General features: G+C 36.5%; 4 protein-coding genes across 5 annotated transcripts; 2 read left to right on the plus strand and 2 right to left on the minus strand.

Moving 5' to 3' along the window:
* Nucleotides 1-18,863: 18,863 nt before the first annotated feature.
* Nucleotides 18,864-61,924, plus strand: LOC127802414 (uncharacterized). The gene is made up of 11 exons (XM_052338206.1): nt 18,864-19,793; nt 19,912-20,010; nt 20,200-20,411; nt 40,904-41,097; nt 41,286-41,394; nt 41,475-41,773; nt 42,653-43,084; nt 59,413-59,494; nt 59,602-60,723; nt 60,783-61,202; nt 61,614-61,924. Exons 1-11 carry the CDS (start codon nt 19,726-19,728, stop codon nt 61,769-61,771), a joined length of 3,195 nt encoding a protein of 1,064 aa, XP_052194166.1. The 5' UTR covers nt 18,864-19,725; the 3' UTR covers nt 61,772-61,924.
* A 463-nt stretch (nt 61,925-62,387) lies between these two features.
* Nucleotides 62,388-71,545, minus strand: LOC127802413 (protein REVEILLE 6). The gene is made up of 9 exons (XM_052338205.1): nt 71,140-71,545; nt 70,031-70,088; nt 69,065-69,188; nt 68,792-68,971; nt 68,561-68,689; nt 67,101-67,210; nt 65,299-65,358; nt 62,734-62,853; nt 62,388-62,647 (listed from the first exon to the last, which is right to left on the minus strand). Exons 1-8 carry the CDS (start codon nt 71,328-71,330, stop codon nt 62,743-62,745), a joined length of 963 nt encoding a protein of 320 aa, XP_052194165.1. The 5' UTR covers nt 71,331-71,545; the 3' UTR covers nt 62,388-62,647; nt 62,734-62,742.
* A 1,871-nt stretch (nt 71,546-73,416) lies between these two features.
* LOC127801379 (C-terminal binding protein AN) lies at nt 73,417-112,430 on the minus strand. The gene is made up of 9 exons (XM_052336414.1): nt 111,204-112,430; nt 101,947-102,170; nt 100,058-100,646; nt 97,588-97,756; nt 97,303-97,433; nt 84,890-85,684; nt 84,710-84,757; nt 73,995-74,108; nt 73,417-73,563 (listed from the first exon to the last, which is right to left on the minus strand). The coding sequence occupies exons 1-9, from the start codon at nt 111,915-111,917 to the stop codon at nt 73,489-73,491; spliced, it is 2,859 nt and encodes a 952-aa protein (XP_052192374.1). The 5' UTR covers nt 111,918-112,430; the 3' UTR covers nt 73,417-73,488.
* A 26,676-nt stretch (nt 112,431-139,106) lies between these two features.
* LOC127801041 (heavy metal-associated isoprenylated plant protein 39-like) lies at nt 139,107-141,007 on the plus strand. Of its 2 annotated transcripts, none has more exons than XM_052335840.1 (3): nt 139,107-139,396; nt 139,821-139,896; nt 140,343-141,007. In XM_052335840.1, exons 1-3 carry the CDS (start codon nt 139,391-139,393, stop codon nt 140,735-140,737), a joined length of 477 nt encoding a protein of 158 aa, XP_052191800.1. In that variant the 5' UTR covers nt 139,107-139,390; the 3' UTR covers nt 140,738-141,007. The 2 variants fall into 2 exon arrangements, with proteins under 2 accessions (XP_052191800.1, XP_052191801.1); XM_052335841.1 differs by lacking the exon at nt 139,107-139,396 and adding an exon at nt 139,459-139,478.
* Nucleotides 141,008-144,179: the final 3,172 nt, after the last annotated feature.

Raw genomic sequence — 144,179 nt, forward strand, 5'->3', positions numbered from 1 at the left:
ATCTAGAAACCCATTGAGGGACTCCTAAGTGACCCTCAAATGGGAACTTGTAGGTTTCCCCAAGTTAAGTTATTCCAAAAAGCTCATCTGGCTCACCCTGATGAAATCCCTCGAAAATTCCAAGTAATCGTTCTCGGAACCCTTTCCTGGTATCTTTGGGAGATGGAGTTTCTCTTAGGTCACCTATTCTCGAAAATCTATCTCTTGGCAGTAAGAGACCATTTTGAGAGACTTTTAGGCCCCTCAAAGGGTTAGTGCGGGAAACACCTAACACTTTTAACTACTTTTTCTTTCACAGGTCTCTTAGAGACTCAAGATGAATACTCACCCATAGTTATAAATTTATTATTGTACCTAAGTAACAACAATTGGCGTCTTATGTGAGAATAGATTGAAAAGTCAAAAAATAGTCAAGCAATGGCATGAACAAGGAACATCACTAGCTAATAAGTCATGGGGGATAGAAAGCCTAGTTTCTTGTGAATCAACCAAGACCCTAGGAGACTAATACCCTCGCAATTGGTCTCCCGGTCACATTTTCTCCTGGACCCTCTCAAAGATCACCCATCACCACTGGTTTCTCGAGGACATTTAGTTCAACTCCTCCAAATGTGCCTCTTGCTGATTATGAGGCCTTATGCATATAACACAAATAAATCTTGTAAGCACTTCAAGAAATGGCAGGATAATTGTAAAGTGTTGTTCCTCATGCCTTTTTTTTGTTGACCTTGAGGAACATAGTACTAGCTTCAATCACTCTCCCAGGAATTAGGGAGAATAATCTCCTCCTAAAGGCGAATTACTCAGAAGAATAGTGGGAGACTCTCCTACGGCCAACTCCTCAACGAAAGACTTTCCCGAAAGTAGTACTACGTTGGGAAGGGGAAAAAGCATGTGGTTGGTTGCAGTCAAACAAAGAAAATATCTAGAAGGAAAAATACTTGAAAATTGTAGGGGAAGACTAGGCTCCCTTAAGAGGACTGCCAAGGAGGGCACAAGAAGTTGATAACCCTCTGTATTTAGTGCTTAAGAAACGACTAACATGAAGAGAACGATAGAAGAGATCTTGGAGCAAAAGAGATTATTGCCCGCATTATGTGGTAGCATTACTCAATGTTTAAGAGTAATGTATTCTATGATTCATATCTTATGTTTATGTGTGAATAATCATATACTCAACTGATGATATTTGAGTTTTGATTTATAGAATTTAAATGGTTTTATCTTTCATGTTAAGGTTATGCTAATGACCTTACTATGATTGTGCTTAATCTGTTATTGCTTATATGATTGATATATTGATTAGTTGTTCTAAGATCTCAAGGGATATCTCAAGTATCCTAAATGCATTAGTGTCATGAATAAATGTCATATATCCTCATGACACTTAGAGTAAGCTTAAGGTTGAAAAATATCTTTAAGTGCTCAAGTTATGTGGTAGCATTTCTCAAATCAAGAAGCAATGTGTTTTATTTGATTTCAATCATCATTGTTCTTAAGAATATATATATATATATATATATTTATTTATGCTTAGGCAAGTGATTCTAAGTTCAAATCATAGAGCCTAAGTTATCTATTTGATATTTAGTATCAAATTCCTAAAGTTCTCAATGTTCTGAAATTTATTAGAAGAACATTTGAAGAACTTATAATATTGAATGCATGTTGCTTGATAAGCAAACTCATTTAAGTATTTATAGAATTGATTTCAAGTAGTATTCGATTAAGCTGTTGAAAATCCTTCTTCAAGTTTGTAGTCGAGTGATGGTTAGTCACTCGAATAAGAATGAAGATGCAATTAAGTGGTGTTATCTTAATGTTTGAGTAATAGATCTCTAACGTTTCTATCTTCCAAGAATTACTCAAATTATGCATTAGTTATATATGTATATTGAGCCTATGGAATATAAGCCATATATGCTTTAATAAGCTTATGTGTGCTCTCATTTTTGAAACACCATGATAAAGGATGTGTCTCATTTTATGCTCATCTCATTTGCAATAATCTATATGTTTTTATTCATCTTATATGCATTCTTGTTTATTAAATTTGAATGAGTTATCATAATGCTCAAGTTAGAGTATCTTTGTGATATATGTTATGCTTTGGAGTTGGGTATCATAATTTGTGCTCAACATATTTGTTATGCTCTATGTGTTTTATGTTAGTCAAGTAATAGTGAGATGCTCGACTTATGAATGTTTTATGTGAATATGAAAGTGTATCTTTGTGATAAAATGGTATGTTTTGTTAATGGAGTAACATGTTTAGCACTCGACATATGTGAAATGATTTATGTGTTATTTCTCAGTCAAGTAATGGTGAAATACTTGGCATATGTATAAAGTAAATGTGATTATGCATGTTGTATCTTCATGTTATGCATTAATGTATGAGTCTAGAAGAGTGACTCTTATTTGAATCAAGAAAAGAGAAAGTCCTTAGTGGAGTATCATATATTGTTCTCAAAGCCATGTATTTTAATAATATCTCATTTATTCTATAAGGCTTTCTATATAATCAAGTGGATGTATTTGAAAAGTTAGTTTTATCTATCTTTCACAAACAACATGTGTGTTTGTTTGAGCTTAAGGTTTATATTATTTGAATGATGTAAAAATTGAGTTATTGTATTAAAGCTTAATGTTTGTGATATCCTAGATATTGATTTGATGGTATTCAAAACAATATATGTTGTTTGAATGACAATTAATTAAGTCTTTGAGTATAGTCGAGTATGTTTGAATACTACTCAAGTGAACACTCTTGGCAATTGAGTGATCAAAAGTGATAATAGAGTGTTATATCTTTGTAATCGATTAAGAGATAAGCATAATCGAGAATAATCTTGTATTAGTCGAGTATTTCAAACCCATAGACGAGTGATTATGTTTATGAGGTTAAAATTGAGTATTTTTGGAGAGCAATCGAGTGTATATTGATGGATGATCGATTATTAGTGAGTAATAATCGAGTATATTAAGCAAGCTCTCTGTATCTTAAGTTTAATCGAGTATCCGATAAGTTCACTTGAGTATTTGATGAGTTCAATCAAGTACCTGAAGTGTATAATAGAGTGCTGACAAAAGTTAGTCTATTATTGAATTCTGTTAGTTGGCTAATGAGATTTTTCACTCAAATAAGAGCCAAAGTTAGTCGAGTGAATGTGTGGTGAAGTTTAAAAATATATTTGTTAAACTAGTTGTTGGATTAGCCATTGCACGTGCTTTTAATGCACATATTGGACTGATTAGGCTCTGAAAATGCTCTTAATTTTTCATAATTCATTTATCATCATATTTGAATATTCTAATATTTATTTTATGAAAACAAAAGTTGTCCTTGCAGATATCTCATTCTTATAACAACAACTATAAAAGGAGATGAAGTTGAAGATAAAAACTGAGTGTCTTGAACTCTTTCAACCATCATGAGCCAAGAAATCCTTCAAGCTTTTATCCTCCATTATAAGTAGAGAGAAATTGTGCTTACATTATATATATTCTTTTTGTCTCTATTTCATTTGTGAGAAGCTATTTGTATTTGATTTCAAATCTTGTAAAAGCTTATGAAGTGTTCTAAATTGTAATCTTCTTATATCTTGTTGTGGTTACGCCTTATCCCTAAAAGGTAAGAGATTACTCCTAATCCTGTAAAAGGTTGTGATTCAGTTAAGCCTGAAAAAACTGATTGTATTGGTTACTTCTTAGCTTGTAAAAAGTAGATGTTATAGTTGCATCTATGAAAAATTGAAGTTATAGTTGAGTTTGGAAAAGCTAAGTGGATTGTTAAATCCTTTGTAAGGAGACAAGAGAGTGGGGTAAGGTCATTGGGCCGAACCATTATAAAACTGACTGTGTGCTGCATTCATTCGTTTTAGTTCAACAAGATATATTTCTGTTTTCAGCATTCTTAGTTTGCATTTTCAAGAACATAACTTAATCTTGCAAAGCTTATTTTTGTAACGCCCCATTTTTCAAGCGCGTTAAAACTTAGGATAATTCTGGGATAATAATTTTTTTTTAATACTTCTAAAACTAAATCATATCATTGCTCTTATCCATTCCAAAATTTCCATTCATATATCTTCATGGAGAATCATCGTAAATATCAAATGCGGAAGCTAGAATCGAACCTAGCATCATAACATTAATCATAAATCAGTTCTTACAACAAGGGAACATAAATTTCTCAACATGACTTAATATATAACATAAGTTCTCAACTAACATTAATCATAAATAGGGTCTTACATCATCATTTCACAAAACATTCAGAATTCGAAGTAGCAGAACTTAAATACATGAACTACATAATATACATTCAACTCATCATGCACTTTGCTAAGTGCCATTTCATACCTCATTCATCCTCGTTTCTGCTACAATTTTCATCTGGAACGTTTGAATATTCCAGGGGCAAAGTCCAAGTTAGATGATTAATCATCTAAGTAAGGGAACAAAACATTTAATGCTCATGTATGTATGTAATGCACATAACATCATAACTCTCATGTCTGGGTTGACTGCACCTTAAGATTACCTGCCATTTTTCCAGTCTCCCTGCCAGACCGAGGTGTATGGGTGCATCGTTGGAAAAACAACAGAGGCAGTACCTAATCCCAAACCCATGCAACGTATGACCGTGAATCTCATCATGCTCATATGCATATTTCATAAATCAAACATATAAATGCAATGCATAACATCATAACTCTCATGTTTGGGTCGACTGTACCTTAAGATTACCCTGCCATTTTTCCAGTCTCCTTGCCAGACCGAGGTGTATGGGTGCACCATTGGCAAAGTAACGGAGCCAGTACCTAATCCCAAACCCATGCAACGTATGACCGTGAATCTCATTATGCTCATATGCATATTTCATAAATCAAAACATGTAAATGCAATCTACATGACATACTCATAACAAATTATGACAACATGATAAGATCATAACACTTAGTCAGTTGGGAAGTACCACTTACCTTCTTAAGCTTTTTAGGCTACCTCGATATTTGTGCCTTGCCTCAAAATACGTGCATCACCTCGATTTACGTGCCAACCTCAAAATTCGCACAAGTCACTTCAATTTAAGCCTCAAAGCATCATAATCATCATATTTATTTAAATAAGCATTTAAACCTATTTTTTTCCATAATTTCTTGCATTTTCTTTATTTTTCTCTCTATTTCTTCCTATTTTTTTCTCAATAAATCCAAACTAAATACTTATCAATTATTTCTCAAATATTTCACTATAACAATTAATAAAATAATATTCCTGAATTTTTAAAATTTTTAAAAAAATTTACTCACCTTAACTTACCCTCTCATGCTTTCTCGGTATGCGTGCTCTAACCTCAAAATACGTGCCCGGTCAATTTTTCTCGCCAAAATCTTTGGAATATTAATAAATCTCCCTTATCCATTTTTCTAGAATTTTTAGGAGATTCCTCATATTTTTCCCTTATTTTTCTTATTTTCTTTCTTTTCTTTTCCTTTCTTTTCTTTTCTTCTTCCTACTGTTCATCTTCTTCCTTCCGTTCTTTTTCTTCATCACACCCACGCACAGTGCTTGCGTGCATGGCTACCTCACGGCCTTCCTCTGCCATGCACTGCCGCCTTTGGCCGCCATCACTTCCCGCTCGCGTCGCCCAGCATCGTCGCGTCGCCGCACGCCTCCTACGCGCTGTTACGAAGGCTGCCATGGCCGAGCTTTGCTCAGCTGCCATGGTTGCGGCCATGGTCGTTTACACTAACACCGGTTGCCTCCACGCCTCCTGCGACCTCGCTGGTCACCGTCGTTGCCCACTCGTGCACCGCCCAGATCCGTTGCCACACTGCCATGGCGTTTGAAGCTTCGGCCATGGCTGCTTGATGCCATGGCCGAATTCGGCCAACTCTCCATCTCTCTTTCTCGCTTCCGATCTCTCACGGCCCTTGGCCAAGCCCTCACTCTCTCTCTCTCAATCTTTCAAGCTACTCTCGGCCTCTCTCTTCTCGCTGCAACTCTCAGCCATGGCTTCCTCTGCCATTTCCAAATTATACATCACATATATATGCATATATATCACTCACACATTTATATAAATATATGTATTATATAACCTTATCTCTCCAACAATTGCTCTGGATTTCTTGCCGACAATTACTTGGGATTATCTTCAATTTTTCATCCTAATGCCTTTAATAATTGTCCCTTAATAATTGTTGCAACTTGCCCACTTCACTCGCGTATATATATATTATATACATATATTATATTTTATATATAAAAATTACATATTGAAACCCCAATTTCTTCTCTATTTTACTTGTGAAATTCATTAATCACGTTTACATCCTCATACATCCAATTAATTTGCGTCACGATACAATAAATCCAAAATTAATAATTCAAGATTTACTCGATAAGGACGATTTTGTCGCTACGCTCTCACCGGACCCTTGTTTCATCCCAAAATCACTCCAGGATTTATTCTTACGAGAAACCAGAGCCCCCTCAGGGTTCCGTTTATTTTTTTTGAAAGTCTCTTACGATGATTCGATTTTTCAGCCTGAATTAAAACTGTATTTTAGCTTGTACCAAAAATTGTCTCAATTCCAATTTCTTTTAACATCATAAATCCTATTTCGAGACGCTCATCGAAATCATATAATTTTTCTTAGACAATTACACTCCGGGGCATTCCCTTCAGTTGATTTAGCACTTATAACTATAAGAAATTATACTTAAGTCCCAACTCTTTTGATAATTTCACCTATGGCCCACGTTAAAATTACTTTTGAGCCTTTTTGAAAAATCTGGAATATTACAATTTTTATTTAAACTGTACTTGCATTTTTTTTCTTTAAAAGAGCCAAGAGTTTCAGTTTTTGGTAAAATCTTTTATATTCATTTTTTAAAAACTTCAAAAGGCCAAACAGTTTTATTTGATCAAAAGCCTTTAAATCAAGAAAAGTAATTGAGAAACCGAATTCACCCTCCATTTAGGTGTCCATAAGATCTTTCAATTGGTATCAAAGATGGTTTTCTTGGTTTTCTAGTTTAACCGCTAAGGGTGATCCGTGGTATTCAAGGGGGATTTTGGTGTCATCACTTCTTATGCTAACATTTTCTAGAACAGCATGAAAAACAATTTTATTTCAAAATTATCCATGAATTTGAATGTGCATTCTCATTTAACTAAATTTGTTTGTGCTAATAATTTTTTTGAGAATCTTAACAATAAGCTGAATGAAATAAAAAATGAACCTAGTTAAGTAGTACAGGTCTCATCAGCACATTAAATGGAGTAGAAACAAGATGTTCAAGTATCCTCTATCTGTCCTTATGATATTAGTGATACTATTAATAAGATTGATGAATATGAAAAAAAAAAAATTCAAATGACAACTTGTTAACTAAGCTAATTTCATGGTGGTAAAGACTTCTTCAACCATCTATAATGTAATATTAAGTCTGCCATATTTGAACAATGTGAGGGTGGTTATTTCTTCATGTTATCTTCTGATGAAGTTCCCCATTCCATATGGGCTAGGACAAGTTTGAAGGGATCAAAAGAAAGCAATAACTTGTTACATTTCCTCCACTAAAGGGAGGAAGAAGGAAGAAACATTAACCATCACGGAACAAGCTGTACATAAGCCTCAACCTATAGAAAAGTTGGAAGCTGTCAAGCTTAAGGAGGATAATCTAGAAAAAAGCTCGATAACCCAACTCCTCTAGAAGACTAAAAAAGAAATTGTAGAATGTCTTAGACTATTATAGATATATTTGCATGGACACTGACTGATATGTCAGGAATCAGTCCGAATGTTATTCTCACCACTTGAATGTGGACCCATTAATAAAGTCTATTAAATAGAAAAAAAAGGAACATAGCATTTAAAGGCAGCAAGCCTTAGATGAGGAAATCAAGAAATTGTTGGAGGCTAGCTTTATTTGAGAAGTACATTACCTCGAGTGGTTGGAAAATGTGGTGATGGTTAAGAAGATCAATGACAAATAGACGGTTTGTGTAAATTTCACTAATCTTAATAAGGTCTATCGAAAGGATTCATATCATTTTTCTCGCATCGACAAATTAGTGGATGAAATGTCGTGGTACAATCTTTTGAGCTTTTTGGACACTTTCGCAGGATATCACTAGATAATGATGTATACCCTAGATTAAGAAAAACATCATTCATTATAGAAAAAATGGATGTACTGTTATCGAGCCATGCCATTCGGACTTAAAAATGCAGGAACAACATATCAACAGATGATAAATAAGATGTTTAAAGATTTGCTAGGCAATATAATGGAGGCCTACGTGAATGACATGATCATTAAGAGTTGATAAACCGAGTCTCAAGTTGATAAGCTTACTCAGTTATTCAAAGTACTTAGGTAGTATAACAGGAGATTAAATCACACAAAATGTTTGTTTGGAGTACAATCTAAGAAATTTCTAGGGTTTATGATAACTCAAAAGGTGATTAAGGCAAATCCAAAAAAGATTGAAGTTATATTAGACATGACACCCCAACCTCGATAAAAAAAAAAAAAAAAAAAGTTCAATGGCTAACAAGAAGGATAACGGCTCTAAGTCATTTTTTTGTCAAAATTAATAGAGTAAAGCCTTTCATTTTTTCAACCTTGAAAGGTAAGTACAAGTTTCAAATAGACTAATCAATTCCAAAAAGCCTTTGATGCATTTAAAGAGTATTTAAAAAAGTCTTAGTCTTGACTAAACTTGAGACTGGGGAACGTCCATTCTTCTACCTAGGAGTAAGTGACAGAGTTGTAAGTGTTATCTTATTGAGAAATGAAGGCTATGCAGATCGACCTGTGTATTACATCAATAAAGTTTCATAAGGGGCCAAAGCCAATACTTTTTCACAAAAAAGGTCGCCTTAGCATTGGTGACAAGCTTTGGGAAACCGAGGCCCTACTTCCAAGCGTATCTAATTATAGTCTTGACTGATCAACAATTTTGACACATTTTGCAAAGACTCAAATGTTTCGACTAGCTCACCAAATGGGAAATAAAGCTTGATGAGTGTGGCATTCAATTTCAATGGAGGTAAGCAATTAAGGGACAAGGTCTAGCCGATTTCATTGTAGAGTGCACACACAGTAGTAAATCATTAGAGGAAGAGAAACCAAAGTGGACATTATTTGTTGATGGGGCCTCAAGTTCACAAGGGAACGGTGTTGGAGTAGTCGTAATATCTCTTGAAGGAAAGGTCCTAGAATACTCTTTACGATTTGCTTTCCCAAGTTTGAATAACATAGCTGAATATGAAACACTAATTGCTAAAATGAGCTAGCACAAAAATTTGAGGTGAGTCAGCTAATAGCCCATAACGATTCATAATTAGTCGTTGAACAGTTTCATGGCTAATAAGAAGTCAGGGAGCCAATTATGTGCTAGTACCTACATAAGGTCAAGTCATTAGCATAGTTATTTAAGGACTTTTAATTGGTATATATCAACATGTCATTAAACCACCATGTAGATGCCTTGTCTAAAGTTGCATCAACAAAAGAGATAACAGGAAGGGCAATATATGTGGAGGTACTTAAATGACTGAGTATTGAAGATAGTGAGGTGTTCTGCATTTAAGAAGTAGAGGATTGGAGAACACCCATTTACTGATTCCTCATGATGGGTGAACTACCCAATAACCCCACGTAGGCCAGAAAAATGAAGATACTAGTAGCTCGATTCACCTTTATCAATGGAATGTTATACAAACAAGCATTCACCATGCCTCTATTTAAATGCTTAGTCTTCAAGAGATTGAGTACACTCTATAAAAAAATCATGATTGAATTTGCATTGCACGCTAGGGGTTAAGGGCCCTAGCAGCTAAAGTATTACGAGATGGATTCTTTTGGCTAACATTATGATATGATGCTTTAACGAAGGTTCGTAACTGTGACAAGTGTCATAGACATGCCTCGATTTAGTCTGTTCTGGTGTCAAAACTTCAGGCCATCTACCTGAAAGGGAACGAGGGCAAAAGCCAATCACTCATGGATCATTGCAAGGGTTTTACAAAAAAAAGAGCATTTTCTACACAAAAAATAGCACAGCGAAAGCATAAAACATACACGGAGGATTTAAAAATCAACCTTGCATGACTCGGTATAAAAGGAAAACCCATCCCATAGGGGGTTTATAGATATGCCTCTCAGACGACTATTTAGTGCCAGTTGTCAACGCGGTAGCTACCTGTTCACTGTCTAGTAAGCTCTCAAGTCCCTATAAGCGTCTGGGAGACTAACCCTTCCCCACAAGCGTAAAGGACCTAGTCGGTCTATGCTTGAGAAGCCATAGAACCCTTTAACGGAGTCGTGCTAGGACCTTCTCAATAGAGGTAACCAAAAGTTATACATGATCCCTTCTTGGCTGCTTGGTGGCTATCTAACAACCTTTCTATGAAGGGAAAACATGATGAGGATGTTGCACCAGCTGAGCTCAGAGCAAGAACAACCAGTGACAACAACATGGAGAAGGAAAGAAGAAATAGACAGTAAGTAACAGAAGAACATAGGAAGAAAATAGAGAGCAACTCGCTTGTTCGGGAAGCCTCCTCAATCCACCAAATCTATCTCATATAATCTCCCTCCTTTCCCTCAAACTGCCATCCACACCTCACCGTCTCCCATGCTTTCATCATCACATGCATCAAAGCAATTAATGGTAATTGCTTTGATGCGACAAAGCTGCGTCGCATTAAATGGTAGAAATGGTTGATTGCATGAGGCACGTAGTCGACTGCTTGAAGTGGCTGACCTTTCTCACGCACTGGTTGATATGAAAAAATCGGTCGACCGTTCCAGTTTGCCAAGCACCACATTCTTCCAATTGCCACTAAGGCTTTGCTATCTAATATGAATCTCCCATAACCATAGATCCATGAGTCCCACACATAATAGAAACAAACATCATTGTCTCACTGGGATGGGGAACACGCTAACAACAATGGATCACCAATTAGATACATTACTCAGTATGTGTGTGACTTTTTAGGTTCACATCCATGTAAAAATCAAGACATGTCAACTCCTTGATGTTGGCCTATCCTGTTGGCCTACTAAGAGGATCTCTCCAAACTCCCATAGCACCCTGAAAGATACTGAGTATCCTCTGGCTAGGACTTAGGACGATCCTAATTGCAATGAAATTCCACTTCATATAAACCTATTAAGGCTCCTCGATTACTGTGCACTATAGTCATTTCACTAACTAACATCTCAACCAAGTAAGAGTCATGAACTGATTAAACTCACATAACTCGGTAGCATGTCAGATCCCATTTAACATTAGAACTCTTCCAATCTCATGCTCACCTTGGCCAGGGGATTTCCAATCACAATCACCAACATGGATCACATAGGATGTTCTCCCCCATCTAATGGAAGTTAATGGATCCCATTAACGAATGTTTGCCTACATGCACCACTGCATATAGAGCATTCCCACATCTTACACCAGATGGTTCTACTCAATGAAAAATCCCTTACACTAGTTCACAAGACACTATATCGTCTCTAGTAAAAGGACCAGATACACAAGCGACATAATCCTTAGGCCATATGATTTATCGTAGGTGTTACATTTAGTGGATATTCTACCAACACCCACCCATATGTCTACTGTATGCATCCCATGTAATGGGGCATGTGACTCACCACCCCATCCCATGCTAAACAATGGTAGTAGCTCATGTGCCAGTCTACTAATCAACAAATCATTGTCTCTATCTAATATGTATAAGGACTGAGAATACCTTTAAGAAATCATAGACTAGAGAACAAAGTCACACAGCCTCAACCCCTTAAGAGTAAGAAGTTTACCAAGAAATCAAGGGACTCATTTAGAATTAAAGAGTTTAGAATTAAAACATATACCTGCTTGAGTCAGAGAGCATGATTTCCATTGAAAAGTATTTAGGAAAGGTTTTAACTTACTAATCTCCTCTACATTCAATTCTCCCAGATTAGAGGTGATAGTAGACTTAACCTTTTTAGCAGGTTCCTCCAATTCTTTAGTTGAGAGATATGCGTTTGTTGGATTCGTAGGCTACAGGTTCTTAAATCCTCCCATTTTGTTCAGCATAGCCTTTTTACCATGCAATTTAAAGCATGTTTCTCTCATATGTCTTGGCTTTTTGCAGTAGGAACACCATAATTCCTCATCGTTTTGCTTAGAGGAAGGCTGATCCATTCTTGACAGTGATTTTGTCTATGCACCTTATTAAACACCATAGCAAATCCTTTCAAATAATGATCATTAAACATGGTTGTCCTCTTATGTTCCTCACTGCATACTATGAAATAGACCTCATTTAAAGATGACATTTTTTTTATGGATAAGAATCTGTACTCTTACCTAATCAAACTTAGGATTAAGTTTAGCCAAAAACTCTACTATTCTATCCCTTTCTAGCATAGAGGTTAAAACAATAGCATCTTCACTGCATACCATCTTAATGTCTTGATAATGCTATAACTCAAGCCAAAAACCATTTATTTGATTATAATAATTAGTTTAGACAAAGACCTCTTGTTTTGTGCTACTGATTTTTGTCTTTATTTCATGTGCAACCGATGCATCTTGCACCTTAAGAGTAAGTTTTCTTAACTATCTCCCAAATGTCTTTAGTCGTAGATAAAAACATGTAGTTTTTACTTATCTCGGGCAACATCAAACTCCAAAGGCATGACATCAACATAGAGTCTTCGATCTATATCCCAAGCAACAAACATAGGATCTGAGGCCTTAGGTGCTAAACTAGTGAGATGAACAATCTTTCCCCAACCCTTCAAAAAGGTTCTCACTAGCTGAGACCATTAAATGTAGGTACCACCATCTAGGCAGTACAAATGGTGCATGCCTGAAAGCTCATCAGCAGAAGCACCTTCGGTTGATTGCTCAATTGGAATTGCTTCTCTCGTTGAGATGGAATTTTAGAGATTTCATACATTATATGGAATGACAACAAGAGTGGTGAAGTGAAGAACAAAGAGTTATCCTGGCAATGAAGACTCACAATTAATAACTTGAGAAAATAGGCTCCGATACCATGTAGAAGTTAGGTTAGAAGATGTAGGAAAAATCAAAGAATATTATTACTCTTAATAAATATGAACATTGAATTACATTCCCTATTAATAGGGGAAAATAATACAATATATATAGGAGAGATACATAAAAAGGAAAGATACGATGTACACTATATAAAGAAATCAAATGATAGAAAGACAAGAATAGGAAATATCTAAATCAAATCTTCTTTCTAAATTTCAGAGATAAAATTTGTCCTAATTTAATAAGAGTAGCCCAAGAGATCATCATCAAATTTCCGCATAAGCTTCAAGAATCAATCAACATGATGTAAGCTCAAACTCGGGACGGGGGGCAATGGAACATGTCTGATTTTGAAAAGCCCTAAGGGACAAACATGATCGTATGCATTATATTTCAAGTTTAAGGATTTCAACAATGAAGCAAAATATGTGACCCTCATTACAGGGCTCAAGTTGGTTGAGCAAATGGGGCATGACAACTACAGGTACAATCTAATTTTAATTTGGTTTTGAGATAGGTGATAGGAGAATTTGAGGCTCAAAAGGAGGTGATGACTTGATATTTGGTGTGTGTCCAAAGCCTGATTGCAAAGTTACAAGACATTAGAATTGAACATATTCCTTGTTCCCAAAGTGTTATAGCAAACACCTTTACTGAAATTACTTCATCACCCTTCACAAGAAACTCCAACGCAATACTCGTTGAGTTTTTACCATAAAGGAGCATCGAGGAAGTAGTTGAAAACCTATGCCTCGGGAATGAACCAACATGGATGCACCCGATTATGGAATACCTGGTTGAATGGGATCTCCTTGGGAATGAGAAGTACGGTTAGGCCTTAAAAAGGTAGGCGACTAAATTCATCATGATCGAAACATAGCTTTACAAGAAATCATTTACCCACCTACTTTTAAAATGTTTATGCTTGATCAAGGTTAACTATACGCTAAAAGAAATCCACGAAGGGATCTGTGGCTGCCACATTAGAAGGTGGTCTCTATATTTAAGGGCACTTTGTTGGGATATTTTTGGCAAAAAATGAAGGTTGATGTAGAGTAGTTTATTTGAACTTCTAAAAGATGCCAAAAAATTAATAATTTGATTCATGTATCGACCACATCCATATCCCACTTGGCCCTTTCTTACCCATTTATGCAGTGGGGGAGGTGGATATCTTCGAGTTGTTTACTATGGCAATTGGGTAAAACAAGTAGATCATTGACGCCATTAACTACTTCACAAAGTGGGTAGAAGTTAAGGCTCTTACCACCATATTGGCTAAGAAGGTTTGATTGTTCCTATGGAAGAACATCATTTGCATGTTCAGGATTCCTCGACTCCTGATATTAAATGATAAAACTCAGTTTAAAGCTTGTATAATTTGAGAGTGATCCAAAAGATTGAAAATCATACATCATTTTACCTTAATGGCACATCCCAAGCTAATGGCTAAATCAAGTTGGCCAACAAAATTCTATTACAAAGACTTAAGGCTTGGGTCAAAAAGGTAAATGATAATTGGGTAAAAGAACTCCCAAGCATCCTCTTGTTATATCGGATGATCACTTAAACATCAACTGGGGAAATATCCTTCAGTCTTTGCTATGGATCTGAAGTAGTCATCCCTATTGAAATTTGATCCTCAAGTTTTTTTAATATAACATTTCAAGGTTAAGACTAACATAGTCGCATTACATGGCCAACTTGGATTTACAATAAGAACATTGAGACAAAGCTCACGTTAGGCAAGAGATTTACTGTTAGAGGCTTACCAAATACTACAATAAAAGGGTGTAGTCTAGATATTTTCTCCTGGGAGACTTAGTCTTATGACGAGTGAATAGGCAAGCTAGTTTTGAATTGGGAAGGGCCTTACAAGATCACAAAAGTATTGAGTCCAAGTCTAAGAACTTGAAATGTATAGAATTTAAGAAAGTTTTTTTAATAGAAAAGGTCATCCCATATGTAATAAACTATTGAGAAGGGGACCAAGCCACTTGGATAACTCTCGATTAATGAAATTCGTTAGGAAATGATATTTTGTTTCTTATGTTTGTTATAAGTCAAGAAAGGACCACACCATTCACACTTTAAGTCCCTTTACCTCAAGATGCCTACGTTGAGAAGGGGACCGCCTCACTCACACACTAAGTCCCTTCATCCTTAGGATGCCCAAGCCAAGAAATGAACCACCTCATTTGTAATCCAAGCCCCTTCATCTTCCAGATGCCTGTGCTGAGAATGGCACCACTGTAATGACCTGCCTTCCCAAGACATGTTACTATTCTGAGATTTTTTTTCCTCGTAACAACATTTCTAAATTCCCAAAATACTATATTCCATAAAAATCCCTTAAAACATATATATTTAGTATTCCAAATGATAAGCTAAGGAATGGTAAATTAAACATTTGTGGAAGCAGAATTGAAACCTAATGAGATATTATAATCACAAATGAATTCAAATCGTACAATATTGTTCTTAATAACCATAAAAATTACAATATCCAGCAGACAAATAAGCATATAATAACATGCCTAATATAATTAGAAATCTCACGACTTATTTTGTTATGGGTGTAGGACAGAAATATAATTGAAATCATGTCTCGACAACCTCTTTTCCCTTTCTACTGCTCGTCCCACCTGGAACATTAAATGTTCCAGGGACAAAGTCCAAATTAGAAGATAAATATTCTAAGTGGGGGTTTAAAATAATTTTCATGAATGTATGATATATGAACATGAATGAATTGACACCCTAGAGCAGCTTTCATTAGCATTCTAGCCTTAGAACGGAACCCTCAACAGTCACCCCGGCAAACACACACAGCACATAATACTTCTATGGTCATTTCGATAAAATTCACTTAGGGAAATGTAAATCTTGCTACTAGGGCAACATTCCATCATACCATGTTCAATATGGATGACAGAATTATTGATATGCCAATAATTTCATATCCAATGCAATGTCACAATTATCGAGGCAATAAAATGAATATGCATATGTATAATAAGATGCACATAAATCAATAGACTTAGCGAAATCCCTCACAAATTTCATGCCTTTTCAGGCAAAACATATTACGTATAAATTTTTGGGATAAACCACTCACATTGCTCTAACTATTTAAGCTTCCTGGAAATTCGTGCCCTACTTCAAGACTCGTGCCCTGATATTTTTCTTGACCAAATTTAAGGAAAAATTAATAAAATTAAATTCATTAATTTTTCAAATTTTTTTCCATTTTTTGTTTATTTTTTTCCTTTTTTGTCTATTTTTCTTTACCTCACGTGCACATACCCAAGCACCTTGTTTGTGTTTCCCACGCGTCTTCCCCGATTGTCTTCTCCAATTGCCTTCTCATTGCCGACCATTGATTTTGCTTCGATTTCTTGGTTTTTCTTTTTTTTTTCTTGCTCTATTTTTCCTTCCAAACACGATGGGTTCACTAATGGCTTGAAAATTCAACCAAAACACCCTCGATTTGGTCGATTTCCTCTTGTCTTTGACGATGCCCAATTTTTTGGTAAAGCTTCGAAACTACTTCAAACCAACACCAAAATCTCTCAAAATCTTCAGAATCTTCCCCTTCCCTTGGAGATCAAAACCCTTCTATCAATATCCCTCAATTTCTTCCCAAATGCTTGGATTTTTCAACGGAAAATCATGGAACCCTTAGCCAAAAACCCTCATATTTATAGCCATTTTTGACTAATTTTTTGGTTAATCTAGTTGCTTCTTTGCACCGATCATCTTTCCCTAGGCCTTGATGGCCTGACCTCTCTCCCCAAATGTCAATTTAAGGTGTTGCCAACAGCCACAGCGCGGCTGTTGGCTGTTTGTAGTGTTTACACTACTTTTTTACAATTTTACCCTCACTTATTGCCTTCTTTCACTTTGGTGTGGTGCCTTGCTCTCAAGTTCTTTGGTTTCAAAAATTATACTTAGCTCCATAACTTTAAAAAAATTGCATTTTTGCCCAAATAATAATTGTGGTATGCAGACAAAAGTCCCTCGACTTTTCTAGAAAGATGCATTGGATGAGGTTGAAGGGCCTAGAGATATATTCTAGGTTAAAGTCTCTCGATGAGTATCATTTGAATAGGTCCGAAGACTCTTCGAAGCTATTAAATGGCTTGAGCTCCAAAGAGTCTAAATGAGTCTTGGGCCTTGGAAATGTTAAGGCTTGACCTATTCGAAGACTTCCTAGAAGTTTCGGGAGGCTTTTGTCTTAGGAGATTATTTGAGATTATCTGGGTCTTCAATTTATTTAAAATATTTCTATGAACTTTTGGATTTTTGGCTTTGGTTTTCTTATAGCACCCTACAACAATTATTTTTGCATTTTGTTTAAAAAGTAAAAATTAATTATATTAATAAGATTTAAACTCATTATTTATAAATAATCCCTAATTATTATACTAAGACTTTTTTTAAAAAAAAATTATTTGAGAAATTAAAAAAACAAAATATTATTGTCAAACACCACCAAAATGTTTTTTTATTTATTTTACACAAGCCACAATTCCTAATATTTAAAAAACTAAGGGTGTATTTGATTGAGGGATAGAAAATGGAGAGGAATTTCAATTCCATGGAATATCAATTCTCACCCCACTCCCTAGGAATTCCAATTCCTTGATTTCAAGAAAAATCTTCGCCTTTTGAACTAAGATGGAATTCAAATTCCATGAAAAGAAAAATTGTTTGATGGAATTTCCTAGAATTTGGATGAAAAATGAATTTTACCCTCATTTTTCACTCCTATCAAACGCACCTTAAGTTTGCATACTTTTTTTTTTTTTTTATGGAAAATGACCAATTTTTATCAAAATTCTAGCTTTTGTAGTGTTCAATTAACCAATTTTTTCATGAAAAACATTTCTCACTTTGGCTCATGTGACCCTTATTTCCTACTTTTACTGGAATTTATTTTTCCATGTGGGGCTGGAATAGATTTTCCAAACAATGAGAGATGGAGCGATCTGGCAGAGACAGAGGCAGAGGAAAAGAAGAGTGGTTGAACGAGAAGACGAGCGAAAGAGAGGGTGATCGAATGAGGGGGCGAGCGAGAGGCAGCGATTGAGGGGACAACGACAATGGCAACGGTGGTGACGAACTGAGCGAGAGAGAAGACGAGCAAGAGAGAAAAACTAAATGAGAGAGGAACTGAACGAGAGTGGCGACAGTGGTGGTCTGTGATGGCAGCGACGACCATTGAGAGCAGCGATAAAGGTAGCGACGGCTATGTCATCTTTAAGCTATATATATATATTTGATTTTTTAAATATTTTTTGTAATATATTTGATTTGTTTTTAGACAATTATGTGGAATTCATTTAATGCAATCAAACACCTTTAATTGATATTTTATTTGAAATTTAATTATAAGTAATTCAATTTTCTTTTTACTCAAATTCTACCCTTATAATCAAACGCACCATAAGTGTATTTATCACTAAAAAATGACAATGTTTGAAATTAAAAAATATATAATAAATGTACATTATTTTCAGATCAGTTAACATAAGTGCATTTAACTACTAAAATTTATTATGATAAAAAACTACTGAAATTCATTTCCCAAATTTAACCAAATCTAATTGAAGGGGCTCAAATGAGACAATTCTAAACTCAAGGGACTTGCGCATGAAAACTTATCCGTGGAGGGATTTAACAGATGGGCATGCTCGTGTAATTAATCATCATTATTTTCTTTTTAACATTTTTGAGTGTATTTGTTTGTTTTTTTTTTTTTTTGGTTCATCTCCGTCATATCCATGTGTTTGTTTCATTCGGCTACAGAAGGAAAGAGCCTCCTCGCGTTTTCTCTCTCTCGCTCGCTCGGTCGCGCTCTCTCGCGCTCGAAACTGTTTCGATTTCTGTCCCTCGCTCCTCGCACGAACGATCGATCGTAAAAGTGTGAAATTCCGGGCTCGTTTCGATGTCTGTCTCTGGATAATTCCCCGATCCAGGCAGTTATTGCAACAAAACCCTAGTTTCAGACACGAGCCACCCGTATTAACCTCGAGCAAATAACAAACCTCATGAATGATCTTTCTCGTTCTGTTGGTTTTGTTGATTACCAAGGAACCCCGTAATTACTCCGTCCGAAGCCGCTGTGTACAGCCGACAAATTCGACGATCTATTCGAGTTTGGATTAGGGCAAAAGGGCTTGGCTCAGTATCGTCCATCTAATTTTAGCTGCTTTTTTTTACGGGAAGGGTTATCATAGGTCAATAGTATATGGGAAATTTTGTTATGTATCGTCTGGTTTAATTGTAGGTTGAGCTGGTTCAGATTCCAAGGAGGTGGGGTTTAGTTTGTTCTATTTGCGTTGGCTGGGGTTTATGGCTCTGGTTGGCTTGCGTTAATGGTGACCGGTAAATATTGGTAGGTGAATCCGGATCGTGCATCAATTCACTCTATCCTTATATTTCGTTTGGTTTGGACTTCAATAGCATTGCCAAGGTATTTTGAGGAGATAAAAGTTTTTTGGGCTATAAAAATACTGTCGTAATTTCTGGGCCTTGTCGCTTTGACGTGAGTTTGATTTGTTGAATTCTGACGTGGTGAGTGGTGGGTTGAAGACGCGTATCTGAGTAAATCATTCAGTATTCATTGCAGAATGAGCTTAGAAAATGACATTCAAAGCTCTGTTGAGAAGTCTGACGAATCAGTCTGTGAGCCTAAAACGTAATGAGCTTTTTTATCTCCTTGCATAGTTGTACTAGATCTGTTAATTTCAACTGCTCTTACTTTCATTTCTTGATCAATTTTGTTTCATTTCATATTTTTTATTATTCAATGCTAGGCGTCCACAACTTTCATATACGAGAGACTTCCTTTTATCGTTGAGCAACCTAGATGTTTGCAAACAGTTGCCAAGCGGATTTGACCCAACAATACTAAGGTATGATTCAATCATCCCTTCTTTTGAACAAATTTAGTAGAAGAGAGGCTGTTGGGCAAGACACTCCTTTCAGTCATCGGTACTGATTAATGGTTGTCATTTATGCTCCTGTTGATCTATGTGCGCCCGCGCATGCGTGAGCTCCCTAAGCCATTCTGTACTGATTAAACCATCATTTTGCATGACCAGTGAATTGGAGGATGCCTCACATGACATACAAGAAAGGCAAAGAGTTCCTGGAAACATGCCATTGCAGGGTTACAGGCGGAATGAATATGGTTCATCTCCACCTACCAGAGGGGATTCTGGCAATTATTCTCGGGGACTATATGGAAGGTGGGACAATCGTTCTTCTGGACGTAATGAGAGGGACAGTGACTCACAATCGGATAGAGATTCAGGTATGTTCTGAAGAACTTTTCCTCACTTTTATTGTTATCTTGGTGCATGGACAACATAACTGCATTTTTGCTTTCTTTGTAGACAATGTCTACATTATTTGTCTATAAGAAGCTATTTTGAGGCTTGCATTTGCTTCTGGTTTGAGGCAAAAAGATTTTTTGAGGTTGCATGCAATACCAAGCTTTATTACTTCTAATGACGAGATACATGCTTTGTATCATAAGAAGTATGAATAGGAAACATATAATAATGGGATATCCTGTTAAGCTTTGGGTTGTCAATTCAATGCCAACTTATTCTAATACACGAGATATCCATGTCAGTTAGAAGCTGGCATAAATAATACTCAGCTAATGTGCTCATGTAGAAGTTACTTGTTTAAAAGAAGATTCTCTTTTCCCACCTGAATTGGTCAGATGTATGCTTTGTAAAATATAATAATGGCATATTCTGTTAGGCTGTGGACTGTGTGTAAGTTAGAAACTTGAATAATATCTTTGCTAAGGTGTTCATGTAGAACTTACTTATTTGAAAGCACCAGTAAAGTCTACATAGCCAACATACTCATCATTTATCTATTTTTTAATTTCTATTTGAAGAGTTTGTTTTCTGTGTACCTTTTCAACTTTTGTCGTAGAACGTGCTTTTCTATTTGAAAAGTTTTGTTTTAGTTCTATTTTGTTAAAAGTAACTTAAAAAATTGGAAAAGTAGTGGAGAGTATTTTCAGTTAAATCTCTCTATTGACTTGTTAGGCAGGAGTAGCCTTACATTTTCGTTAGTATTAATAGGCTGTGGTTTCTATTCAATGCATTTTTAGTGTCTCGAACTTCATTCTTGTCATTAATAAGTTACCTGGGAATGTGAAATGCTTTTGAACTGCATCATGTGTGTCAGATGGTTGAGCACTATTATACTGCTAGGAAGCTGTGGAGCTTTTTCAGATTGTCTTTTTGTGTTTCATGGTCTATTCAAGGGAAAGAAATCATTGATGCTTTGATGGCACTAATTGATTAGTTAACAGGTTGAAGGAAACCATATTCTTTGTTCTCTTCTATGGATATTTTTTCATTTTATTTTTCTGTTTTTTTGCATCTTGGAGTATATGTAGATTGTATGGGTAATTGTCTTTCTTTTCCTTAAGGAATTGGCTTCTTTAGTAGGTCTTTCTATTAATGACATTTAAATTGTTCAAAAAACCTTCTGGCATTTATTTGTCTCATTTTTAGGTGTTCATTAAGATGCCTTTTTCCAAATTATATGGACGGCTTTTTCCTTTTCCTTTTGTAAGAATTAGATAATTAAAGAGGCCGCCAAAGAGCGGGTGAGCCAATGCAAAACACCCACCTCATCCGCTGGGGATAAAGCATGCAAAAACTCAAAAACTGTCCGACATATAGAAAATAAGCAAAAGACAAGACAAAACAGAATAAGAGCATGACAACCAGGAAAAAACAAGAAGAGAAGAATAGGTCTTCTGAGAATGAAAGAATGAGGATCTGCAATTATATTCGGTACAAAAACATACAGCTGTGCTCCACTTGAACTAGAAGTCCTTGACTGATGTCAGCATAAACTGCCGCATACCAGCGGTATTAAAAAAGAAACCCCAAAGCACTCTGGACAAAAGACAGTGAAATGGAAAATGTTTAGATGATTCCCTAAAACCTTTTACATGAAAACCAGCCAACAAAAAACTTGTCTCTTCCTCTCATGGTGTCAATCACTAAAATAGCTCTGTGAGCTGCCAACTAAGTAAAGAAGGCAAATCTAGAAGGGGCTTTTGTCTGCCTGATGGATTTCCAAGGGCTATCAGCTGTCTAGAACACTAAAAGGACCTTCTCATTATGGCTCCCAAACCCGTCTGACTTAACTGAGGAGATGGACATGCTTATCAAAAATACCAAAAATAGTGGTTAAAGACTCCAATTCTCTGTTAGAAAATTCCCTCTAAAATGATGAGACCAGGAAAACCTAAAGAAGTAACTGAAAAGAATTCTCTAACAACAATATCCTTGTCACTGGCAAGGAAAATGAGGTCTGAAATATATTATCAAAGGTGTAAAACCACCCCAGTTATCTAACAAAAGTTACAAAACTAGTCCTGACCCCATTACGAATATTAAATCTCAATGAACCTGGAGAAACACTCCTTAACTTCTGAACCAATGTAATACCTTTCCACACCTCAGTCCCTTGAGCCAAAGCTGGATGTTCTGATGGCCAGCCATGGAAACACACCTATATTCATTGACAATAATAACTTTCCTCTATAAGCTATTACGATCTAAAGCAAACCTTTGCATCTGCTTACCAAGGAGATTTTATTAAATGAACTTAGATTCTTAACACCTAATGCACCTTCCTCAAGAGGCAGTCACACCTTATTCTGGCTAACCAAATTGTACTTATACTACCCTAAGCTCCTTACAAAGAAGATCCCTCTAAATTTTCTCAACTCTGTGGCATTAGGCACATAAATTAAATGGAGACTCATACTATACATATATATATACACATATATCTATAAATGACGGACAATGGTCTCTTTATAAGAGTTAACCTATAAAATAGGATGCCAAACTCCTATCAAAATCAAGTGCAAAAATTGGGTGAAAACAGTATAAGGTCAAATCTGGAATGAAGATATTAAAATTAAGGTTTAAAAATTAAGAAAACCTCAAAAAGTTGAATTAGAGTAAGATGGCTATCTACAAAGTATCTTAGAAGACTATTTATGCTAGGGTTACAGCTATAATAAATCCTAGTTCTTGATCATAAAGGAATCCATCTAATCTTAGGAATCTATATATCTTAAAAAGTCACATCCTAGTCACATGACTACTTATATATTTTAAAAAGTCACATCCTAGTCACATGACTACTTATTAAAGCTAATAAATAAAAAAGTTTTCAAAACCTAATAACCTAAATACTAAGCATAATTAAACAAATAAAGTTAAAATAAAAAGACTAATAAACAAAGAATTTGCTCCTGCATCATCCCTTATGATAAATATGAGTCCTAGGGTTGCAATTGAGTTGAGGCTCGGCAAACCTGAGCTCAGGCTCAAGCTCGAGCATGAAAGCTTGGCTTGTTAATTTGGTTGATGAGTCGAGCTCAGGCTCAAGCTCGAGCTTAGGCTTGCCACCACTAAAAGAGGAGGCTGTGTGGCGGTGGCAACAGAGGGGAGGGGTGTGCAGTGGCAGCGAGAGGCAGGATGCAGTGGCGGTTGGTGGCGAAGGTAAGCGGAACAAGCAAATGTAGACTACTGGAGAAGAAGAGGAACATGCAGCGAAGGGAAGGGGAGAGAGAGGAACAGGCGAAAAATGGGTTTTTTGGAGAGAGAGAGTGCCCCCCTAAATCTAATAAATGATATAATGATTTGTATGCATATATACTGAAACAAGACTTTGAAAGTAATCCAATAGCTTGCTTGAATTAAATCTGAGAGTAACAGAAAATATATATACAAACTGCTGCTATATCACTTTCCTAGAAAGTAGGAAAGGATTTGGTACTCTACTCTTAAAAAATAGGGATAACTATCTCCTAAAACTTAGGAGATAAAGAAGATGTAAAATACAAAAGATTATAACAATTATCTACTACTAACAAACATAAATTTAAATAATCTAAAGATAATCTTGGTTTCTAACAGATATTATCAGCTTCTAGAGTCCTTCTCCACTTATACTTCTAACATAAACTGATCTCATCCAACATATACATATGTTAAATAATATATTTATAAAATTATGAATAAATTTATTAATGTATTTATAAACGATTTTGTTTTTATGAGCTAATTGCGAACTTCTAATCAGGCCTGCTTGCGAGTCTCTAATCGAGTTAGTTTGTGAGCTAATGAGCCAAGGTTTACTTACAAATTGAGTTTCAAAGTTAGGCTCAAGTTTGACTCGTTTATCTTAATGAACGAACTCGAATGAGTTTTTATTGAGCCAAACACTGAGTCGCTTACGAACGGTTTGTGACCTTAAATACGACCCCATCCAAGAGGCCAACCTATTTTCGTACCTTCCCATCAGATCCCTTTATATTTGAAAATAAAAAGTGGAGAAAGCCCTAAGTGGGTAGTGGATATGTAATACTTAAAGTAGTTGAGACTTGTGATCTGTTATGCAGTGAAGTCTACCAACATGTGAGGTTGGGTGTGGAGAAATATAATGGATGAAATTATCCTTCTCCTTAATAGTTTAAGCTTTTAGATGACTTGATTTTTTAATAATTTAACTCATTAGCAATTAGAAACACATCCAAAAACTAATTAGTTTAAGATTTTAAACACCTCTGGGTAAGGGCAATAAACATTGTATTAAGACTTTTCTCAAAGTGATGGGATAATTCTCTCTCTCTCTCTCTATATATATATATGTATGTATGTATGTATAGGAATATCAGGGTACTTTTGGAAAAGAAGCCATAGAAAAACCATCCAAACCCAAAGCTTTGTTGACCCTGTAGCTACTATATGAGACTCAAATAGGTGGCTGGCCTTGTAAAAGGATTTGCATCTCTAGAAGGCGCATAAAGGTTTCACAAACAGTGTTCTTGAAATAGTGTCTTTAGAGAGAAAGGATATAGAACAGTTTTTTAGCGATATGGAGATGATAATATTTAGGTTTGCATTGTTTTTTGTACACGTTTCTTTTTTTGGCTCATAGAAGTGCCCTTAAATTGTCTTTTGTTACACATTTATTAGCTCTGACTCATTAGTCTTTCATTTGTTTTTTTTTAGGGGTTATCAGCTTGATATGATCTTTGTTTCTCTTTGTATACCTCGAGTAAATAAGCAGATACCCCTCTTAAGTATTTTTCTCGTAAAGCTCACTTGTCAAAGGAAAAATAAAATTAGGGGTGTGCACGGTGCGGTTTGGCCGGTCTGAACCATTTGGCGACCAAACCAGACCAGGGTCAGGTCTGGTTTGGGTGCGGCCAAACCGCACCAATCCAAACTGCATTTGCGGTCTGGATTGGTGCGGTTTACCGCGGTTTGAAAATAACCTATTTAACATACAATCTCCAACCTGTTATAAATAAACAAAACATGCGACATTGTTATAACATATTCAACTAAGAATATTAGCAACTTCATTTCTTGTCACCAGGTCATAGCAATTATCAAACAGATGGCGATAATTATCCACTAAATCTTGTACATGGATGACGTGAAAATGATAATCACAAACAATTGGAAAAGTATGATGAAAACAACATAAGAGAGGGTGAAAAAAAACTGACAATAAGTATATATAATCAAATTGCTCGAGCCAAAGGGCTACTCAGACCACATTTGTCTCTTGGATTTAACTCCAGAAACTGAAGATTTCAGAACTCACCATGATGACTATTTTGAGGAACCAGGCAATACCAAAGCATTACAATTTGACCAAGCTTTTGAATTTTTACGCAATTTTTATGTTTTTCAGTCATTTTATTCCTTCCAATCCCAAAACAGAAAGTAGTTTTCTGATGTAAAACAAAATAAGATGAGATCTAGAATTGCATAGATTCAGGATATCCTCTCTGTTACAAACCAACATCAGTGAATCTAAAACTAGGCTTCTGATGTATCAATAGCCACAACAAACAAACAAACAAACACACACTAGACGTTAATAAAAATACACACACCTAGACGCTTCGGCTCGAGCTTCCTCTCCTCCGCCTCGATTTGCCGTAGCCAGCGGTGGAACCTTGGGTGTGGGCTACCACGATTCTCCAAGGACGAGGAGAAAGAGAAAGCAGAAGGGAAGACGATGGAAGCTAGAAGGTTGCAGCAGCAGTGGTGATCGGATGATTCCGATTGGGGGGAACTGGGGAAGGGTTGTGCGGGTGGGGGAGGTCCAGAGGGGGCTGCCGATTAGAGTTGTGCACGTGACAGATCTACAGCCATAGTTATTGTTATTGTATTCCCATTCAACCCACAGCCATGGTTTGTTGCAAAAATATCAACAGCCTCAAAATGCAGCAATGGAGGATTGTAGACTTTCCTTGAATACTCATACCAAGGCTATTTGTGAGCATTAACATTAGGGGCTGCTGCAACTTCAATTCCAGCCAACGATTTCTCAATGACTGACCCCTGGCTTCCATCTCGACCTTCTTTCCTAACATGACTTACATCTAGATTAGGCTGTGCATCACCGGGATTAGCTTCTTGCTATTGTAGAGTGTGGTCTACCCCAATCTCCTCATCCAATATTCTTTCATCTTTGGAATCCTGGGTTTCCATTGACTTGTTCATTTCATTTACAACGCCAACTTCCTTAATATTGGTTGAAGTTTCAGTCAGAATCTCCTGATTACATGAAAGTAATTCAACAACTCCTCCTTCCTTGTGTTTGCTGGAATTTCCCTCTATGTGAACCTCTCTTTCAACAATTTCAAATTGTCCCTTTGCCTTTGCTACCCTATCAATTTGTTCATCATAGATTCCTTTTGAATAATGCCATTCATCACCAATTTCATCACTGATGTTGCATTCCTCCTTGATAATTCTGTTGAAACAGGTATCCTTCTTCCACTCCACGTTGGAGGTAAGCATTGAATCGCCCTTCCATAATCTTGACTTCTCCTTTGGCTGCTCCATTTTAAGGAAGTCCTCATTGGTAAAACTTTTGCGATAATCCTCAAAGAATTCCGCGAGAAAGCTATAATGATACTTCTTAGTTAGTATCATCGCAAACTCTTACAATTGCTCATGTAACATTTGGCTGAATTCCTTATGTTTCCTGTTGCTCCCAGCTGAAAATGCAGCTTGCAGCCTTCTTTTGTTGCCCTTGAGACTCCATTTGTCTCATGCAGGAACTGCTCTCCATGGCCGATTCCTCACCAACAAAACACTGCAAAGACCAAGGAGCAGGAGTTCTGTACATTTTTTTCTGTTTCACCCGCTATAACAATTCCTTTACTTGCCTCAAATGCAATTCAATAACTGAAGAAAACCCACTCTACTTCGTCTCCCTTCTTCAAACAAAGTTAAGTAAATTTCAAAGTCGAAATTACCCTTTGTTTACCTTACTAATAGCTTAGAATCTGATTGGAATTACCACCCGCGGGATTCCTCCACTGATCTGCTGCTCAATCCCTTCACCGGAGCCACGAACAAGTCGCCTTAAGCCTTCTCAATTTGGGCTAGAACTGTTTGTCCGCCTCCTACCACCCAATCGGTTTTGCAATCTTGGAATTTTGCCCCTTGTAATTTGGCCGAGACCCCACAAAATTTAGTGCAGTAAGAGGAATTGGAAGCTGGAATTAGTTGTTGTGCTAGCTTACTGACACACACTGCCCAGCCTTGGAAAATAGCCGCAAACAACCTGCTCCTCCGCTTCACATTAGTCGCCTAGGACAAGCGATCACCTCACCACAGTTAGCGATCTTCAATTCTCCAACAAGGTGAATCGCTAGGCAACGGATTCAAAAAGTCTCCTACACTCATCTTGCCTTCTGGATCGACTGCAGCAATTCAGAAAACAACAACAATTCGCCCCTGTTGTTCCACCTTCAAAGTCGCGACAGCCAAGATTGATTTGCTGCCTCTTTCACATGCACGTCTTCCTTCTCACTCAAAGTGAATTCAAGATCGCTGGTGTAGTCGCTACCCAATCACCGTCCACAAGCTCCAATCGTGAATCCTCCTAGCTTGCTCGCCTTCAATTATGGACAAGATTGGAGTCTTAGCTGCGAGCCATCAGCCTCTTGCACTGATCGCTCTCCACACAAGATTACAGCGGATTAAAGATTGCTCAAGCTCTGTGTGCGTTTGCTAAGATTCAACGACTACCCCCAAACTCGCTTCCACTTCGCGCCTTCCTTTCTCACCAGAATCAGTGCCTTTGTCTCACCAAACCGTCTTCAACGGACTCCCTCACCAACCGCAAACGTTGTCTGTTCGTGGCGCTTCAAGTATGCTCGCCTATCAACCCACTCCAATCGTGAACGCTTCTCTATACTAATAAATGATGGGCTCCACTATGAATCGACGACGGGAATTACAGCCGACAAAATCGACCAACTCACTTACAAGAATAATTGAATTTACAATCGAGGAACGATTGGCTCTGATCGGAATCACCTTCCGATCCAAATGAGCAACACACTGCTAAGCCCCAATTGGATTCACCTTCAAATCGGAGCTGCAACAAAATCACAGCCAAGGATGGTAATGCTCTGATACCGATTTGTCATGAACCTAGGGTTCATAACGGGCTTAAATTGGAATTCAGAGGGATCCGAGAGGCTTAGGATTAAGAACATAAAGTTTAGAGGGATATTTGTACAGAAATAAGGGAAGGATGTTGAGAGAAATGAGGGAGAGAAGTAGAGAGAAAATGAGAGGGAGAATTGTAGAGAGAGAATCAGATTTTCATTAATCAATTCAAGCATATCCTCTCCTTTTACAATGGGCCTTTTTATAGGCATAATAGCTAGTTGCTTAACTAATTTCTAACAACATCCTAACAGCACCTATGTGCTTCTAACAACTTGTAAAAATATCCTGACAAACCATTGCAATCCTATTATAATGATGTCCTTCCATTATTCCTTGAGTCATGACACAGGGATTATGTAAAAATATTGGGTTTCATGGGTGATTGAAAAACTTTAGAGATTTCTTCTTGTGGTCCAAGCGTGAATGAAGGTATTCAAACCAACTGGGATGTTTTTAATCTCCATCATTTGCACAGGCAGATGCAAGTCTATAGCACAGATTCCCTACTCCTAAAAAGGGTATCCATGAATCAGAGGCATCATTCAGCAACTAGTCTTTTTTATGGATGGCAAGTATGTTGTTTTGGACATAGGAATTACATGAAAGTTTAATGTTAGGAGGCGGAGTTTATTGGTCTTCTAGGAATGTTGATCTATTGGTCAAATTAGCCAGGAATAATGCCTTGTGGTGGCTAAGATAAATTTTTCAGATTAATAAAAGTTATCACCTATCCTAGGCAAGAGATCCAATGATCCAATGGTTTTCAAACCATTTTATTTAGGGGTGTTCAAAAAAACCGATGCATCGCGGAAACTGGCCAGACTAGACGGAACAGGTCAGTTTTTTTTTTTAGCGGTCGGAAACGGTTTGAAGGCTGTCCAAACCGCGCGATTCGCGATTTGGACAGTAGGCGGTTCGGTTTTAAACGGAACCGCCCAGAAAATTAAAAATTTTTTTAAAAAAAAAATATATATATAAAGGCACCCATAGCCCCGCACAACCCCTTCCCCACCCACAACCCTAATCCTTACTCGCAATCTGCAGAGCCCCCTCCCCCACCCGCAACCTAATCCCTAATCGCAATCGGCAGTCCCCCTCACCCGCGCAACGATAATCGACAGCCCCCTCTTGTATTGGACGGTAATGAAGTACTAACGGAAGTCGCGAACATGGATAGTCCTTCGATTGGACTCCAAGGTTCAGCTACTAGCTATGTCAATCCGGAAGTGGCAGATCATGTCCATAGATTGGAGACCAAGCTTGATTGGATATCTATTACCGGGGGTGGTTGTATTGGACTTGAACTCGATGAAGTTTTCCCTACTGAAATTATGGGCCAATTTATGCTTGGAATTGATCTTGGAAACTTAAGAACGAAGAAAAAGAAGCCTAGAAGGAGAAAGCAAGAAAGAAGAATGAAACGGATTGAGAAAGCGGGTATAGGATTAAAAGTAATGAATAGTTGTTACAAGTTCTTGGGGACAAGAACTCTCTCAAGGAGTGGGGAATTGTCATGATCCAAGGAATAATGGAAGGGCATCATTGTAATAGGGTTGCAATGGTTTGTTAGGATAATTTTACAAGTTGTTAGAAGCACATGGGTGCTGTTAGGATGTTGTTAGAAATTAGTTAAACAACTAGTTACTATGCCTATAAAAAGACCCATTGTAAGAGGAGAGGATATGCTTGAATTGATTAATGAAAATCTGATTCTCTCTCTACAATTCTCCCTTTCATTTTCTTTCTACTTCTCTCCCTCATTTCTCTCTACGTCCTTCCCCCATTTCTGTCCAAATATCCCTCTAAACTTTCTGTTCTTAATCCTAAGCCTCTTGGATCCCTCCGAATTGCAATTTCTGCCTGTTATGAACCCTAGGTTCATGACACCCTGTTCTTTAGAATTTTAGTTTTTTTAAATTTGTTTTTTTCTGTTTGATAAGGAAAGAGGTATATAGTGTTAGGATTTGCATTAGTTAAGTTGTCAAGTCTCGGTAGAGGGCTTTTGTATGTAGTTGGAAATAAATTTGTATGTTTATATTTTATGTGTTTAAAATGTAACGGAAATAACTTATAGAAGTTATTTCTGACAATCCTTATTATTTCTTTATTTGCATGTAAGTCCTTGGTTGTAACCGCCTCTATCTCTTATAAATAGTGGTGGATAGGTTCTAGGGTAGGGCAATTTAGCATTCATTCTTTCTGATTTTCTTGCACAGTCTCTAGAGAGAATTAAGAGAGAGCTTTGCTCAGTCCTTGTATTCTCGGGAGGGGAGGTTATTGTTCATAGCCAACAGTGTGTGAGAGGGAGTGCTATATCTTGTTGGCTTTCTAGTGGATTCTGTCTCGGTCACCGTGACATTGAATTTAGGGCATTTATACCTGAACCACGATAAGATTCTTGTCTCCTTCCTTTTTTGCTATTGTGTCAATTTACTCTAATATTGGTTTGTTTATTACTGTTTTCTATCGGGTGGGTTTTGGCTGTGAGAGAGAGTGATTTTTTGTGTGTTAATCGATCCTATATTCAACATATGGTGAGAGAGGGTGATTTCTTGTGTGTTAATCGATCCTATATTCAACATATGGCACATAAAAATGCCTAAAGGGGGCGAACCTTCTCAGAAAAGAACTTATTTTTTTTTAATAAGTAATGGAACTTATAAAAGTTCACAGATGCCCTTTTTAGGAGTAGGAAATTTGTGCTTTGGCCTTGCATCTCCATGTGCAAACGATGGAGATTAAAAACATCCCAGTTGGTTTGGATACCTTCTTTCATGCTTGAACAATAAGAAGAAATCTCTAAAGATGTCCAATCACCTGGAACCCAATATTTTTACATAATCCTTGTTCGTTAGAATTTTGTTTTTTCAAATTTGTTTTTTTTTTGGTTTGGTAAGGAAAGATGTATATGGAACATAAAAATGCCTAAAGGGGGTGAACCTTTTGTTAGATCTTAGATCTGATAGGAGAATTCTCAACTATTTAAAAAGGAATTAGGCAGGGAAAGTGAGAGGGAAAGGGTAAGAATTAGAGAATTGAGGGGGAAAGTAAGAGAGAGAGAGAGAGGAGGAAATTTGAACGGTTTCTATAGATTTGTCATAGTTTGAAATGGCTGGGTCAATTTCTCTTATACTAATCCTCAGCTATGGATTGACGCTAAAACGATTATCAATCTCTTATACACTTGCACTATTGGAACATTCCTTCAGCTATGCCAATTCCCTTTTATTTTGTAAGGCCTAATAGCCTAAGTATGTGACAACTTCCTTCCCCCCCCCCCCCCCCCCCCCCAAAAAAAAAAAAAAAAAAAAAAAAAGAGGCAATGTCTTGTCCTTAAGAAATGTGTAATAGGGTGGCAGTGTTGAGAAACTACATCAGGAGATTTGGCAAATACTCCCCAGTGTTATTGTCCAAGTGGAGGGAAGACCATTTGACAAGCACTTGGGTGATGGGAGCTCTTTGCTTGTAGATAATTCATTTATCTCCATTTATCTAGGATAGTGGTTGGTGCCACTGAGTCTACTTCCTCCTTGAGATTAAGTGGAAGTGTTGGGCTGGCCACTTGTGTTCTGACAGCTTTCTTGAGCAGGGAGATGTGGAATACAAGGTGTATTTGAGGTCCCTCTGGTAACTACAAACGATAGGCCACTTGCTCTATCCTTGCTAGAATTGGAAAAGGTCCATAAAACTTGGGACTCAATTTAGACATTGGCTGACGAGTTAGGGCTTTGAGATGTGGGTGGCTCAATTTCAAGTATACTTCCTCTCCTTTTGAGAATTCCCTTTCACTATGCCTCCTGTCTACCATCTGTTTCATCCTGTTTTGTGCCTTAGCCAATTTCGTCTTCAATAATTGTAGGATATCTTGCCTTTGTTGCATATATGCCCCAATAGCTGCCACTGTGGATTGCTTCCCAGTAGTTGGTAGGAGGGCTGGTTTGTAGCCATATAGAGCTTCAAACAGAGTCATCTTAATCAAACTGTTGTAGTTTGCATCGAGTTTAAGCCCTAGAAGAAACTAGTGAAGTCAAAGTATCAAGCGACAGTTTATTCTAAGTATAGTTATGTACTTATGTATGGGGGTTATGATAGGAAATGTGTAGTCTTTTATTTCCTTTGTAACATCCGCCCATAGTGTCTATAAATAGAAGACATAGGGCAGCCGTTTGGGAGCGATCATTTATTTTGGTGTGCAAGTGTAGTGTGTGAGAGAGAAGCTAGAAGAAAGATAGACTTTGTAATCTCCAAGATTGACTGTACTCGCTTGTATGTGTGAGAGGGACTCTTATTGTCATGTCCCTAGGAGTAATGGAAGGTCAATATTGTAGTAGAGATATAATAAAGGGGTAATCTCGTAATAGGTTTATAATAATTGTTAGGATATATTTTAGCAAGTGGTTAGAAGCACATGGGAGTATATGCTAGGCTGTTTGAAGGAAATATGCCTATATAAGGTTGTTGTAATGGGTTTGTTTCCTTATCCAGGAATTAATGAGTTGAAATCTAATTTCTCCTCCTTCGAATTCTCTCCCTTTCTTGATCTTCATCTCATTCTTTTATGTTCTTCTAATCCTCCTAACACCGCTTCTAATTCCCCCCTCATTCTTTCAAATCTCCCCCTAATTTCCTCTTGTTCTTGGCCTTAGCTAAATCGGATTCTTCCGATTCCCAAACTGATCCTAGGTTAAGCCCTAGGTTCATGACAAATTGGTATCAGAGCAATCGTTCCTTGACTGTGAGTTCTAAAATTTAGTAGTTGTTCGATCCAATTTTGAAGTAAACAAGTCAATTTGAAGTAGAGCCTACAATTCTCGGCTGAAGGCGAAGAAGAATTCTAGAAACGATTTCATAAGTGTTGTAATTCAAGCAATTATCAAGATGCTGTACAGAGTTGATTAAGTCCGGAACGTGGTGGAGTCAGACGATCTAGAGTCGAAATTGAAAGACGAAGTAGCATCAAGCCATTAGATGGTTGGGTGAGACAAAGGTGCTAATTCTCGTTAGAAAGGAAGGCGCGAAGTGGAAGCAGGTTTGGGGCAGTCATTGAATCTCAGCAATCGCACATTGAGCTCGGGCAATCTTGAATCCGCTGTAGTCTTGTGTAGAGAGCGATCAATGCAAGAGGCTAACGGCTCATGGCTTAAGACTCCAATCTTGTCCAGAATTGAAGGCGAGCAAGCCAGGAGGATTCACGATTGGAGTTTGTGGACGGTGATTGGGTGGCGACCAGTGCAAGGAGGAATTGGACTTGGATTGATCGAGCAACGATTTTGACGGAATTAGCGAGTTCCAGCATTCCGGTTAGTTTGGGTGGGCTCTCAGCGGAGGATTAATTCTCGGCCTTTGTGATTTCAATAGATTTTAGTTCGAGTATTGAAGATGAGTCTGCCATGACTCTCGGTCGCGAAATTCAAGAAGCGTGAGTTGCATCAAAGTTGTGCAACGTGCCGAGTGGCGCCGACTAGATCCAAGTCGCTACGTGTGTGTGATAGATGCAAGCAAACTCAGGCGATCTTGGCTGTTGCTCTTTAGCAACGGATCTGGACCATTGCCCAGCTTCTCATTCCTCTTATTGCTGCTAAATTTTGTGGGGTCTTGGCCAAATTATAAGAGGCTAAAGTCCAAGATTGCAATACCGATTGGGTGGTAGGAGGTGGACGAACAGTTCTGGCCCAAATTGAGAAGGCTTAAGGCGACTTGTTTGTGGTTCCAGTGAAGGGATTGAGCAGCGAATCAATGAAGAGGAATTCCCCGGGCGATAATTCCAATCAAATTCTAGGTTGCTAGTAAGGTAAACAAAGGGTAATTTTGACTTTGAATTTTGGTTAACTTTGTTTGAATTGGAGAGGCAAAGAAGAGCAGTATGTATATAACTACTTGGTCTTCAAAGTATGTTGATTGTGAAAAATCGGCTAAGGGGAGCAGTGCACGTAGGAGACCATTGGAGCCTCAGCCTCAATTGCAGTAGAAGAATGCTTCATTTTTAGTTGGAATGGAGCCTCAATGACAGCCAAAGAATGTTGCATTTTCAGTTGGCAGCAACAGGGATAAGGAGCAGTGTAGCCAGAAGAATCAAACATGGGGAAAGAAGTTTGAGAATGACTCTACCCGAAGGGATAAAGGAACAAATAGAGGGATTCATGAAGAGTGCGAGGAATTTGGCCGTATGTTTCGCGAGAAGCTGTAGGAGTTTGCAATGATACTAATCAAGAAGTACTATTTCAATCCCTAAAATTTTCCTTGCTTCTCCTAACTCCATCTCAAAAGATGATTTTAATTTCTGCTTTAACCTATGGATTTCTTCATTTGATTGACTAGCAATCAGTATGTCATCCACGTACAGGAGGAGATATATCGAAATTTTAGATGAAATATCCTTAACATAGGCACAACAATTAAACGCATTTCTCTTGAAACCTTGGTTGATCATGAATGTATCAAATTTTCTATACCACTGTCTAGGGGATTTGAGGTTAGGGGGCTTTGTAATCTCGGGTTAACTCTGTATCGCCTGGGGATAGGGTTGTGAGAGAGTGTTCTATAGTGTTTGTAATTGTTCTTGTGATTCAAGATAGTGGAGAAGAGGCCTAAGGCAGTCTGGATGTAGGTTTTTATCAAGGGAACTAAACCAGGATAAACTTCTGTCTCTTTGTGTGTATAGTTTATACTGTTGTTTTCATTTCTTGTTCTTTGTTTACTTATTGTACCGTGAGTGGAGTATTGTCTGTGTATTCTCGAGGGTTGAGTGTTTGAATTAGTGAGGTAGAATCTGGGATTACAGATCCCACTCAATTTTGTATTTCTACCACTGTAGCTGACACTTGTTGCAACTGTGTCTCCATCTACTTCATTCATCGTCGACCATAGTGTTTGATCGCTCTAAAGTTTGCCAGCTAGGAACTTGCTTTGATACTAGAATGTCAGATCCTAGATTTGACAGGAGAATTATCAGCTATTTGAGAAGGAATTAGGCGGGGAAAATGAGAGGGAAGGGGTAAGAATTAGAGAATTGAGGGGGAAAGTTTGAGAGGGAGAGGGGGGGGGGGGGAAGGAAATTTGAATCACTTCTATAGATTTATCATAGATTGAAATGGCTGGGTCAGTTCCTCCTATACTGATCCTCAGCTATAGATTGGTGGCAAAACAGTTACCAATCACTAATACACTTGTACAACTTGCACTACTGGAACATTCCTCTAGTTATGCTAATTCCCTTTTATTTTGTAAAGACCTAATACCCTAAGTACGTGAAAACTTATCAGAAAACAACTTTTTTTTTTAAAATAAGTAATGGAACTTATAAAAAAATTCACAGATGCCCTTTTAGGAGTAGGAAATCTGTGCTCTGGACTTGCATCTCCATGTGCGAATGATGGAGATTAAAAACATTCCAGTTGGTTTGGATACCTTCTTTCACGCTTGGACAACAAGAAGAAATCTCTAAAGATGTCCAATTACCTGAAACCCAATATTTTTACATAATCCCTGTTCTTTAGAATTTTGGTTTTTTCAAATTTGTTTTTTTCTGTTTGGAAGGAAAGATGTATATGGCACATAAAAATGCCTAAGGGGGTGAACCTTATCAGAAAAGAACATTTTTTTTTTTTTTAATAAGTAATGGAACCCACAAAAAAAATTGCCGTGGAGTGAACCTTGTACAAGGACCAAGTTGAAAGGCACATTTTCATTTTTGATGGCCAAAATGCATAAAATAAAAATGCCTACATAACTTGAGGCACATGGATATGCCTCTCATATAGAAACTGCACAACTAAAGAAAGTAGAAATGGAATGCTTAGTGTTAGCTGTAAAAAAAGGGAAAAGTGAAAGGTTCCTTCATGAGTTTGATAGGCCACTGGTGTACCGGACCTACCAAAGACTAGCAAGCATGAAGGGGAGAATAGGGAATTAGCACATGTAGGTTGTTACAACCAGCATGTGCGTATGGGGGGTAGTTTTGTAATCCATAGGTTGAGGGAATAATCTGCATGTGTAAGAGAATTCGGTTAGAGAGGGGCAGAGGAGCGGTATAAAGAGTTGGGAAGAAGAGGGAGAGGGTAGCTAGTTTTTGATAGAAGAATTGGGAGAGTAAGGGCCTTTCGAATGCCCTGGTTTGTTCTTGTTTTCTTGCTGAAAAGTATTGATAATTATTAGTATTTGATTGTTGTTTGGATTTCTATCGGGGTTCCTATCAATTTGGTATCAGAGCGTTTCGATCCTAATGGTGAACTTGACTGATCTAGTCGATGATTTGGAGATGAGGGTGGAAGGCATTCCACTGGGAGATGATGCTATGAGGAGTACGTTTCAAAAGATGGAGAGACACCTAGCGAACTTGCTAAAGCTGTTCGTGAGGATGCGAGCGAGATGGGAAGAATAGGAGCAGGCGAGCAAGAGCAAGAGGAAGAACGAGGAGAGACGGGAGGAGCAAGAGAGAGAGAGAGAAAGGGGGAGCGTGATGAGGAAGACCAACCTGCGGGTTCGCCTGTGTTAAGGGAGGGAACGCCGGTAGCTGGAGGGAGAAGTGGCGAAGGGGGCGGCTGGGTCGATGGTGTCGGAAGGCAGTAGTACCGTGGGAGACGCCTGGAAATACCCATCTTCGAGGGAGATGATCCAGATGGCTGGGTCTTTAGGGCTGAGCGCTACTTCCTGGTGAACCAGCTGTCTGATGCGGAGAAGTTGGAGTCAGTGGCCTCATGCTTTGAAGGAGCGGCTCTGTCGTGGTTCCAATGGGAGCAAAGACGAGGACGGGTGAGGAGCTGGAAGGAGCTCAAGGTGATGTTGGGGGATAGGTTCAGGATAGTGCAGGAAGGCACGGTGGAAGAGAGGTTCCTTGCGCTTCGACAGTGGGGGTCCGTCAAGGACTACCGCCTTGGCGTCGAGACTCTGACCTCACCGCTCACAGGCATGCCAAAGGCGTTGCTGGAGGGCCACTTTATCAACGAAATGGAGCCGGTCATCCGAGCCGAGATGAGGGTGTTGAGGCTGATTGGGCTGGAGCAGATGATGGACCTAGCCCAACCAATTGAGGAGATGAATCTGGTGATTCGTGGAAGCATTTTTGGACCCGGCCCAAACAAAGGTCAGGCCCTTCGTCCCCAATTTCGAATCACCAGTGGGTAGTGATCTTGCCACCTCCGACGATGGCACAAAAATGGGTGATGCCCAGCCCCGCCTCATCACACTGGCCTCCGGCCTTCGCTAAGGCAATGGGTGAGGAGTTGGGAGTTGTGGTGTTGGCTGGCGAGAAGACGGACACAGCAACACTGTGTTTGGAGGGTGCTGCACTTCCATAGGCCCAGTGGGAGTGAAGGAGACGAAGAGAGATTCGTGTGAGTAAGAAAGCAAACCTAAAAGACGAAGCCATAGGGCGCCACCATCGCATCTCTGCTCAAGCAATGGCGAAGAAGGGGAAGGCGAAGAAAAAAAGCCGGTGACTAGACCACCACAAGGTGACGGCAAAAGCGTCAAGAAGAAACGCAAGAAGAAGAAGAAGCTTCAGAAATGCCAAGCTCCAGTCCCAACCAAAGACACCGAGATGCCAATTTAGTTCGATTTGGACGCCGACGGTGATTCCTCCTCCGGTGAGACCAAGCCCGAGAAGATCCAGAAACTTCTCGAGCCCTACACCAGGTACCATCGGATTAACTTCCTTGTCGGCGTCGCCGTGCCCGATGCTTTCCTCTTCACTCGCCTCTGCGATGCTGCGGATTGTGACATATCTCGTCGCAAGTTCGTTGTCTATGGCCTCGGATGGGACACGACGCGAGAAACCTTAGTCTCTGCCTTCGAGTCATGCGTCGAGATTGAGGACTGCAACATCATCTTCGATCGGGTCATGGGCAAGACCAAGGGCTATAGCTTCGTCCAGTTCAAGACGAGACTGGATGCGGCCAAGGCATTGAAGTAGCTGAGGAAAAAGATCAGGAATCTGATGTCAAGGACGGCGGATCTAGTAACGTCCAAGGAGGGCATTGTATCGATGATTGGGGCGCCATCAAGGGTCCAGCCATCTCTTACCACTTTTGATGAGAACAATTTGGAGGACATTTACAGTCTCCTTCGGTTTTTGAGAGTGGAACCATGGGGGAAGTGGGCATGGTGGAATAAACTTGTCCAAAGGCCTTTCAAGGAGGGTGATGAGAGAGGACTTAAGTTGGTGCAGTCAATTTTGAGGCCAATTATGTTAAGAAGAACGAAGTTTAGCATAGACCGAGATGGCAGGCCAATTATAGTTCTTCCGCCAGCAGACATTAAGGTTGATCGGGAAGTGGTGGCCCGGGTGGGAGAAGTTTCAGTGGCCATACTGGAGGGCACATTTGTTAACCAGTTGAAGCCAAAAAATCAGGACAAAAGTTAGGGTGTTACGGCCATCGGGTCTATCGCAAATCATGGGGACCGCCCAGCGAATTGAAGACAAGATTCACATACTCCAAGCCCAAGTGGGTCCTGGACCACCTGGGAGCCCTACGATTCAGCAACAATTTCCTACTTTTCACCTTGAGGAACAGGTGAAAGTGCGGGAGGGGAGTAATGATAGGCCACCGGTGTACCGGACCTACCAAAGACCAGCAAGCATGAAGGGGAGAATAGGGAATTAGCACATGCAGGTTGTTACAACCAGCATGTGCATATGTGGGGTAGTTTTGTAATCCATAGGCTGAGGGAATAATCTGCATGTGTAAGGGAATTCGGTTAGAGAGGGGCAGAGGAGCGGTATAAAGAGCTGAGAAGAAGAGGGAGAGGGTAGCTAGTTTTTGATAGAAGAATTGGGAGAGTAAGGGCCTCTCGAATGCCCTGGTTTGTTCTTGTTTTCTTGCTGAAAAGTATTGATAGTTATTGGTATTTGATTGTTGTTTGGATTTCTATCGGGGTTCCTATCAGAGTTAATGAGGCCTCAAGGCACCTTCAAAGCTTACTATTTTCCTCCTCCTAGATGGACCAAATTAGACAAAAAATAGCAGTGTCCCTAAACGTTTGGACAGCTTTGGTCCAAGGAAGATAAGTCATAAATACTAGTTAGCATTACCTACTATCCAAAAATCTAAAAGAAGATAGACTTTGAATGCTCGTGGCCTCTGAACAATGTACCAAAATATGAAACATATGCACACACACTCCCCTACACGTCTTACCACTTTACCACCAATTGTCTCCTCTTAAACTATCTGAAGTTAGACAAAATCAGCCATCTCTGGAAAAGTCCATGGTGTCTAGATGTCCTGCCAAATAAGTATCATGACTAGTTGGTCACTTAGTGCCATAAAGTGAGTGCACATAAAATAAACCCCTTGTAGATGGGCACCATTTCCACCGATTTTCCAATTCTCGAGTCAACAGTCGGGTTGTTCACTGACAGTGCCTAATAATTTTGTCAAAGAATCAATCTCCGAGTCTTAAAAGTTGCAGCTAAACTGGAATAATCAGATGTCATTCACTGAAGAAAAGCTGAGAGACACTGCCACAATGGCTCCTTAGCTAAGTGGGGTGAAGGAAGAAGAGGTAGTGACCGCACCAGTTGTCTTGCCAAACTTGCATTATCAAATTATTAACTACCTGGAACCTGATAGATTCACCAACTTTTTCTCTAATCTCTTTATTACGAAATCCTGAAAATGTTTTCCTCCAGTCATTTGATTGTTTAAAGTTTACCCTCTTTATAAAAAGCTCTGTGATTCTGCTACTCCAACTTAAGGAATCATCAAGTGTGTTATATTGACAATTAGTAATGAGATAATATCAAAACCTGCAATGCATGGGCCTATGGGCTTCAAGTGGTACATCATTGTACCAAAAATGTATTTGGGTACACTTAAATTTGGTCATAACTTGTATAGTTGGTCTAAGAGCTTGCAAATCAGATGCTTAACATGTATGTCCAAGTCAATTTTTTAATAACAGTGTTTTGTTATTCACCAAATTAATTGTTGCTAGAAAATGGTTTGGCTGTATTCTTTTGTTCATTTATTTTTTAAGTCTTTGTTTTCTATTTTCTCTGTTAAGGTGTAACTGAGAGGTAAGGTTGTTCTTTTGTGACTAGAGGGTCTCAAATTTGAGTTGTTGAAACAAGCCTCCTTGCAAAACAAGGGTAAGGCTGTGTAAGAAAACAACCCTTCCAACCTTGAAGCAGGGGGGCCTCATGCATTGAGGCACCCTTTTACATGTAACTAGATGTAGTTCTCTCTTGAAACCAGTCTTTGAGTATATGCAGATCAGCAGTGACTTGACCTTTTAAATTATGCACATTCTAATGCAGATTCAGGTAGGCGTCATGGGAACCAATCTCGGCGGTCTTGGCAAGGTCCTGAGCATGATGGGCTTCTTGGGAGTGGGTCTTTTCCAAGACCATCTGGATTTGCAGCAGGGCTGTCAGCTCCAAAAGTTCGGTCCAATGACAACTACCAGCTGAATCGGAGTACTGAGCCTTATCATCCTCCTCGCCCTTACAAGGTCAAAATTATTGTTTGTTGATTCAATGAGAAATATCAGCCCTAACATGTTAATGGTTCTGGATTTGGTGCTTGGAGTGATTTAAATATGCATAAGGAAAAATCTCTTGTGAAATGGAATTGAAGACTGCTAGGTTATATCCTAGGCCTCTCCATGGTTTACATACTCTTTTTCTCTCCTTTCTCCAGGCAGTGCCAAACTCACGGAGAGACACCCATGATTCCTTCAATGATGAAACATTTGGTTCTTCCGAGTGTGCAAGTCAGGATAGAGCAGAGGCAGAAAGGAGGAGAAGAGGTAATAGCTAGTTCTTTCACCTTTGTCTTTTACACTTTTTGATTCCTGATCATTAAAGTTGAACTTAACTTTCTTCCTAGAATCCTTTGAGGTGATGAGGAAGGAACAGCAGAAAGCACTTCAAGAGAAGCAGAAGTTGAAGCTAGGCAAACATAAAGATGACCATGTTTCAGATTTCACTGAATTGCTGGAAGATGGAAAAGATGTAAAAAGAGTTACCAATAGAAGTAATGAACTGGATGAGTCTGTGACACAACCAGTCCCGAACAATGATTCTGGCAAATCTTCTTGCAGACCACTAGTACCCCCTGGGTTTAAAAGCACAATTTTGGAGAGGAATTCAAGCACTAAGCCTTTAACCCATTCTCATTCAGAAGAGGTATGTTCCTGACTATTTATATATATATATTGTTTTTCACTGGAAACTTATTCTGACTGATTTACTTGTATGTAGCAATTTTGAAAAGGGATTTCTTTTCTGGTCAATAAGAAGTGGGTGCTCAAGTGCAATTAATGTCTACTTGGTATTTTGATGTCTTCCTGTGGAAATATCGTGTACAATGACTAATTCATTTACTGCAATTTCCTAAAATGTGTGTTATACCTAGGGTCACTGGATTTGTTTTCTTGGACAAGAATTATGCCACACTCATGGACTTGAACTTAAGAACAGATTTAATGAATTCAACAGAAGAAATAAACATAATCAAAACAGAACAAAATGAAACAAATAAGAACAAGAAAAGACAAACCCCAAACACCAGATTTTATCCTGGTTCGGATTGCCTTGTTAGGATAACCCTACATCTAGTCTTGAACCTCCTCGAGCAGCCTCCTTTTATTCAAAGAATGATCAGTTACACAGTTTGTTCTCTTCCTTTTCTATCCCGAGTACGCTAGGCCTTCGCCTCAAGATTACAAAGCTATCAAATTCTGGCCTCTCTCTAGCAATCAATACTCGTTACAAATAGAAAAACTGAGAACCCTATTTTTCCTGCTACCCCTAGCCTGCTATTTATAACAGTGGGCGGATATCCCAATGAAGACTATTAAATATTTACAGTTTAACCCCTCCAACTATCACTAATTATAACATGGGATATAAATTTCTATTTAATGCTTCATTGGCCCTCAAAATACACTGCTTTCACTGATCTTCTTATCCTATACTCTAGACAACTTTTAACAATGTGATATCATTCTTGTTATCCTTTGAGTTATATATATTATGAACTTCATGTACCAGTTGGTTCTGCAGGTTGGGAGACCTGAAATTGAGGAAAGCTTTTCTCATGCCAAAGCTAATGTGCAAAATGGGACTCTTGATAATCAAGAGGAAAGACAATTGGTTTCGAAAGTTGGATTTGGAGAGAAGCAGCACGAGAATAGTAAAATTAACACACAAATTAACACACCATCCTTTAGTAAGGGTGAACAGATTTTGGATGCATTGGTAGGTCTGGAAGTTTTGGATAAGAAACTTAATGTGGACGATCAACTATACCGGACTTCTAGTCTTTCTGAAGCTTCTGAAACTCATGACAATAGTGAAATTATTGAAATCAGTACCAAAAAGGTGTCTGGGCATAAGATCATTGGCAATCCCCAGGAGCATGCAGTGTCAATTCTAGACAAGCTTTTTGGTAGTGCTTTGACAGTGAATCCCAATGGAGCTTCGGGTTTAATTGAGGTAAATCTTGTACTTTTTAGACTTTCTTCATGGGTTTGGTATAGGTCCATAATTATTGAACTAAATGGTTAAATATTTAGAATCCACTATAAAGTTATCATTATCACACTTTTTATTCACAGGTGAAAGTTTGTTCTCTTCTACTTTCTGCCTATGGATTCACATTTTCTGTATATGTAAATCCTTAATGTTTTATGACAGATATTTACAGACTCGTGTACATGCATAAATGATCTGATACTTTTCTTGTGCAAATGACTAGCAATTAGTGCATGCATAAAATAGTTTCTGTCTGGCAATTTCGCTTTCAGTTTTCATTTTTTCAACAGAAAGCAAATTTGTTATTTGATAACGCTGTTTGTTTTCTAAAATCTGACCATAAAAATGGAAAATTTATTATTTGATATCTCTGTTGAAATTTTTTTATATTCTATTTGTTTATTTTTTGATGAAAATTATAGAGATTAATATTTCGGGAAACAATATTTTAGGCGTAAAAATAGAAGTTAATATTATTTTATTAATTTCTTTATTTTAACTTGTTTCCTAGTTTCTTTTAATTTCTTGTTTGTCCTAGAATCTTAATTACCTTAGGATTGCCTTTATTGGCTTAATTACCAAGGAATCCATTTTAGAAAGGAATCTTTACCTGAATAGGTTTTTATCTATTAATTGTGTATAAATAATCATTTAGTGAAGTATTGAAGGACAGATTTTTGAAGAATAATATTGAATATTGATATTGGTTTTGAGTAATTAGGATTACCCTTGCTTCTTTGGTTTGGGTTCTGCTTCAATTTTTTATTGAGATCTAAAATTATTAGTGTAGGTGATTGAAAAATTGTTTTATATGGTAATTAAGAGGTAGGCCTTGATAGCAACAGATAAGTTCTTCGTAGTTGGAAGGTCATGGGTTCAAGTTATAAAAAAAACCTCTTTGCAAAGTATTCCCTCCCTTGATCCTCGTGAAGCGAGGAGTCTCTCATGCATTGGAGATGCCCTTTTCATATGGTGATTAAACATATGCTAATTCATCTAAAAAGGTGTCAGGACCTTAGTACTTGTATGAAGGCTATTTGGTACTTTTGGCTTATTAGTTATAGTAGTTATACTGTTTGCAAGCTACTGAAGGTTGTGCATTTGAAATAGCAGCCTCATTGGTGCCAAATCACTAACTACCACTTATGTTGGATTAGTATAAAATCTAATTCAACTGAATGGAAGAGGATCGAAATACATTTTCAAAGAACATCCTGTCTTTCTTTGTAAGACCAAATCTTACTTTGGGATCAGTGATTCAAAAAGATAGAGAAATTCACGAGGATGTCACACATAGAATTAAGGCAGGTTGGCTAAAATGGAGAAATGCATTGGGGGTGTTATGTAATGGTAAAATCCCATTAAAATTGAAAGGAAAATTCTATAGGACCGTTATAAGACCAGTTTTGTTGTACGACTCAGAATGTTGGGCAGTCAAATACCAACATGAGCAAAAGACGAGTGTAGCGGAGATGAGGATGTTAAGATGGATGTGCGGCCATACAAGAAAAGATAAAATTAGAAATGAAGTTATTCGTAATAAGATAGGAGTAGTGCCAATAGAGGAGAAGATGAGAGACTAGACTAAGATGGTTTGGTCATGTGAGAAGGAGACCAAGAGACGCTCCTGTGAGGAGAGTTGATGAAATGGAACAATTAATCAAAAAAAGAGGTAGAGGCAGATCTAAGAAAATTTTGAGGGAGACATTAAAGTTTGATATGAAGTGTATGGATCTCAATGAAGATATGACAAAAGATAGAAATACATGGAAGTCTAGAATTCATGTAGCCGACCCCACATAGTGGGATAAAGGCTGGATATGTTGTTATATCCTGTCTTTCTCTCTTTATTCTCTCTCTCATTCTTGTTTCTCTCTCGCCAACTTCTATTCTCTCCTCCAATTTCCTCCTAATTTCTGCCCTAAATTCTCTCAATTAGCAGAAAATTTACCTGTCAGATTTGAGGACATGACATTTTGGTATCAGAGCAAGTCCTAGGCTGCCGATTCAGTTTCTCCCAAAAAATCACCATGGCTAATGGAACTCGGATGAAGCAATTCAAGACACAGTTGCAACAAGTGAATGCGACTGTTTGTGATCTCCAAGCACTAGTAGACTCGCTGGAATATGGATCTAGCCAAAATCATGATGCGATTCTTGCGTTGGACAGGAAATTTGAGGCTTCCATGGATGGATTAGCAAGAAGATTGGACAGTTTCATGCTTATGTTTTCCAAACTGTCTCAGGTGAGTCTTCCAAATGATTTTCCTTCTAAGGAACGGTCTGATCCAATCCTTCAAGGAAATGGAACAGTTCCAGGACAGCTGGTTCTTCAGAGTTAGAAATTAAACTTGCTGTAATTGGAGAAAATATAGTTGAAAGAGCGGTAGAAAGGAGGCAGGAAGTACAGGCTGCATCTAATCGGCCTAACTTTCCATTGTCAAAGCTGGAAATACGGATGTTTGACTGCCAGAACCCTAGGTGGTGGATTAGGTGATGTCAAAAGCTCTTTATGTTGTATAATATTCTGGATCAGCAGAGAATTACTTTAGCCTCTGCCTATTTGAATGATGTTGTGGATGCTTGGTTTCAAGGATAGATCTGTTTACAAGGCAACTGTCAATGGACAGATTTTGTGGAGGATTTTTGTGAAAGGTTTGGTGATAGAAATATGACATGTTGTGGAGGAATTCAATAAATTGAGGCTGGGGAATTCTTTCCAGAATTATGAAGTGAAATTTGAGGAGCTTAAGTCTTTAATGTTGAACCTCAATCCTTTTCTATTTGAGGCATATTTCGTCTCAAGTTTTATTAGTGGCTTGAGCGAAGAATTGAAGCCTACAGTTAAGATGTTACCCCATAAGTGTGAAACAGGCAGCTGAAAGTGCTAGGTTACAGGAGCTTACTGTAGAAGCTCTGATTAAGAAGCAGAGAATTCATATGAGAGGAACAAATTCATATTCCAGTCAGCAGGGGAATCATTTAGGGGCAATAAATCGGGGATCTAACCGAGAAGCAGCCAAAAACAGCCTAAATTACAGGAATTTAACAGTTCATCTGATTGTTACTTCAAATCAGCCTTCAGGAGGAAAATTTGGCAGTGCGGAACAACATAGGCAAGCTGGTTGTGTTATAAGTGCAGAGATAAATACATGCTGGGACATCAATGTAAAAAAACAATTGTTATTGTTGGAAGGAGAAGAGGAAATTCCAGTGGCTGTAATTGAAAACAAAGAAGAAGATAATGGGGAAATATCACTGCATGCTTTAAGGGGATTAGCAAACAGCAAGATCATTAAGGTAGAAGGAAAGGTTCACAATCATAAACCAATGGTGCTGATTTATGGTGGAAGCACCCATAGTTTCTTGGACAAAAATGCAGCCAAGAATCTAGGTTGCAGGCTTACAATCACTCAACCCTTATCAGCGACTCTGGCTAATGGCAGTAAGGTGCGTAGCAAATTCTCCTGTATTGACTTTCAGTTGGAAATGCAATGGGAGAGAATTGCAGCCGATTTGAGGTTGTTAAAACTTGGTGGCTGTGATAAAGTAATGGGCATAGATTGGATGAAAACAGTTAGTCCAATCAGCTTTGACTTCAACAAATTGGAAGTCACCTTTGAGAAAGATGGGAGGAAGTTGACTCTTGCAGGCAGTCTAGACATGGGCTTATGCAAGATGATCACAGGAAAAAGGCTACAAAAGATGCTGAAGAACAAGCTGGCACAAGTGGCACAGTTATTCTCCATACAGGCCTTTGAAGAAATGGAGGAGTTGCAGGAGAAATCCTGTGAATTCTATGTGACTGCCAACAGCCAGTCTCTGCAAAAATGGGAGGTACATGAGCTTGACTCTTTGCACATGCTTTTAGTTGAGTATGAGGACCTCTTTGTAGAATCTACATCCTTACCACCTAAAAGATTGTTTGATCATGCTATTCCACTTAAACCTAATACTGAACTTATCAATATTCGGTCTTATCATTATCCACCAACTCAAAAGACTGAAATTGAGAAATTAGTTAAATACATGTTACAAAAATCCATCATCCAACCCAGCCATAGTCCTTTTGACTCACCAGTGTTACTTATGGGGAAAAAAAAAAAGTGGCTCCTGGCAATTTTGCATAGATTATCGTCAATTAAATGCCATAACAGTCAAAGACAAGTTTTCCATTGCAATTATTTTGGACCTTTTGGATGAACTCCAACATGCTATTGTTTTTACCAAACTCGATTTAAGATCTGATTATCATCAAAGTAGGATGAGACGGTAAGACATTCCTAAAACAACCTTTTACACCCACTAGGGTCATTATGATTTTAAAGTTATGTTCTTTGGGCTAACTAATGCTCCAACCACTTTTCAAGCCCTTATGAACCAAATTTTTGAGCCCTATTTGCGAGATTTCATCTTAGTTTTCTTTGATGATATTCTTGTATATAGTCCTACCTTTGTTCAACACCTTGACCACCTAAAAACTACATTTGAGGTCCTTAGACTTAACCAATTGTATGTGAAAAAGTCAGTGTGTGCTTTTGCCCAAAGGCAGGTGGAATATTTGTGGCATATTATCTCTGATCAGTACTGACTCTAAGAAGGTGGTTGCAATGCTCTTTTGGCCAAGACCTACCAATGTAAAGGCTGCAAGGGGATTTTTGGGATTAATTGGATATTACATAATATTTGTTAAAGATTATGGTATTATATGTAAGCCCTTCATAGAATTGCTGAAGGAGAACGATTTAATTGGAATCTTTGGGCAGAAGAAGTTTTTGTAAAGCTAAAAACAATCTCGAGTAAAGCTTCAATGCTGGCCCTACCAGATTTTAATAAATCTTTTGTGCTGGAGACTGATGCAAGAAATCTGGGAGTAAGGGCTATTCTTGCAGGAAGGACAACCAATAGCTTTTATAAGCCAAGCCTCAGCTCCTAAACATCTGGGCCTAAGCCTTTATGATAAGGAATTGCTGGTTGTTTTAATAGCTGTCGACAAGTGGAGATGCTATTTGGAAGGTAATTAGTTTATTATAAGGACTAATCATGAAAGTTTAAAATACTTATTACAGCAAAAATTGCATAGTAAGTTACAAAAGAAGGGGATGACAAAGTTGTTGGGCTTTGTTTATACTATCCTATATAGATGGGGGAAGGAGAATATGGTTGCTGGTGCTCTGTCCCGACGTTTTGAAGATGGGATCAATGCTGCCATTACTACCATTGTTCCTGACTGGTTGCAGGAGGTGACAGTTAGTTATGAGTTAGCTGACTGGTCTAGGGAATTACTGGAGCAATTGATTATTGATTATTGATTATTTGAGTAGACCTGGATACACATTGGTTAATGGCTTAATTCAGTTTCATGGCCGATTGGTGATAGGAGATTGTGACCAACTCAAGGAAAAAAGTTTGCAATAATTGCATGGATCGCCTTTGGGAGGACATTTAGGTATTAGAAATACTTATAATAAGGTGAAACAATTGTTTTATTTGCCTCATCTCAAGAAAAATGTTATGGATTTTGTGTTGGCTTTTGTGTCACGAGTAGGACCATGGTTTATGGAATTTTAATTTTTTTTTTTTACTACTATAATTTCTGTTGTTATTAGTTTGTAGCCATGTGCAAGTGGTTATAGTGTAGTGGAAGGTTGTTACAATTGTGGAAGAGTGTAGAATCCACCTTAATAGGGATCCACTCTTCCGACGCCTTGTATAAATCCCCAACGACCTTCGTGGATTGGGTTATCCAGAATATTGAAGAGAATTCTATCTTCTCCCTCAACATTCTCTAATTCTTTCCCTCTTTCCTTTCTCTCTTTCTTCCTCCTTTCTCATTCTACATTGCTCTATGTCCTTGCCTTTTGTTCTGTGCCGTCCTAATTCATATTGAATTAGGAAGAAGACTATTGTCAGGATTGGGCTGTGACAATTTTGGTATCAAAGCTCGATTCTAGGGCGTAGCTCTTTTGAAATCGAACCGATGGCAGAGGGACCACATGAAGAATCTCAAGTCGTAGCTACAAGTTAGTCGACTATGATAGAATTCCAGAACAGAGTCGATCAGTTGGAGATTGGATCTACATGAAATCACGAAGCGATCATGGTGATGGATCGTAAGATGGAGAGTTCAATAGAGGGGTTAGAATGGCGTTTGGATGGAGCTCTCGCTCAGATGCGGGAGGAGATGTGAGCACAATTACAACAATTCATGGTGATGTTTACTTGCCAAAATTCAGTAAGGATTTCTCTCAATTTTCCTCTTAGGGAGAGAACAGAGCCTATTCTACAGAGGAATAGGATGAATCGTATGAATGGGACCTCTGAAATTGAGGTCAATCTGAAAGAGGAAGTAGAAGCAATGATGGATAGGGGAAGGGATGGTCATACCAACCCTCATCATTTGGGGTTCCCCATGCCCTGGATGGAGATCCCTGTGTTTGAGGGGTCCAATCCCAAATGGTGGTTGAGGAAATGTGAGAGGATATTCAATTGGTTTAATGTACCGGAGGGTCAGAGGGTAACCTTAGCCATGACATACTTCAATGATATAATGGATGCCTGGTTTCAAGGATGAACTAGAGTAAGGGGAAACTATACTTGGGAGGACTTTTCTAAAAAATTGCTGTGAACGTTTTGATGAAAGGAGTATGATGGATGTCATAGAGGAGTTTAACAATCTAAGACAATTTGGAGAAGTGAGGGCCTATCAACGAAGGTTTGAGGAAAAGAGGTCTCTAATGATCAACCATAATCCTCATCTTTGGAAGGCCTATTTTGTGTTTAGTTTCATGAGTGGTCTTATTGATGAGCTTAGACCCATGGTTAAAATGATAAGACCCCGAACAGTGGAGCAGGTAGCTGAGAGTGCCCAGTTGTAGGAGATGGTGGTGGAAGCTTTGATGAGGAAGCAAAGGCAACAACAAAAGGGAGTGACACTAGGGACATCCAATCAAGGAAGAAAAGGCTATAACTGGGAGTTGGTGAGGGGAAGTAAAGGGGTGAAGAGTTTGGGTGGACCAAGCTCAAGCCACAATACAACAACACAAGGAGGGAGACTGATTGAGCAAAGAAGGCAAGCTGGCTTGTCCTTCAAGTGTGGGGATAAATATTATCTTGGACACCAATGCAAATGGCAACTATTGCTTTTGGAAGGAGAGGATGGGGAAATGCTAGAAGAAGAAGAGATTAGTGAGAGAGAAGAATTGGGGGAGGAACAATGGAGAGATCTCACTACATGCTTTGAAGGGGGTAGCTAATAACAAGATTATCTAGGTAGAAGGAAGGGTGAAGGACTACATCCTTATGATTTTAATAGATAGTGGGAGCACCCATAGTTTTTCTGGATGAAGCCACAGCTAGAAGGTTGAAATGGTAGCTCAGGGGTACCCAACCCTTGAGTGTGACGCTAATGGAAATAGAGTGGTAAGTCAGTCGGCCTGTAATGGCTTTTGTTGGGAGATGCAAGGGGAGGAGTTTGAGGCTGATCTCAGATTTCAATGATTGGGGGGCTGTGACATAGTGCTAGGGGTGGATTGGATGAAAGGGGTTGAGTCCCATAAGTTTTAATTTCAATCGGATGGAGGTCACTTTTGAGAAAGAAGGGAGAAAGAGGGAAAGAAGCTGGGACTTGTAAAATTATTACTGGGAGGAGGCTATAGAGGGTCTTCAAGAGAAAATGGAACCAACTGACACAATTGTTCTCTATTGTGGCAGTGGAGGAGGGCCATAACAAGAAGGCAGTGCAAGGGGAATTCTATTTAATAGTCAGCACACCCCTGGGGAGGCATGATCAAGTACACCAACTACGCCTTCTTGATGAACTGCTGGTAGAATTTGAGAATATTTCTATGGAACCTACAACCCTTCCTCCCACCCGAGTGTTTGATCATGCTATTAACCTCAAACCTAATGCTAAACCTATCAACATTAGGTCCTACCGCTATCCCCCAATCCAAAAGACAGAGATTGAGAAAATGGTTGGGGAGATGTTACTTCAATCTTTCATTAGACCTAGTCAAAGTCCTTTTGCTTCTCCAGTTTTGTTGGTCGAGAAAAATGATGGATTATGGCATTTTTGTAGATTGTGTCGATTATCACCCACTTAATGCCATGACCTATCGAGGACAAATTTCTTATACCTCTTGTGGAAGACCTTTCAGATGAACTACACCATGCCAAATTCTTCTCTAAGCTTGACCTATGCTCGGGCTACTGTCAAATTAGAATGAAGCCTGAGGATATACACAAAACAATCTTTAGAACACACCATGGACACTTTGAATTTTTGGTGATGCCATTTGGGCTCACCAATGCACCAGCCACCTTTCAATCCCCCATGACCCTGAATTTTTGAACCCTACCTACGAAAATTTACTCGTATTCTTTGATGACATACTTGCCTACAACTCTACCTTTGACCAGCATTTGGCTCACCTAAGAACCACCTTTGAGATCCTCAGATCTAACCAGTTCTTTATCAAAAGGACTAAGTGTGTTTTTGGTCAAGGTTAGATGGTGTATTTGGGGCACTTAATATCAGGGGATGGGATCAACACCTATCCAAGAAAGGTGGAAGCTATGGTGGCTTGGTCCAAACCGACTACGGTAAGGGCTCTAAGGGGGTTTCTTGGGTTAATCGGGTACTACCGTCATTTTGTGAAGGATTATGGGGTTATCAGTAAACCCTTGACAAAACTCTTAAAGAAGGAAGGATTTAGTTGGGGGCAGGAGGCAAAGAACCCTTTAGAGAAGTTGAAAAGGGTTGTGAGCAGGGTGCCTGTCGTAGGGTTGCCTGATTTCAACAAACCCTTTGTTCTAGAGACAAATGTTTGTGGGACGAAAATTGGAGCAGTATTGATGCAGGAAGGAAGGCCATTGGCATTTCTGAGCCAAGCCTTGAGTCCTTGGCACATGGGGCTTAGTATATATTAAAAAGAATTCCTAGCAGTGTTAAAGGGTTGTAGAAAAATAGAGACACTATTTAAAGGGAGGTAGGTTTATAATTAAAACATATTATGAGAGTTTTAAATTTCTGTTGCAACAGAAATTGCATACTCAGCTACAGAAGAAGGGAATAGTCAAGCTGATGGGATTGGACTATACTATACAGTACACAAAGGGTAAGGAAAATGTGGCGGTAGATGCACTCTCAATGTGCCACGAGGAAGGGAGCTCAGTAGCTGTAACCACTATAGTTCCTGAGTGGTGCCAAGAAGTAGTAACTAGCTGTGAGGAGATGAAAAAGTAAGGGAATTGCTGGAAAGATTGGTTGTGGGTTCCAATGAGGAAGATGGGTACACCTTTGTGGAAGGTATGTTAAGATATCTAGGCAGGTTGGTGATCGGGAACAATGCTAGTCTCAAGAGGAGAATAATTCAGGCGCTACATGAGTCTCCATTTGGGAGGGGGGGGGGGGGTTGGTTCGCATTCGAGGATTCAAAATACCCATCTTCGAGTGAGACAATTGTTTTATTGGCCCAAGCTTAAAACAGAGGTAAAGGAGTTTGTGTTATCTTGTGGCACTTGCAAGAGGTGTAAATATGAAACAGCGGCTTACTCGGGCCTCTTACAGCCTCTTTGCAAGAGGTGTAAATATGAAACAGTGGCTTACCCGGGCCTCTTACAGCCTCTCTACCTATCCCTAACCAAGCATGGATTAGTGTGTCTATGGATTTCATTGATGGTTTATCAAAATCTGAAGGGAAGGATAGCATGTTGGTAGGTGTTGATAGGCTAACAAAATTTGCCCATTTTATAGGGCTTACTCATCCCTACACAGCCCAAGAGGTGGCTAGGGTTTTTTTGGATCAAGTGATGAAATTACATGGGACTCCTAAGCTTATAATTTCATATCGTGATAAGATCTTTACTAGTCTGATGTGGCAGGAGCTTATGAAGGCTTTGGGAACCAAGTTGAATATGTCAACATCCTATCACTCCCAATTTGATGGGCAAACTGAAAGGGTGAACTAAAGCTTGGAAACTTACTTAAGGTGTATTTGCTTCCTACAACCTAAAAGGTGGTATAGGTGGTTGTCTTTGGCTCAATGGTGGTATAACTCTAACCACCATACCTCCCTCAAAATGTCTCCATTTGAGGCCCTATTTGGGTACAAATCTCCCATTTTGCCGGTTGTAGGAGAATGCACTATTGTAGCAACGACTATCTACAATAGAAGAAGGAGGTATTACAACAGCTGAAGGAGTTAGCCTCAGCTCAAAATAGGATGAAACAATTTGTTGATCGGAGGAGAAGTGAGAGAATTTGCAGTTGGGGAGGAGGTGTATTTAAGGCTAAGGTATCCTCATCTAAAGTCCATCACTCAAGGGCCGGTGTCCAAACTCAGTCTCAAGTATTATGGGCCATTTCCTATAGTTGCTAAGGTTGGAAGGATGGCCTATCGCTCACAGCTTCCAGAGGGATCCCAAATCAACCTTGCGTTCCACGTTTTTCTCTTAAAGAAATCGGTGGGCACACAACTGGTGAGTCTTGCATTACCTCTACTTCCTAAGGAGATCAACAAGACGATGCAGCCTAAGGCCATAATAGATAGGAGGGTGGTATACAAGCAAGGAGCCCCACTTATATAAGTTCTGATAAAATGGCAGAACAGCTCGACAGATAGTAGCATGTGGGAGTATTTGCCCGATTTGCTCAAGCAATTTCCAAGGTCTGGCAGCCTCCTCGGCATTTCTTGAGGACAAGAAATTTGTTAAGGGGGGAATTGTCACGAATAGGACTATGGTTTATGGGATTTTTAAATTTTTTTACTGCTGTAATATCTGTTATTAGTTTGTAGCCATGTGTAAGTGGTTATAGTGTAGTGGAAGGTTGTTAAAATGGTGGAAGGGTGTAGAATCCACCTCAGCAGGGATCCACTCTTCCAATGCCTTGTATAAATCCCCAACAACCTTCGTGGATTGGGGTATCCAGAATATTGAAGAGAATTCTATCTTCTCCCTCAACATTCTCTAATTCTCTCTCTTTCTTCCTCCTTTCTCATTCTACATGCCTCTGTGTTCTGTGGTATGAATTAGGAAGAGGACTATTGTCAGGCTTGGGCTGTGACATTGTGATGTTTGCCAACGCTGTAAGCATGAAACAGTGGCAGTTCAGCTGTTGGTGATGTTTGCCAATGCTGTGAGCATGAAACAGTGGCAGTTCCATGGATTTTGTGGAAGGTCTGCCTAAATCTGAGGGCAGAGATTGTATTTGGTGGTGGACTGGTTCACTAACTATGCGCACTTTCTCAGTCTTTCACATCCTTTTACAGCTCAAGAAGTGGCCAGGATGTTCTTGGGTCATATTGTCAAGTAGCATGGAATTCCCCATTCCATAGTTTCAGATAGAGATAAGGTCTTTACAAGTTAATTGTGGCAGGAGCTCATTAAATCCTTGGGCCCACGGTTGCATATGTCTACTGCCTATCACCTAGAATCAGATGGACAGACGGAAAGGGTCAACCAATATTTGAAGACTTACCTCCGTTGTCTCTGTTTTTTACAGCTGCGGATTTGGCATAAATGGCTTTCTTTGGCCCAGTGGTGGTACAATTCTTTCTATCATAGCTCCATTAAAATATCCCCCTTTGAAGCTTTATATGGTTATAAGCCCCCCTACCTACCTGCCACTTTGGGTCCAACTTTAGTTGCTGCTGTTGATACTTATTTACAACAGCAGGATATGTTACAGTTGATACGAAGGGAATTAGCAGCTGCACAAAATAGGATGAAGCAGTTTGCTGACTGGAAACGGAATGAAAGGGAGTTTGCGGTGGGAGACATGGTTTATCTTAAGTTGAAACACTCCCATCAATGGGCTCTTTCTCACGGGCAGGTTTCCAAGTCTTAAATTTTATGGCCCTTTTCCTATTTTAGCTAAGTTTGGGACTGTGGCTTACAAACTCCAGCTGGCTCTCGACACTCAAATTCATTCGGTATTCCATGTTTCACAGCTTAAAAAATCAGTTGGCACACAGCCAGTTAGTCCTTCTTTGCCCTCATTTGCACTTGACGCTCCTCCTACAGTGGAACCTGCCTTAATTGTGGATAAAAGGTTGATATACAGACATGGTTCTCCCTTAACACAACTGTTGGTTCAATGGACACATCGCCATCCTAACAACAATAATTGGGAATATCTACTGGACTTGCTAAGCTGCCTGCCTTCTCTCCATTTCTTGAGAAGAATTTTTTTTTTTTTTTGGGGGCGGGGGGAATTGTCAGGACCTTAATAGTTGTATGAGGGCTATTTGGTACTTTTGGCTTGGTAGCTATAGTAGTTGTACTGTTAGCAAGCTACTAAAGGTTGTACATTTGGAATGGCAGCCTCATTGGCACCAAATCACTAACTACCACTTATGTTGGATTAGTATAAAAACTAATTCAACTGAATGGAAGAGGATCGAAGTACATTTCAAAGAACATTCTGTCTCTCTCTCTTGATGCTCTCTCTCGTTCCTGTTTCTCTCTCTCACCAAGTTCTGTTATCTCTCCTACAATTTCCTTCTAATTTCTGCCCTAAATTCTCTCAATTAGCAGAAAATTTACTTATCAAACCTGAGGACCTGACAAAAGAAAACAAAATTACTTACAGTTGCTGTACATTTTTTATTGGATTTTTATTTTCCCATTCATCTGTAAATGTTTCTAGCATCTCATACGCCCAAACATCTCCACACAAAAAAAAAAAAAAAAAAAAGCAAATGAATTTTCTTGAGAACTAAGTAGAATAAAAAATTAAAAGAACGTGCATCCGGTTTCTCAATAAATCCATTAATTCATATTCAGTTCCCCCATTTTCATTTCCTATGAAATTCCATTTCTGAACATTGCCTGTGACAAAGAGAGAGGTGCCTAAAGAAGCAGAAGTGAAGAGTCTCTTCAGAATGATAACAGAGGGAGTGTATTGACTGGGATGAAGCTTTCTTGAGTCCTCTCTATTGCTTATTGCCACGCATGAACTTGCTCTGACAAGAGGGAGCTCCAGGGAGGGAGAGCAGCTTGGTGCAGGGAGGTTGGAAAAAGGAGATCAGGTTCTTAGAACATGGTTGGGGGGAGGTAGAGCAGGCCAAGGGAGCCAGATCACCTCGGCCAGAGCTTGTTTGAGGTGGGAGGGAGAGCTGGTTGGAAGGGAAGCAGGATTGTTTTGGGAGAGAAGGAATAAAAGGAAACAAAGCTGGTGTCATCCTTTCACCAAAATGAACAGTTAATTCACTTTTTTGAAAATGAAAACACATGGCTAAACAGCGTTTTCTATTTTCTTAATTTTATTTTTTTGAAAATGAATTAGAAACTGGAAATGGTAACAAAATCAGATGACCCCCTAGTATTCAATAATTAATTTTTCTTGTTGCTACCTTATATTTGACATTCATACCTAGAAAGTACAGATTAGACTGTCTTAACTTATGGTGGGTGGACTAATGCACTTAAATGTTTTTTCTTTTTCCAATGTTCAAGTTTGTGTGTTTTCTTTCCTTCTCTCTCCTTCCCCTCCTCTTTGTACGGACATGAGTTTAGTCATGAGTTTGAGTTGTGATTTCCAATGATTTTCTCAAACTTGCAAGGAAAAGTTTATTGCTTGCAGCATGCCTTTTTTGTTGTGTTTACTGAGTTGAAATTTTGTTACCACTATATATGTATTAGTGCTGTACCTGAGTTTTGGTTGCCAGTTCCTTAATGCAATATGATACTTTTGGGGTTTACACACCTGAACCATTTCAACATTTTGAATTCTTGGATATTTTTAAATGAATCATTCTTTTGTTATGTATAGTGAGCACTTCACTTGTTATCTCACCCATCACTTTAAATGACCACTCCTGCTTGACATTATTAATTTTTATGGTTTACTAGGTTTGTTTCCTCTCCTGTTACTACATACCATTGTAAACCTATTTTGTGTTATGTGAATACTGAAAAGATTAAAATTCAATTAAGTAAAACTAATTGAATTCTAGTCGACAGCCAGCGTAAAACCTAGTCGGATTCAAATATGAATTCTAGACAAACTATTTGTTGGGATGTAACTCACATAGAAATCTAGAATTCATGTAGCCAATCCCACATAATGGGATAACGGCTAGATATGTTGTTGTAAGTAAAACTATATTGACACAATAACTTATTTCGTTGATCTGTCAGGACAATAGTAGATTTAATTTTTGTAGGTTGGTTAGAAAAGGTTCATGTGCATGCCATCCATAAGTTCAATGTGTTTGCTTTTAAAAGTTGGAGGAGAAATCATATGCATCCCACATAATATCTTCTCAACTAAAGTTGTACCCAAAAAATTATAGTTTAGTTGTATAAAACCTTCCTTAGCTACTGTCTGGAAATATTTTTGTCCCACAAAAATCATGTGTATCAGGTATCCCACATAATAAATGCATTCATTGTTGTATACTAAATAATCTGGAGAAATTTGTACTAATTCCTAGTTGTTTTGACTTATTCTTTTAATCTTTAGTCATTATTTCAGATATTTAGACTAATCTAATAATAAAAAGCAAAGAAGTGTTAGTAGAAACTAAATGAAATCCCTAGAGAACAATTAGAACATTTTTTAACAGCTGACTCGGTCTTGCGTATATCATTTGGATATAACCTTTCTATGCTAATATTATTGGCCATCCAGTAGTGTCGCCTGATAAGACTTCGTTACAGTTATACCATCCATTGAGATGAACCAATAGACATTGTAGTTGGCTTGAACTAAAACAACTGACTCAATCTTTTGTCCAAGTACCAGAATTTAGATGGTAGAAGTTCAAGTGAATTGAGATTAATTGCCTTATGAACACATTTGCAGCCCAAGTGTTTGATTTGAAATTAAATGTTCTACATCAGAATAGGGACATTATCAACGACTTCCATGAGGGTTGTGTAAAACATCTATTCCTCAAAGATGATATGCTTGCCTCTGTATATCCTTATAATTTCATATAGTAGTTTCCTGATGAAAACTTGACCTAGTAATTTTTCTTTTTCCCTCTCAATATTGAACTTTTAAGTTTGTGAAATAAGTTAATTAAATTGTTAGTGTGGGATATTATCATGACTTGGAGATCAATCTATTCCAAGAAAGGATCAATTTTGATATTTGGATCAATTGTTCAATAAGAAGAAGCGGAGATTATAGAGGATGTTGCAGATAGACTGTCTTTGTTATATGACTCAGAATCTTGGCCAATTAAATGTCAATATGTGCAAAATATGAGTGTAATTGAGATGACAGTGTTACGGTGGATGTGCAATTATGCAAGAAATGACAAAATAAAAAACAAGATTATTCGTTGTAAGGTTGGAGTAGTGCTTATTTAATATAAGATGAGAGAATCATGATTAAGATGGTTTAAAACATGTGAAAGAAGGCTGATAGAAAGAAAGGTGATGAACTGGAGGAAATCTATAGCAAAAGAGGGAGAGGAAGACCAAAGAAAACATGATGGGAAAGCTTTAGACATAATATAAGATATAATGGCTTTATAAAGGACATCATGATGAATAAAGGTAATTGGAGATCTAGAACTTATGAAGACCCCTTCTAGCGGGATTAAGGCTGGTGATTGTTGTTACTTTTTAAGTTTGGATGGATGTCTTATATAAAATCACATGCAAAGTTTATGAAGAGGGTCCTATCAAGGTTATTTGCAATTCATGTTCAAGGGCACCTCTAGTGCCCAGCCGACAAGGTTGCAAGGTTGAGCAATGGAGTTGGCAGATTAGATCTTTTTTGTTTCCCCCTTCAATACTTTTTGGCACTATATATATAGGGATTTTATAAGAATGCTGTAAGAAGTGAGATATTTTCAAAAGGCTTTGACTTGCAGTTGGGAGGTGAAATGTCAAATATTTTGAAGGTTGATTGGAAGCTATACACTGGTGGCACTTGTCACTTGGGACTTTCCTATGAAGTGTACTTGACCATTCTTTGTTAGGAAAGGATGATGTGTTGTATGTGCAGGAGGGCTGATTCCAATATCTGTATTGCATGTTGGTTGGAGTTTGGGCTGCCTTGTTGGACCTTTAGATTGAGCAAATTATATGGCTGACATTGAAATTATTGTGCAAGTGAAGGTTCATTTTGATTTCACTTATACTTGTTCAGATATTTATCTTCAGCTACTAGTCCATTTTGAGAGTTCCTTCTAAGTTAATACTGGAGGCAGCTTACTTTTCTTGCCTCTGTACAATCATGCATTGCTTATCATCTTTTGCAGTCTTAAGTGAATACACACTGTGCATATATGGAATCTGACATGTTCTTACATTTTTTGTTGGTTCAGCCTCTTGATACAGAGCAAGTTGACAAATTAATCCCCAATGCTGTCCAGTCATCTAAGTTCGCTCACTGGTTCCTTGAAGATGGTATGCATGTCTTCATGTTCTGGTTAAATTGTTTTGAGGCAGCATCAAATTCCTGAGTTTAGTTGAAGAGTCCTCTTCTTAGTTTCTATTCTTTTAATCTCATGCAGAAAATAAGGCAGCGGAAAATTCCTCCTATGGTAGGCCGAATGACTTGCTTTCACTAATTGTTGGTGGTGAGAAAGTTGAATCCCCAGTTCCTGATGTGAAGGCCAACCTGAATGTTACGCCAGATCTTCCCTTTCAGAATTCTGAGCTTACCAACAGATATTTAACATCTAATATGCCATCTTCCACAATGGAAATGTCTGAACAGTTCTACAATGGAAGTAAACAAGAGCCGGTTGTTCCAATCCTTACATGTGAAGACCTTGAACAGACTATTCTTTCTGAATATAGCAGTAGAAATTCAACATTGCAGACAACTGGTCAAGGTTGGAGTGGTTATGGTGGACAAGAATCAAAGGCAGATATTGATAATCGTGCGTCACAACACCTCCTCTCCTTGTTGCAGAAGGGAACAGGCTTGAAAGATATAGCAGAGCCTCTGAACCTAGACAGTGGATCCTTGGACAAGCTACATGTCATTGAAGGAGCAATTGTTGGCAGTGCCAATGATAATACTATTGAGGAAAAGCCTGAAAAAATTCACCAGTCTGGGAAGACCTTGACTCTTGAGACACTATTTGGGTCTGCTTTCATGAAGGAGCTGCAATCAGCTGAAGCACCAGTTTCTGCACAGAGGGGCGTGTTTGGTTCTGTGAGAACAGATACTTCTGAGCCACACGGGTCATCTTTTGCAGTTATGGACGGCAGCATGTTCCCGAATTCTGCAGTTGGAACTGAATCCAACAGCAGGAGCAGCCATGAAAGTAATATTTTGCTATCAAATCAGGAGCAGCAAATTAGGTCCGAAAAAGTTGAAAATTGGTTGGGGATCAATGGTACTCAAATTGAAGCAGATCCATCAAAACACCAAAATGATATAATGGCCAAGCTTGGCGGCTTTGATGCATCAGTTGATATTCAGCTGCCTGAGGAGGAGAGCTTGATTACAGTTGGTGATCCTGTGAATACACCTAATTCCAGTTTCATGCCTGCTGGAAATTCAAATAAAGGGGAATTGCTACCCTCCAACAGAACTGTTGACATAGCCGAGAAGCTTGCCGCTCTTAGTACAGCTTTTAAAGATGAAAGACCTATGATAGGGCAGGAAGGTCCACCTTTTGGTCGTAGCTCATATGATCCGATGGACCCTGAAATTCCATTCCGCAACCTCCATGTCCATCAGTGTCACCCCAACTCCATCCCCCTTCCATGCATCAAGGGAGGCCATTTTTCCATCAATTAGATCAGCATCCTTCTCATGTTAATTCTCAGGTGGGGCTCATGACTCCTGAGGGTATTATTCACCATGATATTCCTGGAAGTCATCAGTTTCCTGGGAATATGTTTCGCCCTCCTTTCCATCACCCTAAAACAGGGCCAGCAGGATTTGATCTCCCCCCTCATCCAATACTGCAACAGATACAAATGCGGGGCACTTTTCCTCCACCTCACCTGTTACGTGAAATTCCTAGGGGTGGTGGTTCAGTGCCATCTCATTTAAACAATCATGCAACTGGTTTTATGCAGGAATCCAACCCTATGCAAGGTTTTCCTTTCAGTCAACAGCAACCTAACTTCGGTGGTCCTGGACTGCCATTGCAAGGTAAAATGCACTATTTTGGTATTCCCTTTTGTGCTCTCTCTTTATTTCAAAATGTTCTTTTGAAGTTAATTTCTTCTAATAATGTTTAATCTATGGCCGTGTTACTTATCCGGGGAAAAAAAGAACAAAAGAAAAAGATATTATTATCCCTCTGGTTTTCTTCTAAAATCTTTTTCTGGGTCAAATGAATCTATTTCTATAAGCAAAGACGTACAAGTAGATTATTGTTCTTTTTCTGGGTCAAATGCTTCCATCTATTCATTTTACTTTCTTATGTTCCCCGCCCCATCCAATTTGGAAGGGAGGTGGACATAAATTGAAAGACGTCTTTTGTTTTTTCTCTGAAGTTTTCTTGGTAAGAAACTTGGTTATGAACTGTGCCCTTTCTTTTTCTCCTGTTGGTTGTTACAGGGCCTGATCTTGGGCATCCGGAAGCATTCCAAAGGCTGATTGAGATGGAACGGGGAGCAAAATCAAAGCAGATCCACCCTTTGGCGGCTGCGGCTGGGCAGACCCATGGCCATGGGATGTACGGTCACGAGCTGGACATGGGCTTTCGGTACAGATAATGGACTGTTGTTTCCTTTTCTTTTACATATGCCAAGATATTGATTGGCACTGGAGAGTATGACTGACTTGTAGTAGGGAGTGGAGATATTGTAATATATATGATGTGGATTTCCTCGTTCTTTACCATGTGCTTGGAAGTTTGCTCTTTTGTCCTTTTTGCTCTCTTAAAAAAAAAAAAAAAAAAAACTTAGTGTCAGAATTGAGGGGGGCTAGTTGCCGCCTTGTGCATGTGTGCCTTTCGTTTTGGAAAAATGTGCTTGCATTGCAATAAAATTAGTTAAGACGTCAATTAGTACTCTTCACAAAATTTTGGTTAACATTCCAATTCGGAATTTTCTCAAGTGTTGCAGCGTTTTAATTCTGAATTCAGAGGTAAAACTTTGGCTGCTAGAATTCCATGATGGAAATGGTAAACAACGGATGAGAGGGCTAAAAGATCCAGATGTAAAATCAAGAGTGCGTTTAGTTAACAAACAATTACAATCTATATATATATATAAAGAACCATAGATCTAAAACAAAGATCCAGAGAAATACGATTCACCAGCGAGCAAAGCCGCTCTAAAGCACACTTTACATCAACACGCCACCACCGGTAGGGGGAATGCGCGACGGTTAGAATGTTTTGGCCAAAAAGCTGCATTAAGTATAAGTATAGTATATACACAAGCACACCAGTGAGCATATCTATTTTCACAAGAGCAGCAGCAGCTCCCAGACGCCCTTTAGATAACGTAATATTATCATTTACATACAATAGCCTATCCTGCATAAGCGCATAAAGAAGTATCTTCGTCTCCCTCTGCAGCCAGCGACGGTTTGCAGTCAAAGGCTCAATTATGGATTTGGTTCCCCATATGCCGTCATAGATTCACCTGTGATCGGTAACAACGGGAATTGATTAGGAAATAGAGATTCAGATTGTCAGTGTATACACTATAAGAGGTGTAATTGATTTTACCTTTTCGCGTCAAACTGAGCGAATAGAGTTGTCTCTTTGACAAGCATGGAGTGTACTGATAAAGCCACCACCAGAGTTGGCCTTCTCAGCATCGACATGGTACGAGGACAGCATCTTTCTCTGCAGCAACCAACAGAATGTTTCATAAAACATTCTTATGCGGAGCTAACACAAATTGAATAGGGCCAACAAGAAAGCAAAATATGAGATATCTGGCATGCAATGCAACAGGTAGAAAGATGCTTGGTTGCATCCCATTTTCCGGCAAAAATAGCACACACCATCTTCGTCTGTCAATTTGTGCACACGTAGGAGGCAAACTTACAGCTATATGCAACCGGATATTTCCCAAAGACAAGACTTCAATTACTTCATAACCACCATTAAGGTATCAGTACTGAGCAATAGTGTACTATAGTGTCCTCGCTACAATACCTCTAATTATATGCCAGCTCCAATTTGTGTTGTAGTGCCCTCAAATTGCATGCGTAACAGGCTGCAGATGGATGACAATTTTGACTTCTGCAAGGCTATAGACAAAATAGGATGGCCTTGGCTTTGTCCTTTGGCTTCAATTTTCTTCACGCAACTGATACAGTTGCAAACGAAATTGAAGATTCCCACTGAAGCTGATAAGGCTGATGGACTAATTGTATCTGATCAGACTGATTTCATGAAACGGCCAAAACTTTAATAAAGCTGATAAAATTCTGATAAACTGATAAGGCTAATAGGGTTCGCGCTGATCTATATCAAACTATTAGCCACTAATCCAACTATTAGTCCAGCTACTGATCATCAACCCCTTATATCACTAGTATGCTTTGCAGTTGCCTCTCTAAGGATCCTCTACATTAGGAAGTATCTAAGTCTCCCTTTCTTCAAACTTCTTTTGTTTTCCTGGATCATGTCTAGCTTTGACTTTCAGAGTTTGTTATCAGTTTGCAAGTCTCTGTAATCAAAACTTGTTTGTAAAGCTCTGTAAGTTTTTTGTATAAAGAGGTATTTTCAGTTACTACTACTATGTTTGAACTTTATTTCCAAGCCCCAGATTACGATCCAGATGATCCAAATACATAGTTTGGTAATTCGGGTTTCTAATTATCTTTATCAAGTTTAATGCAGAGATTTAATCCAATCCTGACAAATCAGTAATTAGAATTGTCAAAGACTATCAGACGCCATTGGAACACTTGCACAAAGCAATAAATCTATTCTATAGACTATTCGATGCAAATCAGCACACATGTCTAAAGCAGATCAGCCTAGTTGTTTGATGCAGATCAACGCGAATCCTATCAACCTTATCAGTTTATCATAAATCAGTTTTATCTGATTCCAGCGTCATCAGCCTTATCAGAAGCCACCAAAAGAAATTTATCAACCTCATCAATTTTATCAAGAATCTTCAATTTTGGTTGCGATCATGTCAGTTGAGTGAAGAAAATTGAAGCCAAAGGACAAAGCCAAGGCTATCCTATTTTGTCTAACCTTGTTGAAGTAAAAATTGTCATCTATCTACAGCCTTTTACGCATGCAATTTGAGGACACTACAGGACAAATTGGAGCTGCCATATAATTGGAGGTACTGTAGCATCACCGTTCAGACTATAGCGACACTATACACCATTTATTACTGTACATACTGTAGCGTCATTGTACACTTCACTGTTCATCCTTCAATCTGAATTCAGCAAAAAACTTGTTGAGGAACTCCATGTTTTGCTAGATCTAGGTTGTATGCATAATTTACATTAAGCAAGCAATTTTAAAAAAAATTCAAATATACTCCATGTTCTATAGCATCTGCAAACCAGCCCTCTCAATATGAAATGTTTAAAGGTAAATCAAATGTTTTATCTGGGTTACTAATCAGGCATGGAACCCCTGATTAAATAAGAATGTAGGTCTTAAACAAGCCATTTTTCTTTTACTTGTCTCCCCTGTTTCTGCAGCTAGAGATTTAACTTCTAGAAGGATCTATTGCTAAAATCTGAACATGTCTTCAGCTATGTTGTTTTACAAACTCTTTTAACTTTTGTTCATGAAGACTTGGAGAGAGTCAAAGGATTGTGACAAACCTATAACTTAAAAAAACAGTTCCAAATTCTCACAGATCTATATTGCAAGCTCTAGAAAAACTAGGGTGAAGATCAATAGAATTTGTAGATACCTTATGGTTACCCATAGACAAAGGAACAATCATCTATAGAATATTTTAAGATTCAGAACACAAATATCATAACTAAAAGTAAAGAACCTTTAAACTATGAAGGACAAGTAGAGTTCCACTTTCATATTATCCATCCTGTCGCTGCTGTTCCACAATATGACATTTGTAAAATACAATTAGATACTACAAAGTAGTTTGTTAAGACACAAAACGTGGTTGCTGATGCAAACGAATCATTTGTAAAAGCAAGACAGCATAATGACATATCAGTAGCAAGGTGGTTGTGTCCAAAAGGCAAAAGCATATTCTCTTTTTTCTGAAACTAAAATAGCTAGAAAATAAATTACTACCACAAAAGAATGAGCTTCAAATCGTCAGGAGAAAGTACTCACATGATCTTCAAATTCAGGGCTGGCCAAATTGGCTGCCAGGTTCTTCATTAACAATAAAATCTGCATCAAAGCCAATAAATTCCCCTAGTCAATAATCTAATCCTCAAACAATTCAAGCAAGCCTTTAAAATAGAACACACCAATTCCATGTCGAATAGACAAAAAAGATGCAAAAAATAGAATACACAGATAAAGGAGGAAGGGAAACAGGAATTTCTTTCCCCCTTTTTTTAGTTGGTTGAATTTGGGGGGGGGGGGGGGGGGGGGGGGTGGGGGTGTTACACTCAAGTTCAGTGGTCGGTTGTGCTATAGATATTTATTGAAGCATGATTTAAATTGTTAACCTAAAATTTGACATTTAGTATGAAGATGAGCAACGAATATTATCCAGGCAATAGATAATTGAACTGAGTAGAGAGCTGCCATTAAAAATAAATAATCTTAATATCTCCTATTTGTATATAAATGAAGACCAAATGCTCATGGATTATCTCAAAAAATTTAATCAATAACAAAAAAAAGAATAAAATAAAATACATCAAAAGATAAACAGGTTGTGGCAATCAAATAGGTGCAGGATAGGAAAGATCAAGACAACAACTAGGCACTCACGTAAGAGGGACCATTTATTTTATACAACCACAAAAACACATCCCCTCCGAAGACATGAAATAACAGTTTATAATACAAGTTAAGAATTTTTTAATGTGACAAACATAAATCAATGACTATTGGATAATGTGCAGCAGCCTCCAAAACATGATACAGCAAATTTAATAGATTCACTTTCTTGACTTGCAAACATTTAGGTTAGGGAGCTATAGCATTCGCACCACAATTTTTCAGGATGCAATGCACAGAAATGATCATGTGGGAACAAAAAATCATGGTAACTAATCTGCTGAGAAATACAAAAAAGTCATGCACAGTGAAAATTAACAGCAAAGTGATTCTTCAACAATAATGAAAGTAGAGTAGTGAAAATTAATACAATAGTATCCCAAACAATATACACATTTGAGTTATAGCATCATGAACGCTACTCATAACAACAACCATGTTTCCTTACAGCTAACTAAACTTTGGGTAAATTGATCATACACGCCCTGTGGTCTGGGGCTTTTGTCCTGACACTCCTTATGTTTATTTTTTTTTAGCTAAATTAGTCCCTGTACTCTGATAAAATCACCAAAATGCCCCCTTACTAATTGTGTCAATTAATGCAATTAATATAAAATTAAACTTACTCTCTCTCTAATTGAAAAGAGAAAAAACATAAATAAAAATAAAAGGCCATACCAGCCAGAACACACCAGATGGGTTCTGCTGCTGAACCCATCCTGGTTTACAGGGAAGGCAATGGCGACGACACTATGGGCGGAGGTTCATCCTTGGAACCCAATGGGTTCAGCGCCGGAAACATTTGGTGGGTTCCAGCCATGGCGTCCGCAATGGCCGGAACCCATCTGAGTTCCAGCAGGTGAGCTCCTTGAATTTTATTTATTTTATCTTTTTGTTTTCTCTCTTTTAATTAGAGAAAGGTTAAATTTAATTTTATATTAATTGCCTTTAATTGATACCATTAGTAACAGAAGAGGTATTTTTGGTTATTTAATCAAAGTACAGCGATTAATTTACCTAAAATTAACCATAGGGGTGTCTGGACAAAAGTCCCAAACCAAAGGGGGTGTATGGTCAATTTACCCTTGAACTTTTATATGCCTTTTGAAGGGAAAAGAAGAAAAGAAAAAGATGAAGATAGAAAGAAAAGACAGTCTTAAAGCTTTCAAAGTTGATACTACCGTCTCAACATTTATGGGATCCATCTCCTTCAATTTTTGCAAGTGGCCACTTGAATTGGGATCAAAAACACTGCCAATGAAGCTATACACTCGAGCAAAATCTGGAATCACTGAGGAAGGAATAAAGAAAATTTAGCAATTATGCTGCAACAGGGATGAGCAATAAATAAACAACAAACACCTAATTGGATAGATTATCAATGGGAGAAAAACCAAGGGTAAAAGCAACTGAGGAAGGAGCCACAATCAAATAATTATTAAACAGAAAAAAGAAAAGCATAAAACAAAACTCAAATATTCAGTGTAACATCACTATTTTAGTACCATGCCCCACAAGCATAAACCTTACTGTGTTCAGATATTAGAACAAAGTAAAACCAAGACATAATGCATTTTAAAAGGAATGATTTATTCTAAGGAGATCTTTATTTTTAACATATAGCTTGAGCTTCACCTAAAAGCATGACAAAACCATATCATTAATAGAAGGCTGCATACAAAGTTAAGATTGAATACTTTCTGAAGAAACCTGAAAAGATACCATTATATGAGGCCAATTTTCGAACCATGTAACTGACACAATAACAGATAAAAGAAATATTACTTTAAAATAGTTAGGGATTCAGGAAATTAATGATACTTCCTTTGTTTTTCTTATACAATAATAAGAATATAATAATGCAATTTTTAATCTGTGTTTCTAGCCACCAATTTTGTATTACTGCAAACACGCAGTTTCTGGCTTCAATATACAAAATTCCAGTTATTTCACTACATGTAGTTCCCAAGTGCAGTATTTTACTACTGATTTCACTAAGGGTGTGTTTGATAGCATGAAAAATACACGGAAAATGTCACATCCAAGGAATTGAATTCCATCTTTGGTGTTTGACACACTATATTTTCCATGGAATTGAATTCCATAGTACAATCATTAAAGCATGTTTTTGCCTCTTTTCCATGGAAAATTCCATCTAGGGGGGAGATGGTTTTTGTTTTCATTCAAGTTGGAAAATGCTTTCCTTTCCAACTAAATGCTATCAAACACACCCTAAAATTTGGAAATCCCTTGAGCAAATTCTGTTATGTGACCTGTGATCAGTTTAAACTAATTAAAGTCTTTCTTTTATTTATGACAACGTTTAACAAAAAAGTACACGAGCTGCAAATAATATCTTGGTGAAAATTTTAATATAAACAGCAGCTATGGACTTATTGAGGCATGCTCTACTGTCATAATTTCTTCTACATGTGCATTAACGAAAAATCTAGGTAACCAGATAAGGCATAATGAAATACTGAAAATCTCTTCACAAGTCGAGGGAACACCCTTTTTAGGGGGCATAAGTGTGACCAGCTAATAGTAATCTGAATGTCTAAGACATATTCAACTAGTACCTAATCTATGATGGATTCCTAAGTTCTGAAAATGCAATTTATGGAATCAAGAAGGCATTAACCTTTCACTGGCTTGCTGATTTTTCCTTTCAATATATCATTGGATACAGTATTAGTCGACACCCTTGGTGTACTTTCGTTGCTACTACTGCTACAACAATTCTGTGTCATGTTTGGTCTACCCACTTCATCTGCAAACAAATATATATAAGTATCTCTCAATTAGCATCATACAGTTATTAACTTCGGCAATTAAGAGGTCAAATAAAGATAAGGCATCAACAAATGAAAACCTTTTGTGACATGTGACACAGTGAATGGTGGCGAATCATTACAATTCCAGAAAGACAAAGTTGGAGCACTGATTTGGTTCATAACCAGCGATGATGATTCAGGCCCGAGAATGTATCCAGGTTCATGTAGGGCACCTGATGACTGATATGGTCCAGTACCTTGGGACACCGCTGTAGATGCTAAATAGAAGGGTTATAAGCAACAGTTCTCAAAATTGGAATTAGAAATATATATACAAGTACATTGTATATACATAAGAGACGAGCTCTAACCGTTTTTGGAAGCCTTCTGTGGATAAGGATGAGCTGCTTTCCTCTTTGGCCGAGGGGGAGGTACATGTTCATTTGTCCCACTCTTCTGGACCTTCAGAAAGTACTTTTGAGCATGGCTACGTATCTGCAAAGATTACCTTTTAAAATCTGGAGTATAGAGGAAACATACAAGCATATTGATGAGGATGCGCAGAAGTCCACTTGCCGCAGAATGGTTGCCTATAAATTATGAGCCAAAGAAACACAAACTCAGGCCTAACAAACAATTAGATCCAAGTTTGTCCATCCTACAACTCTGTTTGCAAGGGTGAAACTTAGCGAAATCCCCAATGTGTTAGCTTACTAAACTAAATTATGTCCAGATTGATCCCATTTAAATTGAGCAAGATATAATTAGAGTAAATCCACTGATAATGCTTCGTATTAATTAACAAGCAAAGTGTTTATATCCAGTACTCCGAAACATAAATAAAACTAATTACCAACGTTCGAACACAAATACATCATATTAAAGATAAGAATAATATTAGTCATATTGTAAATAGAAGTTCTTTCTATTTTCTTGTAATGAAATAGAAACAATATCAAATCTTTTTGACAAGAAAATTGAATCCAGGAATAGAGTGCAAAATCTTTATTGCAGTGGAAGGAAGTCACTATCAGTTTGGACACTTCTGAGCATTCCCGATGACTCAGGACGCATATAGCTATATTTGTTTTAGTCAAACATGAGAAGACGACTTCTATTTTTAAAAATGCTCTCTCTCTCTCTCTCTCACACACACACACACACATGAATCGGCAAACCATGAGAAAGGAGATCTACTGATGCAACAAAGTAAAAATGAGAATAAAAGATAAGTGGTGTTGTTCTCCCTGGTAGATTCCTGAACTCCAAATAAACTTGCTGCTACATCATCCTATTGATAAATACAAAATATCACTCAAAGTAAAATGTGTAATTACCTGTATTACTGTCTTTGACCCCACAAATGCTTCAATCTTTTTCCAGTCACGGTCAAAGCTGAAACATCCAAGAAAATAGCGAAGGGAATAATGTAGTCAAATACACTGCTCCATTACAATTCTAGAACCACCATAAATAAGAAACAATACTGTTGTGTAGAAAATAATTCTTAAAAATATAGGTTCATAATGAAGAGATATCTAACCAACATCTTTGATGCGTTCACAAGCCCATTCATTTTTACATTGAGAATATAGAACATATGGAAAAAAAAACAATTCCAATGGGCAAATTAACTTGCACCACATCAAGTAAATACTGGAATATTAAGAGCCTGTTTGGCTCAAGAAATGTACCTCATTTTTTAAGACAGGCAAACTCCATTAGCTGAAAGACACTATTAAAAAACGAACAAACTTTTGATAGGAAATATAAGCAGTTTTTCAAATTCTCAAATCAGTTAATTTAAGTAAATCTTTTCTGATGTGGAGACCTATCATTGACGCTAAATTAATTTAGTTAAATCAAGCCATGGACAATGGAAATTCTATAAATCTGCATATTTATATAGTATATGTTATCCATTTTGTTTAGCTTATCAATTATTTTAAATTTGAATACAATAAAAAACGTTCCCCGAATTTAGCCCCCGTCCCCCCCTTCAAAGAAAAAAAAAAAATAGTTCCCTGAAAACCGAAGCTTGAAGCCAAAGAAAAAAGTGCCTGAAGTTCGAAACCGCAATATGGCTTTTCAAACAATGAAAATTTTGAAAAGAAACCTTGAAACACAATCGACTGAAGAAACGTAAAAACCCGCAAACAAATTGCCTAGAGGGATAAACAAAATCTCACTAGTAACCTAAAACAGTTCACCACACCACTGGATTTGCCATAAAAGCAGAAAATTAATAACAACTAAAAGAAGTAAATCTTTGAATCATCACCTGAAAGTCACATGGCCCTTTAATCACTTAAACCAGAATCTAAGTTCTCCTTTCATCTACTTCCGCTCCTATTTTCTCGAGACTAAACACAATCATTCATATATATGTGTGTGTGTGTGTGTGTGTGTGTGTGGAGAGAGAGAGAGAGAGAGGGGGGGGGCGTACAGTTGGAGGGCTTCAAGAAACTTGTCGTGCTCTTGCTCGGTCCAGCTCTCTCTGGACTTGGTGATGGTATAGGGTTTCCTAACCTTCTTAACCAGGTCATCCGACTGCGAATCCGCAGCCGAACCGGGATCCCCAGTTCTATCGGACGACGACGGACGAAGAGAATTGAGACCCGGAAGACCCATTTTCATGGGATCCCATGAAGAAATCCTGAACCGGTGGGTTCGGATAGAGCGAAACCATAACCAAAACCCAATCGCCGACTCGTAATTCCACCACGGAAAAGCTCTCGTCTCGGGTTGAATGAATGATTCCCCTTTCTGATTGTAGTGCTCTCTTGTGCTGTTGCTTCGCTTGCTAGCCTGCAGCTGCTGTGTGTCTTTGAAGGAGGAGGAGCAAATAGCGTTCGAAAAATACGAAAGAAGAGGCTGTATGCCTATATATAGACGATGACGATGGACTGGAGGGTGTGGAAACCGGCATTGGGGGTGGATCCTGACCGTACACGTGGCTCGAAATGGATGGTTGCTCGGAGCCACCCTTCTTGCTCGTGTCACTCTCTCTTTGGGCGGGGCTTCCGTAATTACGAGGTTTCATGAAAAACAAAAAAACAAAAGGCGGGTGAAAAATGATATTATTATTATTATTATTTGTGGATGTTAAAAATTTTAATGTGATAAAAATATTTTAATATGCTTCTCTTGTCCTCTATTTCCTTCTTACATGGCGAGTTAGTCCAATTCGATTATTAATCAATTAATTTAATTATTATCAAACTAAAAAAAAAAAAAAAAAAGAGAAGATAAATTATAAGATTTGAGTCAGTTTGTTAGAGAGTTGAAGGGGATAAAAGAGAGATCGGAGAAAATGTAATGGTATTTTTTGTGATATTAATAATTATAGAAAAAAATAACAATATATATAATAAAGCACTTTTAATAATTTTAAATGAAATTGATAATTTTTACAGTGGATAGATTGATTTTTAATTCACTCTCTATAAGAATGCATTTTGGCACCTCTTTAACAAATCGAATCAAATAATGTCAAAATTATTATCTTATATGTCCCATGAGTTTATTTAGTTTTTAATAAAAAAATCAAGTTCCCATTAATAATAATAATAATACCGCTATATATGCATATATAATAATATAGGGGCCATTTTAGTTTCTCTGATTATTAATATAATAATTTGAGAAAAAATCACTGTCCAAACTTAAAAAAGTTTAAAGAATAAGGATTAGCAGAGGTTCTTAAGGTTAATTTAATTGCTCGATTAACGGATCAAAATGTTGGTTTGAAATATGGGGACATTAATCACAGTTAAAGTTAGGACAAAGAGAACACAGCCAAACCAAGGGGTTTAGGGCGAGGGCGGGGCCAGGGGCGGCGCGGCTGGTAGGCCTCCAAAGGAAGTTATAGCGTGATCGAGAGAGAGAGAGAGAGAGAGAGAGCTGTTGTTGCCAGCCAGCCCCCCCCTTGGGTGTGGGTCAACTTTTTCTTTTCGGTTTGGTAACGAAAGACAAGACATTAAAGATTTGCTATAATATTCTTTATTTATAATAATAATAATAATAATCTAATCGCATGACTAACCAAGGCAAGCCACGGATTGAAATTCGAATCTAGTACGGTGATACGAGACACGGGCAATCTGTCTTTAAGAATATATATTATTATATTATTATTATTAGATAACAAAAAGTCCATACGGTCATCTGGATTTTTAAGTATTAACTGGACAAAATAAATAAATCAACTTTATACTAATGAATTAGAATTTTAGAAAATTAGTATTACAATTTGTCTCTCATGTTGAAAGACTTTATTAGCAACATCTGCCAACTACCCTCCCTCCCTCCCTATCTATTGAATATGATCCAAAATCTCCAATATGGAATAGAGAATAGAAAATAAATAAACCAGTAAAGCCCATCGAATTAAATTAAATTAAATCCCGAGTCTCATGAATGCGCTTCCCTTCACAATCGTGACGAATTAATTATGAGCTTATCAATTCATTCCAACAAAGGCGCAGTCTCAAAGACTGTTTTACAGTTCAGTTGCTGCAACAACTCTCTCTCTCTCTCTCTCACATCAATCAAACACCTACTACTACTACTACTGTAAATTATAACAAACCCATTGAGAGAGAGAAAACACATGCAAGCTTGATCTCAACGTCAAAATGCAGTGCTTAACAAGCAACAATCCCTATGCTATTATTACAAAATTCAAAAAAAAATATATATATATATATATAAAAGAGAGAGAGAGAGAGAGAGAGAGAAGGAACAAGCAGACGTATATTTGGCTTGGCTGCTTTAACCTTAGCATGCTCCCAATTTAATGAAGCCAGCGAGTAACTCCATCTTCTTCTCCCACCGCAGCAAGAATTTCAATACGCACATCCAGAATAGCCTACAGTATTCATTTATAAAAAATAAAATCCCCACACAAACAGAAACAGCAACTTTACTTGAATGCAAGGCAATACATCAAAAGCAAATGCAAATAGCCAGCCCATGGCATTTTTATGTACTAAAAGAGCACAACTTTAACAAATTGCATGCACAAGCTCTCATTACACCCCATATGCCTTAAAGACCAAACTGCTGCTGCTGCTGCTGCTATTCAAACGGTCTAGCATAATAAAGTGGTGGGAAATGAGGTTGCCACCTTATAAGGTTTAAAAATTCTCTTTTGAAAGAGTAGACTAGACTAGAAAACATAAAATAAGAAATGCTGCCAAATAAATTAAAAACGAAAATGCTGCGATTTCCATGTTGATAGTTAATGTAAGGTGCCTCCAGATAAAAATGAATGACAAGGGGATAGGAGAAGGAACTTACCAAGGGGTTTCTACAATTGACCAGTCTGCATTCTTCTAAAGACCCTTCAAATGTCCAACTTTCCCACACGTCAAAGCTGTGGCTAGCAAATACAAATTCCATTCTCCTATTTATCTGCATTAGTGAAGTAGCGGAAACTACAATCCTTAGACCTAATAACTTGAATAATCTAACTAAATTTAGTCGATAGTAGGAAAATAACTCAAACAATGATAATCATTATATCTCATTCTGAAGGGAAGTCCTGTTGTGCACCTGAACAACTTTTACACTATTACCAGATCAGTAGCCCACCAAATAACACAAAAACATAAATATATATATATATATATATCCTGCTTCAGAAATCATGCTTTGACTTTCTTCTGTTTCTTTTTTTTCTTTTCTTTTTTTTTGTGTGTGTGTGTTTTTGCATGGCATGTGTCAGAATTTTTAACAATAACGAATGCTTATAATGCAAGTCAAATGCAGGAGGTTAATTATAAATCCAAATATATCTTTCAAGTGAAACTATCACATTATCAATAACCGTGCTTGGGTCAAAATTCAGCATGCAGCAACTCACTTTTTTTGAGAATTTTCTATGCATACAAGACACTAGAATAACACAATAAAAATAAGAGAACTATTTACTATTAAACTATTAACTACTAACTCATCTAAATCTTTAAGTTGTTAGGAGGGACGGGTAACTTTAACTTAATACATAATTGATTCAAACAGGTATAACCATTTAACTATTGAATTGGCAATGAGCTTGGACATTTTTTCCACACCCTCATGTTAAGTTATCACATATCTCCAATTTGTACCGTGTTTTCTAACAACATAAAAATAATATTATAAAAAATAAAGTTCATCTTTTCTTTAACAACTTAGATGAGTTGGTAGTCAACAATTTAATATTGTATAAGCACAAACAAAGATCCTAATACAAAGCTCATTACTGATCAAACATTTAAATAGTTACACGTGTTTAGGGCATCTAACCACATGAATAGGGTTGCAAATGAGCCGAACCATTTGCGAATAGTTTGGTGTTCAATTCAATAAAAGCGTATTCGATTTTGTTTGTTAAAGATAAAAGAGTCAAATCTAAGCTTAACTTTGAACCTCAATTTATAAATGAACCGAACTTGAATTTAATAAAACTTGACTCGTTAAAATTTATGAACATGTTCGATTAGAGACTTATGAATAATAATAGATTCAATTAGAGATTCATAACCATACTTGATTAAAAGTTCGTAAATAGCTCGAGAATAACCTTGTTTATAAGTACATTAATACATTTATTTATAATTTTATAAATATATTATTTAACATAAAGTTATCAAACTTTAAATTATTATAATAATATAAAATAATTAAATTGAATATGTTTAAAATTATTATATATATTAATTTAATCGTTTAACATAATATAATATATATATATATATAATAAAGCAAAATAACAAGTTTTGGCGAGCCTGATCTTGCCAGCAAGCTTGAGCTCGAGCTCATGTAGAGCTCAAGCTCGTCAGCAAGCGCCCAAGCTCATGTCAAGCTCAAGCCCAAGCTCGGCTCATCACCATTTTGACAAGCCAAGCTCAAGCTCAAGCCTAGAAACTGGCTTGCAAGTGGAGCATGAACTTAGCGAAGCTTAGCTTAGCTCGGCTCGATTGCAACCCTACACATGAAGGGCACGCTAAGAGTAAAAATAACAATATAAAACATAACTTTACCCCCCCCCCCCCCCTTCTCTCTCTAAAAGTACGAAACTTTTGAGACTAGTAACTTAATATGGTATCAAAGATCTGGTTCTAGGAGTTTCTGAGTTCAACCTTCGTTGTGTTTGTTTTCTCCTTTCGTGTTGAATTATGTTGTCTTGCACCTATTTTTGCATGTAAATTTGCACATGGAATGTCAAAAAGCTAAAGATACATTGTTGGGTCCTTTCATAAAAACTTAAGCTTTTAGATGCGTTAACAGTTAACAATTTAATACTTCCGTAAAATTGATAACCTTCCAAAACATAACTGAGAATTACTTTTATGTCATGGCTTATGTCATGACCCATTTAGTATTAGAATATATGGGTGTACAATTTATTGTTTGAGTGAGGAATTTATTTCCTCCAACTAGGGTCTCTCTCTCAAGTTCTTTGATTCAATATGGTATTAGAGCCACCATCCAAACCCTAGTTGCAGCCACGACCACCTTGTTGCCTCAACGTTGTCTCCACCACGCCGCTGCCACTGGCTGCAGCCAATCATCGCAATCGTAGCCATCGCCTCTAGCTGTCATAGCCATAGCCCACAACGTCATCGTCTGCAGCCTACTCTATTAACTCTGCTACTCGCAGCTTCCTTTACGCGCCAGCGCTGTTACCCAAATCCGACGGTCGTCGCCCGCTGTCTCACCGTCAATGCTTCCTTGGTGCCTTTCCATCACCGACGACAATCCTCATATCTGTTCGCATTTGCAGTGACTGTAACCGACGACCACCTAGCAGATTCAAATCTGAACTGTCGCAACCATTTCCCCCGTCTATCTATCTTCATAGGCCGTTGTCGCTTGCCATTGTCGGCCGGTCTCTCACGCCCGCTTGTCGATCTCCCTCGCTGTCTGGCTCTTGCCAGATCTGCCTCTTCGTCTCCTTGTCTCGCCAAATCTGCCTCTCTGTCATTTTTGTCTTCTAGTTGATGACTGGCGAGCCATACAGGCGTCAAATCTGCCATCGACCGGCATCATCCTTCCATCACAATCTCATATCTCACTACCCTACAGTTAATCCACCATCGTCGGCAGGCCTCCTGTCGCCATCGCCTACAACACTCCGATCTTCAGATCTGCGAGCCACCACCATCGTCGTTACTCAAATCTAGTTGTCGGACCTCATATCTGGTTGCTGTTCTTCGAATTCGACCATTATTTCTCAGATCTGGTCGTCAATCCCTCAAATCCGACCATCTTCTTCCTGGCCAGCCCAAATCTCACTCCAACGCCAGTATCTCATATCTAGTTTCAGATCTCGTCGTCTGATCACGACCCCTCGCCGTCGATCTATCCTTTCGACACCACTATTAGCCCGTTCTTTCCATCGTCAGGCCATCTCTTCTCTATCAGCGTCGTCTCCTTGGTTGATTGACTGCCTCTCTTCAGCGTTGGAGCATCGCCATCATCAACGCGACCTCAAATCTCGCGCCTGTTTCTTCTTCCAGCGGGACTCTTAGATCAACACTCACTCAAATCTCGCAGCCTCTTCTCCAGATCTTGTGCATCACACAATCTCGCATCACCGCTGCATCGCCAATCTGCCATTGTCACCACCTCCTTGCTTGCGACTGTCTTCTACAGCAACGCCCCCACGCGCCTTCAGATAAATTCCATTTGTAATAAACTTGGCACATATAATATATATATGTTCCATCTTGAGAGGGAGTGTTGAGATTTATTTTTATGTCATGGCTTATGTTATGGCTTCAATTTCTTGCAGCATGAACACCATAAACCTTCATGGTTCTACTGCTTAAGAGTGAAAATCATTCCTTCCTTGCTGTGACTTAAACCAAGATCCCTGCACCTTGTTGGACACCATGGCTGACCCCTCAGGATTAGGATCATTAAACATTGATATCCTTCTATGTTCTTCACTACGGATTATAAAGAACACCTCATTTAGGGATGATAGTTTCTCTCTACTAAGAATTTGTACCCTTACCTGATCATACTTTGGATTAAGGCCAGCCATAAACTCTACAATCCTATCTCTTTCAGACATGGAAGTGAGAATGACAACATCTTCACTGCACAACATTTTAATGTCCTGATAATGATCTAACTCAAGCCAATATCCATTCATCTTATTGTAGTAATTGGTTACTGACAGCGACCCTTGCTTGACACTACTAATTTTTGTTTTAATCTCAAAGACAATAGAAGCATCTCGCACCTCAGAATAATATTATGGCAATGAAGGCACACAGTAGACAAACCGAGAAAAAACAAGACTAGGTTATGGCTCTGATACCATGTTGAAAAATAGATTGAAAAATGTCCCATATTCTGTATGAATGATACAACCCTATTAATAAGGTAAGAGATTACAATATAGGAAAGATTACACATGCTAAAAGCAAGAAAAGTTAAGCTGTACAAAGCAAAAAAAGATTTCCTGTACCAAGGATAGGAAAGTATCTAAATAAGGACAAATAATCAATGTCAAAATTTTCAAAAAACTGAAGATTAGATTAGTGTCTAAATCAAGGATGATTTGACTAATGAATCGCTTGAGACCATAGCCAATCATCATGTGATAATTGTGACCTAAATTCAAATTCATCTAAGATTGGGACTCCTAATTTGACTATGATTAAGACATCAAATTTAACTGTGATCAGGATTTATCTCAAATTGAAAACTTTATTTCTTAGCTCATTTTTTTATCGGGATATATTTTTTTTGTGTACATCTAAAGATGAGTGTTAGGTCTATAAATAGGTGTCCAATACTATGAAATTATTGTAGCAATTTCACTTTTGTAGTACCAATATCATAATGAAATTTTGTTCTTTCTGCCCGTGATTTTTCCCGATTTGGGTTTTTCACGTTAAATTATGTGTTTGGTTGTGAGTTTGATGATTTGATTATGGTTTGTTATCGATCCAACATCAGAACAAACTGGTATTAGAGCCATTGGATCAAACCATTAGCTTTTGGCAAATCTCAACCATTAGATCTACAGTTTCATCATCATCATCTTTAGCCAGGTAGTCGCCATTGTCGACCATCTCCAGTAGCCAGTTTCCGTTGACGTTAACCATCTCCTCGCCTTCTGTCATCGTTGACAACAACAAAAGCATCCTTTGCCATCATCGGCATCAGCTCTATGCTCCATCGCCATCAACCTTCTTTGTCATCCCAACCAACTCGACCATCATCAGGCATCATGCATAGTTCATTGCAGCTGCCGACAGCATCTTCTTCATCATCATGATTGACCGCTTGCACCTTCTCCGACCGTCATTTCGGCTTCCTAGATCAACCTTCGCCGGCAACTCATGGTCATTCTCAATTGATGACACTCACCCCACAACCATCGCGCCTACAGCTATCACCGTCGATTTGTTTTCCCAACCGTCCATCTCCTTTGGCCGCCTATGTCCTTCATCCTTACCGCCAATCAATCGCCTAGCCACCACCATCGGTCGCCATAGCTGCCAGCCCTCCATTGCCGACAACCAGTGCGTTGATTTTGGCCCAGATCCGGTCCAAACGCAGACTCGTCCAAGATCTGATCTATTTCAGATCTGTTCAACCTAGATTCGACCAATCAGACCAAATCCAACCCGCTAGATTTGTCCAGCCCAAATTCACCCAGATTTGCTGCCCAAATCTGCTATCCTAGTCTGTTTTCTATTAGACTTTTATTTATTGATCGTTTGACATTATTTGGTGTTAATTGATCTTCGTAATGGCTACCTTAAAGTATGATATTCCATTATTGGACCAGAATATTAAATTTTCTCTATAGCAAGTTAAAAAGAGCACAATTTTGGCACAAACGGATTTAGATGATGCACTTTTTGAGTTTTGATAAAATGCCACAATCATGGAGTACGGAGGAAAAATAATGCAAGGATTGTAAAGTCTTATCTTAGATACATCTGCATTTATCAAATCAAATTTTGCAAGATATTTTGAAAGAAAAAACCGTTACTACTCTATGATTGAAACTAGAATAGTTTTGTATGACTAAAAGTTTGACCAGTAAGTTGCATCTCAAACAAAGGTTATATTCTTATCGAATGGCAGAAGGTACATCTATTGAAATCCATTTAACAGTTTTTAAGAAAATTGTTTCTAATTTGGAAAGCATGGAAGTTAAATATGATGATGAATATTTAGGCTTAATTTTGTTACATTCTCTACCAACCTTGTATTCAACTTTTAAAGACACCATATTCTATAGTGGTGACACGCTTACCTTAGATGAAGTTTATGATGCTTTGTTTTTGAAACAAAAAATTGATAAACAGTTATTGAAAAATTCCGAAAATTAGGGAGAGGGTTTGTTGATTAAAGGGAGAACATATGATAGAAATTCTGGTGGCAAAGGAAAAGGTAGATCTAAGTCTAGAAATAAAGACAAAACTTGTAATTATTGTAAAAAGAAATGACACATCAAAAAGGAGTGTTTTAAACTGTAGAACAAACTTAAGAGACAGGAATCTGACTAAAAAGGAAAATAACTAGAGACTTCAAATAAAATCAGTGTTGTTGAAGATAATAGTAGTGATGGGGAATTCATGGTGGTAACTAATGAAATTACCAAGCTTTATGAAGATTAGATCCTGGACATAACATGCATGTTTCAGATGTCTCATAATAGGGATTGGTTTTCGACATATAAAACTTTGACTATTGGTGATGTGTTGATGGAAAATAATTCTTCTTGTAAAATTAGTGGCATTGGAACAATTAAAATTAAGATATTTGGTGGCATTGTTAGAACTCTAACTGATGTTAGACATGTTCCCGATCATAAAAGAAATCTTATTTCATTGAGTACTCTTGATTTAAATGAGTACCAAGTTTATTGGTGAATGTGAAGTCGGTCAGTAAATGTGCTCTTATTGTAATGAAAGGTAAAAAGCAATATGGTAGATTATATGTTCTGCAAAATTCTACTGTTATAGGTGATGCTATTGTTACTATTTATTCTTTGTCAAATACTGATATCACTCAATTGTGGCATATGCGTCTTAGATATATGAGTGAAATAGGTATAGCTGAATTAAACAAAAGAGGACTTCTAAAGGACAGAGTACTAAAAAACTAGAGTTCTGTGAGCATTGTGTCTTTGGTAAGCAAAAACGAGTCAAATTTAATAAAGGTATTCACAATATGAAAGGGATACTGGACTATATCCATTTTAATCTTTGGAGTCTTGCTAGAGTATCCTCTAAAGGTGATTCTAGATATATGCTGATTTTCATTGATAATTATTCTAGAAAAGTTAGGGTATTCTTTTTGAAATAGAAGTATGATGTTTTTGCTACGTTCAAAATTATTCTGATTTAAAAAATTTTGGATGTACTGCATTTGTTCACGTTGATTGTTAACTTAGGGATCATTGGATTGAATCTTTAGAAGGAATTAAACCTCTCACAATCTTACACACTTGCGGTTTGATTGTAATGAAAAAGACAAAATTAACGCAATAGATAATAGAAATGGAAATCGACAGAAAAATAAACCAAATCACACGAAAAACACTAGATTTATCCTTGTTCAATTCACTCTTGGAGTGAACCTACATCCAACCTTAGAACCTCTCGAGAGCAGCCTTGCTTTATTCAAAATTGATCAATATAACAATATCACCCTGAGTACAACCCTTCATCGCTAACCAAGATTACAAAGGTCTACCGATATCTAGCCTTTCCTCTTAGAACGAAAATAGAATAATGTTTCTATTTACTTGTTGTAAAGATGAGTTCTCTCTCAAACGACTAACCCCATGCCCCTTATTTATAGGATAAGAGGGCGGACACTCCAATACAAAAATATCAAAATTAGATATTACTGGTTTTAACCCCCTAACTTAACTAATTTACAATTGGCACATATAAAACCACCTATCTATATTTTAGCCGCTTGACTTGATTGCCTTCACTGATCTTAGGTTTAACTCTAGGCAAACTTCTAACATTGATGATTAAAAATTAGAACCAATGTCTAAATAATGTCTCTTCCTTGGTTATAAATCTGATGTTAAGGGCTATAAATTATGGGATCCAAAAGTATCTAAAGTTGTAATTAGCATAAATGTTATATTTGATGAGATTGCCATCTTTCGTGGTTTGTCTATAAAAGAATCTAACCCTACAGGTCTAGAGTTCTGACATTCAGGTGGAGTTTAAAATTGATAAGAGTCATAATCTGAGTTGTCATCTCAGATAAAGTCAAGCTCAAAAGAAAATACAAATCCATCATAGTATTGTATTGCAAAAGATAAACCCAAAAGAAATATCAAACCCCCTCAAAGGTATGATGAGGCTGATCTTGTTGCCTATGCTTTGAGTATGGATGAAGATATCCACTGCAGTGAGCATTGTGTGGATTTGGCTGGTATTCTCCGTGGTGTGAATTCGGTTGGTATTTATCAAGGATATTAATTCTCCATGATTTTGCTGGAAAAAAGAATTATGGATAATTTCATATTTGAATTTTGTGTCAAGGTGGAGATTGTGATAATTGTGACCCAAAATTCAAATTCATTTGAGATTGAGATTCTTAATTTGATTGTGATTAAGACTTCAAATTTGACTGTGATTAGGACATCAAATTTGACTATGATTGGGATTTATCTCAAACTAAAGACTTATCTTCTTGGCTCATTTTCTAATTAAGATATAATTTTTTATGTACATCTACAGATGATTGTTAGGTCTATAAATAGATGCCCAATACTTTGGAATTATTGTAGTAATATCACTTTTGTAGTATTAATATTATCATAATAATATTTTATTCTTTTTGCCCATGATTTTTCTTGATTTTGGGTTTTCCACGTTAAATTATGTGTTCGTTTGTGGGTTTGATGGTTTGATTATGGTTTGTTATTGATCCAAAATCATAACACATCCCGTGAATCAAACCTTAAATCTCCGTTATGGTTTTATTAATTTTAAATGTTATATCATCCCCTACAACCCTATTCCAAAGTTTTAAGTTACTCCTTTAAATATCTCCACTCAATCACAAATACAAAAACTTGGGATCTTATCACAATGCTACTAGACGTCCAAGCACTAACTAGGCCTAAAAAATCTGTTTCCTTGAACCACTTATTCTCAAATCTGAACGACCTCAGTCCGTTGCTATACTAATGACTATCTAACATGACTAGGGTTTGGTTTGAAACCAGTCTAAGCAAAGAGGAATCCTTGACAACATTGTACAAATCCCTCCTATAGAGACCAAGAAGGTACTAGTAGAAGGAAAAAGTTCCATACCACTTACCTCTTGGAGGATTGAGGAATCACTTACCTCATGCTTCCGCTAGCTTCAGCTTTCCAGAGTAAGTTGCTTGGTTACCCTGTGATGAAGGACTCATTGTCTCATTGGAGTACATCCCTCTAACAAAGGCCTTTTCCATCTTTCCAACTAATTCTGAAACCGAATGAAAGGGACCAACACTGAGTTAGGAGTCGTCCCGTTCTCTAACAAGTGAGATCCCACAAGCTCTTGTAAAGAGATGTTGATACTCACAAGTCACACCGGTACAACCACCTGAAACCTTGCGATCTTCTTTCTCACCCTCTAAAACCAACAGCAAGAGCAGATAGCCTTCACAACTCTACCCATCTTCTGAAATGAAATGCTCAGAGAGTTGGGTTCATCTCTCTTAGAACCCTGCTGCTGCTGCTTCTTTAAAGTTGGCCCATGGATCTTATTAAAGCATTTGGGCCCAGGTGTTGGAATTTTCTTCTTAAACCTTGTTGGGCTTTTCTCAGCCCAACTAGAACTCAAAAGCTCAGGTTTTTAAAATATTTGGCCCACCCAAAGGAACCTGAGTCACCAAAGTTCCACATTCAAACCAAAAGGACCCAACCCATTTCTTTTTAAACCCACCTGACCTCAAACCTTTGGAGGTCTGAAAGCTGCTTGACACTGGTCTTCCAACTAATGTCTACCTCTGTTGAACCACCAGCCACAAATGAGTCCCCAACCAGCATTCATGCAACCCCAGGCTGTCTGTTACTCCCTTTCCAAAGGCATGCATTAATCAAGAGTCCCAAGGCCTTTCTCCTTGCCAATGCTGCAGCCCCAGACCATTCTTCATTATTCTCATCCTAAAAGTCACCTGACCCCCAATTGTTGTTGCCTTGATGTCTCCACCTTGACTGCTGGTGGGATGTGTCCATCAGGCCTTCAACCTCATTCTTATTATCCATCTGTGGTAAGTTTTCCTCACAGTCTCCTCATCCACTCCCAAGAACTTTGCGGCAAGTTTTGGTGACAATAGAGTGCTTCACCTATAAGCCTCACCAGATATGCATTCAATATCCATTTCTATTTGACATCTCACTCAGGATCCAGTAGCCTTGTTTGTATTAAGTAAAGCTCAGGATTCAGGAGACTTGTCCATATTGAGTAAAGTGATACCCATCTCCAGTTATTCAATTTCATCATGATTTTCAGTCTGTCAGAAGCATTGTGACTGGACAGAGAGGCTTGCACACTAGGGTCATCCTCCCTCTTTGAGCGATGATGATGATGAATTGTCCATCCCTTGTTATTGAAAAATAGGAACTTTCTAACAAAAGGATTATGCCAATTGCACCCCCCCCCCCCCCCCCCCCCCAAAACACACACAGACAGAAAAAGATATACAATAAACTTGTCATCGGCACCAAGTTATAGGAAATGTGTAGAAAAGAGGTTATGGTAGTTATGGATAGACTGAATGAAGGATTTACGATAAACTTGCCACTGGAATCTTGAGTAAATGTGGATGCTGGCATGCCACAAAAGCTGATGTAATCAAGATAAGTATAAATATTTATAAAGGAAAATAAGCAAACTCTTTTAGCCGTGTGTTGTCCATAAAAGTGCTTAATTCATTGGTCAATAGGCTTGTAGGGCCTTCTTAGATGGAATCTCTCTCCTATATGGTCAAAGATTCTATCTTCAATAGCCATCATAATAGGGAAAAAGATTACCTGCAACAACTTTCCTCCGGCAGTAAAAGATCGCAAACCAATTGTGCCCTGCAGAAATTACATTTACGAAATCAATCAGTTTACTGTAATTCACCAATTGAAATGCCACTTGCCACATACCACACAATAAAGATTGTATATAGGCTCAATGACATAAATAAAGTTCATATCCTGACAAACCTTGCTTCTAAAAACAACAAGGAACTGTGCTGCTGGGTCTCTTTCTGATACATTTGACATTGTGTCCAGAAACCAACCACCCCCTTTGACTCTTTGCCTGGAAACATAAAGGGCAAACAGATCTCTTGCATGTAGAGCTATAACATAGCCATCCTTCAGCAGTTCACCAGATTTTCTGCTTAGACTCATGCTGGATTTTAGAATTTGCTCAGAAGGCAACTCTTGTACTGATTCAATTGGTGTCTTCCTATTTCTTGAGTCTTCAGGGGAAGCAAACCGTGAACTGGAAAGTTGATCTGTACCACTCATTGCAGTATCATCATCTCGATGTGAGGTACTCTCCTTCTCTAATGTAGAAGTATCATCTGATTTCTGCAGAGATTTTTGGCGGGCATGCCTTCTTTTAGCCTTCTTACCTGATCTGCTGCGCTTTCCTTCTGATCGATTGGAGGTATTTTGAGGTAGAGCTGAACCCTGATGTTGTCCTAGAGACTCATTTGATTCATTGCTGTTTCTTCTCCTGGAGCTTTCTTGAGTTAAATGAATATCATCTGTCAATGGCTCACAAACAGAACCTTGCAGGGCACTTTCAGTTACTTGTTTCTGGCTTTGTTCATTTTCATTGCTTATCTCGCTTTCCTCAACCTCCTCATCTGAGATAGTGTTTTCTGGAACAATGCCATCCAAGAAAAATGCCTGCAATATGGAGATAGCTTTCTCCCTTATCTCCATCCATACTTCTTCACTATAATCTGCACTGTGGGGAAGTATCAATACATTGGGCATCTCCCTAACCTGAACAAAGTAATGGCAAGTTAAATGTGTTTGAACATAAAAATAATTATAATTTATAAACCTGATTACCATATATGTGAAGTCTCATGCAAATAATAAGGAAGCTTTACAAATTAACCGATCGCCAATACATATTGTAGATATACAAGTATAGATCTCAGATGATTATACAACCCCCCCAAGGTTCCCACTGGTACCTCCTCCTAGGCTGCTTTCTCTATAAAAAGAAAAGATGGGAAAAAAGACAAGAAATCCTAATACGAGAGTTAAAATTTGCAAGGTTACCTTTGTCTGCTTTGATGTTTTGCCTTTGTTAAGAGTTTTGATGATGAAAAAACATTATATTTTGATGATATTTATTATCTTAATGCTCTAAATTAAATGATGCCTTAAGTAATCTCAAATGTATGTGATCAAAGTATTTTCCAATATATATATATATATATATGTTGTTTATGATTTAGGATATTAGAAAATGAAGTTAAAAGTTTTTTTGTAGCATCTGTCGACTAAGTGTTGAGTTTTTCTAAGAGTATAGTTGACTATGTGCCTTGCATCTGTCGACTATACCTTGAATAGTCGACTATGCGCCTCGCATCTGTCGACTATGCCTTGAATAGTCGACTATATTTTTTGATCTGTCAACTATCCTCATAATTCTGTCGACTACATAATTTGATCTATCGACTATCAGTATGTATTTTAGAAGAAATTTTCTTCATATTTTTGTTATGTCGACTATTCCATCTCTTTTGTCGATTATCTATTGTCTTTTATCGACTAACTCTTTTCGCAGAAAGCCATAACGGCTAGTTTTTCAAATCCCAACGGTCACAAACGGCTACATTTCGTTTCAATCTTTTGGGATACTTATAAATATTCATCAAGGATGATCTAGAGAAAGCTAATGGATGGGAATGAAGTGATATGAGCTTACATTTATACTGATTTGTATTTACATCGACAGTGCCTCATTTTTCTCTCTTCAAGGCTTTGATCTTTACTTGTAATTACTTATTTCAAGCCTTGTTTGTATTTTTTAGAGATCTTGTAACTAAGAGATTTATCTCTTAGATCCTCTCTTTATTACATTTCTTGTATTTCCTAGCTTGTGTAGCTAGAGAGCCCATTTGAGTGGGAGGTTTTGTAATTTTCCTAGTCGTGGACTAGAGGATCTACTTGGTTTAAGTACAGAGTTTTAGTAGATTGTTTGGAAAATCCTTAGTGAGGAGCTAAGGTAGTGGATTAGGCTTAGGTTAAGCCAAACCACTATATATCTTGGTGTTCTTATGTGCTTGTGTTCTTAAATTCTCTTTATTGTCAAGCACCTATCCAATCCTCACTTGCATTGAATTTTTATTTTCCATCAAAAGGATTTCAAGTTCTATCTAGTTTTTAATATAACCAATTCACACCCCCCCCCCCCCCAACCCCCTCTTGATGTGTGCCATAGCACCTCCCGGTCCAGCATGCTTTACCCCAGTTCTACAGCCCCCACCCCCAATGTGAAAAGAAGAATGACCGAAAATCATGTATCTTTGTGGGGAAATATGTTTCCCTTAACCAAAGTCCTTATATTCATAGGCATTTATCTATCATCCTACTTATGGATAAAAATTACCATCATTGAATAACATATGCTCAGGTCCCCCTTAAAATGCCATTTAACAAACAATGATAACAGATTTTAATTCAATCGAGAGCCTAACGTTGGATCTCTCTGCCATCATACAGAGATCAGTAATCAGAATGTTTCTTCAAATTTTTCTCACATAATTATAGCTCGGGATTATACTCTGAATCACATATTAAATCTAATTGTTTACACCATTTGCTTCTAAAAAGAACCTATTATTTCTCTACAGATCATACAATATAGGCAACTTTCATATTTACTCAAGTACTGCATGCACTATGAGATGGTTTATATGGTCAATCTTCTAGCATAAAGCCACGCTGATTATTTTCATTTCATGGTTCCATTCTCAGTGTACATGGTAGCCCCTTAAAATTTTTGAAAAGCTTAACCTAAAATCAGTGGAATATGAAAAAAACAAAAAAGTAAGTACATGAAGATCTTTGGTAGGTTAAACATATGGCTCTATTTTTATAGTCAAAAAGGGAATTAAGACAAGTACAGAGTATCATTAGTTTAACAAAAATATATTGTGATGAAACGTGACATCACTTGTTTAAAAGAGACCATATCTTCCAGTCAAAAAAAAAAAATTAATAATAATAATAAGAAGAAGAAGAATAACAGAAATCATATCATTAACAAAAATAAGTTGTACTTTGTTTGTGTTTCCATGTTGTATAGGTTGGGGTCACAATATCAACTACATGATGGAAGGCGACCATATCATTTATCTTCATTCATCATCTCATGAAACTTTTTCATATGAAAATGGTGTTGGAACTTTATCTCATCATTTCGTTATTATAAGATTGTGTCAAGAAGAGATCCAGCATAAAATTTTGTCATATTGTTCTTTTGCATATTTATAGTGTCAATGTGACTTTCAAAAGTCAATTGACATGACTTTCGTGCCACTAACCCTAACTTGGTTGAATAAGGTACAATTGATGATGATGAACAATTTTGTATGTTAAAAGTCATTTGTACTAGATTAGGGGTTTTCAAATGTGAGAGAGATGTCAGGTTATTTTCTGTATAAGTTCTTCTAGAAGGCTGATCAATTCTGTTTTAACTGCTTCTTAGGGGCAATCAGTCAGGTTGTTATTTTCGCCTCTATAGCTTATAAATAGGGGTCAGGAGGTAGGCTTTGTAGAGAGCTTTTTCATTGAGATTTTATACTATCTTGTGCAAGTATGTGATGTGTATGAAAGAGGGTATATCTTTCAGGTATCAACTCTATAGCTTTCAAGTTTTATGGGCTTTGAGAGAGTTAGGTGTAAGAAGCACATGTAATCGTGTATCATCTTTCAAAGATAGTGGAGAAAGATAAGGGCAAAGTCAATTTGGATGTAACTCTCATTTGAGACTGAACCAAGATAAGTTCTTGTGTTCTTTTCTGTTCTTGATTTAATTCTTGTACTTTTATGTTTCTCTATTATATTGTGAGAGTGCGAGATTGTTCGGGTGTGTGTTGAGGATTGAGTGATGCTAACAACTTGGTATCAAAGCTTGATGCCTCTGAATTGATCAAGAACTCAAGAATCTCAAGACAAGAGAGACGATCTCAGGGAAAAGGATGGCGCCAATCGCCTCACGATCAGACATTGACGAGTTTGATGGGAACAATGATTTTGGGCTATGGAGGATCAAGATGGAGGCACTCCTCTGTAGTCTCAGTTTGGAGGGGGCATTAGACCAAGAAGATAGGACAAAGGAGACATCAACTGGGAAAGAACCTAAAATTCTAACTGCAGAACAGAAGGAGGCCCAGGTGGAGAACAAGAAGAAGGTTTAAAGCCTTCTGATTCTGAATCTTGGAGACAAGGTGCTCAGGGAGGTGTCAAAATTGAAGTCAACTGCAGAAATCTGGAAAAGATTGGAAGACTTGTACCTTAAGAAGACACTTTCCAGCCAGTTATTCCTCAAGGCCAGGTTCTTTAATTTTAAAATGCATGATCATCAGAAATGCCATGATCATATAGACGACTTTAACAAGTTGTGTTTAGATTTAGAAAACATAGACGTAAAATATGAGGATGAAGACAAAGCCCTAGTTCTTCTCTATTCATTACCTAAGACCTATGAGAATTTTGTAGATGTTCTCCAGCATGGTAGAGATAAACTTTCTTTAGAAGATGTAATAGAGCATTAAACTCTGAAGAATTAAGAATTAAAATGGACAGTAAATCTTCTCCTGGTGATGCTTTATCAACAAGATCAATAAGCTTTAAGAAAGACTCTAAGAATAGAGGTAAATCAAGGTCTAAGTCTAGGACTATAAAAGGCCCAATAAAATGCTATTACTGTCAACAAGAAGGTCATATTAAGCGGCACTGTCCTAAGAGAAAGAAAGACCATGTCGATAAAGAAAGTTCTGATGGGGGGATTAATATTTGTGACACCAGGTATGATAGTGCAAATGCCCTAATAGTAAATGACAGAACAGACAATCAAGAATGGGTTATGGACTCAGGTTGTTCCTTCCACATGACTCCAAAGAAGCATTGGCTCCAAAACTTTAAGGAAATTAATGGGGGACAAGTCCTATTAGGAAATAATTATGAATATAAGGTTCAAGGGGTGGGGCATGTTAGATTAAAGATGCATGATGGAACCTTTAGGACCCTCATAGCCGTGAGATATGTCCCCGAACTTAAGAGGAACTTGGTTTCTCTTGGGGAATTGGACAGGAGCAGTTTAAATTTAAGGGTGAGGGTGGAGTGGCAAAAATAAACAAAGGCTCCCTAGTATGCATGAAAGTTGTGTTAAGGAATGGAATTTACATTTTGCAAGCAACCACTTTATGTGATGAAGTTGCAATTGTAAGCTCAAACTCTCTTGTTAAGGCAAGATTGTGGCATCTAAGAATGTCACATATTAGTGAGCAAAGGCTCAAGGAACTTGCCAAACAAGGGATATTGGAGTTAGGTCAGTCCCTAGAACTAAGCAAATGTGAATCTTGCATTTATGGGAAAGCAACTAAGATAAAATTTAACAAGACAACTATCCACTCATCAAAAGTACCCCTAGACTACATCCATTCAGATTTGTGGGGTCCAGCCCAAACATTGACTCATGGGAGCTCTTGGTACTTTCAATTAATAATAGATGATTTCTCAAGAATGCTATAGGTATATGTCCTAAAGTCTAAGGATAACACTTTTGAAATTTTTAGGGCATGGAAGACAATGGTAGAGAACCAAAGAGACAGATCAGTGAAGGCTATTAGGACATATAATGGGTTAGAGTTTTGCAATAGGGATTTTAATCAAATGTGTAAAGAGGGAGGTATAGACACTTAACAGCTCCCGGGAACCCTAAGCAAAACGGATTGGCAGAGAGGATGAACCAGACACTTTTGGAGAGGGTAAGATGCATGCTCTTTCATGCAAACTTGCCCAAGTCCTTTTGGGGGGAGGTTGTTTTCACAGGAGCCCATATTATAAATAGGTCACCCTCTGCAACAATACATTTTCAGACCCCATATGAAAGGTGGACAAGGCACAAACCAAGCCTAACACACCTTAGAATATTCAGATGCCTAGTCTATGCTCATGTGAAGCAAGGCAAATTAGAGCCAAGAGATGTCTATTTATAGGTTACCCCTCAGGTGTTAAAGGTTATAAAATATGGAACCTAGAATCAGCGAGACCTAGAACTATAGTCACAAGAGATGTGACATTTGATGAATCCTCTACCATGAAATTAGATAACCATCAAACCCAACATAGCCCAGAAGAGGAAAAAGACTATGTTCATGTAGAAATAACAGGAATTAACCCATCTAATACCTCAGGACCTCCTGAAACTACATATGAGTTTCATGGCAGTGACCATGAAGATGATCATGCTCAAGACCAGACCCAAGAATCTTCTCACTATGAAGAAGATGAAGTAGATAGTGATGCAGACTCCAACCTAGGAGATCAACCAAATCCGAATGGGTATAGTGTTGCAAGGGATAGACAACCTAGGCCCCAGAGATACGGTTATTCTGATCTAGTGGCCTATGCTTTTACTAGTGCAACCGAAATAATGGGGGAAAAACCAATTACCTATGAAGAAGCAATGTCCTCCAAGGATGCTGGAAAATGGCTAGAAGCCATGAAGTCTGAAATAGAATACAATAACAACAACATATCCAGCCTTTATCCCACTATGTGGGGTCGGCTACATAAATTCTAGACTTTCATATATTTCTGTCTTTTGTCATATTTTCATTTAGATCCATACACTTCATATCAAACTTTAATGTCTCTCCCAAAGCCTTCTTGGGTTTGCTTCTACCTCTTTTTTTGACTAATTGTTCCATTTCATCAACTTTCCTCACAAGAGCGTCTCTTGGTCTCCTTCTCACATGACCAAACCATCTTAGTTTAGTTTCTCTCATATTCTCCTCGATTGATATTACTCATACCTTATTAAGAATAACCTCATTCCTAATTTTATCTTTTCTTGTATGGTCGCACATCCATCTTAACATCCTCATCTCCGCTACGCTCGTTTTTTGCTCATGTTGGTATTTGACTGCCTAACATTCTGAGCCACACAACAAGACTAGTCTTATAGCTGTTCTATAAAATTTTTCTTTCAGTTTTAATGGGATTTTACCATCACATAGCACCCCCAATACATTTCTCCATTTTAGCCAACCTGCCTTAATTCTATGTGTGACATCCTTGTGAGTTTCTCCATCTTTTTGAATCACTGATCCCAAATATCGAAAATGGTCTTTTCTTTGTAAGATTTGGTCTTCCAATTTTATTATAACATCCTCCACTCTTGCATTCTTACTAAATTTACATTCCATATATTCTGTTTTCTTTCTACTTAATTTAAATCCCTTAGATTCTAAATTGTTTCTCCACAACTCAAGCTTAGTGTTCACTCCTTCTTTTGTTTCATGCACCAACACTATGTCATTTGCAAATAGAATCCTTAAAGAAAAATCAGACTTGGGAACTGGTTGAAAAGCCAAAGGGGCAGCGCGTTGTAGGCTGCAAATGGCTCTTTAAGATTAAGGAAGGGGTAGGAATTAACCCTAAGCCTAGGTATAAGGCTAAGCTGGTTGCTAGGGGGTTTACCCAAGTTCAAGGCATTGATTTTAATGAGGTATTCTTCCCAGTAGTGAGACATACATCTATAAGGGTTCTATTCGCCATAACAACTCAATTAGATCTAAAACTAAAGCAGATGGATGTAACAACTGTTTTCCTTCATGGGGACCTAGAGATGAAAATTCTAATGGATCAACCAAGGGGATTTGAAGCTAAGGGAGAGGTGGAGAAGGTATGCTTGCTTAAGAAGTCCCTATATGGGCTTAAGCAATCCCCAAGACAGTGGTACTATAAATTTGATACAGTTATGGTAGGCCAAGGGTATTCCAGAAGTTTCTATGATAGTTGTGTGTATTATAAGCATGTTACACTTAGCATTTCCATATATTTACTATTGTATGTGGATGACATGCTCATTGCAAGTCAATCCCATCAAGACATTCAACTACTCAAGCAAAGGCTAAAAGCTGAATTTGAAATGAAAGAATTAGGTGAAGCCAGGAAAATTCTAGGAATAGAGATTTCTAGAGATACACAACATAGGAGGATATACCTATCTCAAAAGTCCTACTTAGCCAAGGTTTTATCCAAGTTTGGAATGTCAAATGCAAAGGCAGTTAGTGTGCCTTTTGCACCACACTTTAAACTGTCATCAGTCCAATCCCCAAAGAATGAGGAAGATAGGAAGGAAATGAGCCATATTCCATACTTGAGTGCAGTAGGAGCCTAATATATAGCATGGTGTGCACTCGACCAGATTTAGCTCATCCTATGAGTGTCGTGAGCCGTTTTATGGCAAATCCAGGAAAATCCCACTGGTCAGCAGTAAAATGGATGTTTAGATATTTGAATGGAACCCTAAGTCATCTCCTAACCTATGGTGGTGATAAGATAGCAGTCCAGCCTAGTATCCTAGGGTATTCGGATGCAACCTATGATGTTGATACAAACAAAAGAAGATCTACAACCGAATATGTGTTTAGGTTATGGAACTCCACAATTAGTTGGAAATCAAGTCTCCAACATGTAGTAGCATTATCTACAATTGAGGCTGAATACATAATAATTTCGAAGCTTTTGAAGAGGCTATGTGGCTTAAGGGACTAGTCAATGAACTCCTAGGCTAAGAGGTGAAGGCCACTTTGTTATGTGATAGCCAAAGTGTCATACATCTATCTAAAAATCAAGCACACCATGAGAGGACAAAACATATAGATGTGAGACTCCATTTTATAAGAGAAATTATTGAAAATAAATATGTTTTCTTAAGTAAAGTTGCAGATGAAAACAATGCAGCAGACATCTTCACAAAAGCAGTACCATCAGCAAAGCTTTAGCACTATATGAAGATCCTACAGTTTGGACAAGCAGGGATCTGAAGGTTGCAAGAACTGGGAGAAGCCTAATCAAGTCAAATGGGTGGAGAATTTGTTAAAAGTCATTTGTACTAGATTAGGAGTCTTCAAATGTGAGAGAGATGTCAAGTTATTTTCTGTATAAGTTCTTCTAGAAGGCTGATCGGTTCTGTTTTAACTGTTTCTTAGGGGCAGTCGATCAGGTTGTTATTTTCACCTCTATAGCTTATAAATAGGGGTTGGGAGGTAGGCTTTGTAGAGAGCTTTTTCATTGAGATTTTATACTATCTTGTGCGAGTATGTGATGTGTATGAAAGAGGGTATATCTTTCGGGTATCAACTCTATAGCTTTTAGGTTTTATGGGTTGGGAGAGAGTTGGGTGTAAGAAGCACATGTAATCGTGTATCATCTCTTAAAGATAGTAGAGAAAGCTAAGGGCAAAGCCAATTTGGATGTAGGTCTCATTTGAGACTAAACCAGGATAAGCTCTTGTGTTCTTTTCTGTTCTTGATTTAATTTTTGTACTTTTCTGTTTCTCTGTTATATTGTGAGAGTGCGAGATTGTTCGGGTGTGTGTTGAGGATTGAGTGATCAAACTAAGAGGTGAGATCTTGGCTAACATTGTATTTTTTTTTTTACTAGCTTCCCTGATAAATTTAAGCACCAACAAAACTAGAGAATTCCCTCTTCTCTTTTTGATAAAAAATTAACGTAGAGAGATGAAGAGGAAGGAAATAACTGATAGAAGGGAGGGTAATAAAAATAGAAGGAAGCATCCCACTATAAATCTTTCTAGGGAAAAAGTCTATAGAATTACAAAACAACAGCATGATAAAAGAAAGGGGAATCTACAGCCTTTAAGTTTAGCTCCCCATGATGTGACCAAAAACCTTTTGCATCTGCAATTAGAAGGAACAATTCAAAGGAACATTTCATGCCACCAGGTGAGCCCATTGCCTCCTGTTCATCTAATTATGAATAGGATTGGAGCCTGCCACGATCACATGATGAAGTTGGATTTGTATACTTTCTCTCAAACCCAATAATGAAATTAGAAGTTCCATCTTGGGGCCATTGTGTTCACAATTGAGGAAACAAGCATCCAGTCCTTCTTAGAAAGCCTCCTCTCCAGAGTCCCAAATTACCAAAGAAAACCAAAACTAACTCAATTACGTCATAGGCCCATGTTGACAGTTTATTTAAAAGTGAGTAAAGGCCTCCTTGTAAATCAAGCGTCTCATTGTCCCAAATTAGCAAAGTAATGCATTTAAAGCTTCCATTATCAAGGGAAGCTAACTTAAGAATTCCTAGTTAGATCATCAGAGTTTTAACCATAGAAATAGTAGAAGAGATTGTTTTCTGCTTTTACATTGATGCTTAAGCATCTTTAGGTGAAGAAAAGGGGTGGACATGATGGCATATTTTTTTGACCAACACCACAACTAAACGGGGTCCTTTGAAACGACTATAATTACCTCAAATTGGACTACTGCAGCAGTAAAATTTTACCTGATCTCCACACTAAGATAAAATATTGGAAGCAAAACACTCAAATTGAGCACAAGTTCATTTTACTAACTGCACTAAAGCTTCTAGATCATCACTCATTGCTTAAAAAACCAAATGCATACAACAAGGTACTGAAAGCAATGTTCTAAAAATCGGCCTAGGCGGTCGCTGCGAATATGGCCTAGTCGGCCCCTCTAGGCGCTGGCCCGATTAATCAGGCGGTGGCGACGCCTAGCCGCCTGGGATGCCTAATTTTTGGGTTTAAATCTTATCCTTTGTCGATTCCGAAGCATCTCTTACTCCTCTCATCCGTCTCACCCTCTCATACTCGTCTCAACCCAAGGCCGCCGCCAATACCTCCTCGCTACCTCCAGCTCCATCGCGACCTCCTCACCACCTCTATGCCATCAAGCTGCCACGTCCTCGCTGCGTCAACACCACCGCTGTTGTCAAGCTCCATCTCTGCTTCTGACCCCTCTCTCTCTCGTTGTTGGGTGCTGTTAGGGTTTATTTAATAACTTTATACATATATATATATATTTAACAATCAACTAGCAATGTTTTAAGCTAGTGAACTGATTCTGTTTGGGTTTATTTAACATATAAACTTTATTATGTTATTTAATTTTTTTATTTATATGTTAGATATATATATATATATTTTCTTTTCTATTTATATATAGGGGTGAGCATTCGGTTATAACCGAACCGAATTCCCTAAAAATTCTTAACTGAACCAAACCATTTGAAAGAGAGTAACCGAACCGAACCGACCGACAAAACCCACCTAACCAAACTAACCGAAACCGATTTAACCGACCACTGTTGCCGCCGGCCAGCGATTCCGATCATCGGAACCGATCATCAGATTCCCACAATAGCGACATCTCATATATTAAAAAATAAGGTTGATCCAAAGGCTAATTTTTTTATAGATCTAAAAATTAAATTTAATAGTGAAAAATATACAAAAAAAAGTTTTTGGAGAATTTACCTGACGAAGGGCTAAGGTGGAGTGACTGGAGTCCACGGCGTCGGTGTCTTCATCGGAGAGAGCGATGGCAGCCACCTCCCCTGTCGCGCCAAAGAGTTTGTGATGAAGTGATGAAGAACAAAAGGGGAAGGGGACGACCGAAGGGGAAGGGAGGGCAGAGAAAGAGAGAGGTGGTGGGAGGTGTGGCGATGGGCCAGTTGCCGCCGCGGAGAGGGGAGAACCAGAGAAGGGGAAGGGAGGGTCGAAGGGGGAAGGAAGGAAGGAAGGAGAGAGAGAAGCGTGGGTTTCTGGGGGTTTGTGGCAGATAGAAGGCGGGGGGGTGTGGGGTGGGGTGTTGGCAGAGAGAGTGAGAGAGGGTTGTTTGGGAGTTTGTGTTGGGGGGGGGGGGGGGGGGTAGTGCCGCGTTCAATTCGGTTAACCGAGTTAACCGATTTTTTTATAAATTAATAACCAAATTGAACTGATTATTAAAAGTAACTGAACCGAACCAATCAAATCGGTCAGTTCGGTTCGGTTAATCCGAATATTTGCTCACCCCTATTTATATATTAAATATATTAGATATATATTTTTCTATTTATATTTATATGCTAGATATATATTTTTTTTTTTTCTTTTCTATTTATATGTTAGATATATATCTAATATATATATGTAACATATATATATATATATATTTTCATGGCACTTTCAATTTTGATTTAATTGAAAATAACATAAGTTACATCACAAAGTTAAAAAAAATAAAAAATAAAAACAATAGTTTTCCTTAGTCTACCTAGGCCCCGCCTAGGTGCTACGCCCCAGCCTGGCACCCGACTAGCGCATAGCACGTTTTAGAACACTGACTGAAAGCAAGTGAGCAACCATTCATGATATCATATTAGATAGGAGGGACATAAAAACCATAGTAAAGTATCAATACAAGAAAGAGGAATAAGAAAAGGCCAGAGAGCCACCCATTGATATTAAGGACATAAACTTAAAATATTTAACATCATCTGCCAAGCAATCACATATGAACATATAAATCATATTCATACCCTAAGACTACTCATCATACCCATGCTTCCATCCATTGTGGTCCTTCGGCACCATCCAGAGCACAGCCTGCAAGCATGCCATCAATCAAAAGCTGCTTTACAGCACAATCATCCAGCAGCTGGCTGCTACCTGTATTCACCAGAAATGCCCCTGCAACAATCACAGTTCAAACCACTCCTCTGTAAGAATAGATAAGAGAAGTACAAGAGTTTTCTTTTGAAAATCTTCTCAAATGCAACATAAAGTGTAGAAGCTTTTTATTTTTGTTTTATTTATTTTACAAGTAAAAGATGTGATGAAATACCAGGCTTAATATGTTGCAAACAATCAGCATTAATAATTTGAACGGTTTCATTTGTCAGAGCACAGTGGAGAGAAATGAGGTCACTTGCAGCAAGTAAATCATTAAGGGTATCCATTCTCCGGGCAGCAGGAGGGAATGTTATCGATGATCTACTCAACTTTCCATTTCCCTGCACAAATGTAATCAAGAAAAATTAATCAGTGCAAATATTTTATTAGATATCCATCCAATGATATCATCAGTTTCTCAAAAAGACATCCAAAGCTGAAAAGTTAAAGAAGGCAAGGCCAGTATCTGAATAACACATACCAAATGCTGGCAACAACAAATATATACAAATGTCCAGTAAACACTTTGATGAAGCTTAGAAGCGACCAATTAAGACAGCCCAAGCAAGGATAAGATTATTATTCACTTGCCAAGTTGTCAGAAGTCCTCTATAATTTCTGAAAATCTATTAACTTAATTAATCTTCTTAAATGAAGAGAGGCAACTCCATTCATCAAAAAAGTTGTAATTTTATGATTACTTGTACAAATAAAAAAAGGCAACTCTTTTGTACTAAGTCACATATAACTATTCCTTAGTTCCACGAGTGTCAAACTTCAAAATCATATTAGTGGAACTCATGAGTTGGTATTCTTGTCAAGAGCTTTAAAGAGCTGTAACCTAAGTTCTCAAGTTGTCTTACTTCAACAAAATGCATCTTTTTCAGTTAAGGAAAAGATGCATCTTTTTCAGTCAAAGTGAACTCTGACTCCATACATAACCTACTCTACACATGTTTGAGCAATCCTGTTGCACTTCATACTGGTTGAATGAATTAGGTATAATACTTACTAAAGAAAAATGCAATTGCAGATTATCAACCATTCAGAAGATTATTTTTATAAATATCCCCCCCAAATGTGGAAGCAAAAATCTCATGTAGCCTGCTTACGCCAATAATGATAATAGCATTGTTCAATTAAGATATAGGAACAAAATACATGTTTTATTAAGGACAGGAGTTCTCCACCTTGCAGTGGGTACAATATTTTTATTTAATATACAAAATCAAGCTGTTAAAAAGGTAGAATTCATGTAGCCAACTCCGCCAAATGAGATTAAGGCTTGTGATTGTTGTTATAGTTTACAAGATCAAGTTATGAATCTTAATTCCTCTAGCAACAAACTTTTTTAAGAACTTTAATTTTCTTTCTTGATTCATACTACATGATAACTATTTTAACTGTAGAACCAATGCGGTGTTAAATCCACATTTCTAGTACTCTGTTTTAATATCAGTTAGTTACAGAGAAAAGCTATGAGTCCGGATCAAAATAGGCTTGATTTTGCTGGTGCATTCCAGATAACCATGTTGAGATCTATGCGGTAACCTATTTCAACCTCAGAACTGATCTTTGTTCCAAGCTTCAATATCTGTGTTTGCAAGTGTTAACCGAGATCTCACCCTTATAGGATCACTTAAAACACTCAAATGAAAACACTCCTTAATTCACAAGTGACCAGCAACCAGAAACCAAATCAAGAATCAATCAAGAACATACAAACACACAAGAATTTACCCTGGTTCGGTCTTAAGAAAGACCTACATCCAGCTTGACTTTCGCCTCCACTATCTCCACTATCCTGAAAGATAATACCAGATTACAAAGCACTCAAACTCAACTCACACCTAGCCCAAAAACCTGAAAGCTATATTGAGTTGATACAAGAAAGATATACCCTCTTCCTCTTTGCTTTAATCTTATCCCAAGACAGATCACTAACCCGTGAAAGAAAAGCATACCCTAAAGTCTTCCCCAAGACCTATATTTATAAGCATATTAGGCGGGAGACTTTAGCCTGACTGACTGCCCAAAAGCAGTTACAAGAACTCTCGGTCAGCCCTAGAAGAAAAATAATAAAACCTTCTAGAAACATAACAGCAAACATATTACATAAAATGCCCTTCATATTACAAGCTCTAATCTAGAACAAATGCTTTAACAGCAAGCATGTCATTAATCTTTCATGGCAGTGAAACCAAGTGAAAAATAGAACTGTTCTGGTAATACAATCAACTATGTACATCAGAATGAATTAACATAAGATGGCATACAAAGCACCACACAACAGAAACTCTAATAAAATAAATTATTCCGTACATTTCTAAAGTGAAAATACCATTCTTTTCCGCAAGGCCAACATAGCACACAAATTTGGTGAATCAAATACATCAATTAACCAGTAATGCACTTAAGCTAAGGATCCACATTTAGCCACTCAGCAGCTACTGACTCTAAGGACTTCAAAGATATTTCATTATTAACTGCATAATGTGCGCTTAACCACTGGATCGCTGAGTCATCGACACATCAAGGATCAAATGTAACAATTGTTAAATATTTTCCTGAGGAAGTATTTAAAGATCACACATTTTTCTGTGCTGTGAAAGATGACATTGTTAAATCTCTTACAACCTTACCTCATGAGCGTCAAAGTATAGCACACTCATCTTGAAGGCCAAGCTTCGAGTGGCCAAAGACCTAGCGGAAGCAGATCTACCTATGATCCCCAAGACGAGGCCGCGGCACCGGCGCATTCCACGGCACAGCGGCTGGACGGAGCCGAGCCAGCCGGAGGCGGAGAGCGCGTGGCGAGAGAGGAGGTGAGTGCGGCGGAGTAGGCCGAGGAAGAGGGCCATGACGGTGTCAGCGACTTCATCGGCGCGAGAGACGTCGACGTGGATGAGGCGGTGGAGGCCGAGCTCGGCGGCGAGGGCGGAGTCGACGGCTCGGTCGGAGGATCCGAGGCAGAGCACAAGCTGCCAGGGGCGGAGGCGGCGTTGGGCTGCACGGGGGAGGAAGGCGAGCGAATGGAGGAGCACCGCGGCGGCGGACTCGATCTTGGCCTCGGCGATGCGGCTGAGGGGGATGTGCTCTACGCCAGCGACGCCGGCGAGGCAGTCTTGCTCGAGGGCGGTGTCCTCGATGCAATTGAGGGTCACCACCAAGGGGAGAGGCGGAGGTGCAACCTCGCTACGGTGAGCCATTGTCGCAGCAGATCTGGCGACTCACCGGTGAAATTAGATTCGTAATACGTCTGCCTATTCTATTCTCTCTGCTCTGCGGGTGAAATGTATAATTTGCTTAAAGAAGAAGAAGAAGAAGAAGAAGTGATGATTTTTCTGTGAGGTGGTGGCGAGACTGGTGATGGGATGATGGGTCGTTGTTTCTTTCTTCTCACAGTGCTCCGTTCGGACCCTAGTGTTGCCCTCTTTTCTTCTTTCCCAAATACCCCTGCAATTTTCTTTAATTGCTATTATACTCCATTCGTTTCTTTGAATGCTCGTTTCGTTCCTTTCTCCTTTCTCCTTTTGTTGATTTGAGTGTCCCAAACCTTTAATCATTTTTATTCTTTTCAAGTTTGGAGACAGGAAGAAAGTTTACCTGAGATGAGAAAAATTAATAAATCTCCTTATAAAATCATAACCCGTACCCTTACCGTACCAAAGCAGCATGAAAATATTTAATTTTTTTTAGCTCTTTTCCCATTTTCCCTTTTATTTCTTTTCCTATCTGCAACTCTCTGTTAATGTTTTGAATACTGATTTTATCATCAAACAGTTGTGTCTTGTAGTTGTAATGTTGACTTTCAAGTTAGTTGGCTTTGAGGGCATTAATGAGAAGAAGAAGAAGAAGAAGGAAAAAAAAAATCAATTAATCTTACATAAATTTTACTAGACTAGACGTTGACAGCTACATAAATTTCAGCTAGAAAGCTTTTATATTAACAAGTAATGCACTGAAAGCCAAAATAAAGCACCCTTCTCATGCATCTCTAAGGGCAATGGTTGGGGACTTATTACTTCAAATTGTGTTGGACCCAAAGTTTTAGGACGAGGGTTCTAAGAAAGAAAGCGAATGAGGATATGATGGGCATTTGAAGCGCAAGACATTGAACATCCAACAAATATAGTCTACAAGTGGAGACTGCTCATTAATATACAAATCACACTTTATTGCTGACTACCAAATTGAATCAAAAATGACAATTGCCAAAACTCTGAAAAAAACAAAAAAAAAAATAAAACAAAACTCTTACTGCAGGCGTTTCAAGCTTCTTCTGGTCCAAATATTGTAGCACCTATATACATATATGTGTATGATCTACATCAGAAATCCGGTCGAAGCACCCTATATTGATGTTGCATATATGTTATTATGAGCTCCAGGGATACAACATGAAGTGCGGCAGTATTCCGACTAAGCTGTATGCCGACTCAACAAAATCGTATACAGCCTCCACCAAAGTTACAAAATCTCCACCACAATCACACATCTCCAATGAGAATGGTCGAATGAGTTTCAAAAAAATTTCCTCCTGAAGCTCCTGGTGGTTGCTTGATATGAGTGCATAAGCAGTCCAACACCAATGCCCGCACCAATGCACATTCCTAGCCCAATCCCAACACCAACTCTTACGCCCGCATTGAACCATGAGAGTTGGCCATCCTCGACCGCATAGGTGTCCTCTGAATAATAGCTGCTTCCAATCTTTTCATCCAACTCAGAGTCATCAACTTCTGCCTCTGAGATCTGCAAATTCCCCATATGGAACAGTTGAAACAACAAACATATGCAAGGCCAGCAACCCAGTAAATATGGTACGAACCTCATGGTAAAGATTTTAAGAGAAACAAACAAGAAAATAATATAAGAATCTTACGGTACAATGAAGAACTGCTTGTGGAAGTCATAAATAGAATTTTCAAAGAGCATCAACATATGTAAACTGTCTTTCATGGCAATACAAGCTTAGAGTTGAAGTGAACAGAAGAAACTGCAGTTTTTAAAAAATTAAACAATTTATAACTTGGACCACAAATCATGCTCTATCCAGACAGATTATGCTTTTAAAGCAGCTAGATTTAAACACTCATTTGTCAGGCTAGCCAAATTCTACTGCACCATCACTATGTTCTCTTTTTCACAAGAACTGTTTTAAATGTTTGTGATGCCCCGATTAAAATCATATAGCTATCTCATGAATCACGCTTGCCCACTTGTGCTGTCTTCAAAATAGTCTGAAAGGCAAGGTCACTTTTCTCTTCCATTTGCTTCTCCTCCCACCTCATCCCAAAGGCTTCTTCTTCCAAGATTATGACTTGGAAATTATAAGTATATATATTCTCAGTGACATCATCTGACAAGCTTAAGATCTCAAGATAATTGATTGAAGAATGGGTTCAGATTCAAGATAATGCCAAGGGACGTAGGCTGGACTGATAAGAACAAGTGATGATTCACAACCGTATCAACATCTTACATATCAGGTCACCTTCCACCAGAATATAATAACCAAATAAATAAAGCATGCCTCTCTGTAATATTATACATGTTTGGTCTACACCAGTTACTTCATAATTTGGGCAAAATGGATGTGTGTGTGTGTGTGTGTGTGTGTTCTTTACTTGACAAACTTTTAAGTATGTGCAGTTACCTTGACAAACACAGAGGGAAAAAGGAATTATACACCAACTCTTCTGATAACTCTAAACAATGAAGTCATATAAATTTACCACAGCAACAATGTCCGTGAGAACAACGTATCTTATCATTACCCAAGTAGTTGAGCTTCCCTTGGGGAAGTTAGTTGCGGGAAAAGGGGCAATAGAACAAGTGAAAGACCAGCTTGGTGGAATGCGAACAAGATAGGATTGTGTCCATCAATGTCAAGAATTGGAAATTCAAGGTAATTTAGGACAAACAACAACATACCAAGATTTTACCCCCCCCCCCCCCCACCCTCTCTGGGATAACTTATATAGATTTTAGCTCGTTGATCATTTCTATTTATGGTCTTATCTTCTATAATGCCCCTGTCACTAATATCATACTTAAGTGTCTTCCACCATGTTTTACTTGGTCTTCTTCCTTTACCTTTTTGCAAGCTACTTGTTCCATTCCATCCACTCTCTTTACAAGAGCCTCTACTAACATTTTTCTCACATAATCAAATCATCTTAATCATGTCTCACACATCTTATCTTCAATATGGGCCACTCCAACTTTATTATGAATATCTTTTTTTCTAATTTCATCTTTTCTTATACGGCCACACATCCATTTTAACATCCTCATCTCCATTATGCTCATATTTTGCACAAATTAGTGCTTTGCAGCCTAACAATTTGTGTTATGCAGCAAAGTTGGTCCTATAGTTGTTTATAAAATTTTTCTTTTATTTTTTTTCCCGTTTTTGCTCAGTTTATAACCATTTTCTTTTAGCTCCAATAGAATCTTACTATCACATAAAACACTAGATGCAATTTTCTACTATCACATAAAACACTAGATGCAATTTTCTATTTTAACCATGCTGCCTTATTTCCATAAGTAACATCCACATTAATCCCCCTATCCCTTTTTTGACTATTGATTCAAGATATCTAAACTGATCATTTATTGGTATGGCTTGATCTTCCAATTTTACCATAATAATATTATCCACATTTATATTTTTACTAAACTTGCATTCCATATATTCGGGTTTCATTCTACTTAACTGTTACGTTCCTAGGGTTTTCCAAGGATGTAGAATGGAATTATGGAAGAATTTGGGAGTGAAAGAATAGAAAGGGAGGGAGAAAATAGAAGGAAGAGAGGGAATTCAAAAGAATGGAGAGAGAATTAGGAGAATTAAGAGAGAGAAACATAATTCAAATTCATTCATAAGCTAACATTCTCTACTTCTTTAGCCTATTTATAGGCTGTTACATCCCTTCAGTTAATAACTAACTATAAGTACAACACTATAATAGTCTAAAGTACAACAAAGAAAAATACATGTAATAGAAGAATTACTCCTATGCCCTTGGAGTCGTGACATTTATCCCATTCTTGAGAGGTTTCTTGTCCCTAAGAAACTTATTACAACTGTGACTTTTTCATCACCCAATTCCTACTAGTTCCTCTTGTTGAAGAAAGGAGATATGAAAATACTTGTTATACCGAAGGGAGATAGGGTGATAAGAAGAGGTTTGAAAGATTTAAAATTAAAGCAAGCTAAGACAATAAAGAAGGGATAAGAAATTAGAGATAAAGTAGCTCCATAAAGATAGGATAGGCACTTAAGTTTAAATCCTATCTTATCTCCTATCTTATCTGTTGGATCCTATTTAAATTTGTATTTTGTATTCCTGTATTCTGGGAGCAAACCAAGGCTTGCTCATGTATAAATACCTTATCTATGTTTAATACAAATTGAGAAATCAGTTCATTTGTTCATCTCCAATTATCCCTAAGGTGCTCCCACCTAGTTTTCTTGTATAATGGGTTGTTTGACAAGAACCTCTTACTTGGACTGGTGGCTCTTCAATCGGTATTTCCTCAACTGTGGTTGGAGGAGGAGGAATCTCATCACCATGCAAGATTGGATCAGAAATGGATCTCGACAGAAATTCCAACCCGAAAACTCGAGGAAGAAGTCCGTTACTAGGCAGGATTGGATCAGGAACACCGACCTTGGCAGAAAAACTGTTGATGAGCAAAATTGAGGCAATAATGTTGGCAGCATGTTGAACACGCTATCTATTCTCTGACCATATTGATCCATCATCTCCTGGTGCCTCTCCAATTCCCTCTGCATACTCTCTCGAGATGCAGCAAGATCCTCTCGCACGTTCTCCCTTATAGCTGAGATGTGCTCCCTGCTATAAGTGACGACCTCCTGAGTCCGTAACATCCTCATTTCTAACACCTCCATCCTCGTCTCAAGTTGTTTCATCCTTGTGCCTTCCGTCATTTTACTTCCTCCAAAGAATCCTTTCTGATCTACTTCCAATTTCTAATCAAACATCAAAATTCATTGCTGATCTATTTCCAAGGATTGCCTAAGATCAGCAATTTGTCAAGTCCTCTCCAATCGGCTCTACTGCAGCTTTATGAGAGTTTGGTCAAAACTGTTGTAGCAAATAGAAGTCGTCTAGATCGTCGGAATCACCGCCAGAAGTCGTTAGTTCTATCGCAATTTGAGAATTCGCTAAGAACTAACCATTCTTAAGATCTGATTTACTATGAACAATCCCCTGAGAATCGAACAATTGTTGTTATCCTCTGGAATGAGAATCGATCGCCACACCAGCCAACAACCAAGGATTGATTGCTCTTGATGAATCGCAGTCACCTGTTACTCTGCTTCCCAATTCGCGATCGACTACTCTGGATCCGCCTCCTCTGTTGATCAATTCCAATGCAAACCAATAAAATCCGTCGGAATCAAGTCAAAAATTGCCTAAAACTCGCCTCTCACTCACCTTCCAGAGAACCAAGCAGATCTACTTCGCTAGGATCACTTCTAATCAACAATTCGCTAATGTCCAACAATCATGCAGGAGATTGTTTCTTGAAATCACCTTCCTAATTTGCTTGATTTGCTTTAGTAGCCGAGGACTGCCTGACTTCACAAGCCAGAATTTGCCTTCAAATTTTGAACCTAATTGCTACGAGTTTGTTGGAGTCACAGCCGAGGATTGATCGGCTCTCATACCAAATGTGACGTTCCTAGTGTTTTCAATGGATGTAGAATGGAATTATGGAAGAATTTGGGGATTGAGAATATAGAAAGGGAGGGAGAAAACAAGAGGAGGAGGGGGAATTCAAAAGAATGGAGGGAGAATTAGGAGAATTAAGAGAGAAACATAATTCAAATTCATTCATAAGCTAACATTCTCTATTTCTTTAGTCTATTTATAGGTTGTTACATCCCATCAATTAGTAACTAATTGTAAGTACAACACTATAACAACCTAAGGTACAACAAAGAAAAATACATGTAATAGAAGAATTACTCCTATGCCCTTAAGGTCGTGACATTAACTTCCTGTAGATCTTAAAGTGTTTTTCCATATCTCAAGCTTAGTATTTGGGTCCTTTTTGTTTCATTTACTGACAAAATATCATCTATAAATAGCATATACCACGACACCTCTACTTGAATATGTTTAGTTTATCCATTACTAGAGCAAATAGGTAAGAACTTAATCAAAATCCTTCATATATTGGAAAAGCTTCATTATCTCCTCCACATATTCTAGCACATGTTTCTTCTACATGATACATGTCTTTAGTAACCTATATATGAGCAATTCAAACTCTTTTATTCTCTAAATTCCTCTTATAACTTCTCTAGGAACTTTGTTGTAAGCCTTTTCTAAATATATAAACATCATATGTAAGTCGGCCCTTTTGTTTATCTCTAAACCTTTTCATAAGGTGCCTCAACAAATATATAGTCTTCATTGTTAACCTACAAGGCATAAAAACAAATTGGTTTCCCAATGAACCTTGGTATCTCTTCTTAATCTTTCCTCAATCACTCTCTCCCAAAGTTTTATAGTGTTACTCATTTGCTTGATTCCTCTACAATTTCCATGACTTTAAACATCTCCTTTATTCTTGTAAACAAGCACTAAAATGTTATTCCTCCATTCATCTAGCATCCTTTTAATTTAAGGATCATGTAAAAAAAAAATCTTTAACCAAAAAATGCCATATTCTCCCTTGCATTTTCATGCTTCTATCAGTATATTATCTGGTCCAACTGCTTTAGCATTCTTTATTTTTTTCAATGCTTGTTTTATTTCATTTGGACATATACGTCTATAGGATATGTAATTTCTTTCTCAAAGTTACTAAACTACCCCAACATAGCACTTGTCTCTCCACTTTCATTGAATAACTTTGAGGAATCTCCCACCTCTTTTTGATCACCCCCTCATTTACTAGCATTTTTTGGTTTTTGTCTTTTATGCATTTTTCATTTGGCTTAAATCTCTTGTTTTCTCTCTCTTACTTTAGCTAGTATATATATACATGTCTTTCTCCATCCATTTTATCAAATTGTTGGTATAATTTTTTATACAACTTTTGACTTTGCTTCACTAATTCTTGTTTGCTTCTTTTTTGGTCAAACTCTACCTCTTTAGGTTTTCTTCATTACAACAATTATGTAAAAACTCTTGTAGCAAGTTTTCTTAGTTTTAATTTTCTCTTGTACTTCTTCATTCTACTGCCAAGATTCATTTTGATTTGAGACTTTTTTTCTTTGACTCTCCTAGAAACTTTTTTGCAGTGTTTTGAATAACAGTAGCCATTTCACTCCACATTTGGTTAGCTTATCTTTCTTAGTCCAACCTTCTGTCACACACTTTTTCCTCAAAAATAGTTTGTTTTTCACTTTTTAAAGCCCATCATCTCATTCTTAAGCCTCATTTTGTTTAATTTTTTATCCATATTTTAAGATGGACTTCAATAACTAAAAGTCTATGTTGAATGGTCAAGCATTCTCCCAATATAACTTTACAATCCTTACCACAAGGTGATCCTCTTCTCTCAAAAGAAAGTAGTCTATTTGGGTAGTTGATATACCATTTTTCTATTTCATTAAGTGTTCATCCTATTTTTTAAACCTACTGTTTGCCATGATAAGCTAATAAACCATAGCAAATTCCAAAATAGCTTTACCCTCATTATTTCTTCAAGGTAATTTATGAAATGACAATACAGGTAAAACTAATGGTGAACAACAGTGAATTATTACAAGCACACATAAGGATATACAGGAAGCTAGATTGTGCAATCTTTCATACTCATCCTAAGTTAGGCAGGATAAGGATAAATGGGTATGGAGCCCATCAAATCAAGGAACTTTCTCAGTTCATTCATTTTAGTAGCTGTTTGCAAGAAAGGTAGATTGCATCCTCCTTGAAAATTTTTCTGGATGTTGAAAAATCATCCCTTGGCAGCCTTCCTTGTTTGGACTGCTTCACTTAATTTCAAGAAAAGGAATCTTTGCACCATTGAGTGATGTTATTTCTGTAAAAAGGACCCGACCCACAAATTAATTCATCTCTATGAAATCGGTTGATTATTTACTTCTTCAGTTTTAAATGGCCTCTGATATTTGGTTCTCCTCTATTTTTAGCATCCAGTGAGCAATGCCAATTTCAGTGTTGGATGTTTTGTTTTCTTGGGTTCAGCTTGTCCTAGAAAGAGTGTAAGGCATGTTTGGTTTACTATTGTTCTTGGTATACTAGGGAATATTTTAGGGAGTGTCACATTCCTAGGGCTATCTAGGGTTGTGACTGGAATTAGGGAGAGAAACTAGATGATAGAATTAAAGGAGGGAGAGAGAAATCAAAAGAGAGAGAGAGGGAGAGATTAGAGAGGAAATGAGAGGGAGAGAGAATTAGAGAGATAAGAATCCACTTCAATCATCAACATGCCTTTCTCTACATATTAGGGCCTATTTATAGGCTATTCAACAGTAAATGAAATCTGAAAAATAGCACCCATGTGCTGTTAGAATTATGCCCCACAAGCCAATTATATTTACATGTAATTGATCGTACTTTACATTTTTTGATTCTATCGGAACAATCAATTATTATTGCAAGGCATTTATGTTTTTGTTTGTCATTGATGGTTGTCATTATTTATTGTAATCCATTCTTGACAAAGTCCATAGATCAAATAGGCTCATGGAATATGCTCGTGCATTGAGATGACGATCATTAAACATATTCCTTACAAGCCTTGATCTTAAATGTTCCTAGTCATAGAGTTATTAGGATTGGACACTAATAACTCGGATAGACTAGCACATATGATGCATGCTCAATTGGGAGAATGTCTCGTTTCATGGACATTGGTGTGGGGACAGTAGTGCATATATGTGGGTGCTTATTATAAGAATAAGTATACTGAACTGACCCGCTATAGAATTCCTAATGGTTATTTTTAATATCGAATTGGAATTTCTGTGTTGCAATAGTGCAGATTAATCCTTAGACTTGAGACATCATGGTAGTCTTATATTTGACTGGTTATGCTTTGGTTCATTTTTGGATTCCAATGAAGTCATTAACAAATTATCATTGGGCGTAACCTTATCACATATGAAAGCTTATGAATATCGAAATATGATTCATCACTCATCGATAAGATGAGAAGATGTCCTATGTATTCCGATGATTTCATGACTGAGGAAATCCTTGGCCAAGGTGAGGTGGAAATCAAAAGATGTTTTGATTTCACCTATTAAGTCATAAATCTGGAATGGATACATAGTTATTGAATGATTAGGGTTTTGTCATAAAACCATACCCTAAATTCAATCGGGACATAGATTGATGAAAGGATTTTACTACACGGTATTTGCAATTGAAAAGGTCCGTGTTTTTCATCGTTGGCTAGGTATTCATGGCATGTTGCTAGACGTTAACCATGATATGTAGGGTTTTAGAATTAATTTGATTAATTCTAAAACTATTAATTAAAGAGTTTAATTAAGAAGTCCATAAGATGTGCTAATTAAGAAGCCCATAAGTTTAATTAAAGAGTTTAATTAATCTAATGAGTTGGGCCTTCATATAGCCCAATAAAGTTGGCTTACATCTAGCCCAATGGTGGACCTAAGGGGTCACACACTTAGGTCAAGCCCGTTCCACAATTTAAAAGAGAGATTCGGCCCAATATGATTATGGGCCGAACCTAAATCGTTTAGGGTTTTTTCAAAGGCATAATTAGGGTTTTTACTCTATAAATAGGCCACTTAAGAAGCTGGAAAAAAAGAGAAAAATTTCGGATCTCTCAAAGGCGCCTAGGGTGACTAGCATTACTCGAGGCGTTCGTGGAAACGGCCGATCGTGTGGACCGACTTGGAGGAGTTCGTGTTTGCGACTCTACGGATCAATCAAGGCAGAATCAAATCTTCACGGTTGCCTGGTTTCTAACATGTGCTCCTAACAACTCACAAAATACCTCCTACTAACTACCACAACCTTATTACAATAATACTCTTCTAACTACCCTTGAGTTGTGACAGGGAGGAAATAAAGGAGTTTTAGAAAATTGTGAGAGTTCCCCTCTTCATGGCAAGGGTGACATTCTCATCTCCTTTTTCTTGTTGGTTCAAGGGAATTCGTCTCTTTTTTGAATCTTTTATAAAGTTTTTATGTGATTGCGAGGTGTAAGCAGTTCAAAGTCTCTTTTGAAAAGGGTGAAAAAAAACCTCCACACAAGGAAAGAAAAAAGCTCCGGACTGCACTCCGGGTAACAAACATGTCATAAAATGATTCCCTAAGAATGCTCTTTCAATGGATGCCACACTCATCCTCTCTTTGTCCAAACAAAGGTTAATCATGGAGCAAGCAAAATAAATATCATGGAGTAGATTTCTCAGCTCTGAAGATTATGCATGAAATGCAGACATCATGAGATACCATCAGGGATTATTGAAATTCAGTCAACAAAAGCAACCCCCTTTATCTCTAGGTACTCTCTAGAGGTTAAAATTTCACATAATGGGGCCAGCCTGCAACAAGAATCTTATCAAAAAGTCATAAACAAAAACTAATGCCACCCAAACTCACCGCGGGGAAAAGGGTCAAGTCAACACAGCGCTCGAAAATCAGATATTTGCATTTGGAAATCACCCAAAAGAGAACATTTGGGCATAAATTAAATTCAACATATGTAACATAGGAATTCATATAAAGCTAGGTAGCAAAATAATTAAAACATATAGCAAGATAATTGAACCAGAATACGTTGACACCACTACTGTACCTGCACTTTCTGCTGCAGCACCAAACCGTTATGGTTCCTCTGCTCCTTCCCAATCTCTTCATCCTCTGGGATAGCATCAAGCATGCCATGCCTATGAGGTTTCCGCCTAGGACTAATTTGAATTGTCTTCGTTAAAATCAGGGGAAAGCCTGAACAACACCCCGCGATATAAACCTCAAAGGACGGAGCTGAAAAACCGAATTTTGGCTGGAAAAATGATGAAGCCCCACTCACTATTGATGCAGCGGTGTAACAGTCCATACTCCAGCCAGTCTTGGAATCGTTTTCCAAGCCGACAAACCCAGTACTCCAAGCAGCCTCCATTCTCTCCAGAGAACCACACAATATCAACTCTTCCTTCTCGTACACCTCAAATTCCACGGCCCCTGTGATCTTGACACTATCAGTACTCACATAAGTCACCTCTGACGACTCCTTATCGAGACGATCACGACGGAGCGTCACGGACGTTGCTTCTGAGGCCGGAACGCGGGTGCCATTGATTTCCAGCGAAACCCCAATTTCTCGGCGCAGATGGCGAAGCGTCAGCTGGGTCGGAACACTCTCGACGGCGCACGGTGCGATGCGGACGTAGAACAGCCGAATCTCGAACCAGCTCGAGGCTTGCAACGAAGGCCCGTTCATGAGCCGATACATGTTCGAGTTCGGCTTCTTAAACACCGGCATCGAGGACTCTTCTTCCTGATTATCCATCAAATCCACAAAATTCGACAGCCAATTGCGATCAAAACCAGCAAAAGTCGCAGAATTTCAAACTCGGACGTAAATTAACCGCATAATATATCAGTCGAAAAGCACGGCGCGACCAAAAGCAACAGATTTCGAACAATTGAGAACACAGAATCCGGGGAATTGGGTACCGAACGCGACAAAAAGCAGCGAAATCTGTAAATCTATACCTTGGCGAAGGGAACGAGCTGAGAAACACAGCCACAAGGCATAAATACAGAATTCGGGAGGAAAACCAAGTGAAATAATGAGAACAGGGAGAGAAAATTAGGGTTTTGGATGGAGATGTGAAGATGGGAGCTGTGTTGGGAATTGAGGGAGGGAAGGACGAATCGAAGTGATGTGAATGGAAGAGAAGACGGAGTCAAAAGAGAAGGAAGGCGAGAACTTTGGGGCAGATAGGAGCGGGCCGCGATCACCACGCATCGCATTCATGGAATGGAAGGAAGCTCAGAGCGCCAACAGATTTGGGAGGGAGAGATCACGGTGACGGTGACGGATAAATAGTAACGGCTATGTTATGTTGGATGTTGGTATACAGAAACGGAACCCAACTCCAACCCGACGGAGTATGAATTTCTGAAGGTGAATTTCCTTTTTTTTACAAATTAAAATAATGATTGTTTAAAAGAATAAAGATACCGTTTGGGTTTGGGTTTGGGTTTGGGTTGCGAGAGATAGGTCCAAAATATTATATAGTTGTAAAATACTAGATGAATTAAGCTTTTGATTATTTTAGAATTACTTTGGGACATCTGATTGTTTAATGGATTAAGTTTCATGAGAGAAGAGATGAGTGGGAGGTGCATGTGGTAAGACTTCATAACAGTATAGGCTCATTGTCATTGGGCCGGCCTACATCCGAACCGCGTAAAAGCTTGGTACGATCTTCTTGAAACCAATCAACCCTTGGATATACATTAATAGATTGTTTGGTTCATGAAGAAACCAATCTGAGGATAAGAAGTCCTGCTTGGGGTGTGCTTTTAATTGTTGCTTTTTGTTAGTAGTTGTTGGCATGCTGGGTTGTTTATACTCTTTCAGAGGTATTGTGTTACCCAACACTTTGGGATTCAAAGTGTCTGATCAACTATTTCAAGAATAAAGGTAATAAGAAAGGGTTGTTTTTTTTGTACTGTCCAGTTCGATCAAGAAGGTTAGATGACGAATTTCTTTTAGAGGGATGAAAGATCTAAGATTGACTATGATATTTATGGAGATATTGTGTCATTTGATACTACATATCAAACGAACAAATATGATTTAATAAGTGTTTTACTTGTTGGTATTAACCATCATTAGCAAACAATAATGTTTGAGTGTGTTTTTTTATCTAGTGAAACAACAAACACATTTAAGTGATTGTTCAAAACATTTTTAGATTCAATGGAAGATGAACAACTAAAAACAATATTCATTAACCAAGATAAGATGAGGCCATGCCAAATGAAATCGAGAAAGTTTTTTTAGAATTGCACAATTGCCTTTACCAATGGCACATTGTTAAAAAAAAATAGCCATGTCAAATGCAATCAAGAAGCCCCCAAGGCATAGCTAGCTAGCAAAGGCTGATCCTGATGCGCGCCTGAGGTGATGCTAGTGGGGCCCCTTAGGTTGGACGAGGGATCGAACTCTGACCAGTGCGAGGCACATCTTGATTTACCTCTCTAGTGTAGCTCCTAGGACGGGATGGCTAGGGACGCTAGTGATAGGGCATATTCCAAAAAGAAAGTTTTTCTAGAATTGCGCAATCGCATTTTACCAATGGCATATTGTTAAAAAAACTTTGTTTCATTAGGTAGTCTTAACTCAAATTTTGATTTTCAAAAGACCTTTCACAAATGCTTATTTGATGCCAAAGAGAAAAAGATTTTGAAGATACATGGAAATATATGTTAATTAAACACGAAGTCCAAAATAACAAATAGTTAAATAGCATTTACAATCTTTGTGATAAATGGAACATAGCTTTCAATAATGACATATTCCATTGTGGAATTAAATTTACATATGGGTGGAAATGCATAAGTCGTGTCCTTGATGGACTTGGTGATAAAACAACTCCATTGTACAAATTTGTTGAAAGTTTTGAGAAAATTGTTAGGCAATAGTGATCTCATGAGATAGATGAAAACTTTTGATGTGCAAACAGTGCTCCATCATGTACCATAAAGTTTTGGATTTAATTTTGTTATATTATCTATCAGTCTCGTATTCAATCTTTAGAGATACTTAACTCTATAGTGAAAACACTCTCACCTTAGAATAAATTTATGATGATTTGTGTAACACCCCGCTTTTCTAGGACGTTACATAACGTAAGATTTCGTGGATATATTTTTTTCCAACAGAAACTCCACACATAAATCGTTCCTCGATAATACTATTACACTTTCTCAGTATATCAACTCATAATCATTAATAAACTAAGACAGGTAAATCATCTCAAATGTGAAAACTAGATTGAAACCTCAAATGGTATACAACTAAAATCATCTTTTTCATAACTTTAAAGTCAAGCCATCGTTTTACATGATGTCATCAAAATACGCAACATAATTGAAAATGATATACTATAAACTATCCACTAATAACCGTCACTTCTCAACAATCCCTTTTCCTTTCGCACCGCTACCTTCACCTGGAACATTTGAATATTCCAGAAACATAGTCCAATTTAGATGATGAATCATCTAAGTGAGAGTTCAAAACACGTTTTTATGAATGCATGCAAAACATGAAACAAACCGACACAACCCAACAAGCCCTAGCCCAAGAAAATCTCTTACAGAGCTTAATCCTACCACAGGGAAAAAATAATCTCTCTAAAGGCAACGTCGTTACATCGACACATTGACACAGCACATTCCTAACTTAAGAGGGGCAAAGTCAAAGCATCTTCCCGACACCTCAGGAACAATCATTACCACACCCGGCCCAGGAAGGTCACATCAACGCAGGAACCTGACTCACAATAATCACGTCAGGGATTACGTTCCCACTCAAAAGCTTTCAGGAACCATTACCCATTCCCCACTCGTATCTCACATGGACAACCAATCGTCCTAGCACGAAACCCTAGGTAGCTATTTCAGCATGCACACTAGCACAAGATACCTTTATACGTTATTCTGCCAACACCCTTGAGAAATTATGGCTACACTATCCATACAACATTCCAGGCTGACATCCCATATGAACAATACAAAACGCATGACAATGTCACATATCACAACTCAATGCATTATATAAACAGCATTTTATAAAATACAATGCACATGTATAAAACATTTTGAGACGAACCTCCCACATGAAACCAACTGTCATTGATTATCGTTCGCATGCAACAAAACCATTTTTCATGAAATCATAAAACATATAGGTAGAACAAATACCAAATTTTTAGGGTAGGAACACTCACCTCGAACGTATTTAGAATGCCTTGATTTTCATGCACGACCTCGATTTACATGTCAAACCTCAAATACCTTTACTTATATTCAATCTCGAATCACCACACTTTCTAAATACCATATTTATTTAAAGGAGCATCAAAATCCATTTTTCCTTAATTTTTCACAATTTTCCCTATTTTTCTCCTAGTTTTCACCTAAGATAATTTCCAAAATAATTATCTGCTCAAACATTTTCTCAAATTTTTCAACATGATAATTCCTAAAATAATTTTAGAAAAATATTAAAACAAATTCCAGAAAATACCCTTGGCCCACACAACCTCACGCTATTGTTGTACTTTTTGTATATTAGTTTTAATGATGAAAAACATATATTGGTTGAATCCCTAAGTCATGAGTCAAGACTATGGTTTTCAACATATATTAATTTCAATATCAAGTATTAATTTGTGAAAATGAAAATCAAATGAATTTCATGTATCAAGAATTCAAAACCCTATTTTGACTAAATCTAGAAGGTTAGCACCTTATAAGGAGACATATAAGAAAATATTTTTTTTTTTAGAAAACTATATCTCGGTATTTTGATATATAACATTCATTAGTGCTAAAACAATTTTTAATAAATTTTTCATTAAATAGAAAATATATATTTTGGAGGTTTTATTATTGCAAAATCTTGAGTTTGTACTAAAACCTAAATTCTACTTTCTTATTGTTTTAGATTTTGATTTTCTAGATATTTTTATTGAATCCAAATAGGGGGTACTTCGTTATATTACATTTATGTATTAAAGTAAATAGAATGTAAAATATAAATAAAATAAAATGAGGACATTTACTTAAACTAAAGAAATGTAAATAAGCTATGATGTATACATACTGTGGATCATGCTTTCAAGTATATCATTCTGAAAATCTATCATGTTTCTATGCATATTTCGAAACCCCTTTGAAAAAGTTTTCAATATTTTCTAAATATGCTATTTCGAAACATCTATGCAATGTATGTGTTTTCAAACCAGGTTTTGGACTATGTTTCGAAACCTATATATTATGTTTCGAAACCTCATTTCCAGAGAGGTATGTTTCGAAACCTCTAACATTCTGTCAGCAAATCATTTGAAAATTGAGATGCATTTGTTTTGCAATTTTGTATTTATCAAAATCATTTATTTAATGCATTCTCCATGCTAAGATAATTCAAATTCAAATTTAAAAGCTGAGACCATTGTTTAATCTTAATGCTCATAATATTCTTTAGATTATGTCTCCCATTATAGGTTGTCTCTAAGTGTTTGTCCAGGTGTAAAAGGCTATATGTTTCGAAACCTATTGCCTTTGTTTTGAAAACTTAGTGTATTTCTAAGATGTTTCGAAACCTATTAAGTATGTTTCGAAACCTACTTTTATGTCTTGTCTCTAAAGACTAAAAACGGCCAGATTTCTATCTCTTAGTATAAATAGCACGTATTTAAAGACAATAAGAGATTGATTGAGTGATAACAAGCAAGAACAAGTGAGCACACATTAGAGACACACACACAAGTACAAGTGATCTAAATCTGCTTGACAAACTTTCAAAAAGATTCATTCATACGATCCTAGATTTGCATTGTGATGTGAAAAAAGAGAAGCAAGTGCAAACAACGAGTCTCATCTCTCCAACTTTCCTCACCTCAAGTTAAGAGGTTTGTACAACCACATTGGTAAGATATTCATTGCTATACATTTCATTGGGTTGTAAAGATAAACTTTATTTATCTTGATTGTTGTAAGATTTGAGTTTAGCCTAACACTTATTGTGGTGTAAAGGTTTAAGTTGAGCCTAAAATTCATTGTATCAAAGGTTTGAGTTTAGCCTTAAAACTCAATAGGTGTAAGGTTTGAGTTAAGCGAGTAAAAACTCACTTGGTGCTAGGTTTGAATTGAGCTCGTAAAAAACTCAATTTGTAAGATTTTAAGGTGAACCGTGGTAAAATCCTTGTTGTTGTGATCACTAGTAAAAAGTGATTGGGATTGAAAATCCTTCAAGTGGATAACGTTGAAGGTAGTGGACTAAACGGGGTGCCGAACCACTATACATCTTGTGTGCAAGTGTTCTTTAACTTTCGCTTATCATTATTACCTATTGCACATGCTTTCATATTGTAACATTTTGAAATTTTGCAGAAGATAATAATTATTAAATTTTGGTATTTGAGGTCCATATTAAATATTTGAGAATTTAAGGTAATTAAAATAATAGTAAAAATAATACCAATAATAATAGAAATTATAATAATGGTAAGAATAATACTAATAAAAGATATGATAATAATAATAATAATAATAATAATAATAGGGTTAATGCTAATAATACTAATAAATGTGTAAATTATATTAACTTAACTTAAATGAATGAATTAGTATATAAATATATATATATATAGGTATAGGTGCGCAGGAGGGCCATTATTTTGTTAAAATCAGATGAGAGAGAGAGAGGGAGCCCCAAGCATTATATATATGTGTGTGGGATATGGTGTGTGTGTGGGACCTGTGGCGCGCTGAGGGCTACCGAAATTGCCTTGGCCTCCAAGCTTCTTCGCTGTATCATTTTTAAGGCCAATTCGACCATTCCAGAAGCCCAATTCAGGCAAAGTAAAGGCAGAAAATAGAAGAGGAAATGGGAGAGGAATGAGAGAAATAGAGGAGAAGAAGAAAGAGGCGCACGACAGCCAAAGAATAGAAGAAAAAAAGAGAAGAAAAGTGAAGAAAATAAAGGGTTTTTGAGGCTATTCAGTGTTTAAAAATATTCTGGTAAGTGAGTTAAATTATTAGAGGTGTTATATATGCAAATCATAGATTTTTCACGGTTAGATTATGTTGATTATATAGTTAAATTTAATTAATTTGAGCCATTAACTTGTTATTTTATGTAGAACGTTTTACTTCGTATCGGGATCATAGAAAAGTCAAGAATCAACCGTTTTCAGACAAGCTCCTAACCCCCTCCTCATGATCTTCATTTCTTGCGAGAGTTTTCGTTATTTCTGATATTTTAAACCCTCCCTCACCGTGACTCGGTTCCATACTTTAATAATAATAATCCGCGTGATAACCACCCTATGACTTATATTTTATTAATGGGTTTATTGTTAATGGATTGAGTTGAACAGTGAAGTCATGGTGTCGTTCATTTCGACCGTCACAGAGCCTCGTATCCAAGGTTGTTAAAATCGGGATTTTAAGTGGGATCGAAAAAGTGTCCATAAAATCGGATCGTAAAATCGAATCGTAAAATCGTAAGATTTTAGAGATAATTAAAAATACCCTTCAATTTTTGTAAATATATGTTTATAATAACATAATTTTGCAGAAAATAAGTTAATATCTTTTAATAACCTGATTATTCCTTATTATAGTTCAAAAGATGATACTTCCAAAATATAGTTCAAAAACTAGCAGGTTGGTATAGGCAATTTAGAGGCAAAATATAGGTAATTTAGAGGTAAAATATAGCTTAAAATTCTTTAGAGGATTCTTTCAACGTCTTCCATTAGATTTATGTTGCATTTTTTTCTTAATTTAACATTGATTAAATCAAGTAAAATCCCGATTTGGGGTTTGGTGGTCCATTAATTAATTACTTATTTGTCTTGATTTACTTATGCAATCAATGTTAAATCAAGTAAAAATTATAATTTAAATCAAGTAAATTAGAACTTATGCAATTAATGTTAAATGCTATGTGACATTGGAACTTATACAATCAATGTTAAATCAAGTTTCAATTTAGAGGCAAAATATAACAATTCATTGCATAAGTTCCAATATCAGATGCTATGTGACATTGAGACGTTGGAAAATATCCTCTAAATTGCAACTTAAATCAATGAAGGTCTTTGAATCGTAAAATCGTTTGGGGATCTCTGAAGCGTAAAATTGTAAAATCGTATATGTAAAATCGAGATTTTATAGGATTTTATCCCAAATTAGATTTTACATGGGATTTGAATCGTTTAGGGGTCTTCAAATCGTAAAATCGTAAAATCGTACGCGTAAAATCGGGATTTTAACAACAATGCTCGTATCGCTCTACTTCCTTTAGGAATGATGCCGAACCCATTGGGGCTAGGATCTTAGAAGAGTTGATTATGGTTTAATGGGGTTATGTTAATAATTGGTTATGAATGTGGAGATGGTGTTTTGTGTATGAGAAAAGACGAGAACATGAATGACATAATGGTATCTATGTTGTTATGGATAAAGTGAGCGAAATGATGAGTTTGAGTGACTAAGTTTAATGTTGTCTATGTCTGTCTTAAGGATATAGGGTACAAAGCCACTGACTGTCGATCATTGGTCGTGGCAGTGGATGGCTGGATGTATGGACGTCAGTCATCAACTGTTATGATAAGCGCTAGACGGGCCAGAAGAGCTGGTACTACCAGATTCCCGACTTGGCTTGTGCATATCATGATGTGTGTGCTACATAGGGCTTGGGTTGCATTCACTTGGGGACATGCTTTGTGTGTGATGGGATGTGTGAGCATTTACATGACCCGGTTGGTCTAAGAGCTAACATGGGTTCTCTACATGAGTCGGTGCATTTAAAGACATTTCGCATGTGTGAATTCTTATGTGTGGGCGTAGCATGGCCTGATGCTTGGTTTATGGGGGCCTTGTCATCACGTTTATGCTACAAAGGCCGTTGCATTTCCTATTTGTTGCACTGCATGGCGAGAATGTGTGGTTTTAAGTGTTGAGTATGGGTGGTGGACGTGGCCACGGTAAGACCTTGGGGTGAGACCCACGGCGACATGGTCCACGATGTGGCCACGGTAAGACCTTGGGGTGAGATCCACGGCGGCGCAGTCCACGATAAGACCTTGGGGTGAGACCCACGATGACAATAAGACTCTGGGGTGAGACCCACGACAACACAAAGACCTTGGGGTGAGACTCACGGCAACAGATTATGTTGTGAGCGACAAGAATGGACATGTAAGGGAAATGGTATGGAGGTAGTTTATAAAAGACTACTAACAGGTTTGTGTGTTGGACTTGGGTGCTAGTGTGTGTTTTATGTGGGCCCCAAGGACCATTTATGTAAAATTTTGTAATATCCCAAAATTTGGGAATTAAATAAAAGATTATTAATTTGGTCGGAGCAATTAATAATTGTTAAATATTTTTTAGTTTAAGAGAAATATTAATTATTAATTATGGTGTTTGTGGAGATTATTGAATATTTGTGGGTTAAAAAGGCAATATTAAATTGTTTGGGTATTTGGAGAATTAAGTAAAATGTTTATTTATGTTATTTTGAGGAAATAATTATTTATTGGAGAATATTTAGGAAAAGATTAAAATAACGTAAGTTGGGAGAATTTCTGTAATGTTTGATGTATAAGTGTAATAAAGGAAATGAGAGTTAGGGGTGTATGTGTAGGTTTTTAGAAGTTGTGGGTTTAAGTGTAGATTTTCGGAAGTGGCAGGAAGTCACTATAAAATTAATTAAGTGTGTCTAAGGGTATGGGTACAAAGCCACTAACTATCAACCGTGGGTCGTGGCAGTTGATGGCTGGATGTATGGGCGCTAGTCATCGATTGTTACAATAAGCGCTAGACGGCCAGAAGAGTTGGTACTCCAGATTCCCGCCTTGGTTTGTGCATATCATGATGTGTGTGCTACAGGGGACTGTGTTGCATTCATGTGGGGACATGCTTTGTGTGTGATAGGATATATGAGCATTTGCATGACTTGGTTGGTCTAAGAGCCAATTTGGGTACCCTAGGTGAGCATATGCATTTAGAGCATGTTGCATGTGTGTATTCCTATGTGAGGCGTAGCAGGGCCTGATGCTTGGTTTATGGGGGCCTTGACATCACGTTTATGCTATAACGGCAATTGCATTTCTTATGTGTTGCATTGCATGATTTTATTATTATTGTTTCTCTGGACGGGAGTACCGTGCCAAGCGTCGGGAGTACCGACTTATGTCAGGATGTAACGAGTATCAGGAAAAGACCGGGGGTTAGAGTCCCACGGCAACAACAAGACCGAGGATTAGAGTCCCACGGCAATAACAAGACCGCGGGTTAGAGTCCCACGGTAACGGAAGGATAAGACGACAATGACAAGGAAACTGAGGTGGAAGGGAAATGAAATGGTAGCCTATGTTAGGCTACAACAGGTTTGTATGCGGGACCTGGGTGCCAATGTGTGACTTATGTGGGCCCCTGGTTCCTTATGTGCAGTTAACTTTATGTTATGCATATAGAAGTAAGGTACGTATGGATCATGACATGGCGTGATTGCATTGGCATGATTGCATGGGGTGTCATGGGAGGAGTCATATCCTAAGCCCTCAGCCTTTCTTTCTAGAGCTTGCTGAGTCTCGCGACTCATGTTGTTTTCCATCATTCCAGGTAAGAGAAACGCCTGTGATAGCAGGTACGTTCAGCAGGGTTGGGTCCAGGCCGTCGAGTAATGGTAGCAAGTGCAGAGCTCTCCCAAAACTAGATCCTAGGCGGTCATCGTGTCTTTGATAAGGTTAATGTTTATGTTTTCGGAGTTTGTCGTATGTTATGTAAGCCCAGGTGGGCCCAAGTGATGAATGGTTTTGTAAAGATCATGATGAGATGTTATAATAAAGAAAAATTATAATTTCTAAAAGGATTATGTGTGTGTTATAGGTGTGTCATGGTTCGATATCATTTTAGTAATGACCCTCTCACGGATCCTCTATGTGCGCGGAGACTCCGGGAGGCCGGCCGTTACAAATTTATTATATGTTTATGCATTTAGAAGTAAGGCAGGTATTGGGCATGGCATGACATGACGTTGCATTGGCATGAATTGCATGGGGTGTTATGGGAAGAGTCTTATATGTACCTTTCAGCCTTTCTTCTAGAGCTTACTGAGTCTCGCGACTCACGTTGGCTTTCCATCATTCCAGGTAAGAATATCCTGAGACCGCAAGTGTGTTCGACGAAGTTGGGTCTAGATCGTCGAGTCATAATAGCAAGTGTAGAGCTCTCCCGAACCTAGGTCCTAGGTGTCATTGTGTAATGTTATATAATTTTGAGTTAGATAAATGTTGTGTAAGCCAAATGGGCACACAGTGATCAGCTGTGTAAAGACGATTATGAGATGTTATATAAAAGAAATGTTATGATTTTAATAAGGGTTGTGTGAGAGTTGTAGTTGTGTTATTGTTCGGTATCACTCAAATAATGACCCTCTCACGGATCCTCTATGCGTGGTAGAGGCTCCGGGAGGCAGGCCGTTATACATATGCTTTGTTATCAAAGTCTAAAACAAAGTTTTCATAAGCATAAGTTAATACATATACATAGAAAACATATCTTTAATATACAAACATCTTTGGTATACTCTTAAATATATAAATCATCTTTTCCAAAGATCATTATTTTGAAATACAAGCTAAAGGATTTCGAATCAAGCAAAACAGTGAAATAGATTTCGAAACATATATTTCATATTTCGAAACTTGCAAAACAGTGAGATATATTTCGAAACATATATAGTAGGTTTCAAAACCTACTTAACTGAAAGTCTTATTTCGAAACATAATCTCTATATTTTGAAACCTAGTATTCTGCCAATAATCAAAGTTTTAAATTATCTAAAATTTATACAAATCCCAATTCACCCCCCTCTTGGGATATATTTTCCATCATTAAAGACCAACCACTACAAAAAAACTAGCATTTAGCGGTGGTTTTTTTTGCATTTAGCCCTCTAGTGATTTAGTGGCGGTTTTCAAAACCACCGCTAAATTAGCCGTCGCGGAGCATTTAGAGACGATTTTGACAAACTGCTGAAATAATCGCTGCAAATCATATTTTTTGCGACGGTTATTAATACAAATTAAAAAATGCAAATTATTAATGCAATCAGTATTAATTGTAAATCATTAATGCAAGTTTTGGAGAGAAATTTCTTTTTTCAAGACTATCCTACTTTTATATATATAAAAATGCAAAATACAAAATGTAAATTATTAATGCAATAAGTACTAAAGGCAAATCATTAATGGAAGTTTTGGGAGAAAATTTTATTACTACTTATTATTTCAAACCAATTGAAAATTTTAAATTATTAATGCAAATTACAAAATGAAAATTATTAATACAATAAGTAATAATTACAAATCATTAATGCAAGTTTTGGAGAGAAATTTATTTTTTCAAGACTATTCTACTTTTATATATATAAAGATACAAATTACAAAATGTAAATTATTAATGCAATAAATATTAAACGCAAATCATTAATGCAAGTTTTAGGAGAAAATTTTATTATTACTTATTATTTCAAAGCAATTGAAAAATTTAAATTATTAATGCAAATTACAAAATACAAATTATTAATGCAATAAGTATTAATTGTAAATCATTAATGCAAGTTTTGGAGAGAAATTTCTTTTTTCAATATTATCCTACTTTTATATATATAAAGATGCAAATTACAAAATGTAAATTATTAATGCAATAAGTACTAAATGTAAATCATTAATGCAAGTTTTGGGAAAAAATTTTATTACTACTTATTATTTCAAAGCAATTGAAAATTTTAAATTATTAATGCAAATTACAAAATGTAAATTATTAATACAATAAGTATTAATTATAAATCATTAATGCAAGTTTTGGGAGAAATTTTTTTTTTTCAAGACTATCCTACTTTTATATATATAAAGATACAAATTAAAAAAAGTAAATTATTAATGCTATAAGTACTAAATGCAAATCATTAATGTAAGTTTTGAGGAAAAATTTTATTACTACTTATTATTTCAAAGCAATTGAAAATTTTAAATTATTAATACAAATTATAAAATATAAATTATTAATACAATAAGTATTAATTGCAAATCATTAATGCAAGTTTTGGGGGGAAATTTCTTTTTTCAAGACTATCATACTTTTATATATATAAAGATTTTGTAATTAATTTAAATTAAATTTTAAATTTCTTTTAAGATTTTATATTTCTTTTTGTTAATTTAATTCAATTTAATTTTAATTATAAATTATTTAATTATTTTAGAATTTAGCGGCAGTTTTTCAAAAACCACCGCCAAATTAAATTTTTTAATGAATTTTGCGAGGGTTTTTAAAAACCGCCGCAAATATTAATTTAATTTTAATATAAATTATTTAATTTTTTTTTTAATTTAGCGGCGATTTTGAAAAATCGCCGCAAAATTAAATTTTTTGATGAATTTTGCGGCGATTTTGAAAACCGCCATAAATGTTAATTTAATTTTAATTTTAAATTATTTAATTATTTTTTTAACTTAGCGACGATTTTGAAAAACTGTCGCTAAATTAAATTTTTTGATGAATTTTGCAACGGTTTTGAAAACCGCCACAAATGTTAATTTAATTTTAATTTTAAATTATTTAATTATTTTTTAATTTAGCGGCTATTTTTCAAAACCGCTGCTAAATTAAATTTTTTGATGTATTTTGCAGCGGTTTTGAAAACCGCTGCAAATGTTAATTTAATTTTAATTTTAAATTATTTAATTTTTTTAATTTAGCAACAATTTCTTAAAAATTGTCGCTAAATTTAATTTTATTTTTTAATTATTTAATTATTTTTAAATTTAGCGGCAGTTTACAAAAAACAGCTGCAAAATTGAATGTTTTAATGAATGTTAAAAAAAAAAACAGCCGCAAAATGTTAAAAAAATCGTCGCTAAAATAGTATTTTGCGGTGGTTTTTAAACCGTTGCAAAATTTCATTTTTTGCGACTGTTTTATAAACTGCCGCAAAAAAACCGCCGCTAAAAATCAATTTTTTTTGTAGTGAACACATGTACCAAGCGCTTGTTTGCGCGTGAAAGGTGGCGCGTGCAGCTCATGCATTGATCTTTTTCCTCACTTTTGACCACCGACAACTGTTCTAATGCCCGATCTGATCACACCCCCTTGAAGCTCTCCCTCAGTCAATCCAGATGGCACCTTTGGTTGCTTGAAAAGTCACCGAAAAAGGCCTCGAACGGCCAGTTGCTGGTCGACCCTCGGCATCGCCTCGTGCTTTCCGGTCAAGCTTCGAATAGCTTCAAAACTTAATGAAAACCCTCCAAAAAACTCCAGAATTCTTCCCTTGATGCAAGAATCAAAAGCCCCTTAACCAATCCTTCAAAAACGCTCCAAAACTCAGTCAATTTGTATGCCAAAAAATGAAACCCTTAGCCCTATTTTATAGCAAAATCCGACCATATCTCGGCCAATCAAAGGCCAAGGCTTAGCCCCCAAGCTTTCAGGCGCCGTATACAACCTTCCACGGCACTCCCTCAGCCGTCCCATCACCAAAAAATGGCTCCACATGCAGTGGCATTGCTGCGGCCGATTTTTGCAGTGTTCACACTGCACTTTGGTTAATTACACTTTGGCCCCATTGATTCTTCCAAATGCCATTTCAACCATTTCCATAAAACCCCTAATCTTTCCAATACTACCATTAAGGCCCACAAGTTTTGTACTCTTCAGTTCTTCCTCGAAATTTTTGAAAAACTATCTTTTTGACCTCCCTCGGACAAAATTAGTAAATTACACTTTGGCCCGGTTGATTGATTTAACCCTGAGTCCTTTCGTTTCAAACTGCAATCGCTTGAGGGTTATTCCATATATAAAATCTAAGTTCTCAAAATACTCCGTTGACTTTTCAAAAGTCTCTTACGTCGATTCGATTTTTCAGCCTGATCCACATGTGTACTGAAAATCGTTCCCGATCCTATTTCTTTTGACACCCAAAATCATGCCTCGAATTACTCGTCAATACTATTCCATTTCCCTTAAACATCTAGGGTCCGAGGCACTCCCTGCGGTCAATTTACTCACTCAAAATTGTGATAGTGTATCCTATAGCCTTACTCTTTCAAAAATTCCGCTTATACCTTTCGTAAAATCCCATTTATATCCTCAAGAATTTCTTAGGTATTACAGTTTTTCTTGAAAGAGAAAATTGATAATCAATTATTGAAAAATTCTTAAAATCAATGAGACGGTCTTTTGATTAAAGGGAAAACACATGATAAAAATTCTGATGCAAAGGAAAAAGTAAATTTGAATCTAGAAATAAAGATAAAACTTGTAACTATTGTAAGATAAAATTTTCTCTATCATAGTGACACTCTCACCTTATAAGAAGTTTATGATTATTTGTTTTTGAAAGAGAAAATTGATAAATAGTTATTGGGAAATTCATAAAATTATGGAGATGGTTTTTTGATTAGAGGGAGAACACATGATAGAAATTCTAGTGCAAAGGAAAAAGTAAATCGGAATCTAGAAATAAAGACAAAACTTGTAACTATTGTAAAAGAAAATTTACTCTATAATCGTGGCACTTTCACCTTAGAAAAAGTTTATGATTGCTTGTTTTTTAAAGAGAAAATTGACAAATAGTTATTAGGAAATTCATAAAATCAGGGAAAGGATCTTTTGATTAGAGGGAGAATACATTATAAAAATTCTGGTGCAAAGGAAAAAGTAGATCCTAGTCTAGAAATAAAAACAAAACTTGTAACTTTTGTAAGAAGAAAAGACACATAAAAAAAAAATAAGTGTTTTAAGCTGCAAAACAAACTTAAGAGACAATAATCTATTCAGAAAAGAAAACAACAAGAGACTTTAGGCAAATCTAGTGTTGCTGAAAATAATAGTAGTGATAGGAAACTTTTAGTTTTAACTAATGAAATTACTAAGTTCAGTGAAGATTAGATCATTGATACAACATGCATGTTTCATATCTCTCCTAATAGATATTGGTTTTCGATATATAAAACTTTATCTATTGGTGATGTGTTGATGGCAGTTTTGATCTCTTGCCTGACGAGGACATATCACCCCCTCACCCAGTACAAAAACCACCCCCTCCTCTTGTAACACCCCTCTGAACAACCCCCCCATAAACACACCCCCTACCTCACCCCCACCCCCAATGTTATAAATATTTTATAAAAGAATATTATTTTATAAAAGACAACTTTAATCTATTATCTTTATCAAACATTGCTTATGTTACTTGACGCAAACGTGAACATCAATCTAAAATAAACGAACCATCACAGGAAGTAATTGTTAAAATTCATATGAGAAATATCATAATTGCTATTGACAATACTCGTGAACCCATCATTCTGAATTCCATCAAAAGAATACTGGGGATGATATGGGTTATCCAACCCATCCGATCTGAAAGATTGAAAAAAATTATAATATGAGATGCGTAATACAACTTGTAAAATGAGTTATATCGGTTTGAAGAAATAATCTGAAAAATATATTACCTATCACGCAATCCAAATACAACTTATAAAATGAGTTAAATTAGTCTGAAGAAATTATTTTATAAGTTATATTGCGTGTCTCATATTATAATTTCTTACAATCTTTTCAAGTCGGATGACCCATATCATCCCCAGTATTCTTTTGATGGAATGCAGAATAATGGGTTCACGAGTATTGTCAATAACAACTATAATGTTTCTCATATGAATTTTAACAATTATTTCCCGTGATGGTTCATTTGTCTTAAGTCATTATCTGCATTTGCATCGAGTAACATAAGCAATGCTCAATACGGACAATAGATCAAAGTTGTTTTTTATAAAATATTCTTAAGTTGTAATTTATTTATAACATTGTTTAATAAATAAAAATATAATATTAAAAGATATTATAATAATATTTAAAAAAATATTAAATTATCTAGCGAGATAATTGGGGGGTGTTGTTCAGAGAGGTGTTAAAGGGGGTTGGTTGGTTGTTTAAAGGGGTGTTAAGGGGGTGGCTTCTATACATGGGGGAAGGGGTGACACATCCGCGTCGGGAAAGATAAGGAATGCTCGACATGGGCAAGAGATCAAAACTAGTGTTGATTGGAAATAATTCTTATTGTAAAATTATTGACATTGAAACAGTTAAAATTAAGATATTTGAAAGCATTGTTAGAACTTTAACTGATATTAAACATATTCCTAACCTTAAGAGAAATCTTATTTTCTTGAGTACTCTTGATTTAAATGGGTACAAGTACATTGGTGAAGGTGAAGTGATTAAAGTTAATAAAAGTGCTCTTATTGTAATGAAAGGTAAAAAACAATATGAAAGATTAAATGTTCTGTAGGGTTCTACTATTACAAGTGATATTGTTATTACTACTTCTTCTTTGTCAAATACTAATATCACTAAATTGTGACATATGCCTCTTAGATATATAAGTGATATGGGTATGGATGAATTAAGTAGAAGAGAACTTCTATAAAGGCAATGTACTAAAAAATTAGAGTTTTGTGAACATGATCTCCTTAGCAAGCAAAAACGAGTCAAATTCAATAAAGGAATTTATAAAACAAAAGAGACACTAGATTATGTTCAATCTAAGCTCTAGGGCCCTGCCAAAGACTAGAGTACTCACTAAAGGAAGCGACAAATATATGCTGATTTTTTAAGAAAAGTTTGGGTATTCTTCTTGAAACAAAAGAATGATATTTTTGCTACTTTCAAACAGTAAAAAAATATGATTGAACAACAAACTTAAAGACAGATTAAGTGTCTCCACATAGATAATGGTTTAAAATTTTGTTCAAATGAATTTAAAGATTTCTACAGCAAAATGGTGTAGTTGAGCAGATGAACAGAACCTTAATAGAAAATATACATTACATGTTGTCTAATTTTGATTCACCTAAGTGATTCTGAGTTGAGACAGCAAACTTTACATGTTTTCTAGTTAACTAGTCTCCTTCCACTACCATTGATAAGAAAACTCCATAAGAGCTATGGTTTGGTACTCTTGCAAATTATTTTGATTTCAAAAATTTTGGATGTCTTGCATTTGCACATGTTGATGATGGAAAATTGGAACCAAAATCTAAAAAGTGTCTTTTTTGGTTATAAATCTAGTATTAAGGGTTATGAGTAATGAGATTCCAAAGCATCTAAAATTATAATTAGTCAAAATGTTATATTTGATGAAATTGTCATGCTTTGTGATTTGTCTCCAAAAAAATTTAACTTTACAAGTCAATAGAGCTCTGACATTCAAGTGGAGTTTGAAATTGATAAGAACTAGACATCTAAGTTCTCATCTCAGATTAAGTCAAACTCGTAAGTCAAGGCCAAAAGAAAGTGTCAATCCATTAGAATATTATATTGTAAAAGATAAATCTAGAAGAAATATCAAACCTTCTCAAAGGCATGTTGAGACAAATCTTGTTGCCTATGATTTGAGTATGGTTGAAGATATCGATTGCAATAAGAAGCCTTTTACTTATTTAGAAATAGTTAATTGTGCTGAGTTCAAAAAATGGATTGCAATAATGCAAGAAGAGATTGAATTCTTATACAAAAATGGTACTTAAAAGTTAATGAAACTACCCAAGGATAAAAAGAAATTAAATACAAATGGGTATTCAAGAAGAAAGAAGATACAATAGAAGTTGAAAAAGTAAGGTACAAATCCAAACTCGTAACAAAATGGTACAGTCAGACTCTAAGTATGAACTTCACAAATGTCTTTTCCCCAGTTTTAAAACATAGTTCCATCTGGGCTTTACTTAGTATTTTGGCCATTCAAGATTATTAAGCTCAAGGGTAAGTAAATATGATTTTGATAATAACAAAATTATTTTTATAATATAAATGTATTCTTTATTCATGCAAAATATAAATTTATTTTGAATTAAAAGTAAATATAAAAAGTAAATTTATTTTGAATCAAATGTGGATTGTCTTTAGAAATGTTTCTTTATTTTAATCATTTATGTTTCAAAAGCTTATATTTGAATTTTCAAATCTTGAATTAAAAAAGAATTATTTTTAAACACGTTTTCTTTTACTCATACAAAAAGTAAATTTATTTTGAATTAAAGGAGAATTGATTTTAGACATATTTTATTGTTTTAATCATTTATATCTTAAAAGGTTAGGCTGCGTTCTTTTTATTGTTTTCAAGTCATTTTTAGTTTTCGATTTTCTAAAATAATGAAAACGTGTTCTCTTTTCTGTTTTTAAAAATGTATTTTTGAAAACAAAAAAAAAATTGTGAAGAAAACTTAAAACAACAAAAAGTTATTTTGAGTGTTTTCATCCAAAATAAACTCTAAACTCAAAACACATTTGTTTATTTATTTATTCATATTTTATTATTGTAATGAAAAAAATATTACAAAATTCATTAACTTTAAAATGTATATATTTTTTAATAATATATTAACATTAAATATTTTTAATTTACTGAATAATTAAATTTATTGAATCAAATATCATTAAAAAATTATTTTCAAATTTTAAAAAGAACATTTTTTCTAATTTTCTATTTTGAGAAATAATTTTTCAAAATGACAAAGAGAATGCGTTTTCAATTTTCTAAAAACAGACTACTAAAATAGAAAACTGAAAATAAATTCAAAACTCAAAACTAAAAATTGAAAAGTAAAAAGAACCCAACCTTATATTTGAATTTTCAAATCTTGATTTCTTATGCAAAAAGTAAATTTATTTTGAATTAAATGTGAGACATGTTTTTTTATTATTTGAGAAAGCCTAAATATTTTTTGAATTTCAAATTTCATATTAACTTTTTTCTTTAATGGCTAGTGTGTTTGAAAGATGTATATATATAGGGTAAGTATAGAGGCTCAAGGTAGAACAAACTTGATAGAGCATTCAAACAAGAGTGAAAATGTTCGAAGTGCTGCAAGTGTGTTGACTGGTGGAATTCTCAACCCTTGGTGACTTGTTTGTAATTGTCTCTGGTTATAAGTTTGTTATTTTTACTCACTTGTTGTGTGAGGGGATTGTATTTGCTAATAATATACTAGTGGTTCTTGCTTAGGCAATAGATTGTATGTTGATTCTAATTCCAATTAAAAGCTAGTGCTGATTCTCCCTAGTGAAACCTCAAGCTAAGTCTCGAGAGAGAGGATTAGGCTCTTTAAAGCCGAACCTCTATAAATTTCTCTTGTTCTGTGTGGTTGTGTGATTTTACTAATTTCATTCCTACTGTAATCACCACATATTAAGATTACAAATTTAAGAGTTTTCAAAAGAGATAAAATTATTAATTTTTGAAAAACTCAATTCACCCCCTTCTTAGGTATTTTTTTGGGTAACAAAAATCTAGAACTTAAACAATTGGATGTGAGGAGAACATTTCTACATGGGTAACTTAACGAGGATATATATATGCAACAACTAGAAAGTTTTGAAGTTTTAGACAAAGAAGATTATGTGTGCTTATTGAAGAAGTCTCTATATGGTTTAAAATAATTTTTTTAACAGTGGTACAAAAGGTTTGATTCTTTTATAATTAATCGTAACTTTATTAAATGTAGTTATGATAATTATGTCTATTTTAAAAGGAACAATAATGGGTCTTTTATATATTTGTTTTTATATGTTGATGACATGTTAGTAGCTTCAAAGGATAAAGATGAGATAAGAAAATTAAAAGCTCGGTTCAACAAAGAATTTAAGATGAAAGATTTGGAAGTAACCAAAAAGATACTTAGAATGCAAATTTCAAGAAACAGAGAGACAAACAAATTGTATCTAAGTAAAAAATGATATATCAAGAAAATTCTAACTAAATTTAACATACAGAAGGCAAAACCTGTAAGTATTCACTAAAAAAAAAAAACCTGTAAGTATTCCATTGACTGCACATTTTAAACTTTTATCTAGCTTATCTCCATAATCAGATGCTGAAATTGACAAAATGTTGAGGATTTCATACTCTAGTGCAATGGGGTGTCTCATACATGCTATGATTTGTACACTCTCAAATTTGGCTCATGTAGTAAACGTGGTTAGTACATACATGGCTAACCCAAATAAAGAACATTGAAAAGCAATCCAATAGATTTCACAATATTTGCATGGTATATAGTTTAGAAAGACTAGAGATACAGTTATAGATTTACTTGATTCTAATTTTGCAGAAGATTTTGACAAAGATAAAATAGTTTATTGGGTATGTTTTCATCATTGGTGGTTGTGCTATTAGTTGGAAGGTTATCTTATAGTCCATTGTTGTGTTGTCTATTACTAAAATTAGATATATGACAATTATTGAGACTATTAAAAAAGTCATTTGGCTGAAAGGGTTGATTAGTAAAATTAGTGAGAATTTTCAAGACAATTTAATTCATTGTGATAATCAAAGTGTCATTTTTCTTATTAAAGATCATTTTTTTTTATGAGAAAACAAAACACATTGATGTGAAATATCATTTTATTTGAAATATTATTGCTCGCGGTGAAGTTATTGTGAAAAAAAATTAACACTCATGATAATCCTGCAAATATGTTAACCAAATCCCTTTCTATTGTAAAGTTTGAGTATTGTATGAATTTGGTCAGTATTCAATAGGGAGATGAGTTTTTTGTAATTTTGTTAGAAGAAATAATTATAAATAATTTTATATTTGAATTTTATGTAAAGGTGGAATTTGTGATAATTATAATTCGAAATTCAAATTTGATTGTGATTTGAATACATCTATAATTCAAGATTTATCTTATTTGTGTTTTATCTTTTTATTAGAATATAAATTTATTTAAATTATTTTTTTTATATCTCTATAGATGAGCGATGCATTTACAAATAAGTATCTAATATCCTTAAATTATTATAACAATATTATCAGAGTAATATTTTGTTCTGGTGATTTTTATCGATTCGCAGTCCTTCGTCATCTTCTACAACTAGGGTGTCTAGTTGTTTCCACTGATAGCATGCTCTTTGTATTTATCTGTTCTTTGAATTCTTACAAATAGTTGAAAGTTTTTAAGACAACTGTCAATTGTCAATTGGTTGAAGTCTTATTAATAAAATATACACCAAAACGACAGCTAATGCACAAAAGAATGTGCATAGTTTTGTTTTAACAAAAGATATTAGAAAATGACAGGCAAAAGGAAAAGTCATTTTGTATTTTGTTGGCAATTTATGTGTCTTCAATGCTTCTAAGAGTCTTTTCTTTCTTAAATTCGATTTAGGATAGTGATTTTTTTTGGGTCTAAAATTGGTGGTCCTGAGCTGGTGGTCACATATATATATATATATTCCCTTTTCTTTTAACCACAAAAAAAAAAAAAAAATGTATATCAATTCTAATTCATCCATCCATCCATCCATTTTAGATAATAAATTTATTATGTGTCTTACCAAATAAAAAAATCACATCTTAAACTAATTCTAATGCAATTATTTTTTTATTAAATATGTGAAATTAGTATGTAAATTAATAAAAAAATGACAATATATAAGATTATAAATGTGAGAATGATCATCGGGGCCTACTATGCCATATATACCAACCAACCAACCAATTGCAGCTGCTTTACAAAGGACACGTACGTACCAAGGCCGGCCTAGTAGCTAGTAGCTACGCATTGGATTCTATTTTCTTTTTTCTGATTTAATTTGTTAATTATATTCTCAATTTTATATTTGACTTAGTTTTCCATACTAAAAAATTGGCAATGGCTTGTCACGTAAATAAGAAAAACCATAGATACATATATATATATAAGTCATATTTTACAAAGTGCTTAGTTTTACTTAAATTTTGATCAAAGAGCATCTATATATATTTTTAGGAATTTATTATTATTTTTATTTTTAAATAATATATATTTATTATATCTTATTTTTAATAAAACAAATAATTTTATTAGTTGAGATAAATATATCGTATTTTAAACTATTTAATCAATTAATTGCTTAATTATTAAAAATTGAAGTATTAAATACAATTATTTTTAAATAAATTAATCATAATAAAATTAATTATAAAATATATTTAAATCTAAAAATAGAGTAAAATAAATTCACATTTATTTAAAAATATATATTTAATACTTCAATTTTAAACGTTATGGTTAAACTTAAGTTAATCATTAACGTTAAATTAATAAATAATATTAGGATATATTATCAGTGATGTGACGTTTCATCACTTAGAAGAGGTATGTTTCTATTATTTAATATTTTTTAATAAAAGTATGATCCATAATTAATAATATTAATTATGAATCCTAAGATTACTTTGAAACAATAGGCTAAGAATGCAAATTGCATGGGCAGTACCATAGATTATGTGGGAAAGTCGGGAATAAAGATCGACGGTGGAGATTCTTTAACAGCCTCTTAACTGTAAAAACCCTGGGAAAGTACGCTTGATGTCGACCCATGAGCCCCATCCAAGGTGGAGCCCAAATCTACAGATCAAAAGTCGGTTTAAATTATCGTTTTCTAACTTCACGCGCTTCTCATTACCGTGCTTTCACGACGACGTCCACGTTTGTGTTTTCTCTTCCTCCCAATAATTGATAAATGAAATTAAGGTATATGTTTAAAGGTTTTCAACTTTAAGTTTTATTTATTTTTGTTTACAAACCTTTTTCATTTAATCCGTTAGCGTAAGAGGGCATGTTTGAACTATCGTTTTAAAATTTAAATTATTTGTCCGAACTATAATTGTCATGTCTTTTTTTTAATTGTAGATACATTAATTATTAGAGGATTAATTTGTTGTCTATGCCTAACAATTTTATGTTACTTGACACGAACACTGTATAAAAAAATATTGTATGAAATGAGACAACACACACATAACAAGAATGAGTATTGGAGTAATGGTGAGACCCGCAATATTCAATACGAACAACATATCAATTTCGTTAATTGTTATATTTATGTTTTATTTTGTTAGTATTGTTGATCCACCAAACATAAAATTGAAATAGTCTTATTTATCTTTATTTATTTTTGACTTTTATAAATGAAAATTATTCTTTTTGAGATAAATTTTATTTGACATTTTCAAAATTTAGTAAAAAGATTAACCACTTTTATGATATCAAAAGTAACATAAACATTCCTCAACTTTATTGTTTGTACTACACTTTGCCTTTATTATCAATAAATAGGTATTAATCTTTTGTAAATCCCTGTTACCCCTCACCTTCTCATCTTTAAAATTACCACACAAAAAAATAATAAAAAAAATTAATTGTGGTGGCAAACCATCCTAAAAATGGATTCCGAGATCGAGCGAGAAGATTTATCACTAATTTTCGTTAAACTTAAAAACTCAAAATTTTCATACTGAATAATATAGAGGTCATGTTATTATAATTGCCTTTTAAAAAAAAATAATCGAGCCACTTGAATTTTAACCATTAAAACTCAACAAAAAAGAAAAAGTATGTTTTCATCACGACTAAAAACTTTAGATGTTGCTCTTTATCATGAAAAAGTTCTTTGTTTATTGTTAAGATAGCATTGTGCAAACTAAAAATCTTAATAAAAAATCAAATGAGAAAAATAATGACACCTAAAAAATTAGCATTGTTTGGGTCAATAGCCTAAGCTCATGATTCATGACAAGAGAATAATTCATTAGTAAAAACAAACAAATCTCACGATTTAAAAAAATTGATATCACTGCATGCTTAAGACTTTGGTTATAAGGTGTGAAACACATAAGTACAATAATTTAGATTTATTTTTTCATAAATTATTATAACTAGTCTATCAATCACTAAAATAAGGTTATCTATCTATAGTCACCAAATCACAATCAAGGTCGTAAAACACATAAGTATAATAATCTAGATTTATTTCTTTAAAAATTATTATAACTAGTCTATCAATCACTAAAATAAGGTTGTCTATTTATAGTCACCAAATCACAATTAGGGTTGGCCCTTGGCATAGGCTATCCAGGCAGCCGCCTAGGGCCCCATTCATCTAACTACTTTAAAATATCTTTTTTTTTTTTTATAATTTTAGGAAAGTTCATAAATTAATATTTAAATTATTTAATAATTATAAATCAAATAATTATTAATATTATTTTTATAAATTATTTTATTCTTTATTTAATAACAAAATATTTCAACAAAGAAAAAATTAAAAATAGTGGCGTGAGATGTCCCGTCCCGCCTCTTTCTCTTGACCAAATTTTCAAATCTCCAAAGTCCAAAACTCTATTGCCTTTTATCTCCCTCTCACATGGTCTCCTTTTTGTCGTCTCCAACTAGCCAATCATCACTGATCGCGCCAATCATTGTTAGCAGATTGCCACTATTCTCTTTAGGTGTGCATCTATTTTTTGGGTCTAAAAATTTTGTTTAGCTTTTCTTTCTTTTATTTTAAAATTTTACAATTAAAAAAGGGAAAAAAAGAGGACATAAAAAAATATTTTTAATGAGAAAATAAGTACACACTAAGTTCTCAAAAATTTTGATAGTGGCGGGACTGGGGTTGTTTTGTGGGCGATGAGAAATTCTAGAAAGTGCAATTAATTTCTTTTATTTTTCACGATTGTGTTTTTCTGTTAATTAGTTTCTCATATTTCAATTTAAATATCAAATCTAACTAGATTATATTATTTCTCAATTATATTTGAATTTGATCTTGTATTGATTTTTTGTATTTGAATCGATTTATTATGTTTGCTAGAAAATATTTTTTGATTTTTCATATAAAATTATTAGAAGAGTAAATTTAAGGTGAAATATTATAAATTTTAAATTTTATTGAAGAAACTTTGAATGTTTTTAATAAAAAAAAATTATTCATATTCATTACATATACTTTTATTTTTAAATATAGAGAGCCTCGTATATAATTTTGTTTAGTGCCTATAAACTTTCAAGGCTGGCTCTGATCACAATTATAACGAGATTATTTTTTTTAAATTTATCTTAATTTTTTAATTAAAAATATCATTTGATAAAATTATTTGAGAGACTTTTTCTCCATTAATTTAATCTTATTGTATAAGAAAACAATTTTAATCAAACTAAAATTTGAGTTAATTATCCCAACATTTGCATGCTTGCGGCCCCTCGCCATCTGCTAGAGAAGAAGACTTCAGTTGTCAGAAGAGCCCCTTCCCCTTCGATTGAGGATGAAATTCAACTGCAGCGCTCGTCGTCCGAACCCCTTGCCTTTTTGAGTAGAAGGGATTGATATCCTCCATTAGAGGAGAGGGGAAGAGAGACAAAAGAGGAAAATGGTCACTTCCCACGCTGCCTTTTTCCTAAATTTCTACGCCGTCACATACCTTTTTTTTTTTTTTAAAAAAAAAGGGTTAATTATATAAATTCTAAATTCTTATTAATTATTGTTATTGATGATATATTATTTTATAAAATCATTATATCTTGCGTTATGTATATGAATCTCTTATTATATTTTTCATTAAAAAAATCTATCATTGAAGTGTACTCCTAAAATAAGATTCCGAAGTTTAAATTTAGTGTTTGGTTTCTTTCTATAAAATAGGAGGGAAAAAAGTAGCAATTGACAAGGACTTTATAGTAAAGTGATTTTTTTTTTATTCTATAATAAAATTATTATTAACATAAACATATATTTTTATTTTCTTTCTATAGTTATTTTTCATGTACTAAACAAAATATATTCAAAAAGAGATATTAAAAGACAGATTATTGTATTTATTTATTCTTTTAGCTATTTACACTTCTTGTGACTATTTACACTAATTGTGACTATTTTAAAATAATATATATATATATATATATTATTGACATCCAACACCAGAGATTTATTGAAATAAAGAAACAAAATGGTTTAATAATTAGTGGCCACCATCTAATGTGGGGAGACAACAAATTTTATGACCTAAGATTAGGCGTGTGCACTTATATATAAAATGATAATAAGACTAGGTGTGTGGTGGAAGACTCATCTTAGCACTAAACCAAATTTAATATCAGCTAACTAAAACATGAATTGTTCAGCCACATATCACTTCATAAACCTAACCAAGGTGTTCAGATTGTTTGGAAGTGTTTGTTGTAAAAGGAAGCATTCTAGCTTTTCAGAATAATAATCTATTAAATAATATTAAACATTAATTGTATTGCGCTCTCACCTTGTGAATGTTGCTGGTTGGTTTTACTTTTTCAATGTATTGTTGGTTGAATTTTGCATGTAATTAGCCATTGAAACACACACACACACACACCCATCTACTACTTTTGATCGTCGTCAACCATGACCTTTTAGCTTCTAGAATTATTATTCTCAATGTTAATATTTGCATTCTATAATACTATTTGAACACAGCCAGGTCAGGTGCATGGGATGGGAAAGGAGAAGTTGAGTTTGGCTTTCAAAACTCACTTAAAAAAGGAGATTTTAATTTTGAGGTTATCAAATGGTCATTTTACAATGTTTAATTAGCATGCATCTAACTCAACCCAACTCAAAGCCAAATGGCCAAGTGAGTTCTTCCTCTGAAAATGAAATTTTGACACCAACATTGCCATGTACTATATATATATATTTTTGGGTTTCTTTTATTAATATATATCTAAATGTCTTTATTTTTTTGATTATATTGCTCTTATCTAGATCGAAATGCAGTTCCATTTGTGCTTGCTTGCATTTATACAAAATTGTGTTCCAATCTGTACTCGTAATTAGAGACGCAGAGAAGAAGGGCAAAGGTGGGGCCCATACACCGCCAAAACCACAAAGATATGTGGTGGGCGTGCAGAGGACGCGCCGCATTGGGAACCGGCACCCGCCACAAAGGCCAAAGCGAATCCCCCAAGACAGCGAAACTTCTTTACTGTTGTTTCATCTCTCTCCAGACTCCATTACGTGCCGCCTGGTGCCTGCGGGCCCAACGCAAGTAGGATAATAGCGCTGAGCTACCTCCGCTGCTTCGCCTCTCTTTGTCTCTCTAAAAACCTTTCCTTTTTCTTGTTTTCTCTTTCTTATTCTGCATTTCTTGTTGCGATTCGGATTTCTTTGGTTCTCTTTCCATCCCAACCTCCCTCGCCCCATCTTCTTTTTCAACCATAGAATTATTTGATTTCGTCTTCTCTTCTTTTATTCACCTTCACATCTCTCTCTTCTGGTCTGCTCTCAACATTCTTCCTTCTCTCTGGAGCTTCTGATTCCCCCATTGCCATTCCTTTGAGATCTCTCTCCCACTCACAATGAAGGTCTGGTCTGCTTCTGTTTATTCTTCGCTTCCTTTCTTTGTCTCGGGGTTGTTGGGTTTTTCTTTTTTTGAAGGATTTTGAGGTGGGATTCTTTTTTGAGGAGCATTTGGAATCCACCTTTTGTTCATTTGTCTAAAGTTCTGATACTTTCTACTGCTTGTTTCACGTTCGGACATGCGATGTTGAGCTGGAATTTGTTCAGTTCTTTGAATCTAGTTGATTCCCTGGTTTGAATTTGTAGTTCAGTTTGGTGGATTCGGAATCAGATCCTTTTTATTCTTCTTGTGGTTTTGATTTATCTTTCCGCAATTTGGTTTGTTAATTAGCAGCCAAAGCAATGAGAAGGCGGCAAAGAATTTATTGAGGTGCCTGGTTGGTATATTGACTACTGATGTAGATCTTTCTTCTTGACTTGTTCTTGCAGAAGTTTATCTTGAAACTGGAATTGGAAGATGACAAAGACAAGAGGAAGGCACTGAAGACAGTCTCTGCTCTTTCAGGTAACACTTTGCGTCTCAAGTTTCCAAGCATGAACATTATAAATTAAAAAAAATTAAGAGAAAGAATCTTAAATAGCCTATTTGTTCTGCTTAAACAATTAATAAAAACATTCCATCCAGCTTTGGGTAAAAAATTGTGCGCATGTAAAGTTGCTGTGAAAAGTCCTCATGGAATATTTTATGTTATTCTTTGTTGTTGAGATGCCTCCTTCTTGTAAGATGATTTTAGAATAGATGAGCTTAATTTTGACTTACAGAATTATAGATGCTTACATGAAACATAAAGAGGGTTTGGGGGGGGGGGGGGGGGGGGGAGAGAATTGGATTGAAGTACTTGCTTGACATCTAAATGGAGGACGAGATTTAGGGGTCTTTTAGAAAGAAAAAGGTTGCTGAATAGACAAAATTTTCAGGCTAACAAAATTTTAATTGTTGTGCTTGCATAGGAATTGATTTGATCTCCATGGACATGAAAGATAAGAAATTGACAGTGATTGGAACAGTGGACCCTGTAAGAGTTGTTAGCAAATTGCGCAAACTTTGGCCGACTGATATAGTCCTAGTAGGGCAGGCAAAAGAGCCTGAGAAGAAGGAGGAGCCAAAGAAGGAAGAACCCAAGAAAGAGGAGGAAGCCAAGAAGGAGGAGGCGAAGAAAGAGGAGCCAAAGAAGGAAGAAGAACCCAAGAAGGAGGAAGAGCCGAAGAAGGAAGAGGAGAAGAAGAAGGAGCCAGAGCCAGTGGTAGGGATTATGCCTTACAGACCATACTACCCGCCCATGAACACATATTACCATGCTCATCACAGCATGGAAGAGAACCCGAATGCCTGCACCATCTGTTAATTTGGCGAGAAAATATGAATCCTGTGCCTCTTTTAGTTGGTTCCAGGTTTCTATCTTCCCGGAGCAAATCTGAGGGAGCATCTGAGAACAGGGAAGATCCTGTGTATAATTTTGCTATGTTCTATAGATCTTGTTCAAAAAATGAAAGTTAATGTGTAAAGGGATCTAAATGAATTTTGTCATGATTCTGAGTGCTCAAGTTAGAGCTGATGTTTAATATGAATGCTTTCTCTTTTGAGTTTGAAGCAATCAGTCTTCTTATTATTGGAATTTTTTGGTGCAAGGCCCAATGTTTCGTTACACAGATCTTTTTCTTAGATTTGAGGCATGTCAACATTTACCAGCTTTGCTAAGAACTTGCATTTCATGGTATTTTCTGTAGAAAAAATCTATGATATTGAGTGAGTTTGTTCTTTATAAGGTACAAGTGCATGTGATTACCATGGATGGCATTTCCGGTAAAGAAACATGTCTTTTTCCTTCGAACTGTTGCCCTCACATGCTCCCACATTCGATCAGTTTCTTTTTCAATTAAGTTTCATGGCATCCAATGGAATATTTGTTTGTACAATTAGTACAATAATGATGCCTGTTGCCGTTGTCTTATGCTTTGTCTTCCCTTTTATTAAGACATCTTAAGAAGTTAAGGGACAAGTATTTATAAATATGACATTTCTTTGGTCTGTTTTTGAAAGCAGAAAATCTGGTACATTGAGAAGGATTTTTTTTTTTTTCCCTTTTTTTTTTCTAACTTAAAAAAGATTGTCTGTTTTGTAAGTGTCTCCCAGCCTTTCTCTCAGTACAACTGTAAAGATGATGGCTGCCAGGGAGGCCAAGATGGGTTTATGAAGAGTAAATGATTGATTGAACCATGGGTTTGCTGTTCAACAGTCTGGGAATCTTGAATGGGTTGATGATAAGGCTTTCATAGACAGCATGAAAGATAATCGAAAACCCTTCTTTTTGTCAAAGTCTATATCATAATACCTCACTTGCATATACACAAAAAAGAAAAAAAAAAAGGGAGCTCTGTAACGTCAATGGTCGGTTGTATTGACATGGCCAAGGATAGGAAATTTGGCTGGGAAACGAAATGGTGGGTCACCTCTGCTCCTCTCTCAACTTTTGGCGGTGGAACAGATTTCGAATCCCATCTTACTTTCCTGGGGGAAATAATTTTATAATAGAGAATGGTTAGCATTATACTTTTTTATTATAAAGTTATTGATCTTTTGTGTCTTTTATCATATATACATATATGCAGACTATTTTGCATGTGTAGTCTCCTCCATATCTATGTTTTATTTTGTGTAACTATTATTTGGCATAAACCATTTAATTCAATTCAATTCAATTCTTTCTATATGAGGAAAGCACTAAATTATTTGGTAACAAAATGTGTCCCATTCATTCACGACGTGGAATGGTACCTCATTGAGTCATATTTGATGGATAAGTTCGAAGCAATACCACTCTTATATATATATAGACACACACACACACACACATCCATTAATTATAATACATGCCATGATCCCCCCCTGAGGTGATGACCTAAGCCCATCAATCCTAAGAAATCCATTAGAGCGAAGATTTCTATGGAGGAGATAATTAAAAATATTTTTAAAATTTTAAGTTTCATATCATTAATGAACTCATTAAGCACATATAATTATAAATAAAAAAGGATAAATTATTAAAAAATTCATAAACATATTCTTATATACCAATTATATAATAAATTATTACACATATATTTGAATTTCCATAATAATTACATAAAGTGGTTAAAAAATCAAATCATAAATGGGATTTGTGTTTGTGGGTAATGAGGAACAGCCGTAGCTGATGGCATAGAGGAAGGAAGGAAGGGTCCACCTTCCCTTATTAATACAAGAGTTAGTTAATAAGAAAGAAAGAAAGAAAGAGTGATTAAATGAGAGAGGTGTGTGGATTTGATGTAGAGAGACAGACGACGATGGCATTATCGTTAAAAAAGTTGTTTAGTGTTCCACTTTAGTGATGTGACGCAATAGCCAATATGAACATCTTGTCTTTTTATCTTATTTGGTCCACTGTTTTGTATATATAATAATAAGCAATTATTATTATAAGGACCCATGTTACTAAATTAATATGCTTCACAAAAAGATTTAATTATTTGGTAAATTAAGTGAAGCAATAATAACATTATTATAGTATATAAGTTAACTACAATTTATAATAACTCCATAAATTTTAATATATACTAAGTAGTCGTTGTTAGAAATATATAATTGCATGCGTTTTCATGAATGAACTTAATTATTTATTAGTTATAATTATCTTTTGTTAGGTATTATATATATATATTTATTTATTCAAAATTTTGATACTTGAATGAATGGTGTGAAAAAATAATTCTTGTGATAAATAATTTTTACAATTCTTTTTTAAGTAAAGGTCGTAAAAAATTAGACTCAAGAGTCAAGGTAAGTTAATTATTAATCATAATATATAGAGTGAGAGTTGAAAATTTATTTGATTTAGTAAATACGTATAAAATAACATTGATATTAAATATAGCATTATGTTTGACCAAGATATAGTGGTTGAATATAATATAATATATATATATATATAAGAAGGAAAAAAAATAAAAAATAAAATAAATGACTGTGAGCGCAACAGTGTGTGTGGCATGCGTGCTGCTAAAGGAATCTATGGTTTTATTCTTTATTTTTATTATTTATTAATTTTTTATGTTATAATGTCATAAAAGGTTGGTAATTATAATTATATTTTTTTTCTATGATTCCCTCTTATCCTCAAATAGTTCAAATTCAATTCAAAGGGGTTAATTATATACCAAAGAAAAGTTCTAAAGAGATAAAATAAAATCAAGCGTCTTCAAATTAAGTGCTTGAAAAATTAGGGTAAAAATATGAGTACATAATAAATAGGGTCGGCCCCGAGAGTAGGCAACCAAGGCAAGTGCATTGGGCCCTCCACTAAGACCAGTTTTGGCTTTGTTGGCATGGGCCCAATTCATATTGTATATATATAATATTAAATAATATTAGGGGCCTGAGATGTTAGGGGGTCCATATAAAATTTTGTTTAGGGCCCCTAATTTCTTAAGACTGGCCCTGATAATAAATGAGAAATAATGTGAAATTAGAGTGAAAGGGAGTAGAAAAGAAAGCTAAGGCGTTGTCTAAGAAAAAAAAAAGAAAGAACAAAAGGGCAAATTAAGTTTTCTTCAAGTACATTATCAAGATAAGGTAAACACACTTTTGTTGCATTATTTAACATGATAATTTGACTTTATAAATGCTATTTTGAATATCTTGTAAAAAAAAATATCTTCTATGGCTTATTTTCTTATTTTCCCTTAAAAACTTTTGGATCACCTGTTGATACATCTAAAAATGCCTAATTAGAAGATAAATTATTTAGTGAC

Source organism: Diospyros lotus, chromosome 5, assembly GCF_014633365.1.
Source record: "Diospyros lotus cultivar Yz01 chromosome 5, ASM1463336v1, whole genome shotgun sequence".
In the NCBI taxonomy this organism is placed as follows: Eukaryota; Viridiplantae; Streptophyta; class Magnoliopsida; order Ericales; family Ebenaceae; genus Diospyros; species Diospyros lotus.

Bases quoted from the DNA above. Each gene is read 5' to 3' on its own strand.
- LOC127802414 (XM_052338206.1), top strand. From the start codon at position 19,726: ATGAGCTTAGAAAATGACATTCAAAGCTCTGTTGAGAAGTCTGACGAA. The intron at 20,011-20,199 runs GTATGATTCAAT...TTGCATGACCAG, and splicing joins TTTGACCCAACAATACTAAG to TGAATTGGAGGATGCCTCAC. The intron at 43,085-59,412 runs GTAAATCTTGTA...TTGTTGGTTCAG, and splicing joins GAGCTTCGGGTTTAATTGAG to CCTCTTGATACAGAGCAAGT.
- LOC127802413 (XM_052338205.1), bottom strand. From the start codon at position 71,330: ATGAAAATGGGTCTTCCGGGTCTCAATTCTCTTCGTCCGTCGTCGTCC. The intron at 70,089-71,139 runs GTACGCCCCCCC...TGGATGTTTCAG, and splicing joins TTTCTTGAAGCCCTCCAACT to CTTTGACCGTGACTGGAAAA. The intron at 69,189-70,030 runs GTAATTACACAT...TAATCTTTGCAG, and splicing joins GGTCAAAGACAGTAATACAG to ATACGTAGCCATGCTCAAAA.
- LOC127801041 (XM_052335840.1), top strand. The intron at 139,897-140,342 runs GTAACACTTTGC...GTGCTTGCATAG, and splicing joins GACAGTCTCTGCTCTTTCAG to GAATTGATTTGATCTCCATG.
- LOC127801379 (XM_052336414.1), bottom strand. From the start codon at position 111,917: ATGGATAATCAGGAAGAAGAGTCCTCGATGCCGGTGTTTAAGAAGCCG. The intron at 100,647-101,946 runs TTTTTGAAACTC...ATTTCACCGGTG, and splicing joins AGGAGCTTCAGGAGGAAATT to AGTCGCCAGATCTGCTGCGA. The intron at 85,685-97,302 runs GTATGATGAGTA...TACTTTGTTCAG, and splicing joins CACAATGGATGGAAGCATGG to GTTAGGGAGATGCCCAATGT.